The sequence below is a fragment of the Anabrus simplex genome, chromosome 6 (genome assembly GCF_040414725.1).
Source record: "Anabrus simplex isolate iqAnaSimp1 chromosome 6, ASM4041472v1, whole genome shotgun sequence".
In the NCBI taxonomy this organism is placed as follows: Eukaryota; Metazoa; Arthropoda; class Insecta; order Orthoptera; family Tettigoniidae; genus Anabrus; species Anabrus simplex.
Window position 1 is genome coordinate 175,339,166 of NC_090270.1, and position 108,418 is coordinate 175,447,583.

Consider the following 108,418-nt stretch of genomic DNA (forward strand, 5'->3'; position numbering starts at 1 on the left):
CCTGCACCGACAAATAGTAATGTACAGTTCATAGTTGTCAGGGTCGCTGAGGTGAATAATGACACTCTGGATGTCGTTGAAGTTCTTATTCATTCCCCATCTGCATGGTGATGAGAAGGGGTAAAAAGGAAAATGTCCAAAATGACTGACATTACGCATGTATTTGTGTTTCTTTCAGCACAGTCCCACAGTCCAGTGTCTATTGGTACACATATGATTTAATATCTGAAAAGAAATACTGTTGGAGGAAAACACCCCTAGAAATAAACGAATATGACTGATATTAATGTCAGATCCAAATTTATGAGTTTGTTGAGTTGAACTGTGCCACTCGGGATGCTGGTTAAGTCATACTTCAGCCGCAATCAAACACATCTAAACAACTCAAAAAATGCCTAATAGATCGTACAATATCAATCAACATGTCAAAAAAGAATTCTATACAAATTCACTTCACACATAACTAATTATACAAATCTTAAAGTTAAACATTCACAAACCATCCGGGCAGTGCCGGGTACTACAGCTAGTAATAATAATAATAAAAAGACGTGTGTGTGTGTGTGTGTGTGTGTGTGTGTGTGTGCATGCGCGCGCGCTGCCCAGCCAGAGATATGAAAGTTTGAATATAGTTACGTGAAAGGGGTTCCAAATGCACCTAGAAGCCAGATTTTTAATTTTCGCGTTCGTTGGTGAGTTATAAATGAAAAACTGGCAAAAAACATCTGTTGGGATAGGATAATGCAACGTGCTATCACCAGGATTAAATATATAAGATTCAATGTCGCTAGGAAACGTACATAACATATGTAATACAAGTCAAGGAGCTGTTTTAAGTCCATGGCGTAAGAATCCATTTTTGGTCTCCGACACGAGGAGCTATATTCACTCCGTAACATCCAAAAGTGTTCGTGGGGGTGTGATGCCCAGCAAATTCTGTGGCTCACAGAGATCTGGAACTTTTAATGTAGGCGTATTCATAGATAAATCTTTATACAGTTTAAGACCTGCTTTGATGAATTATTTATATTACTTTTAATTGTTTTAATTAATTATTATTCATATTTACCAGATATTCATTTCATTCACTTAAAATTTTAGGGAATATGAGGAATTTGCTATACCAGCAATAACACGTGAACCGTATTTTGTTTCAACTAACTCAATCTTATATTTTATTTAGAGGAAACGTATAGTACGCAAGATACATGATAATAAACAAAGAATAGTAATACATATATAAGTCAAGATGCCATTTTAAGTCCATGGCATAGGAAGCCATTTTCATTCATTCCATGATATCCGAAAGTGTTTGTCTGTGTGCATGTGTGCGATGCCCAGCCAAATCATCGGCACGCTAAGATCTGAAATTTTAGTCGTAGATGGGAACAGCATTTCACCCGATTACGCAGGACTGTGTCAAAGAGCAATTCTTACTCCAGAAAATGAAGATTGTCAACGTCATCAACAAGCAACTTTTACAAGAATTACCTGGTGTTCTACTAATTTACAAGTCTATATACACGACATGTGATACAGACGATGTTGTCAACTACACGACAGAACTTTTGAACAACTTGGAGTCACCTGGAGTACCCTCGAACATCTTGGAGCAGACGATTATCCTTCTCAGGACTATGCATCCTTCTTCCTTCAGTAACGGAACATGACTATCAGTAAAGAGACTGATGCCGAATTTTATTGAAGCCACCATCATGACTGAACATGCCGCGGGTGAAATAATATTCATTCCTAGGATTCAAATCATCCCTTTGGATATAAGTAACCGTTTCAATTTAGATGTCTGCAGTTCCCCGTTTGAGTTTCGCTATGTGCATCAACAAGGCACAAGGACAATCCCTTAAAGTTGTAGGTCTCAATCTTCGGAAACGGTGCTTTTGCCATGGTCAACTGTACGTGGGTTGTTCAAGAATTGGTAAGGCAAACACAATATACATCTTAGCTCAAAGGGAACGACACTTAATATAGTTTATCAGGAAGCTCTATAGGGACAAAATAGTCTTTGTTTTATAATGTGGTCTTTTATATTGTTTTAATATTATTTGTACCATCCACCAACCCAGTACCTTAAGCATTGGAATTAACAATATCATTAAACATAAAATAATTAATTTCATGCAGTTTATATAAAAAGAAACTGTGTGTGTTAATAAATATAATACCAGGTGAGTTAGCCGTACGGTTAGGGGTACCCTGCTATGAGCTAGCATACGGGAGATAGTGGGTTCGAACCCCACTTTTGGCAGCCCTGAAGATGATTTTCCATGGTTTCCCATTTTCACACCAGGCAAATAGTGGGGTTGTACCTTAATTAAGGCCACAGCTGCTTCCTTTCCACTCCTAGGCCTATCCCATCATTGCCATAAGACCTATCTGTGTCAATGCAATGTAAAGCAAAATTATAAAAAAAAAATAAAAAAATATATATATATTTAAATTTTTATTTTTAAATACATAGTTTGATTATCTGTAACGTTGGAATTAATAAACATGGACGAATCCGCGGGTGCATGCTAGGTATACTTTCTCATGAAATTGTTGAGGTGTTTTATTTTGTGGAGTTTAATTTTTGGTTATGTAGGGAGGAGTAGAACAAATTAATAAATGCTCTGATAATATCAATATATTTTATTACTTCAAGTAAAATATATTACACAATTTAAGATTTCAATCTAGAGTTACACAAAGTTCGAAAATGGAACCAGTGGTATCATGCATTTGTTGTGAGCATCTTGTCCATTTCACTGGTTAGCGAAATCCTATGTTCTGGAAGATCAGTAAGACCTTGTTCATTCCTAGGGCTCATTGATCACATAATCAGTGAATAATGATCGTAGTTTCAGACGAAACTAATATCGATTGAACATGTGAAGCTCAAGCACTTCATTTATTTCTTTGTACCCACTTTCCTGGTAATTTTAAGGAGTTCTTGGTGAAAATAATAATAAATTCATTGACATTAGGTCATGGAAGTCGTTTGTAGAAGGAAAACCTGCATCTTATTATTTGAACTAAATAGTTTCAAAAACAACACAAGAAACATAGTAACAATAATAATAATAACAACTCAATATTAACATATATTTACTGTAACAAGTTAAAACAGGCTGAAGTGATGTAAATTTCTTATTGTCCTCCTGTGTTGATTCACCTTCCTCTTCTAGATTTCATGGACGAAATGTTCCTCGAAGTGTCCCTCTTTATACTTCCCATCCATTCAAAGACGGTCACCATTGTATGAATCCTCTCCTTGTACGTTACTTCACAGTTCGTAACTTATCCTACTCATCTTCTCATAAAATATTCCCGATGCAGGTTCCAACAAATCTTGAGACATTATAAAAATGATCAAATGTTATCAGTGCATGAAGAAGGAGAGGAATAAATAAATAATTTAAAATTCAAACCCTGTTGACATTACGGCGTCGTTCATGTCTTAACTTGATTTATTTTATCCTGTACTGTTTGTTAATCTGATAAAAATCATTTCAAATTTGGTCGTTTCTATTGTTTAGTGGGTCATGATTAGCTCGGTGCCTTAGACACTGGCTTTCCACCCTGAAGACTGAGGTTCGAATCCCAGTCGCTCCTGGGTTGAGATTTTCATCTCAGAAATCATGTGGCGCCAGGAAGGACATTCGGTCTTAAACCCCTGTCCAAAACCAAAATGATCCAGCAAGTATCCGCGCAACTTGGGTCACGTAGTTATCTGTTTGCATTCAGAAGATAGTGGGTTCGAACCCAGCTGTCGGTAGCCCTGAAGGTAGTTTTCCGTGGTTTCCCATTTTCACACCAGATGAATGCCGGGGCTGCACCTGCATTAAGGCCACGGTCGCTTCCTTCCCATTCCTAGCTCTTTCCTATCCCAGCGTCGCCATAAGACCTATCTGTGTCAGAGCGACGTAAAGCAAATTGTTAAGGGGAAAAAAAAAAAAAAACCTAGTTTGCTCCAGCGACTCCAGAAATAACTGGGATAAGCTGAAGAGAGAAAAGAAAGTAGTTCCTATCGTATGACAACTAGGTGGATAGTCACCATACAAATCTCATTGATACTCAGCTGAATTTCACTGTGCACATAAGATCTTGTGTTATTGCAATAACACCGGTCCATTGGCTCCAACTGCTGGCAGAAATAATGCTGTCCATTGTTCATAGATCTGCTGTTCTTTTTGAAGAATTTCTTCAATTAATCTGTAGGAAGTCTTTTATTAATCTAAAGAAAGCTAAGGTCACGTCACCTAGTTCTGCTTCATTTCTCTGTTATTGCTGAGAAATGTTTTAACCTTATGAGAAAACAGAAAGATCGCTGGGAAGTACAGTAGCAACCAAGGTGCAACTTCATATTATCTTCTCAGGTGCTGAACTCGCAAGTTGTTTCCAGCTACCATACAAGACCTGGACTATTCTGAATGGAATTAGAGCAACAAATTTTCCACCGTCGGCAGCCCTGAAGATGTGTTTTCACACCTGGAAAATGGTGGGACTGTATCTTAATGAAGGCCACAAGCGCTACCTTAACAATCTCCTTTTCCATCCTTGCTTGGCTGTAAACCTTCAGTGTGTTAGTGCGACGTCAAACCTCCAGAAAAAAACAAAAACAACAACAGGCCTTTGAAGATGCAGCGGTATGGTCCATAAGGGAAACAAGCTACTGTTTTCAGTATGTGACAGTGGAGCCACGCGTTAGATCATTCGCCACATAAATAGTCCGGCCATTTCAGGACAGCTGAGAAGAATTACTGCTGACTACTCTGATTATCTCAACATTTACTTATAAAACATAAAAATCTGTGGATGCTAGCTGTTGATTATTTCTTGAGGATATACTGGTCCATAGTCTTTACATCAGATAGATATGGTTTTATTAGTTGTGCGCTAAATGAATTGAGATTTTTTTACTAGAAATTAATGCGATGTTTTTTGACTTAGTAAATTTAACTGAAATGAAAGTTTATGGATTTGTTATTAAGGTGTATTTCTTTTTTATGGTCTTCATTGGAGGACCTCTGTTAGTCCTTGTTCTTTGATTCACACGTTTGTTGGTTCCACAAAATAATTTTCATTCCCTGTTCTGTAATGAGCTGCTCATTCCCTAAAAGGCACTTGAGGAAAGAAGAGAGAGAACACCATTGAGCAGGAACCTTTCTTTATAGAAGTACATATAACAGTATCCTATTTCTTAGGAAGAAAAAATAGTATTTGCCCTGAGCGTTCTTATAACTTTCCATTGCTTTTGTTGTGACATTGGATATATTTGCTGCGTGATTACGGTGAATTAGACGACGATAGTGATTGTTCCGTCGGAGATGTTTCTTCTGATGAGACTGCTAGTGGTGTTGTTTGTGATGATTCTTTTTCTTCTTTATCTCCCAGTGACGAAGGTGGCAATGGTGTTGATGATGATTGTTCTAGCGATGATTCTTCTGGCGTTGCTATTGTGTTTGGCTGCGGTAGTAACCATGGTGATGGTGAATTAGGTGGTGGTAAGAATGAGGAAGATTGCTGCGATCCCATTGCACTTTGACTCCATGGTGGCAGTAACGACATTGATGGTGGTCTTGGGAGAGAACTGAGGGATGACGAAGACTGTCCTTGTGGTGACTGGGATTGTGGTGGTGCTATATTAAGGTGTCCTAGTACAGGGGAAGAGGATAATAAGTCTAGCAACTCCCTTGGCGATAGTTTTGGCAGTTCTACCCATGATATTGATGTGAATTTTGATGTGTTAAACAGTGGTATGGAGGTGAACTTAAAAAGAAAGTCCTTCAGGGGCTCTGAAGAAGGTGGCTGTTGAGATAGGATGGGCTGCTGAGTTACAGGCTTATCTTCGTTGGGTTGTGATGGTATTGATGTTGATGATGATGGTGGTGATGATGTTGACGGGAGGCTGTCTGGTTGTGGTGATGCTTCCGATGATGTGAGTGGCGCTGGCGATGAAGAGAAGAACTCTTGTGGAGGTACCGGGGTGAAGTATTTTTGCATTTCTTCTGGTGATTCGGATAGGTGGTTTGGTACTACCCAGAACTTCCCTGGTCTCCAGTACTGCCAAGTAACTGGAACCTCTGTGGTGGCCGTCAGTTCTGCTATACGGAGCACTACACTTCCATCTCTCTCATTGGACTCCACCTCGTTGTGTTTGTCACGTTTCACTGCAACAAATTAAATTAATTTGTTTAATTTCAGGATTTATTCTTAACTGAGTGACTCATCATGAAAAGGGAGCTTCTGATTAAAAAAAAATCCTGGTAGTAACTACACTGCCAGGCTAGTTATCAATTAAAAATAATGTAATTTTCAAAAATATAGACATTAGAATATTAGTTTCCTTATTATGAAATGTATTTATAATTATTCGTGGCTAGGATTGGGAAGGAAACTTTCGGATCCTTGGCCGAATAATTCAGCATATCAGTTTCCTGTTTACAGGGTTTCTGCTCCGGCCGGAAATTTAAACCTGTGTGGTTAATTCCTCTCTTTTTTTTTTTGCTAGTTTCTTTACGTCGCACCGACACAGATAGGTCTTATGGCGACGATGGGATAGGCCTAGGAGTTGGAAGGAAGCGGCCGTGGCCTTAATTAAAGTACAGCCCCAGCATTTGCCTGGTGTGAAAATGGGAAACCACGGAAAACCATCTTCAGGGCTGTCGACAGTGGAATTCGAACCCACTATCCCCCGGATGCAAGTTCACAGCCGCGCGCTCCTAACCGCTTGGATGAGATAGACAGATCAATGGAAGTAACACACTTATTCTAAACCATACCACAATATAAATCACTGGAAATGGATCTGGGCAATTATCCACAACAATCATACAAATAATAATACGAAGTATTTGTTTAACGCCCATTTTAATAGTAAATGGCGTTCTATACACGAGTTCGTTATCGTGCCGGAACGTAACGATTCAGAGTTGAATTTAAACGCCCTTAATTGCCAATTCCCTCATATCTCGCTAGAAATCACGAACAGTATAGACATTTGCCAATGCTTTCGTACATGTATGGCTTGCTTTCTTTTCTTTACCGGGATCAATGGCCCAGACAGTGGAGCGCTGGTTTTCTGAGCCCAGGATATCTAGTTCGGTCTCGGCTCAGTCTGGTGGGATTTGCGGGCTCAGATACGCCAGCTTCGTTTCGGTAGATTCATCGGCTCGTGAAAGTACTCCTAGGATACAAAATTCCTGCACATCAGCGTCTCCGAAACACGCAAAAATAGTCAGTGAGACATAAAACCATTATTATTATTATTATTATTATTATTATTATTATTATTATTATTATCATCGTCTTCCTTTTTAATTGATTACATACATAGCCAGCCGCGTGATGTAAGGGAGGTTCTCTACCTGTTATTCGAGAGACTCTAGTTAGATTCTTTGCTCTTCATAGGATTTTAATCGTAGTTTGAAAGTTGGAACTCAGCATCGTGAGGTAAAATTAATGACTGTCTATTATGTCAAGTAAGTCAGCTGAATAAGTCGTAGTCTGATCGCTGCCATATCGGCTCGGTAGCAGTGTCGGGCTCCTTAGCTGAATAGTCAGCGCAGTGGTCTTCGGTTCAGAGGGCCGCCGAGTTCGATTCCCGCCCGGGTCGGGGACTTTAATATTGTCTGGTAGCAGTGGTCTTGGGAGATCAAAACACTGCATGTTCCTTAGGTTTAGTTTTATATATATAACATTGGCTCTCATATATTCTAAGCTCGGTTAGGACGCACGGATTCTACTGACTGTAAATCTTAACTGAGAGACGCGTGTATGGAGCTATGCTTTCTAACGAGTTTCTTTCTTTCCTTACACTCCAGGGCTCGTTTCTCCCTCGGGATCGGCGAGTGATCCCACCTCTGTCGCCTCAAAGGGAGCGTACTGGAGCGCGAGACTTTGGTTCGGGGGTACAAGTAGAGAGAAGGACCAGTACCTCGCCCAGGTGGCCTTACCTGTTATGCTGAATAGGGCCTTAAGGGGGGGGGGGGAGAGGGAAGGAAGTGGCCGTAACCTTATGTTATGGACCATCCCGGCATTTGCCTGGAAGAGAAGTGGGAAATCACGGAAAACCACTTCGAGGATGGCTGAGGAGAGAATCGACACCCACCCCCTCTTGAGTCTGAGTGGTCACCGTTCAGGTCCTCATACCGCTTTTGAAATTTCGTGGCAGAGCCGGGAATTGAACGTGGGCCTAATCACACTAACCACTATACCACAGAGGCGGACAACGCATGACTACTACTACGGAATACTCTTAAAAGTATTCTCTCGTATGAACCGCGTTCCGCACTGATCGAATAAACTAGTAGTTCGACTGAATTGTATACTCTCTTCGTTCCGTGGAACAGATTTGCACTAGAAGCAAATGTATTTCTACGAATTGTAGAATGTATGTTTCTTATTATTTCATTACTTCTGATATCGAGCCGCCAAACTTACGAGCCACACGTTTGCTGCGATTGTTAGTTAACCTAGTATTTTTTTGGAAATTATGGATCGCAGTTTTTGCTTCACTGTTATCAGTGACCATTTTTGCAAACTTTTCCGTAACTTATTTTGAGACACCGCCTTGGAGAAATTACTTAAACAGAGTGAGTTGGCCGCGTCGTTCGGGGCACGTGAGTGCGAACTTGCATTCGAGAGATAATAGGTTCGTTTCACACCGTCGACAGCGCTAAAGTGTTTTCCATGGTTTCTCATTTTGGCACTGGGAAAATGCTGGAGTTATAAACTAAGGCCATGACCGGTTCCCTCCAATCCTAGCTCTTTCACAACCTTGAGGTTTTGACAGCACGTTAACCTAGTACTCATGGAGTAGGCTGAGTGAACCCCCGAGTTATGTGCCTTCTGGAAATGTAAGTCACTTTTACCTGTCCTCTTACCACACGGTCGAGAAATTTGACACAATTGGTTCAGTTCTTTTGAGTTAAGAGGTTTCATACACTAAAAATCTTCATTTATTTCTAATTAAGTTCGACAAATACGGACATACTCCGTCTTTATAGCATTTTCATGCTAACATCGTATGTTCTTGTAATAGATAATTGCATTTTATTGAAAAGTTGTGTGCTCCAGTCAGTATAGCGGGAGTGACATATGAGCATTGCACTGCTCCGTACATTACACGACGTTTGTTGTTTGAGTTGTTCTATTCACTGTCTGCGGCAAATAATAAACAAAAGCTATTCAGACCTTATATTTCATGACTTAATTTAATGAATAACTTGCATTTTTGGATAAACCATCAGATGTAGCTGTTATTGAGATTGAACCAATATTTAATAAACAAATGGAAGAGTTTACAGGCGGGACCACCATTTCTATATTCACTACCGAGCGAGTTGGCCGTGCGGTTAGGGTCGCGAAGTTGTGAACTTGCCATCGGGAGATAGTGGTCCGAATCCAATCGTCGACAACCCTGAATATAGTTTTCCGGGTTTCCGATTTTCATACCAGGCAAATATTTTTACGTACCTTAAGTCAGGCTACGGCCGTTACCTTGGAAGTCCTAGCCCTTTGCCATCGTTCCGTCACCGAAAACCTTCGATGTGTAAGGAAAAAAATAAAAAAGAGAAAAAAGGTAAATGCCCCTTGGACATAAGTTTATCGGCGAGAAAATATTTCCTTGAACGGTATAAGGCAAGAAACATTTTCCGATCAGTTTCGAAACGAGCACTGAAACACTTTCGGTAGTGTAACGTACAATATATGTTGAATTTATTTGCATTTAAATAATATTACGATGAACATATGTTCAGTTCAGGGTCCACCATTCAAACAGTTGACGCCATCCATGAAAGAATTGATAACATCCAAGAATAAGTTGATGGATATATTGATTCGCTCACATGACGCCGTGAAGCCAACTGGTAAGTGCAACTGTCTTGTATGCATTTAAAGGACTTACGACAACGACGACAACAACAACAACAACAACAACGACAACCACCACCACCCTTTTCCCACACCTTTTGGGGTCGCGGGTGTCAACTGCGTCGCAATGTGGATTTGGTCCTGTTTTACGGCCGGATGTCCTTCCCTATATGGAGGATGTAATCACTATTGCGTGTTTCTCTGGTGGTTGGTAGTGTAGTGTGTTGGCTGAATATGAAGAGGGGAGTGTTGAAACAATCGCAAACAACCCTACCCTGAACCTGAAGAATTCACAATTTTTTTCTTACGTCGTACTGACACAGATAGGTCTTATGGCGACAATGGGATAGGAAAGAGCTAGCAGTGGGAAGAAAGCGGCCGTAGCCTTGATTAAAGTACAGTCCCAGCATTTTCCTGATGTGAAATGGGAAAGCACGGAAAACCATTTTGAGGGCTGTCGACAGTGGGGTTCGAACACTATCTCCCGAATGCAAGCTGACAGCTGAGCGATCCTAACCGCACGGCCAACTTGCGAGAAGAATTAATCACACGATTAAAATCCCCGACCCGGCCGGGAATCGAACCTAGGATCGTCTGAACCGAAGGTCTCAACGCTGACCAATGAGTCAAGGAGTCAGACCATTGAATAGAGTTTCTGATGGTACAATTTTTATGTTGGTAGAAGTTGAATACGGTAACTACAGTATCGTAAAATCCATGTTCGACATTATTTTGAAGTATGTGTACTAAATTCGACGTGGTAAGAAATACATAAATATTTCTCTTAACATAATAATACTTAATTTGGGGATATTAGGTCGCATTTCGATTATGCAACCAGGGTCGTCTTCAGAGCAGTAACAAATAATGTATTGGCAACTGTCACTCCATAGTAACCAGACTCAAGGTGTTGACGAGTTAACTGTGGTGGGTAGGCATGATCCACTCGGTATATAGCCGTCACCTTTGTTAAACTTATTCGGGTGTTTATCAATTTCTATCGCCTCACGAATGAATCTGGGTATAAAATATTTCTCTTCATAAATGATAGAAGTTGCATCAAAAATGATTTGATGGTTATTATGCATGGCATGTTCTGCCACAGCAGACTTCTCTGGCTGTTTTTTAATCCTCGTTGCTACTCGTCAACGTCTTTATATTTTTGACCATCGAGACCCTGGAATGAACTATATTTCTAACAAGTCTCGAAACGCGTCTGAAAGATTATTAACATTACGGGACCTAATATCTCCAAATTAAGTATTATTGTATCATTTAGTGGTTGTGAAAATCTACGTATCTCTTTGTGTGTGTGTCATAACGATCATGCTCACGGTCAAGTTACAGCAGTCGTCACTGCAATGGATAGCAAATGAACTCTTTCTCACACTATTGGCATGGTTACATGACCGCCCGTGGCCTTCCGTCACACTGAGCCTTGGTCATGGTTAGACCTACAATACTTTGTAATAAACTCATCATCGTCGCACGGAAATGGTAAATGCTACTTTTATGGATACTGCGTGAAGTATCAAGTTACGAAACAGCTGTACAACACGATAAGTCTGTTTCCGCTGGCCAGGGATGAGATGTTCTGTTACGACTGCAGCACGTCATGCTGTGAGAATATTACTGTTTGAGAGATCTCAAGGCCTGCGTGTGCTTTTCTCCGTGGAATGACATAGCGAAATTATTTTTTATACTGCAGTAAAGGAAACGATGTTTTTCTATAATTAAGTGGAATAAAATACGCTTCTTTCCCAATCATAATGACCAGAAACTGGAGAGAAAGTGTTCATTATTTGAATTTATTGACACATGCAGATAGTTACTTTTTATGCAAAACTGCAAACGATATTTCAAACATTAAAACTATTATAAAATTTAAAATAGGATGCTAATAAATGGAAATCAGAAGTGTAGTAATAAGGTTAGATTTAAAAATTAATAAAATCATTAATTAATTGGGCACTTCCAGGCTACCTGGACACCTTAAACTTAATACCACAGATCCTGTGAGATCCTCAAAACAGAACTGGGGAGGTTGGAAGTTCGGCTCAGATGAAAAATATAATTAGGCAAGCGTAAGTTTTCTTAAAAGTTGTTTTACGTCGCACCGACACAGATAGGTCTTATGGTGACAATGGGATAGGAGAGGCTATCCGCAGGAAGGAAGCAGCCGTAACCTTAGTTAAGGTACAACCCCAGCATTTTCCTGGCGAGATAAACCACGAAAAGCCTTTTTCAGGGCTGCCGACAGTGGGATTCGAACCCTGCGCGCCCCTAAACGTACGGCCAACTCGTTCAGTAGCGTAAGAATTATGTTAGGTTATGTGTTAATGGATATTTATATGGTTTTGACAGCATGTGGAATACTCATGACAAAGTATCTGTTCTCAAACAACTTTCACGTTAAACACGGGCGTGATATTATACGTAGATTCACCGCTAAAATCAATAGAGAAGCATGTCGAACATCACGCAACCAAGTTATATGTGCAAGAAAATGAGCCATTTCCTTTGGCAACAGCTTCGTATCTCTGTGTGCAGTTGCACAAATCTTTCCTCGCTCAATACAATACATGCCTGCCCATAATTCCATTCGTCCTGTCGCGGTAAAAATATGCATGACGGGCAGGATCGTGATGTGTAAAGGGACGGCACACGCGGTGCGCAGTAGTGTGAGATAGGAAGCTCGTAGCGTATGAATCGGGGAGGATGGTACAGGTAAATAGTACTGATTTGCCGAGCTCTAGCAGCAACTCTGCGACGGCCCATTAGATAGCAGACTAAGCTCGTATGTTATACTGGATTTGGCACTTTTCGAAAACTTGAAAGAGCTATTGAAATGGAAGCCTGCGACTGGAACCTGTAAGGTAGTCAAATATATTTGGATGACCAAGACATACATAGGAAAAGAACATTGTTAGAGAAATGGAGTTTTTGGAGAAAACTTGGACAGAGATGAAAGACATGGCCAAGAACCGGAGCAAATGGAATTTACTTCGCCTCGTTGCTCCAGCAGGAGACATAGGAACTAAGTCAAGTATTTACCATTTTAAAGAAAGCATATATCAGCCTTGCTATATCTCATTCATATTCATATAGACTTGTGGCCAAACTGATACTATCTGGTGTTCATAAAGAGGTTCATTGTTAATTGCTTTGTCTTGACACACAAAGAGAAGGTCGCTCCTGAGTTTAATGTAAATGTATCGCTATTGATATTATTATGCAAAACGAGGAAGATTATTTTGAATAATCTCAGATTGTGTTTGGTCGTTCTCATTGGATGCTTCATTGTTTGCTATTAATGCATTCTTGATGCTGTATTTTAATAAAAGACTTACTCTATTGTTATTTTGGTGGTTTGTTTTGCAGTGTTTGTTTCTGCAATGAACTGACCTCTATGATTCAGTTGGTTAGCCGGCCGTTGTTTCTATTCTCCAGATAACTGGTTAAGGATTTTTGCTGAGATTTACATTTGACGGTGTTTAAATGTATGAATTCAGTTCATGGGGATCTGTTTGTATGACTGAGCAAGACTGAAAGAAAATGCATTTTAAAAATAAAATATTATAGAAAGCGCGAAATCTTTGGTTGACTGAAAGGTAGGACTATTATGGATTAATACAAAGCCTTGGTTATTCTTGCAAACATCACTGAAGTGATGAATGCGCGATTACGAAGCTTAGTTGGAAGAACGTTTGAATCACCATCTTCGACTATATTAATGTACGAAAGGATCCAGTTCGCAGCCAACAACACTATTAATAAGTCACATGTTTGGCATTTACAGCTTATTTAAATTTGAGTGGCCTCAGAGTACAATTTCCATTGAGCTCATCTTTGAAACTGTTCGAATCCAACTACGGTAGCAGATCTAAAGGTGTCAATGTGGTGCTTTAAAAAGCGAATTGGATGTAATAGTTAATGATGTCGTGGCTGGATTCTCACCAATCGGATGCAGCTCGAATTCTGGTCAATTCAAGGAGGAGTGAGCTTGATAGCTGCAGTTGCTTAAGTGCGGCCAGTATCCAGTAATCGGCAAATAGTGGGTTCGAATCCCACTGTCGGCAACCCTGTAAATTCTTTCCGTGGTTTCCCATTTTCACGTTTTCATTTTAATTTGTACGTTAAGGCCACGGCCGTTTCCTTCGCACTCCTAGGCCTTTCCTGCCCCATCGTCGTCATAAGACGTATCTGTGTTGGTGCGACATAGAGCAACTTAAAAAAAAAATTCCAATGAGGTTATTCGACATGAAAACTCGCATCGATATAACTCGAATTTTACATACAACTGGCGGTCCTGTGACTGTGATCACGCCCACTGTCGGGAGCCCTGAAGATGGTTTTCCGTGGTTTCCCATTTTCACACAAGGCAATTGCTGAGGCTGTACCTTAATTAATGACACGATCGCTTCCTTCCTGTGCCTAGGCTTTTGCTATCACATCGTCGCCATAAGATTTATCTGTGTCGATGCGACGTAAAGCAAATAGTAATAAAATAAACTATGATCACGTTATTAACATAAAACTTTTAAAATGTGACATGAGCAGATTTTTTTTTTTTTAAAGGCTTGCAGTTTGAAGTGCCGCTTGATATCGTGATCATAGCGACAGCACCTCCAGTTTTGTGTGGAGCACGGATAGGAATGTGACTTGTTTAAAAAAAAGGCGGTATACAATGGTCGGGAATTAAACCGCGGGCGTTTATTGAGAAGCCAGTGATGACGTCACGTACTTATTACCTCAGCCCTGAAGTCTTTCAGACTATCATGTTTGATCATTGTTGAACAGTATTTAAAAGAAAGAACTACAATAGAGGTGAAGTGCAATGTAATGGTATTAATACATTACATTCAGTTTCCTAATTGCATGGCCATATTAGGAAAAGTAAAACCTTAATATAAACGTACGATGCGAAGGAATCGCAAATAAGGGTAAATTCGTCTTTAAATATGTATGTATGTATGTATGTAGGTATGTATGCACAACCCTTGTTCTGTTTCTCTACGAGGTCGGATATGAAGTGAGATGAATCTTCGTAGCGAGATTTTACGACCGAATGGCCTTCCCGACGTCAACCTCATCAGATGAGTTAATGAGTTTAATTAATTTCGTGTGGCTATTTCTAGCCGAGTGCAGCCCTTGTAAGGCAGACCCTCCGATCACGGTGGGTGGCATCTGCCATGTGTAGGTAACTGCGTGTTGTTGTGGTGGAGGATAGTGTTGTGTGTGGTGTGTGAGTTGCAGGGATGTTAGGGACAGCACAAACACCCAGCCCCCGGGCCATTGGAATTAACCAATGAAGGTTAAAATCCCCGACCCGGCCGGGAATCGTATCCGGGACCCTATAAACCGAAGGCCAGTACGCTGACCATTCAGCCAACGAGTCGGACATGAGAAGAAATGGATAATTTATTTCAAACAAGCTATGCGATCAGGTCGCATTCTCGAATGTCTCTTTCTTTTAGAAGGACTTATTGCGTATTCGTCACTCCAGCCTAGTGGTTATTAAATTCGCCTAGAAGGTTGCAAGTCTCGTATTTGAAACCATGGGACATACAGTTCTTTCACAATTGTTTTTTAATACTCTTGAGAATAGTTTTGTTCTAGGCAGAGACAGCGAAAAATTACCGACTCTTCAGTTGGTGCTGCCTCGCAGGTGAACTGGGGAAATACTTGCTTTTTTCCCGAGTGGCGGGGATAGAGTGCGCGGTCAGGCAGTGCAGCGGGCATGGTTAGCGGTAAGCGTTCGTAATGGATGTTTAGTTTACGAGTGAAGTTCTTGGTGAGAGAACGTTATTAGCGTTATGAGTAGTGCATTTCAACACTTGTTGTTGAACATTATTTCTATCACCTATAGTTATGGATAAGTACAGGTTTGGACAAATCAGACGACTGATAAGTGAAATTTCAGAGGCGGAGACACAACGTGTGGTTAACATTAGTTTTAGCTTCGTTCATTATTAACACTTAAGTCATAATTTAGGCATACCGTAATGAAAGTGAACGCCCTCCGGCGCGGCGCTGCTAAAGCTTACCGGTGAGTAACAATGGACTGCGGGCAATCTTCTCCCCCGATGTCTCCTGCATAGTGCGGCAACTTTCCGGTGTCTCTACCTGTACATCACTGTTCTTAATGCGACGTTTGCTTGGTTAGTGTTTATTGTTGTAAGGGGCAAAATTACAGCATCTGCCCTTCTTAATATTTATCGAAGGTAACAGAGGAGTGGGATTTTGAAGTAAAGAGATGGAAAGTCTAAAAAACGCAGGAAAATTAACGACCTTCGAGTCCTCGCAAGCGTAATATATCGGGTTGGAAAAAAACAAGAATCGACCAGGGCAGATTGGATAGGAAGAGAAGTTGACATAGCGCATCCGCATTTCTAAGTAGAATGGTACGATTATATATATTTGCCACAAACTCATTTAGTCTAAAAGGGAGGAAGAGCATATTAGATTTACTCGGGAGAAGGCGGGTTTGTTTCCTTTCTTGTAAGGAAATCGAGAATGTTTGAAGAGACGTTGTCACTTCAGGAGAGAGGGGCAATACTCAGCCTATACCAGAAATTAGTATCACGTCAATTCCTCGGAGAATGGCGTTTGAATATTAATCTAATGACGTTTTGACTTAACTATGCAGTTTTCGGAGACGCCAAGGTGGCGGAATTTTGTCCCGCAGGAGTTCCCTTACGTGCCCGTAAATTACTGACATGAGACTTTCGTTTTTGAACATATTTAAATACTTCCGGACCGGCCCCGTGGTCTAGAGGTTGTGTGATTCCTCTCGCTCGAAGGCGCTGTGTTCGATTCACGGCCAGGTCAACGATTTTTACTTGAATGTGAGGGCTGTTTTGAGGTCCATTCGGCCTACCTTATTACAATTGAGGAGCTATCGATGGTGAGATGGCGACCCCGGTCTATAAATAACGGCCGAGAGGATTCGTCGCACTGCCTGTGCGTTATCTTGTAAACTGTAGGCCTTCCGGCTAAGCAGCGATTACATGGTAGTCTAAGGTTCATCAGGGCTATAGTGGCATGGGGTTGATTTGTCCAAATACCTCCGGAATGAACAGGGATCGAGACCGCCAAGTTGGATTCAGAGTGCGTGCACTCCGTAAATATACACTCGGACAACTCCGCGTTGCTGAAATAAAGTGCGAGACCGGTTACAATATTATTAAACAAGTATTTATTTTGCAAATACATTCCATGTGGGCCTGAATGTCTGTAGACTCCCACATTGTGGCTGCCTGTCAGATAGTACATACTACGTAGGCATTTCTGATCGTGCTCGACGCTCAATGCGAAGATGAGCTAAGGTTTGTATTCAGGAAGGAGGCCACTTGGAATATCCAACTGGCGTTACAGACGTATTCAGTGTAACAGTGGCACAGTGTTGAGAGTGTTGAATTGCACTAACGTTAATTAAGGTCGGATAACTCTGTAAATATGTATTTCATGACTCATGTTGTTGTCTGTGTAATGAGGAATCCACTCCTGAAGTTTTGCCAATGAATTTTGATACAAACGTGCAGCACTCATTTTGCCATGGTATGGTAAAAATGAAATGTCGTATGGCTTTTAGTGCCGGGATATCCCAGGAAGGGTTCGGCTCGCCAGGTGCAGGTCTTTCTATTTGACTCCCGTAGACGACCTGCGCGTCGTGATGAGGATGAAATGAAGATGAAGGCAACACATACACCCAGCCCCCGTGCCATTGGAATTAACCAATTAAGGTTAAAATCCCCGACCCGGCCAGAAATCAAACCCGGGGCCCTCTGAACCGAAGGCCAGTACGCTGACCGTTCAGCCAACGAGTCGGACATGGTATGGTCAGCCTATGTAACAGCGACAGGCGTGCAGCGATGTTCCGTTGTCTTAATTGATCGTCCTACCACGTTTCATTGTAAGCAAAATGAAATGGCGTATGGCTTTTAGGGCCCGGAGTGTCCGAGGACAGGTTCGGCTCGCCAGATGCAGGTCTTTTGATTTGACTCCCGTAGGCGACCTGCGCGTCATGATGAGGATGAAATGATGATGAAGACGACACATACACCCAGCCTCCATGCCAGTGAAATTAACCAATTATGGTTAAAATTCCCGACGCGGCCGGGAATCGAACCCGGGACTCTTGTGACCAAAGGCCAGCACGCTAACCATTTAGCCATGAAGCCGGACTCATTGTAAGCAATGTATTCGATACACCACGTTGAACAGTAACAAATGACTATATTTTAAGTTCGTAAATATTATTTTACGAAATATTGACTATTACACTTGTTTTATGCAGCGATCCTTGCCACCCTGTCCTGTGCTAACCTTTTCATTTTCACATAACTACTGCGTCCTTCATCTACTCCAGTCTGTTTGCCATAATCATATCTCGTTCGGTCCCTACCGCCCTCAACCCCGACACTTCCCCGTGAACAAGTCACGGATGTCTCAAGACGTGTTCTGTCAGTCCATCTGCCGTTCTATTCAAATTCCTCTTCTCGTCAAGTCAATATACAGGGTTATTCACCTAACATGTTACACAGAAATAACTTCTAACCCGTTAAAGATATCGGAATTCTGTTTTCATATTCGTAAATGGTACCCAGGGTCTTGTAAAATAACGTGCTACTTAGTCTCATGGGGTGATTAATGACCGAGATATTGATACTAATTCCATATTCTTAAATGGAATGGCACAAATTCATGCAGCTGGCCTAAACGTTCAACTGCGTACAAGTTCAAATATGTAAATATTTTCAAAATCGGACAATTACTTTTTGAGATATAAATAAGAACAGCATGCGCGGTTTTGCATGCCGCCTCAGACGGCGTGAAGTCGGGCAAGGACATCTCACCTTCAGCATCCTTTTGTAACATCACATTTTTTTTCGCTAGTTATTGTTCGTGTTTCACTTCCATGCAATACTAAGCTCCACACAAAGTTCTTCTAATAAATATTTCCAACGTGAAATGAGCAAATTTCTGTCCTTAAGAGAGGCCCTCCTTGCCTACACTGTATGTCCTCATTACTTCTGCGATTTGCAGGGCTGAGCCCAACCTGTCAGGTTCGATACTGGCTCAGTCTGGTGGTAATTGAAGGTGCTAAAATACGTCAGCCTCATGTAGGTAGATTTACTAGGGACTAAATTCGACTCCTCACCGTCTCCGAAAGCCATAAAAATGTAATTTGTGGTATGCAAAACGAACATTATTATTATTATTATTATTATTATTATTATTATTATTATTATTATTATTATTATTATTATGTCCGACTCGTTGGCTGAACGGTCAGCGTACTGGCCTTCGGTTCAGAGGGTCTCGGGTTCGATTCCCGGCCGGGTCGGGGATTTTAATCTTCATTGGTTAATTCCAATGGCCCGGGGGCTGGGTGTTTGTGCTGTCCCCAACATCCCTGCAACTCACACACCACACATAACACTGTCCTCCACCACAATAACACGCAGTTCCCTACACATGGCAGATGCCGCCCACCCTCATCGGAGGGTCTGCCTTACAAGGGCTGCACTCGGCTAGAAATAGCCGCACGAAATTATATTATTATTATTATTATTATTATTATTATTATTATTATTATTATTATTATTATTATTATTATTATTATTATTATTATTATTATTATTATTATGTGCGTATGGACCCAATGGATCACGCAAAGCTCTAACGATTCTGTTTCCTGAGTTGCCAAACAGCTCTCATCCTTTCTCCGTGGATCCTTTTTCGTTCTTCTGTCCACTTTGCTCCAGTCTTCTTTTTCACTAAGTTCTCTGGTTGCACTTTCCATCCATTAATTTTTTTCCTGTAGAGGTTTCTGTCCGCGGTGTCAGTTGAGTCCGTATCGGCTTCTTCCATATTCTTCTTCACTTCCAGTACCCATGGAATATTTTTTAGATGTTCTATGTAGGTGAGAATCTTGTGTGTCAGTCTACTTGCCGGCAGTCTGCGGACGTGCCCATAAAATTTCAGACGTCTTTTGCGGATGTCTGCTGCGAACATTATCCTTCATTTTATTCTTATTTTCTTCCCAATTACCTGGAGTCGGCACTTCATATGAATTTATCCCAGTTTTACGGCCGGACGCCTTTCCTGACGCCAAGCTTATATGGCGGGAAGTAATCATTATTGAGTGTTTCCGAAACCCGAGATCCTCTTAATCAAAGCTCACTATGCTGACCATTCGGCCAAGCAGCCGGACAGCCATCGTCAAGTTTATGATATCGTAATTGGTCATCTTATAAAGATTCTTGATAATCTGTCTGGCCCTAATTAAGTAGTTCTTTTGTGAGAGTACTGATACAGTATTTTGCATGCGTCATTGTACGCCAGTGAGCTATGGATTTCCTGAATTTCCCTTCCTCCACGAGCATATTAATAGGTACTATTAGGCTCAAGAAACGACTTCACTAACCGTAATTACGGTAACTCCTGGCACTAGATGGCCTTACAGCCCCAATTTATATGAGGGTTAGCAAAGATCTGCAAACCTAAAAAGCCACGCTATAACATTGTACACGTTCAAGGTAGAGTGCATATTCTTTGCAATGCAGTCGACGAGATAACATAATAAGAGTGTGGGGGGAAAATCCCACGCCCCAGTGCACTTCCTCCCACTCACGGTAGCATTGTCTACAGCTCAACCTTGCTACTGGCCGGACACCGCTTCCTCATCCCTGAATACAAGTCAAGGATACTCCAGGAGTACATAATTTGCTGACAAGTGAGTAAGTTCCAAGTGTTACATAGGTCTCATTTCAGACTGCAAGATACTGGAAATATCACATCAGTTATCAGCCATAATTTATCTCAAGATTTATCTCAATTTTTTTGCTAGGGGCTTTACGTCGCACTGACACAGATAGGACTTATGGCGACGATGGGATAGGAAAGGCCTAAGAGTTGGAAGGAAGCGGTCGTGGTCTTCATTAAGGTACAGCCCCAGCATTTGCCTGATGTGAAACTGGGAAACCTCGGAAAACCATCTTCAGGGCTGCTGATAGTGGGATTCGAACCTACTATCTCCCGAATGCAAGCTCACAGTCGCGCGCCTCTACGCGCATGGCCAACTCGCCCGGTATATCTCAAGTTTATGATATGAAATCTCTTGTTGTATCTTCTGGTGAAACTGGTTAATCTATGTCATTGTCATCTCTATCATCCTGCTAATTAACTCTTAAGATTTATTTCAAGATTAAAATCCGTAACTCTCAGATTATATCTTATGCTTCATCTCCTTAACTCTAATGTCCTATCTTAATAATAATAATAATAATAATAATAATAATAATAATAATAATAATAATAATAATAATTGTACCGGGAGGTACACCCCAACGCCGCGCATTTAAATCTAGCGCCTAAATGAACTCCCCTATTGGTGAAACAGTGAAACTGAAACTACACCAACTTAGAAATTTACTCAGAAGATGTCACTACTAAAATATGATGTAATTTTGTTATCGTGAAGTTTCCTGGACTGACTGTATTTCTACTAGTTTTGTTTGCTATCCATCAAGAAGTTTAGACATTCTTCCACAGATGTGACTACTAAAAACTATGATCATGCACCCTGGTGCGAGGTATAAGAACTTATAATTCAAAGACGTTTTGTATTCATAAGTTTTTTTTTTACTGATTGATGTTCATTTATTTTTGGGTTGGCAATATTTCCTTTTTTTCCGCCACTTTTGAATATAGCCAATCCCTGATTTCTGTAATTAATTTTCTACCAATCACAGTCTTCTTCTTCTCCTTCTCTTCTTCTTCTTCTTCTTCTTCTTCGATTTTGAGTGTCCCTTTTAAGTTGACCAATAAACGTGAGAGGCGTGGCTAGTTTAATCTTGAATGATCTCGAACTTTCACCGAGGGTTTATAAACTGCGGATTTTCTCGTTTCTGGGCCAATTGATCGTCATCTTACTAAGCGTGTGTGTCAAAGCAGGAGGCGGGCGGCCTCTTCCATCAGGGAGCAGTATATCGACAAGGTAATGGCCACCTAACATCTTTCTTTCTTGTTAGCTCCGCAGTTTAACCCGAGGGAAGGGTCCGAAACGTTAACTATGTAACCTTCTTTTATAAAATGCAACTTCTGCCGGCTAATGTAAAAAGGTTCATAAAATCTTCGACTGTAAATCGGGGATAGAGAGTGATGTACCCCCTCGAGCTCCCCTTCATTTTAGTTTGAGGTGACTACGTTTTTATAACTGTTTTTCATTCTGTAATGTGGTAAATTACTTTCCATACGAGCCACCTCGGTAGTTTGGGAATAGCCCCTGTTCCACCGGCCTAGTGCCGTGTAGATTTTTAAGTTTTCACTATCTTGGAGCACTGTACGCCTCCATTCAATTTGTGTTTCGGGCCATTTACTTAACCTGTTCTTTCCGCAAAGGCTCTACAGGTTGGTTACGAGATACCCCTGTTTCAATTTGTAAGTTGGGCCATGGAACGCCAAAGAGCGTAAGATTTCTTTTTGGTGTTGCCTTGAGAAACTGAGATCACGTTAGCTCCTTTTCAAGTGTTGTAAAAGGTGCCTCTGGGAGGCTTGATATTGTAATTTTGGGAGCAAGTGCTCTTTGAATTAGGGGATTTCTGCCCTTGTATAAATTTGTGCTCTTTTGTAAATTTGAGCTAGGAGCTCAGGAAAAGTAAAGTGAGGGCTTGAAGCCCACGATCTGTTAATACCACTAATCTTGTCCTTCCTAGACTTGTTTAATGTTTGCTACTTGTAGCTGTAAAAATGGTTAAGTTTGAAGTTTTTGAAAATATAACCTTCAGTTTAAGTTTTAAATTCAATTCTTGACATTGTAGTTAGACCCATTCGCCCTGGCACCTTCTTTCACCTCTGCGTTCCACAGATTACCAGGAACAATAATAATAATAATAATAATAATAATAATAATAATAATAATAATATTCTTACGCCCCTTTGCTTTTACGGGTTTCGAAGACGCTGGGGTGCCTGAATTTTGTCCCGCGGGAGTTCTTTTACGTGCTAGAAAATCTACCGAGACGAGGCTGACGTATTTAACCATTTTCATATGCTACTGGGCTCAGCCCCGGTTGAACCCACAAACTTCAGCTCAGAAAGACAGTGTTCTACCGTCTGAGCCACTCACCCTGGCAGAATGAACATCCTTGTATGTATCTGAATTTAAATAATATTCCAAACAAAAGGAAAATGATTCCTAGGCAAACGTCCGAAGCCTTTCGGCAGAATGGATATTTCCCCGAATCCAGTTTCCCGAATTACCTTTCCCTGAACATATTTTCCCCCGAACGACCATTTCTTGGAAACTAATAAACCCAAAAGTTTTTTAAGGAGTTTGGAATACGGAGAAAATATGTAAGTAATGCTTTATATGTTGAGATTTTTCTCTACTTGCCAGATTTAAATGTAGTGGTGGTATCAATGTGTTGTTGAATATTGAAGTTACTGTGTAAAATTGTAGCCTTTGCGACGAATATACCAGCGAACTAGGAGTTTTACTCCTCTGCCGTAGAACTAATGATTTGAGCAACCATGTTCCAAAAGTGTGGGTGTGTAGAAACAGAACTAATTTTTAGTTTGGGTCTTTATATTCTTCGATGATTTCTACCATTCGGGTATTTCGATTCAGGGTATCTCATTCTGGAAATTGGTCTCGGGAAAATCTTCAGTTACCACTGATCTGCATTTACGGCTGTCGCCCAGGTGACAGATTCCCCGTCAGTTGTTTTCCTAGTTTTTTCTTAAACGATTTCAAAGAAGTTGGAAATTTATCGAACATCTCCTTTGATAAGTCATTCTAATATCTAATTATTCTTTCTATAAACAGTATTTTCCACAATTTGTTTTCTTTAATTCCAACTTTATCTGAATATTGTGATCTTTTTTACTTTAAAAACTCCACTCATTCCATGTCTCCACTCACAACTCGAAACATTCCGCTTATTCGAGATGTTCATCTCCTTACTCCCAAGTCTTTCCAGCCCGAAAATTACAACATTTTTTAACACTGCTCTTTTGTCGAAAGTCGCCTGGAACAGATCGTGATGATTTCCTTTGAATCCTCTCCAGTTCTTGCATCAAGTAATCCTCGTGAGGCCAAAAATGAAAGAAATCACTTTTTACCACAACTCTATGCACAAACAATAGCCAACCAGATCAATTTCCTGTCTCATTTACTTCCGGCTACAGCTCCTTTTCTTTTTCAAATATTCGTAACTCAATTGAAATTACTATAATTTCATTTGACCTTTGAACACAGATCATATGTTTAGCCTCTCAGGCGTGATGGGATAACTGAAGAAATCCTTCGTGATTCTCGGAAGACTTGAATTCCACACGTCCTTGTACTATATTGACGTCGAGTGCGCAGAATTGTTAGTGAGCTAAAAAAACTTTCTCTGGGCAATATGGACGGTATGTCACGTGTTATGCCAAGGTAGTGGAATAATACGATATATCTGGATAGAATAACTTCAAGCAGTTTCCTTTACTGGAAATGTACTCTTACGGTTAAACTGCCGTGTCAGTATATTTTTAGAATCAAATTTAAATTAAGATACTCTTGTAGAGTTTCTGTTCGTGCAATCATCCAGAATTGTTTTGCTGAGATATATTATTATTGGGAGTGTCCGACTCGTTGGCTGTACGGTCAGCGTGCTGGCCTTCGGTTCAGAGGGTCCCGGGTTCGATTCCCGGCCGGGTCGGGGATTTTAACCTTAATTGGTTAATTCCAATGGCACGGGGGTTGGGTGTATGTGTCGTCTTCATCATCATTTCATCCTTATCACGACGCGCAGGTCGCCTACGGGAGTCAAATAGAAAGACCTGCACCTGGCGAGCCGAACCCGTCCTGGGATATCCCGGCACTGAAAGCCATAGACTACGACATTTATTATTGGGAGTAAAGAAGGTGACGAACATGTGAATATGCTGCGTATATTTGGAGTTTGTCATTGAAATGTACGACAAGCAGCTACCCTTTATGCACAGAAATATCCAAACACATGACATCCAGATGATCCGCAATGTAGAGCAGAGATTGCGGGTTTCATGTGGCAACTCGTCCATTGTGGACTCGACAAAGGGATGCGGAGGAAGTGAATATGGTAAGAGATGCTGTTGTCGCAGAACCTCATTCAACTACTAGAGCAGACTCACCGCTTTTCGTTGAGTTGAGGTTTCATGTACTAGAGCTGTGGCATACAAGAGTACGAGAGAACACAAGGGGATTAATAGGGTTCTACGTGGGATGGGGAGGTTGGGGGGAGCTATTTTGAACATTTTGTTGAATGAAACGTGCAACGATATTCCTACATACTGTGATTTTCCTTTCAATTCGAATGTCTCTGCCAGGTGCTGCAACCCAGCTTAATGCGGAGTAAAGCACACAGTACACTTGAGAGTCTTTAGTCTTCCAGATAACATTGTCAGGAGCAACAAAGACATCTCGTTTATAGGAAACGCAGTTTTCTTCGAAACTTGCTTGATCAGTTATTGAGTATTGAACTGATTATGGATAAATACACGATGATATATGATAGAATTACAGCTCTGTAGGTAGATATGTATGTTATTGAAAAAACTTGGTACAAGAGATTTTGGTAAAAGGTTTTACTAGTAGCAACAGGTGGAATGGTTGTTAACCTCCAGTGGCTTAGCGTGGCAGCGTGATCTGTATAAACAGAATTAAAAAAGTTAAGTTTGGAAACTTTTTCAGTGCCACATAGAAATTTTTTATATCGATAGTTTAATACTCAATAACATAATTTAACTACGAGGTATATTGAATTTGATTTGACTTCTTGTCTGTCAAAGTACAGGCTTATTTCTTTATTTTTTGTTTACTGCTATTACTAAAATCATCTTATCCTAGATTTTAAAATATTAATAGGGTAAGCTTATCAATGTTGTACGAAAATTGCTTCTAAATAATGTCTTGAAATTAAGAGAATGTGATGCTAAATCAATATAATCCTCAATACTTGCAAAAGAATTACGATAGTTAACACTTGCGCCCCTAAAACCTCATTCTGCACTGTCAGAGTCAAGTAATAAGTGGCAGGAAAGTTTGCCTACTGTCCCCTATCGTCGAGTTTCCTCTCTCTTCAAGGAAGCAGGTATGTGAGACTCTAACTTCTTTAGTCTCAGACGCTGAGTCTTATGCCTCTTTCGCAAGATAAACAAACCTGCTTTCCCTAAAAAAGAGGTAAAAATTTAGTGAAAAAAAGCTTTTACTTTCTCTTGTTTGGCACTACTACCGTTGCAGTCTCAAGTCGATTGCGCACTGCGGGTTGATACATGTGCCAGTGCTAACGGAGGGCATTTTGAACATTTCAAGTTTCATGCGGTGTGCTGGTACGTTATATTCCTGCGTGTTTCCTAGGTAGAGTTGGGGAACACGAGTTTTAACATGGAGACAAAGAGTTTCCGGACCCGTGTCAATATCACTATCAGCCATATTCAATCGTTTTTACGATGTGGCCTCTTTAAGTCCGAAGCAAGGTAGGTTTTCATGAGGTCTCTCCATCTGGGACGGTCTCGAGCGATGTTCTGCCAATTGATCCCAGTAATCTTATCCCATCTGTCCGGTGGTCTTCCCCTAGGTCTCAGATGATCTTTCGGACTCCACTCAAGCACAAGCTTTGTCCACCTACCATCAGTTCTCCGAGCAACATGTCCTGCCCACTACCATTTTAGGGTAAACACCCTTTCTAAAATGTCACTGACCTTTGTGACTGACCTGATGTAATCTGCTCTCTTCCTGTCTTTCTTCGTGAAGCCTAGCATGAACCGTTCCATAGCTCTTTGGGGTGTTCTGAGTTTTTGCTTGACAAACTCGCTCAATGTCCAGGTTTCACAACCGTAAGTTAGTACAGGAAAAACACTCTGGTCAAAGACTATCTTCTTCAGGTGGGTTGGCATGTTGGATTTGAAGATTGATGAATTTCTTCCGTAAGCTTGCCATCCTAGTTTGATAGTCAGAAGATTTTCGGTCTTAAGTCCCCTTTCATGTTTTCAAGCTGCCCAAGATAGACAAACTCATTGACCTGTTGTAATGTGGAGTTTCCCACATGCAGCTCTCGTGATGGCGCCCATTTGTTGACCATTACTTTGGTTTTAGAAAGGTTCATGGATAGTCCCACTTTTTGACAGGCTGAGACTTTGTAGTTCATCGATGTCGTTGGCCAAAAGTGTAATGTCGTCTGCAAACCTTAAATTATTCAGCCTTTTCCCATTGATTTTGATTCCTGTACTTTGCCAGTTGATTTTTGACATGGCCATTTCTAATACTGCTGAGAACAGCTTGGGAGATATGGGGTCGCCTTGCTTTACACCTCTTTGAATGGGGAAATCTGTGGTTGGCACCTTGACGTTCACGAAGGCTGAAGAGGTTTCGTAGATATGCTGGAGTACTCTTATGTAGGCAGCATCGACACCGTGTCCGGCTAAGGCTTGCATAACAGCAGCGTGGCTCACCGAGTCAAAAGCCTTTTCAAAGTCCACAAAGGCTAGACAGAGCGGCATTTGATATTCATTACTTCTCCTGATAACTTCACGAAGGGTGAGTATGTGATCGATTGTTCCAAAACCTCGGCGGAAACCTGCTTGTTCAATTGGTTGGGCAAAATCAAGCGTTGAACTGATTCTATTTGTCAGTACCTTGGTGAAAACCTTGTAAAGGGCAAAAAGCAAGCTAATATACGAGTAACATTTTATTCTTCTACATGTGAGGAATGCGTCGTCAAAGTTTGGCCAGCTTTATTGTTACACTGTATACAGATTTATTGTAATGGGTAAAAACGCCAAAGTATTCTAAAAGTACAATAAACTACGTATATTTTACACGTGGCCTTCTAATCCTATGAAGGTGTTGTGTTACTTAATTCATTAAAGGTCAATGTCCCATTGTGAACACAGAACCGTAATCCTATTTTAATAGTAACTAGCAGTTACCCGCGGCTTCGCTCGCGTGGATTTCGTAATTTGTTAAAAGTAATCGTTCCTCAGTACTGTACTAAGACATTATCTGAAAATCCCTAAAGAATATAGCCTAAGATCACCGAAAAATTGGGTTTCATTTATCCCGGAAACTCTTTGTAAATCACTTTTGTGATATTGCCTTTTGGGGCTAAGATAACCATGCGATATAGAACTGTACATGTGGGAAACAGTCTTCTCTCAAGTCGAATACAAACAAAATACATGTTTCTTTATTTTTAAAAGAGATTCCAAACACCTATTTCCACGTTTATAACATCTTCAGTTTTTGGGATATAAGTATCCCCATAAAAATAATTCAACCCCTTTATCTGTCCTTCCGCCATCCTCACCCCATCTAAGTGGATTTCCGAAAACTAAACAAAAATATATGTTTCTTTATTTTTAAAGAAGATTCCAAGTACAAATTTTCACGTCTGTAACATGTTACGTTTTTGACATATACTGTATATATACCGGTACTCATTTTAAAAATTCACCCGCTTTTTGAACTCTTTTCACCCCTTAAGTGGATTTTCCGAAAACAAAAAATACTTGTTTCTTTATTTTTACGGGAGATACCAAAATAAACTGTTTTCACGCCTGTAACATATTCAGTTCTTGAAATATAAGTATCCTCATAAAGGGAATTCAACTCCTATCCTATCCCATCGTCGCCATAAGACCTATCTCTGTCGGTGCGACGTAAAAGAAATAGCAAAGAAAAAGCAACTCCTTTACTTATTTTCTCTCACCTCCTAAGTGGATAAATGCGCGTTTCTTTATTTTTAAAGGAGATTCGAAATACCAATTTTCACGTTTGCAACATCTTTAGTTTTCTTTTTGATATAAGTATCCTTATACAAATATTTCAAATAATTTTTCAATTCTTTCACCCTCTTCAGTGATTTTCCGAAAACGAAAGAATTCATGTTTCTTTATTCTTAAACACGATTCCAAATACCAGTTTTCACGTCTGCAACATCTTCAGTTTTTTAGATATAAGTGTCCTCATAAAAGGTATTCAACCCTTCCCCCCCCCCCTTGTTTCACTCCCCTTAAGGAAATTTTCCGAAAACAAAAAAATACGTGTTTCTTTATTTTTAAAGGAGATTCTAAATACAAATTGATACGTCTGTAAACTTTTAAGTTTTTGAGATATAGGTATGCTCATTGAAACAATTCACCCACCCTTCACCCCCCTTAGCGACGGAATATCCAAAAATCCTCCCTTGAGATATAGATATGCTCATTGAAACAATTCACGGCCCCTTTTCACCTCCTTAGCGATGGAATATGCAAAAATCCTCCCTTAGTGAGAACCTACATTCTAATATAAATGTATCCCCAAAATTTCATTTCGTTCTCTCCAGTAGTTTTGGCTCGGTGACGATGAATCAGTCAGTCAGTCAGTCAGTCAGTCAGTCAGTCAGTCAGTCAGTCAGTCAGTCAGTCAGCCAGGACATGTTATTTTGTATATATGCTAGCAAATGTACCCGTGCTTCGCTACGGTATTCTACATTGTCTACGGATTCCTCCGTAAATTGCTGTAAAGGCAGTGAGTGCGATTAAATTAAATTGCATGCCATTTAGCGCTATCCTAGAAACAAAACAGGAAGGTCAGAATCCGTTGTTTCTGATGTAAGGTAGGCATTGAGGAAGTTTTGAGGATAATGCAAGGCCACATTTCCTACTGCCAATCACAATAGAGTTTGAAATATTTCATTATAATCGAGAAATGAAGTGCTATCTAACGTATCAATAATCGAGACAGGACAATAAGTCGTAAGACCAAATTTGTTGTTCTCTCCAAATAGAACGGGGATTATGCTATCTGTTTTGTAATAAGACTTACCGTTTAGCCACCAATTATTCCGAAACGGTCTGCACCGTCATTATATTACATTCGTATTTCGATATATTCCGTGGCCGAAAATTATATATTTGTATAGCTTAGAAATTTTCCTCAAAGAAAAGAGTTTTCAGGTTTCAGGATTAGCGCTCCCATACATGCGGAGTAATTAAGGAAGAAGGTAAGGGTTATTCTGCCCGAAGGCAGGCCCGAACCTCCGCAGAGGTGTTCCTGAGCCGGAGTTTACGTGCGGTAGGGTGGCCAGTTCCTTTCCGCTCTTCCATTCCCTTACCCCCCACCGCGTGGCAACCCATCCAGCTCCTGACCACGCCCAATGTTGCTTAACTTCGGAGATCTCACGGGATCCGGTGTTTCAACACGGCTACGGCCGTTGGCTAAGGAAGAAAGTAATACAATTAAGACAGTTGAAATTAATAGAAAGTAGGATTATATCTGAGGGCAACCGGATAGGACAAATATGTAAATACCAAGTGGATGTATTGGAAAATCAAAGGTCCCTCTATACATTATGAAGGTATGAGTTACGGATATAAGAAAGTGGTAACAGAGGAGAAATTTAGGCGCAGGGATTCTTAGGTAAACAGATACGAAGATGACTTATGGTGTTATTACTTAAGCTATTCGAGGACGGTTATAAACTCCAACTATATTCCGCCAATATCCAGCAGAATGGCCGATTGACGTCTCTCTTGATTTCTACGCAAGGAACAACCACGAGTTTACAGGATTGATGACGATAATGGCTATACGTTACTTCCCTGCTGCAAGTAGTTAGAGACGTTGCCATTGTAACCTGTAGGTTTCTTCGTCGATCTGTCGGTCACTCAATGCAGAGCATGATACCCGCAGCAAACAATAATTTTCTCCGTCATTTGAAGAGTAAGTTAAACTATGAACATAACAAGTTGTTCATAATGAAGATACATTTGACATGCAGTCCACGGATTTTACAGAAAATCAATAGTATAAGAGAAATTGGAAGAAAACTGTTCGCGTTTTCCTATAAAAGCCCCGCCTATTCAATGATCTTTAAAACATATGAATGTAAAAACTTTCCGCTGGATGAGTATACTCTAAATGTGACGTTTGGTCAAGATCTATTCAGCCGTTTTGCCGTAATGGTGGAACAGACAAACAAACAAACAAACACGAAAAATAAAAATCACAGATTCTGTCTTGAGTTGACCTAAAACGGATAAATATCTGAAAAGTTGGCAAAGAAACGAAATTACAGACAGCGGAACCCATAGAACTTTATTCATTTACAGTATATATCAAGACATAAGTATGTTTTATGGCTGGGGGTGTCTCGAAAATTTGTGTGACGTAACGCGACCAAGTGTGTAACGGAATTGTAACCATAGCAACCGTGCAGGCAGTGATGTCAGGTATGGATGGATGGTCAGACAATGTTAACCTAGCAACCGTGCAGGCTATGTCTTATGGCTGGTTGCCATCTACAATTAGCAGCTGTTGATGGGTGGCCATGAGCGGGAGATTTATGATCATTTCCTTTTCGCGATGGGAAAAGTAGCTTCTTTTTTACGAAATCGTACACCGTAGGATGTTTTTATGCTATTTTGTCTAGAAATGTATTTGTCAGTAATTAGCACAATATTTATAGTTTCTTCGTGAACTCATCAATAGGCTGGCGCCTTTGCAATATCCTGTCATCTTCCAAACTTTCTGCAGCACAAATTCAGTTGTTATCATGTATAATTTGGAGTTTTTCCTTCTAAGTTATCTTAAATATTTCATAAACAAAGTGATTTCTTCCTCCTAACAGGAATAAAATTATTCTCAGAAGAGAAACACTATTACTGATAGAAAATGATACAGATTTCTACATTGAAATTCATATTGCTCATACTATTTGAGGACGATCATACTTTCTGATGCACGAATTGTTTATATTTTCGTATCTGTATAATGATATGTTTTCATTAGGTATATAATAATAATAATTTGGGATTAATTTGGTTAATGTTATCACAAATACGTACAAAACTGTTCAGAGTAAAATACTGGTAAAATATTGTAAAGTTTTTCCTTACCACCACCACCACCACCACCACCACCATTTGACACCAACGTGCCCTTAAGACTAATAAAGGAATTCAATACATTTCTTAATAGAACACATGCTGCAGAGAATGGTATCGGTGACCTTCAATACACAAATTTATATTCGTGAAGTAGAGTATATTGTTTTTCTTACCATCACCAAACCATCACCATCATATGGAAGTCAGCTACATAGGGTGAAGAAAGAATAGGATCGTCATTACAAAGCAGTAATTTGCACAGGCATGGGTTAGCATGGAGTGACTACAGAGAAATGTTACTTTACATTTTTATTAACAAAAATTGCGTGTATGTACATTTAATAAATATTTCAACGTTATTGCTCCAGTATACTTAATGCTGATTTGATTTAATGACTATACAATACAAATATAATATAGAGAGTGGGCAAGAAGTCAGTTTATCGAAATCGTGTCTGGAAGTAAATTTCTGTTGAATTCTATATTTAAAAATATAGGATAGTGTCTGTAGCACTTGAAATTTTTTAGATCACGAGTATGACTGATCATAGAAGCTATCAAGATAAACGTACTGTATAACGCATAAAATTCTGCATCGTGATGGTGTCCTACGGCTAGAAATTTGTGAGTTGAATATTTCAGGGAATACTTTTTTAATGGCCGATGCACAAATTGTAACCACCACTGTTGTCTAGGGGTTGGTATAACAGCTTGCTGCCCGATTATCTTAAAGAAACCTGGCTGTCTGAAATTTATAATCAAAATTTGTTTGGAAACAAAATTATTTTTTGTGTCTGAAGGTAATGGTGGGCAATATGAACTGTACACATCTTGATTTGCAATAATAAATGTGTAGTTGCAGATTTTGGTAAACTGACTTACAGGACACTCTGTATGCGAATATTCACGTATGATCCTCTTTGTGCTGCTACTTCAATGAAACTGCAAGACCTCCGATACAGTGACTCAGTGATCCCAAAACACAGTTGTATGCTGAGAATTTCCCTACTCTGTTACTTACAGACGTGATCAAAGAGTATTAGAGTAATTAATATTTATTGATTATTTCATCGTTGGTTATGTCTACAGTGTACACAGGTATCTAATAAAACCGCTGTTAAACGTAAGTTTTTTTCCATAAACAATGTGTTCCTTCTTTCGGAGATAGATACCTCTTTTCAGTGTAAGATATATAATTATTGCCCTAATAAGTGGCAACAAGAGGAAGTCATTATTTATAATCTTGACCATAGTGGCCAGTGACGGGTCCGTATTGACTTAATCACATTAACTAGTTATGTTGGTAAATCCGCATAGTCATATAAGCTCTCAAGATAAATGTACTTTAAAGGAATTCAATACTTTGGTATATATTTCTTAATAGAACACATTCTATATTAAATCAATTGTGTAAAACATTTAATTCATTGTGCTGTCAATAATAGACAGTACGTGTTTCGAGAATATATGGATTCTGTTCTTCAGATATACAGGTTAAAATCACATATTTATGTGAAGACCTTACAGGAAAAGGAGGGGGAGTGGGGAGGGCCCTTAATAGTTAAAATAAAAATGTACAATAACACTCCAAGGCCGAAACTTGACTGGTAAAAAAATGAATTGCGTATGGCTTTTAGTGCCGGGAGTGTCCGAGGACAAGTTCAGCTCGCCAGATGCAGGTCTCTTTATTTTTAACCAATTATGGTTAAAATTTCCGACCCTGCCGGTAATCGAACCCGGGACCCCTGTGGCCAAAGGCCAGCGCGCTAACCATTTAGCCATGGATCCGGACACTTGACTGGTGTTAAGTAGGTGCAACTCATAAAGCGAGTTATTCAGCTTCGTTTTTTTGAGATGTAAGAACCTAATTTCCGTCTTTGATCCTCAAGTTGTTCACTTTCCGCGGACCGAGCTTGATAGCTGCAGTCGCTTAAGTGCGGCCAATATCCATTAATCGGGAGATAGTGGGTTCGAGCCCCACTGTCGGCAGCCCTGAAGAAGGTTTTTCGTGGTTTCCCATTTTCACACCAGGCAAATGCCAGCGCTGTACCTTAATTAAGGCCACTGCCGCTTCTTTCCAATTCCTAGTCCTTTCCTATCCCATCGTTGCCACAAGACATATCTGTGTCGGTGCGACGTAAAGCAAATAGAAAAAACCTTTTCGCTGAGTGCTCATTTCATGGGGAGTGGGGGGGGGGGAGGGAGGCGGTAGACTGCAACACCATGAAATGAGGACTCAGCGTAAAGTGAACCACTTGTGGATCAAATACGGATATTAGGTTCTTATATATATAAAACGAAGCTAAATAACTCGCTTTATGAATTGCACTTATCACCAGTCAACTTTCGGTCTTGGAGTGTTATTGTACATTTTTACAATTTTATCTTTTGAGGTGGACCCTCCTCTTTGTAAATTGCGATCTATTCTTGAGTATATATTGAATTAAATATTTTACACAATTGATTTGCTGCAGTATTGACCAGGCGGATGCACCAACGTAACTAGTCAATAAGAAGTCACCCATCTCGAAGTAGGACAGTACATTAGAGCCAATACATCAGTAACACTGGTCCTGTGGCTAAAATTTCCAACTTTAAGGAAGGCATGCTATTTTTAAATTGTGCTGCATTATTACCCCTTTGTTTGCACGGAATGATATATTTAGGAAAGACAAAGTAACTGTCGAAATTTTGTTGATATACTGTATCTTCTTAACTTGACGGTGGCTGAGTGGCTCAGACGGTTAAGGCGCTGGCCTTCTAACCCCAACTTGGCAGGTTCGATCCTGGCTCAGTCCGGTGGTTATTGAAGGTGCTCAAATACGACAGCCTCGTGTCGGTAGATTTACTGGCACGTAAAAGAACTCCTGCGGGACTAAATTCCGGCACCTCGGCGTCTCCGAAGACCTTAAAAAGTAGTTAGTGGGACGTAAAACAAATAACATTATTATTAACTTGACGGTACGGATCGACTCTTCACAGTTTTAGTTTGACCACATCTATATAGCTCTTCTAGAGACTGTCTTATACCGATAATATATTACTATTTGCGAGTGGTGATCTGTATCCAGATTAGTATGACAGTTAACACAGATTTCTTCGTACGATATCTCTCTCCGTGGTCTATTCTGTAACCATAAAAGTTCGTCAACGTACGTCTTTCGGAGAATATTAGAACATTATAACATTCTGTTTGGTGTTTGTCTATCAGAAGTACTCTAATCTTCTGAAGAAGAACTTGTAAAGCTCATCGTTATGTTCAGTAACTGTACAGAATTAATTTATACTGATTTCATTCGTGAACCAAGTTTTACTCCACTTCGCACATGATTTCTCTGAAAATATCCTTCCATCGGTAAGAAATTCTTACCTTTCGATATGTCAGTTCTTTCAACGAAAGCAAATTCTACTGCTTTTGAATATCATGATAAATAAGTAGTAATTTTGGTAAATCTTTCAAAACTTACTATTTAAATATTTTTCCTATTTTGTACTGTGAGCTGCCACAATTTCACTTTGTCCTAGGCATAAAGATTAATCCCACACCTCTTTTCAGTTTTATAGTCCGTCTCGTTCGTTTGGCTTAGCTTTCTGTGAACGGAATAGTTGGCAACAAAATGTCTCAGAAAATTTCTTTGTGGCCAGTCTAAACAAATCATTATTTATGCTGTGAATAAAATATTTTACCTCATTTACACCAGATGGAAGTTTCTCCTCGGATACAATGCTTGTAGATAAATATCCATATCACTTTTTATTCTGTATGATTGCGTACGCAACATAACTAGAATATTAATTTTTTTCGTGTGAATTGTACACCAAGGGCTAATCTATTCTATTCTTTTCTTCATTTAAAAGATTACGTGTTTTAAAGAAAATTATATTACTATTTAAGCACTGAATACCATGTCCAGAATTGAATATTGGTCTGTGTTTCACTGGATAATTGTATAAAATAGCTTCCTAGAGAAATATTAGAACTATTGATTTTGTCCTATTTAGCACCGCTCAGTGTGAAGGACCTTCAGATATCTGCAGAATCCTGTGATTTATTAGTTATTTTTCATTCATGCAAGGTCTCGTAGAGCCCTTAAACGTCTCTGTTATGCTTAATATCGATACAGAAATTTGACTAAGATTTTGTTTAAAACCGAGTTACCAGTTTTATACCGTACTACTGATGAACAATAATTTTTAAACAGAATAGTTTATAAACAAAAATTTGTACTTAAACTGAAGTAAGCATTATTAAACACAATATTTGTAAAACTAAATTTAACATCTTTTTTGGTAGGCTTACTAGTAAATCAGTAATTCTGTAGGCTACACGAATATTTAAGAAGAGTTAAATAGTTATTTTTCGTAAAACGAATATTGAAAATAATATTTCTTTTGCTGTTGCTAATGTGGTGTGACATATCAAATTTAAAAATTATAGATAGAAATGTACTAGAATGAGAATAAAATATTTTTGTTTCTGAATATAATGTCTTCATCACTTTCAATAGTTTACCGTACTGTGAAAAGAGACACAGAAAATAGTGATGAATATTGGATACCATTTTGCTTATAAAGCCATATTCGTTGTGTACAACTAAATCCAGTAACTTGTCCTGAGTATATACTAAGAAAAGTGTTCATGTCATGATGTCAGATATTAGGCATAGTATAGATTCCCTTTAGCGCGCATCTTCCGTAAGGGAAGTATTTTCGACGTGTTCAATATTACGTTTTCTACATATCGTCAGATTTATCTGGCGGGAACTTCGATTATCCCACTGGAATCTTGGTCTTAAGATGCGTGCAGCGTAATTACTCCTTCCGTCGTTCGCTAGTTCCTTCGTAGCTTTTTCACCGAGATACGAACGCACAGCGTCTCATTTTTCTCGCAGTTTGAGTTAATTTCAAAGAGAAAGAAGCGTGCTTGTTAGTGCTTTTGTTTCTTTACGTCAGACTTACGCGCACAGAGGCCTGTGTATTTGTTGCTGCATTGGGTGCCTGGAGGACACTTGGAGCAGGGTTCGCCGATCTTGTAGACTGGGAAATTCAGGAAGTTGCCACCAGGAGCGTAGTTACACACTATCCTCTCTATAGACCACTTAATGCCTTCAAACTCTTCCTCGAAGATTACTCGACCACACCCTAGCAGATGGGTCCATCCCCACACCAGCTGGGTGTAGTGACCAGTCTGTTTAGCCGGGTCTGGGTTTGGGTTCTGGAAGAATCTGCCAGCCCATTGTGGATCGAAGTCCTTGATCTCGTTGTACCAGTCCAAGGTCCTAAACAAATTATATAATTCATTATAACATTGTAAAGTGCTTTGACAGTTTGGTAAAGTAGATTTCAGGCATTGTAAACTCGTTACAAATCGATTCTGAATGTTTATTTACTATCTCTCTCTCTCTCTGACACTTTAATTGGGTTTCAGGTAGTTGGATGAGTATCGAATGTGCCTGTTTGTATATTGGTCGAATGTTTTACTCATATTATCAGTAAGAGTACAACAGGTTTTGGAAACGACTGGAAGGTTATAGAGATAGCGAAATATCACATTGACAACTGGCATAATACAAGTTGACTCAGCATCTTGGTTGAACCTGAAGTTGTTGTTTACATTAGTATTTTTTTTTTTTACTATTGGCTTTACTTCGCATCGACACAGATAGGTCTTATGGCGACAATGGGACAGGGAAGGCTCGGAGTAGGAAGGAGGTGGCCGTGGATTTAATTAAGGTACAGCCCTAGTATTTGCCTGGTGTAAAAATGGGAAACCACAAAAAACCATCTTCAGGGCTGCCGGCAGCGGGATTCCAACACACTATCCCCCGAATGCAAGTTCACAGCTGCGCGTTCCTAACCGCACGGCGAACTCGATCGGTAATTTTTACATTACCGTAACATGGTTAGTATGCTAAAGAAAATTATGCATATTAGTATGAAATGACAAAATGTAAGTTAGTAATTTTGTAGAATAACGAACACAGATTAACATTGTTGTTTAAATCGTGGCTAGATGTAGTTCATACGAAGCAATGCCATCTCCGCACAGGCCATAAGAGCCCTTGGAGGAGTGGAAGGTAAAGTTTTCAAATATCCGCAACTCCAGTACTAATTAGGATGGAGTGCGAACTCGGGTAGTGAGGTAGCAATGCGATTTTGATGATGACAACGGTTATGTAGCATTTGCAAATTTTTAAGATTTCTTTAAAAAAGCAAAGAGAGAAAGGAATGAATAAGTAATTAATATCTGTGTCAATTGTGTCATCCGGAGTCTGAGCCGTCAACAGTATGTATACATACTGTCCCGCAACACACGTTTTAAATAGAAAATCTGCCAAGGAGAATACTGATCCGCAACACACACTGGAAGTTGATAAAATGAAAAGCAATCGAGGAGCACGTGTTGCGGGTCAGTATGTAATTTTATCGATTACCTCCGCACCATCTTTTAACGAATTGCTGCAAGTAAAAACGGGGCACGAGGTGTATTATGTATTTTTCCTTTAACAGTACATACCTTTTTATACAATCACTGCCAACGTTTTGATACTCTGATTTTGTTGATCTTCTGGATAAACAGGTAGATTGTGTCTGCAATATTTTTGCTATGAAGTTGGTGAACATCTGTAGATGGACATAGAAAGCCGTTGTATGAAATGGTTATGATGCCAGTCACATTCATTTAACTCGCTTGTAACATCAGAACACATTTCCCGTGTTCGGTGCTGGACCAAGAGAAGCTGAGAATTGCAGACTTGCGGTAGGAAGAGAACAATTGCACTTAAAACAAGCAGAGTACACGATAATGATTTCAGTACCAAGTACCACTTCATATGGAATGTTTATTGAAAATTGTCCACAGACGAAACGTATGACAACTGACGTCGAATGATTCTTAGTATAATCTCATATCATAAATTCGTACACAAGTTTGTGTGACCACTGCAGTACTTTATTTTATTTTCCCATTATGACTTCTTTTTAGTATTAATCTTATTCTTCTGACGCTTTTATAATCTGTATTGATAATGTGGATTTGGCCACTTTTATGACCGGATGCCCTTCCTGACGCAACCATATAGGGGAAATGTATTCAACTGTTGCAAGTTTCTGAGGTGGTTGGTGTGTTGTATGTAAGTGTAGCGGTGAGTATTAAGGAAAACATAAATACTCAGTCCCCTAGACAGGGGAATTAACCGGACGCATCTACAATCCCCGACCCAGCTTGGAATCGAACCTGGAGCCCTCTGAACTACGGCTGCTACGCTGATCGTTCAGCGATTATGTTCATAATATTATTCTCCTTATTCTACTACTACTACCGTTTTTCCCACACCTATGGGGTTGCGGGTGTGAACTGCGTCGCACATATGTATTTGGCTCGGTTTTACGGGCGGATGCCTTTTCTGACGCCAATCCTATATGGAGGGATGTAATCACTCTTGTATGTTTGTGTGGTGGTTAGTAGTGTGGTGTGTTGTCTGAATATGAGGAGGAGAGTACTTGGACAGATACAAAGGCCCAGTCCCCGAGCGAGAATAATTAATCAGAAGCAATTAAAATCCCCAAATAATTATGGGTCTACCCAGCTGTACAGCTAATTGTGGAGTGAGAATGATGTGCAAAGATATAAGTCTGCGAGTGGACATTATTAAAAGGATAATAAAGTATTGGTTGAGAATGAAGTTGCGAGAAGGGGGCGAAATTTTACAGATAGCATATCAACACCAAATGAAACATCAGAACCAAGGATTCTGGGTGGATGGGGTACGGAATATTTTAGAAACGATTGCAATGGGATGTTACTGGGAAACAGAATGTATAGAGAAGTGGAAAATATGTAAAAAAATAGTTCTAAGAATTAAGGATATTGAATTTTGTAATATAAATGGGAGAATGAGAATAAATGTAGAGTTTATAACAAAAAAGAGAATGAGGGGTATAATATGGTGGTTAATGGGGATACATAAAAATAAAGCATATAGAAGGAACAGGAATGAAAATGAATGTTTAATATGCTCTGAAGAGATGGGATGGGCACACCTTATAAAAGATTGCCCTATGGCAAAGGAAATACGAGAAAAATTCATAGACGATGAGGATGTAAAGAAAATTGAGAACGAAAATCAGTTGTATACAATTGTAAAGTTATTGAACAGAGAATGGATGCATCCGGATAGAATTGCAAAATTATTTAACATTGTTAGGGGAAGGTGGAGCAGGAAACTGAAGGAAGGAAAGGATGTGATACATGTCAGCCAGGAACCGAATTGTGCCTAAGGTAACCGAGACAATATAACTCCGTTGAATCCTAGAGCCATTAGGTACATAGGCTTAAGGGATAGCATGGAATTACCTCGTTACAGTAGTTCTACTAGTTTCATGTATTGTCGAGTAATAATTTCCGTTTTCTCTCTTTTCTTAACAGCCTGCAAAGGCAATATTATCTTTGATAATCTGAAAAGATATCACTATAAATAGATGTTTTGGTTTTTTTCTGCCATAATGCTATATATGAATGGAACTCCAACATTCAGTTTATATTATTCTTTCTCTGTTCAATCTCCAAGCACCTGCTTTATATGAACATTCATCGCATGTACCAATTATTAACACAATTCACAATAGTTAAGTTACTCCTTCTAATTTTGTATACGGCATGTATCACAAATTATGAAATTATGAAACGATTACAATAAATAATACCCTCTGCCTAATCTATGATTTTTGAGATTAAGGGAGACGGGTATCTTGAATCTTGAAAAAAAAAATTAAAATCCCCGATCCGGCCGGGAATAGAATCCGGAAGAACCCTCTCAACCGAAGAGCAGTAAGCTGACCATTCAGCCAAGAAGAGGGACAAGCATTATATTATTATTATTATTATTATTATTATTATTATTATTATTATTTTATACAGTATTTATCGACAAGTTTATAAATCGATTTTCATAATTAAGAATTGATTTATAAACGAAATAAAAAGCTTACGTATTGATTAAGGAATCTAAGGACGTCTACTAAAAACCTTCATTCTGAACCCTGATGGGGTACGGCGGGCCTCCTAGAGCGTGGCGCCCTCTCTCAGGCCAGGATATGTGTTGTGGTGATTTGGCGAGCGGAGAAGTGTGAGGGGGTAGCGGGCGCAACCTATCAAAGGAACTGTCCTGGCATTTGACTTAGTGAGGAGAATGGGAGACCATGGAAAATCGCTCTCAGGTCAGCCGACGGTGAGACCAGCCCACCGCCTCCTGAATGCAGAGCACTGTTTCAAACCATAGCTGTTTGGTGAAATTTAATTACTATTACTAGTCAATTGTTTTAATTCCTCCCCTGAAGTGAGAGGCGGGACTCTTAGATGGTGACGCAATCTCTTGGGCCAAGAGATTTGTGGTGACGATCGAGATGTGTGGAGAAGGTGAGGGGGTTGGTGGCCGTGGCATAAACTAGGAACTGTCCGTCATTCGCGTTAGTGCAGGGGAATGGAAAACCACGGAAATCTAATGTCAGGACATCCAAGGATGGGGACTAGCCCTTCTCCGTCTCCCGAATGCAAGGTGTAGACCACGACAGAGTCGTGGCCACCCGTCCGCTGCTCGGTTGGTCGGTCGGAGTGCAGAGGTGTCGGACCACGGACCAGCTGTGGCCATCTGTAGGTCGAAACCTAGCCTGCAACCGGCGACCAAATTTAATGATACAGCACATTTATGCAGATTGAAAACTATATTCTTATTCATTATGAGTATGTGCAACACCAAGGTCTGTTATTGTAAGAAACAATTGTCATGAACTTTACTTTTCCCTTTATCTAAATATTAAGAAGGTAATTTCCCTTAACGAGCAAGTGGCCGTGCGTTTTGGGTCACGTAGCTATCAGCATGCATTCGGGAGATAGTGGGTTTGAACCCCAATGTCAGCAGCCCTGAAGATGGTTTTCCGTGGATTTTCATTTTCACACGTGACAAATGCTGCGGGGTTGTATCTTGATTAAGGCCACATTCACATCCTTCCCACTCCTATCCCATCATCGCCGTAAGACCTGTCTGTGTCAGTGAGACGTAAGGCAGATTGTAAAACGAGAAATCTTCGTTAGCACTGAGATAGCTATGGAGTTCTAGACAACTGGATATACATTTTATAACACGAAACAGCAGTTATTAAAATTGAAGATGTCTTATTTTGTTACCTGGCTTCGACGTCAGATGGCATAGGCTGTGAGTAAGCGCTGGTGACGATGTTCTGACCCACGGGGAAGCGGGGAGAATCCCTGCACAAGTCGTGCGGTGTAGTTGTGTAGAAGGGCAGGCATTGGTCCGCCCAACGCTGGGCTATCAGCTCCAGTTCGTCATCCCAGTAGAGCTGGCGCATGTCTGCTGCCTTAGGCTGAGCGTCGTATGTGCTGTTCACCACCCAACCTTGTCCCCGGGCCACCTGCATTCAGAACACACTTCAGCATTAATGTGCTGTTCTAGAACTGATTAAAAGAAAGAAACTTCATTATAACGTTCATTAATAGGATTAGAGGTGCTGTATGTATCGCAAGCCCTGAAAGAAAGAAAAGAGAAATTGAGAAAACTGTTGCCTGTGCATATATTTCTGCGAATCAGTGGGTCAGATTTTTATAATGTTATTGGTTTTACGGGGTAGATTTACAGACACGAGGGTGGCAAATTTGAGCACCTTAAAATAACATGGGATCGATTCCGCCTAGTTAAGTTCTACCCAGCACTCTACCATCTAAGCCACTCAGCCCGCTTCAGACTTTTGAAGATCAGGAAAGAAGTATATTCGACACTCTGTGTTATCCGAAGTTGACATGTAAAATAAAGATACCTACACACGGTGACTGAAGACATTCGATGATGGTGATGATGATGATGATGATGATAACCCGTGCTTAATGCTTAGTGCAGTGGTCTTCGGTTCATATGATCCCAGGTTCGATTATCGACCGAGGATTTCTGCTGCGTTTCGGTTAATTCCTCTAAACACCCAGTTGTAACCATCTTAATGTTAACGTCATTCACATACTACACACCACACTACCAACCTCTACAGAAAGACGCTATAGTGTTTCCGTTTACGTAGGATTGGCGTCAGAAAAGGGCATCCGCTCGTAAAGCTGGGCTTAATCCACACTAGTGCGGACGTCAGATAACTGAAAAAAGGGGCAAAGAAGATATTCTTCTTCTTCCTCTTCTTCTTCTTCTTCTTAACACCAACTTTATCGTAGAAGCAGGATCTCTAATTTTTCTTGGAATCCAGACTGCAGGATGTGAATTTTACTTTCAAAAGTTCTGAATGCGTTGCCCGGGCAATGGACCTCGGCTATCTTGGTGCGAAACCAGTGACCATGTCACTAACGTATTGCGCCCGCCAATTTGATTGTGTACCATTTCTGTATCTGAAAAAGCTCAAAATCGTACTGTACAACAATGATCATATGCTGACATCAATGAATGAAAACCTAATTTTATCGAAAATTATTTCCTTTTATTACGTCAAAGCTTTATCCGCAACTGCGTGACGAAGTAGAAAGCACTGACTTATAGGAATTATGGTACGTAATTTTAGGTTCATGCTCGCAATGATGTGTTTCCTCGTTCAATGAGGCGGTCGGTGGCTGAGTAGTTCAATTTCGTAGGTATATACCTCCGAAGCACATGGTTGCAGCATGGAATTTTGGCGCAGTCTATGTTTAAGGCGACACTAAAGATATAATTTTCAGGGCATCATTCAATCATTTTTAAATCTCTTCAGGCCGTTAATAGTTATACAAATAATAATAATAATAATAATAATAATCCAGGACAGGATTCCATATCTAATACCAGAAAACTCAATACATGGTACAATATCTTTGGTGCCTAGATGCACAACCAATAGAAACCTAATATGGCAAAATATCCCATGTGTCTAAATTCAAATACCTTTGAGAAGTATCAAATCGGAAGCAAACAAAGAAAGGATATCTAAACTAAAAAGAGCGTGCACGCTTACTTGGAACAGATATAATAAAAATTCCATATCTCGAAATGCAAAATTAAGGCATTACAACACTGTAATCAAGCCTGAAGCACTATATGCGTCTAGAACACTGGGGGGGGGGCAGATCATTGATTAAAGATGTAGAACAGCAAGAAAGAAAAAGTCTTAAGGACATTTTTGGACCAGTCTGTACAGGGGAAATCTGGATGATCAGGGAATCTCATGACCTGTACCAACATTCATAGAACACCTCAGACACATTTAGGAAAATACGTTTGCAATTTTACGGACGTATCCTCAGAATGAGTAATCAGAGAATGACCAAAAGAACTCTGAACCTTGCCCTATCAATGAAGGTAAAAAAAAAAGAACAATTGACTGCTCGAAGTAGGAAAAGATCTTCAGGAAATAGACATCAGAGACAACATTGTACTAGACAGATATACCGTAAGTTTAAAAAGTTAGTCGACAATCATCGCCTTCCATAAAATACAAGCACCCCCACCAACAGAAATGGGTTCGAAGATCGCAAGAAAGGCCACAGCGAGAAGATGAGAGATTGGAAGAAGGAAAAGGCTCCTGAGTCACGCATAACGAAGAAAGGATAATAATAATTAGTTTAAGGTATCTTCATTAACCATCAATCTCAACAGACGACAGAGTGGTGGACTATTTTTATGAAGGAAGGTTATCTAACATTGATAGTTTTTTTGCCAGTTGCTTTACGTCGCGCCGACACAGATAGGTCTTATGGCGACGATGGGACAGGGAAGGGCTGGGATTGGGAAGGAAGCGGCCGTGGCCTTAATTAAGGTACAGCCCCAGCATTTGCCTGGTGTGAAAATGGGAAACCACGGAAAACCATTTTCAGGCCTGCCGACAGTGGGGTTTGAACCTACTATCTCCCGAATACTGGATACCGGCCGCACTTAAGCGACTGCAGCTATCGAGCTCGGTTAACATGATAGTAGAGTAAATACAGCTTATTTCAACACTTTGGTATTTTTTAATATTGCTCGTAACACAGGCACCAAAATTTATTACCTTCAAACATGACAGAAAATTATGCTTTTATAGGTCTATGTACAGTATTAGAGAAAGGCTACAGAACTTTTTACAAAATAATTAAATTTAAAATCATGTCTGAAGTAATGCAGACAGGAGAAGTTAGTTAATGCAGAAAAAACTTGGATTGCTAATGCGATTTTGTCCAGCCAAACGGGCTGCAGACATTGGAGTGTCATTAAGTCAGCTAGGCGACATCTTCAGCCGTATTGTTTGGTTTTCGGTATCGGATCCGCTTCCTCTCTTTTCAGACATCTCATTTGGTCTCATGAGGCTGAACAAACCCAGCTCTATCCATAAATCCGAAACTGAAAACCTTGTATTGAACAATAATCGAACTCAGGTCGTCCGGGTAAGACCCAGGCATGCTCCCTTACTCCACAGAGTTGTCAGTATTGGTATTTGGGTAATAGAATAACCAACGATGGCAAAACCAGGGCAAAATAGATATAGGGTGCAAAAGCTAAGTAGACGTGAAAAAGATAGGGTGGCATGGAGGGCTGCATGATCGAAACAATAAAAAAACAGGAGCTCATAATATGTGAGAATCTGCGACTGTCATACTTCGGAGAATTTCCATCAGTTTCTTAGGTTCTTAGAGTCGTCAATTGTACATATTTTGTGCTAGAATATCATCATCATCATCATCATCATCATCATCATCTGTTTACCCTCCAGGTTCGGCTTCTCCCTCGGACTCAGCGAGGGATCCCACTTCTACCGCCTCAAGGGCAGTGTCCTGGAGCTTCAGACACTTGGTCGGGGATACAACTGGGGAGAATGACCAGTACCTCGCCCAGGCGGCCTCACCTGCTATGCTGAACAGGGGCCTTGTGGAGGGATGGGATGACTGGAAGGGATAGGCAAGGAAGAGGGAAGGAAGCGGCCGTGGCCTTAAGTTAGGCACCATCCCGGCATTCGCCTGGAGGAGAAGTGGGAAACCACGGAAAACCACTTCCAGGATGGCTGAGGTGGGAATCGAACCCACCTCTACTCAGTTGACCTCCCGAGGCTGAGTGGACCCCGTTCCAGCCCTCATACCACTTTTCAAATTTCGTGGCAGAGCCGGAAATCGAACTCGGGCCTCCGGGGGTGGTAGCTAATCACGCTAAGCACTACACCACAGAGGCGGACGTGCTAGAATATAAAAATTAAAATATTTATTGGGGAAATTTTCATCATGAAATTATATTTAATTTAATATCATGGTTTCAGACCAGTCCTCTGAAATAGTTTTCCGTCTGTTCATGGAAGATGACAGATTACCGAGCGAGTTGACTGTGCGGCTAGGGTCGCGCAGCTGAGAGTTTGCTTTTGGAAGATGCTAGATTTGAATCTCACCGTTGGCAGCCCTGAACATAGTTTTCAGTGGTTTTCTATTTCCACACCAGGCAAATGCTAGGACTACTCCTTAACTAAGGCCACAGACGCTACCTTCCCCAATCTAGTTCTTTCTGTCCTTCTCGTCGCTGGATACCTTCGATGCGTTAGTTCGACATTAAATCACCAGGGAAAAAAATTGACAGACTTGTAGATGTGATAAACTACACGACTCATATATTATTACTTGCAGGGTTTCTGCTTGCACGCTAAATGGAAGCAATCGGGCTAGGAAGCAGGTGAGACACAGATTAGTGATTCTTGTTTGTTTGTTTCGTTGGTTGGTTGTTTATTTGGTAAGGCTGGTAGCTGTCTGCATCCTAAATAATTCCGTTAGCAACGCAGTTAGTGGGAACCCATAATATCAAATGACAGCTATAATGATGCATACGGTGATAAGAGGCGCGCAGTTGTGAGCTTGCATGCGGGAGATGGTGGGTTCGAACCTCACTGTCGGCAGCCTTGAAGATGGTTTTCCTTGGTTTAACATTTTTACACCAGGGAAATGCTGCTGCTCTACCTTAATTAATGCTACTACTACTTACTTCCCACTTCCACGCCTTTCCTATCCCACCGTCGCCATAAGACATATCTGTGTCGATGCGACGTAAAGCAAGTTGTAAAAAATTAATGCTGCATATTAGACGAGGTGAGTCGTGAAGTAGTTTGTCATTGCTGTTATTAATCACCACTGGCCTATATTTAAGATTGGTGACTTTTCGGAATAACGGTTAAATGGAAAACTCAGTGAAACAGTTCCATATCTCTGTTTGCATTTTACGTTGCCGAGTGCGTTCATTTAGGACATGTTATAAAATGTACGGAGGAAGTATAGCAGGGAAAGATAATTATTTGAATTTCAATGTGTTTAAGCGGGGCAGCCTCCGTGGCTTAGGTGGCAGCGCGCCGGCCTCTCACCGCTGGATACCGTGGTTCAAATCCCGGTATCTCCACGTGAGATTTGTGCTGGACAAAGCGGAGGTGGGACAGGTTTTTCTCCGGGTACTCCGGTTTTCCCTGTCATCTTTAATTCCAGCAACACTCTCCATTAACATTTCATTTCATCTGTCAGTCATTTATCATTGGCCCAGAGGAGTGCGACAGGCTTCGGCAGCCGGCACATTTCCTATCCTCGCCGCTAGATGGGGCTTCATTCATTCCAGCACATGCTGCACGTAGCGGTGGGCATTTAACGTGCCTTGAATACGCACTAGAGGTGACGTGGAATCATACGCAATAGCGCCCCAAACCATGATGCCGCGTTGTCTAGCGGTAGGGCGCTCCACAGTTACTGCCGGATTTGACCTTTCTCCACGCCGACGCCACACTCGTCTGCGGTGACTATCACTGACAGAACAGAAGCGTGACTCATCGGAGAACACGACGTTCCGCCATTCCCTCATCCAAGTCGCTCTAGCCCGGCACCATGCCAGGCGTGCACGTCTATGCTGTGGAGTCAATGGTAGTCTTCTGAGCGGACGCAGGGAGTGCAGGCCTCCTTCAACCAATCGACGGGAAATTGTTCTGGTCGATATTGGAACAGCCAGGGTGTCTTGCACATGCTGAAGAATGGCGGTTGACGTGGCGTGCGGGGCTGCCACCGCTTGGCGGCGGATGCGCCGATCCTCGCGTGCTGACGTCACTCGGGCTGCACCTGGACCCCTCGCACGTGCCACATGTCCCTGCGCCAACCATCTGCGCCACAGGCGCTGCACCGTGGACACATCCCTATGGGTATCGGCTGCGATTTGACGAAGCGACCAACCTGCCCTTCTCAGCCCGATCACCATACCCCTCGTAAAGTCGTCTGTCTGCTGGAAATGCCTCCGTTAACGGCGGCCTGGCATTCTTAGCTATACACGTGTCCTGTGGCACACGACAACACGTTCTACAATGACTGTCGGCTGAGAAATCACGGTACAAAGTGGGCCATTCGCCAACGCCGTGTCCCATTTATCGTTCGCTACGTGCGCAGCACAGCGGCGCATTTCGCATCATGAGCATACCTCAGTGACGTCAGTCTACCCTGCAATTGGCATAAAGTTCTGACCACTCCTTCTTGGTGTTGCATTTGCTCTGTCAGTCAGTGTATTATGACCTTTTGAGAGGTCAGTGGAACTTTAAAAATCAAGCAGTGTCTAAAATAACATAACTTAATGATAGGACTAAGGATAGGTGAAAAATTGTATATTTTTATTTTTGTGAATAAGATGAAACATCATTTATTTTGGTCGTCGAGGTACATTGTTCAGTTATTAAGTCCTTACTGTAATGTACGTTGCAACAGACAAACAAAACTAGGCATATTCTTTGAAATAAACAGCCTGACTTCTATATGCTGAGTGTACGTGTTTGTATGTATCTCGATGTTCCGGTAAGGATCGAATCGTTTTCAGTTAATTAGTTACACATATTTCTCTCGGATACAGACATTTATTTAATTGTATAGCTTTTGTTAAAGGTCTGTGGAAAGTGCTTTTTACGTGGAAGAATCTTACTTTCCATATTTCTTTTTTTTTCTCGATTTGCGATCGTAAAACTGATGAAACTGTCAAAATATTCTACAGAAATATTTCTAGAATATATATAATTGGTCGTGTAGAGTTCCGAGATTTTTCATCAATGGGAAGTTTGATTAATAAAAACACTTACATTCGGCCTCTTCTATTCCAACGATTTGTAGTTCTGCAAATAATCTGATCCTCTTGAAACTGGACGCATATTCTTTGCAGGTGGGAAATGAACTGCATAGTTTATGGTAATTTCTGGTTTACGAGAAGTATTCTACAGTTTGAACCCAGATTCAAATTTGAACACTTTGATTGTGTTTAGAAATATAAACTACGAGTAAAATAGGTTAAAGTGAAAGGTAGACTAAGAAACGGATATAGCCGAAATATACATTCAGTGCTATCATCTTTGATATAAATTCTTAATTAACATAGTGACTTTGGTGTTTACTGTGTATATCTTTGATCATACATTACACTGATGTCACCGTCTGGCCTCATGGATAAATGGTTACCATTCTAGACCTTGGTCTAAGGTGACCTGAGTTCGAATCCTGGCCGAGCCGTTGATTTTAACCTTCATTGGTTAATTTCTCTGGCTCTAGGACTGGGTGTTTGTGAGGTCTTCAGTATCACAGAGAGGGACTATCCTCACAGACGCTCAGGTCACCTATAACGCGTCAACTCGGAAGACCTACATCAGACCTCTGCAGAGGCCATACACACATACGAAACACTGTCTAAAGAAAAGACGCTTCCTCCTCCCATTATGCTCACTGTAAATTTTGACACGTCAAATGACATGGACAAATTTCATCCACCGGAAAGCAGATGTGGATTCACGCTATTTGGAATAGCACACGATAAGTAACAGGAAGTAGTTTACGAGTGGAAATACGTATATCGGGTGAGTCTGCTGCGACTGACTTTTTCTGTTGCTAGGCATCCCAACGAATGTCAGTGGTGTGATGGTAGACTCTCCTTTACCGTATACCAAGCTATAGTCGCCTTGAAAGCATGTTCTGCATCATCATAGCAAGACTTCTGCAAAAACATGTATGTGGCAGGTATTTACACAATGCATCAAACTGTCTTACGGTCATGTAAAAAGTACGTGCCAATTATAAACTTTCGATTGGATGTGAAATTAAAGCTAAAAGCGATGGCACACCGATAGAAAACGTGTGTGAGTTTGTAAAGCGGGAAGTATTTTCACTCCAAGTACGTTTGCTGATAAGCTTGAGGCAATAGTCACCGTGGTACCATGGACTAAGCATAGGCGTGTTGACGCATGTGCCGTTAGTAACTGGGTTCGAGTATCACGGGCGCTAAATATTTTTTTTTTCACATTTTAAGCTTTGAGGATCAAATACAAGACCATTCATGCCACGTTCGACCAATAGCATGCAGTATGCATGTTCGACGTGTACTCGCCTGACACTTGGTGTAGCCTAGCAGTGCTGGTCATTTCTTCGCTATTTATTCAACAGACGAGTATGTTGACATGCTCCGCACCTACAGGAAGCACAGCGCCTGTACCACGAATTATTTCCGAACAGACGACAACCAGTAAATAAATGAACGAATAAAATTCGCGATGTGAGGGTATTCGGATACATAGGCTTCGTGGATGATTGTCGAAGTGCAAATTGCGAATAAAAATATCACGCTCAATTGGGGTTCGAACCAACCTACCAACTTCAGTAATATTAGAAGCGCCCCACTTAACCCATGACAACATGGCGACTTCAGCCAGCAGTTTACCGGAAAACTTACTACATGGACAACTACTTTTTTTTCAAGTTGCTTTACGTCGCACCGACACAGATAGGTCTTCTGGCGACGACGGGACAGGAAAGGGCTAGGAACGGGAAGGAAGCTGCCTTGGCCTTAATTAAGGTACAGCCCCAGCATTTGCCCAGTGCGAAAATGGGAAACCACGGAAAACCATCCTCAGGGCTTCCGACAGTGGGGTTCAAACCCACTATCTCCCGAATACTGGATACTGGCCGCACTTAAGAGATAACAGCTATCGAGCTCGGTCATGGACAACTACTTACGCTTCACAAATGCAAACACGTTCTCTATCAGTATGCTATCGCTTTTAGCGTTCACTTCGTACCCTACTGAAAGCTCATAATTGGCACGTACTTTAGCGTTCATTTCGTACCCTACTGAAGGCTCATAATTGGCATGTATATTTTACATAGCCGTGTGACAGTTTGATGTATTGTGTATACACCTGTCGCATACATGTTTTTGCAAAGGTGATGGTGCAGTAAATGGTTACGGGCGACTGTTGGTTGGTGTACGGCAAAGGAGAATTGACCATCACACCACCAGTGACGTTCGTTGGGATGCCTAAAAACGCTGAAAGTCAGGCGCAGCGGACTTGCCCGGTATAATGTACTGTAGTTGAATCTCAATTGATTTTTCAATATTCCACTTCATTTTCAAAATTAATAATTCCATAGAATACTTTCATTTTTTTGCTAGTGGCTTTACGTCGCACCATCACAGATAGGTCTTATGACAACGATTGGATAGGAAAGGCCTAGGAGTTGGAAGGAAGTGGCCGTGGCCTTAATTAAGGTACAGCCCCAGCATTTGCCTGGTGTGAAAATGGGAAACCACGGAAAACCATCTTCAGGTTTGCCGACAGTGGGATTCGAGCCAACTATCTCCCGGATGCAAACTCAGCGCCTCTAACCGCACGACCAACTCGCCCGGTAGAATACTTTCATTCAAACTGTGAGATCACTGATACGTTTTTTAAGGCGCTACAACGATATGGAGTATATGTCACGCTGCAGTGTTCTGAAAGCGGAATACGTACCTTGCTGCGCAGTCTGTTGTGGATATCGAGGAGCAGTTCCTTTTCTTCAGGGGTGAGTGGAGATGGGGTATATTTTGTGCAGTTGCTACCAGGTCCAGATTTGGGGAACATGCAGGCCGTGTGGATCCCTGGAGGGTCACACACAGAGCAGTAGTCTATTTCTCCGTGTACAAGAGTTAGTACCACCAAGAGTAAAAGGAAGGTAGTACCCTGGAACAGAGAAATCTCGGCATTAACAACGACGTGGGTCAATGGAAGAATAATTATAACATATTAAAAAATAAGTCCCGGGTAAGTTTCTATGTTTTTCGGGATTTCCTATAGAGCTATCGAATGGATTTTGATGCAGTTATCTCCTATGAATAGATCACATATCGAGAAAGAATGACAATTTTAGGCTCGGATGTAAAAATAAAATAGCCACCAGGGCATATTCTTGACTTACGCTCCTTGAACCGTCAATGTTAGACCAGAAGCATATACGCAATATTAGTTGAGAATAACAAAATTGACAAAAATGACCCCGACGATACGTATCTCTAAAGGACAACACTCGGTAAACGTGTTTATGTGACAGCTTTCAGTGAAAATTAAACTTAACCCTAGAACCTCATTTTGGGGTCGCCTGTGACACTGCCATCCTAAGATCATCTCTGGAAAAGCACCAAATGACATTAGCTTACTGTTATTCACTCTAGCTTCAGATTTTTGGTGCTAGCTGGAGTTTGAACGGTAGACAAAACTTTTTTTCTGTTTATTGTGGATTACTTGTGCGTTTGGGTCATGTATGACCCTTCGCTGTGGTTTGTGTAACAATACTTTTGTTGGCAGATTTTCTTACCTGTCCAAACCAAACCAAACCAAATCAAACCACATGACGCAACAGCCTCGAAGGGCCATAGCCTACCAAGCGAACGCTGATCAGCCGGAAGGCCTGCAGATTACGAGGTGTCTTGTGGTCAGCATGACGGATCCTCTCGGCCGTTATTTTATTGGCTTTCTAGACCGGGGCCGCCATATCACCGTCAGATAGCTTCTCAATTATAATCACGAAGGCTGAGTGGACCTCGAACCAGCCCTCAGATGCAGGTAAAATCCCTGACCTGGCCGGGAATCGAACCCGGGGCCTCTGGGTAAGAGGTAGGTACGCTACCTCCACACCGCGGGGCTGGCCTTTACCCATCACATAAATGTATTTAATTGGATAACTGAAATAGAACGATATTTGAGGCATTGAACTGTATACATTTTGTGTGTCCAATGCGTGGTCTCTCGGCAGACGAAACGTACAGAATGATGAATGATAAACTGTACATTGAGTTGGGTGACTTTGATGAATACAGTCAGTAAGAAATTGATAGTAACGGTGAAGATGTAACAGCTGAAGATGATGATGTCGATGATGAATTTTATGGAATGTCTACAGATGATGAAAAACCAATTCCTTGTAAAATAATCTAGGTCAAAATGGTCACAAGTCAACTACTAATCCTTTACATTCATGATATGAGAACAAGAAGGTACATTTGGTACAGCGCTATCCAAGTGCCAATGAACAAGGGTATACAAATTTGTGATGTTATTCATATGTACAAGAAAGCAATTTTGAAATAATTTCTTCAGCAAATATAGTTATAGACTTGTGCGTAAGAAGATAATTATGTAACCCATTTCAATAACATTACAGTTACTACGAAAATATTGAACAAACTAACATTTAACAAGAAAGTTATACTGTAATGCTATACATAAAATTCCAGCATTAATTTTAAAATTTTAAGTGGGTCATCGGTGACCCCAGAGTGTGTTTCGTGTCATGAAAGTGACAGTGTGTTGTTTTAGGGTTAAACAATAGAAAACCGAGTGAGTGGTTGCGCGATTTGGCTCACATAGCTGTCAGCTTGCACTCGGGAGATAGTGAGTTCGAACCCCACTGTCGGTAGACCTAAATATGGTTTTCTGTGGTTTAGCATTCTCACACCTGGTAAATGCTGGGTCTGTACCTTAATTAAGGCCACGATCGTTTCCTTCCCACTTATATCCCATTGTCGCTCTAAGACATCTCTCTCGGTGCGACGTAAAGCAAATTAAAATAAATAAATAAATAAATAAATAAATAAATAAATAAATAAATAAATAAATAAATAAATAAATAAATAAATAAATAAATAAATAAATAAATAAATAAATAAATAAATAAATAAATACATAAATAAATAAATAAATAAATAAATAAATTTTGAGATTTAAAATAAATTCTATATTCACTTCAATAATGTTAATATAAAAATACCCACGCACGAATGGTTTGAGTTATCGTCGTGTTAGCGAACCCACATGCGTAGTTTAAATATCACATTACGAGAAAGGAGCGAGCCAAGAGGCAGGCGAATGGAAGGGCCATGGAAGAAAAAAAGGCATTAAGGAGGAGAAACTTCTACAAGGATGTGTTATAATGTCTACCACTATAAATTCATAATTGCTTCCGCACAAAGCTGGGATGGATTGTGAGTTGTATACGAGAAGATTCTGATAATTCATGCACGGATCTCAATAATATTATCAAACAAATAGTCTGGCTTTTTGGCTGAATGGTCATTGCATTAGCCTTCGGTTCAAAGGGTCTCGGGTTTGATTCCCGGTAGGGTCGGGAATTTTAATAATGTTTGGTTAATTCCTTGAGCTCAGGGACGGGGTATGTTCATTTACACACAGCATACCACAGTACAAACCGCAAAAGAAACATACAGTAGTGAACACGTCCCTCCAGGTACCGAAGGGCTGGCGTCGTGAAGAGAATCCGGTCGTACAACTGGGCTTACTCCACGTAAGAAGATAATTGTAATGAGATATAAGTGGAAAAGGCCAAGAAAGAAGAAGAGGAATATACGAGGCGACTCGCGAGCACCGTACTTTCTACTTACAAATGTCTCGCATGCACAAATGATGAATGGGATGTCTACTAACTGATTTTCACAGGGGCACTACTGCCAGCAGGCAGGTTACGTCAGAATATGAAGAGATAACAACCGGACGGTCGCTCGCAGCATGTTCCTCAGCGATACCCGTCTAATGCAACCCCTTGGATTATTAAACCTCGTTTCGACCACATAGCACTAGGCTGGTGTATGGTACAGCAGCACTGCATTTGCTGTCTGCATATCGGTAATGGCTAGTGTGTTCAGAAACGACGGATTCTCATACATCATTTTAATCTGGAGAATCTGGTCGGAATGCAGCCGAAGCTCTAAACAGACGTCTGCCGTCTACACCGTATTTCGCCGAACAGTATTAGTTTTTATTTCGTACAAACAACTCTTTTATAGAGTGTTATGTCTACAGGTGTATCAATTGATAAGTTATTAAACTTTTTTTGCGTCTTTGGCGTATTTATAAATGCACCCTGTTATGCAACGTATGCAGTAAAATGACTGATATTTGTTTCACAACATCGAAAATACAGCACTTGTCGCGCTCCTTCGAAAACAAGTGATTAGGCATCCCATGCATCACTATTGCATGCGGGACAATTGTAAGTAGAATGTACGGCGCCCGCGGGTCGCCTGGTATATTTCACAGTATTCGTTGCTGTACATTAAATGATTATACTACTTTTCAACTAGAAACATTCGAACATTTGCCCTACGTTTTGCAAGTATAAATGTTGTTCATGGTAGTGTTTCTATTCAAGAGCATTGAAGTACCACTCTTTGGTATTTGCCAATTTGAGCAATTTTACGTATTTTAATTTATATAAACATACCGGCACGAAAATTATCCTTTTGGGGCGTTCGTGTTCTGTCTTTGTTTTACTGCTTTGGAATTTATTCCTCAATCCCCATCCTCCCCTCTCTTTCTCACTCTGTAAATTAAAATAACGATCTGTGTGTGCTATTTGAACATCTTTTGAGAGGCGGGGGCGTTCGCATTTGTACTAACTGTTGGTCTACAGAATGCAAAACATTGCACCACTAAATTCAATAATATCATTCCTCCGCACAGCAACTCTCATTTATCATCAGTTTTAATTCCATGAATATTAACATACTTCACCTGCAAAACTAACACAACACTTAAATGACAAATTCCTATGTTACTATGAAATTCACTCGGACGTTTTATTCTTAGTATTGAGTTATTCTTATTCCTATCGAGAAAACAGATACCACTATAGCCTGTATATTTTATTGTTTTAATTTGCAATCATGTTTGTATATTATTGTTCTTCTATTGTAATTCTATTTATTTGAAGGGTAGTTTATGCAACCGAAGGCTTATTATTATTATTATTATTATTATTATTATTATTATTATTATTATTATTGTACCGGCTGGTACACCTCTACGCCACACATTTAAATTTTCCGCCAATAAGTACTCCTCTACAGGAGAAACTCTGAACTTTAACAACTGTATCAACTCATAAGTTTTCTCAGAAGTTGTCACTACCGTAATTTTTTTGATTACGAAGTTGTCAGTACTGTGTGGAGTTCAACTTGTTTTGTTTTCTATTGATCAAGAAATGTGGACAGTTTCTGATAGATGTCTCTACAAAAAACTGTGACCATGCACCCTGGTGCGAAGTGGAAGAACTTTATTTGAAGAAATTTTGTATTCATAAGTTTGTTCTTTACTAAAGTTCGTTCTTTCATTTGTGGGTTGGCAATATAAATCTTTTCTTTCCGCCAGTTTTGAACTTAGCCAATCCAGAATTTCTGTAATTAATTTTTGACCAATCGTGTTTTTCTTCTTCGATTTGGATGTGTAACTGTAAGCTACCCAATAAACGACTGTGGGTGTGTCTTAATTATTCTTGAAAGGTCTCGAATCTTCCCCGAGAGTATAAAAACTGCTGATTTTCCTGGCTCTCCGCCACTCGAACAACATCTAGCCTAGTGTATGGAAGTGTAGCAGGGGGCGGGTACCGCTTCTTCCTTCGGGCAGCAGCTCTTCACAAAGGTAATGGCCGTTTAACATCTTTATTTTCTTGCTAGCTCAGCAGTTTAACCCTCGGGGAAGGTCCGGAACCTTCATTATGTAATCTATCTTCAAACATGTAAATTGCCGTCACTTTTGTAAAACTTCATGTATCTTTAAATCGGGGATAGAGAGTGCTTTACCCTCTCGAGCTCCCCTTCATTTTTGACTTGAGGTGACTACGTTTTGGTAACTTTTTCTTCCTTAATGTATTAAATTTTCTTATACGAGTCACCTCCATAGTTCGGGAATAGACCCTGGTTCATCGGCCTAGTGCCTCTTAGATTTTAAAGATTTCATGTAGGAGTGCAAGTACTCGCCTCCATTCTACTTGGTGTTGCGGGCCATTAACTTATCCTATTATTTTTCTACTAAGGCCCATTTGGTTGGGTACAAGATACCCCTGTTTCTTTGTAAGTGTGCCTTGAGGGCAGTTAATAGTAAAGTCCGTTGTGGCCTTTGATAGGCTTGAAAAATTGAGAGCGGGTTAGCTCTTTCTTGTATTTGGATATGTGCCTCTAGGAGGCCTGACAGTGCTAGGTGGGAGCAAGTGCTCCATGTAATGAGGGGATTTCTGCCTTTGGTAATATGTGGTTGTGAGCTGAGTGCTCAGAAATTGTAAAAATTAGGGCTTGTGGTCCAGATTGTTAAAATATCTCTAAATCTTGGCTTTCCTGGTATTGTACCTGATTTGACTTGTTGTAACTTGTTAAAATCTGAAATTTTATGTGAAAATTGTTTTGCTATTTTTGAAAATACAACCTTTAAGGCAATTTTAATCAATATCTCAGCTTTGTAGTTAGACCCATTCCAGCCCGCACCTTCTTTCACCTCTGCATTCCACGGGTAGCCCCGTAACAATTATTATTAAAGTATTTATAGTATTAGTTAGGATGGTATATAGCACGTGTATACTATACCATTCTTTTGGAACAAATTTGAATTAATTGTATACACATTTCGGTTGTTAAATGTTTAATTTAACACATTTAGTTGGGAGTTCGTCCCTTCTCCTCCAGGTTTACGTAACAAAAAACCCTTACATTTTATGATACTTTGATCGCACCAAACTATGTTGTTTGTTAATATAGATTAAGTGTTTTATGGCATTCCTTTTGATCTTCTAAATTATTATTTAATTTATACAGAACAAGCTTATAGCTTTATTTGACTGTTTATATCGCAATCATAACTTAGGGACTTCCAGTTTTACGTGGAAATAGAACCGTAGTTATGTGACGATTTATTTCAAATATCCTTATAAATTGTCCGGGATTCGAACCACGGCCACCTTGATGAGAAACCGGTGACCACGTCAATCAACCAACACGTTAACTTTCCAAAATATGTCTATTTAATTTACTTCCTATGTCTGGTTTCTTGGCTGAATAAACTGCGTATTGGCCTTCGATTCTGGTGGACTTGGAATTTTAGACATGTCTAGTTAATTTAGTTAATTCATATGGTTCGGGGAATACACACCTCTTCACACAACATAGTACGCTGTCAACTACTATATTTTTTGGATATTCCCCTCCACATAGGGCTGGCGTCAGGATTAATATCCGGCTATAAAACTAGGCCGAGTCCATTTGTGCAACACAAATCACACCCGCAACCCTGCTAAGGTGTATCCAAAACTGTAGAAAAATGAAAGTAAGTTTCCTTCTCTTTCTGTAAATTTGTTTTCTTTTTTTTTTGTTTGGTTTTTTGCTGTGTTTGTGACATTTTCTGCTACAATACAATATGTAAATATAACTAATTTTTGTTCTAGACGTATAATGATGAGATGATACCTTTCTTTACCCCTCTGTGTAGGTGGGGGTAATAGAATAATATCGACGGCATTCCCTGCCTGTCGTAAGAGACCACTATGGAACAGAATTCGCGGGCTTTCAAATTGGGATCATCGAATGAGTTGGCTGCGTAGTATATGACGTTTATCTATGCTTGCATTGCGCAGATGATGGGTTCGAAACCCACCGTCACTTCCTTCCAAATCATTGCTGTCTCCTTTCCCATCATCGCGCGAAAAATGATGTAAATTAGTATGACGTAAAACCGCTAGCAAAAAATAAAATAAAACAAAATAAAAAAATAAAAAAATAAAAAATGAGAGCGTCAGTTGGCGACTACGGGGTCCTTGGTAAGTTCAGCGTTGCTTCCAGATAGCTGTGCCAGGCCCCTCGCTATCGTTCTTACCTGATCTCCCTTGGCCTACTCTTGTTCTTTTCCGACCCTGACGGTATTAGGTTTCCGTGGCCTAGGGAGCTTTTTATTTTCACGTATTTACTTCCCCTTCTTTTGCTGATACCCCATTAATTCTGAGTAGTTGACCTTTCCTTCTGGACCGATTGAGCTGAAATTTGGTATGGCTTGAAATCCCGAGTTACGCACGGGATACTTTTGAGTTTGATATATTGTACCGTTTCGAACTAATGGGAATTTTACAGAAGTATGTCCCAAATTTGAGCAATTTTTGGCCTACATCAAATAAAATAACGAGTAAACGATTGGCCCTATCGAAAAATGAAGTATACCTTAGACCTTGAATTAAACTTTCTACAAGAAATGTGAGGAGGATAGCTTACTCAGGAGAATAATGGACTCTGTTGTAGAGGGAAGGAGGAGCACAGTGAGACCAAAACGACGATGGTTAGACTGAGATTATAACGATTTAAAGCTAAGAGCGAGGCCGCATAACTAGTTACAAATAGAGGATTGTGACGGCGTTTAATGGTTAGTTACACACGCTTACAGACTGAGCAATGACAGGAATAACAGTCTATAATGAAGACGAATGTATGTATGTACACAAGAAACGTCATGTAATGTTCTTCGTAACTCTAAAGGTTTTTGAGAAAATTCATCTTTCTTGTAATTTTGGCTGTGGTCAGCTTCACTAATGAATAGGCTACTCATTTCACGCGTAAGTAGCACGTAAAGCCATGTTCGTCATCATTCACGTAAAGTCGTTGTTCATTTGTTGACAGGTGTGCGAAAAGCGTTTGGAGGACACACTTCTATTGTTGAGAGTGCTAAGCATGCTTACCCATGTTCGAGAAGTGCTGTGGTTTATTTATTCAGCATTGTTATCGTATTGCATTTATATTCCGTTATTCTATTTTATTGTGTAAGGTTGGTTTTCGTATTTAGTGCGTGTAGGTTTCACATTTCATTTTGCGGAGTCTTATAATTCACATCTCTTTATTATTATATTCTTTATTATATTATATTCCTTTTTTATTTGAAGTAAATTTAAAAAATACAATTTGCTTTACGTCGCATGGACACAGATAGGTCTTATGCCGACGATGGGTTAGGAAAGGGGTAGGAGTGGGAAGGAAGCGGCCGTGGCCTGAATTAAGGTACAGCCCAAGCATTTGCCTCGTGTGCCCTGAAGATGGTTTTCCGTCGTTTCCCATTTTCACACCAGGCGAAGCCTGTATCTTAATTAAGACCACAGCCACTTCCTTCCCATTCCTAGGCATTTCCTATTCCATCTTCGCCATAAGACCTACCTGTGTCGATGTGACGTAAAACAAAAAGCAAAAAACACAAAAACATATAAGATTGTATACACCCTTAAAGCAGGGCGGCGGCGTGCGACATAAGTTTGGCTGAGGCAGCTGGCGTAGTGCAGAGTACTAACAGCGTGCGTTCGGTCTGAGTTTATATGAGATATCATGTACTTGTGGGCCACCGTAATTTAACTGATTTAAACCTTGATCATAAGTCCGCCGGGCTGAGTGGCTCAGACGTTTAAGGCGCTGGCCTTCTAACCCCAACTTGGCAGGTTCGATCCTGGCTCAGTCCGGTGGTATTTGAAGGTGCTCAAATACGACAGCCCCGTGTCGGTAGATTTACTGGCACGTAAAAGAACTCCTGCGGGAATAAATTCCGGCACCTCGGCGTCTCCGAAGACCTTAAAAAGTAGTTAGTGGGATGTAAAACAAATAACATTATTATTATTGATCAAAAGTCCGTACGAAGATCAGGTACTTTGGCTAGTAAGGAATAAAATAATGGAATTAGTTTTACATCCTACTTATTTACTTTTCTCGCTTCCGGCAAGTTCATCGACACGAGGCTGATATATTTGAGCACCTTGGAGGACAAGCAGACTGAGCCGGGATCGAATTTGAGCTCGGAAAGCCAGCGGTGTACCGTCTGAGCTACTCATCCCGGCTCACTAACAAGACAGAACGGTGAAAACAGTAGCTTTGTTGCTAGACTGTTACTTGTTCCACCTGTGCCTGTGGTTACGTAAGAGAAGAATCCAGTAGCGCTCAACAGCCTTGAACCTCGCTACCTCGGCGGAAGAAGTCGTGACAGAACTCTCCACGGCATGAAATTAGCCGGCTATGCTAATTGATTAGAGACAACGCTCGGATAATTGGTGTTTTGAGGCCATCTGTTGAGGAACTGCAAGCAAGCGGGCAAGTGGGTGGGTGGAATCACGACAAGGTGTGATAGGCACTTCATATTACGGATGACCTTCACTGTCAGCATAGAGGAGAATTCACACCATCATCGCGAACACTTCCCTGTTTCCTGCTTGTTATCGCTTTTAATAATATAACTTTTCTACTGCTACTGTGCGTACAACTTTTGTGCGGTAGTAAGAAGGTTGCATTCTTTTCAGTATGAGTAGTTAAGGAATGGAGATTAGAATACTTTATTAGATGGGAGGGCTCATATTTTAATAATGGATCGTCTACTTCTGAACTATCCCGATCGTGATGGATGCCTCTAGCTACCTTCATTGATAGTATATCTGGCTTATGATCCGAAATTCATGGGTTCGATCCTGCGTGAGGTCATGTGTTTTTGAATGGCGGGCAAAAATCTTGGCACTCTACAGTATGGTTGTTGGCATGTTAGAGAACCTTCAGTGTCACTCGATAAAATTAAAATAACCGAGCTACATCCAGTAGAGTTCCACTTTCGTTACTAGACAGCAGCATAATGGAAATGTTGAAATTGGTTAGCAGGTCACCTAGATGGCACCACTTACGAGGGTCTGTAAGTCGGCAACTGAGGCCATATTATTATTATTATTATTATTATTATTATTATTATTATTATTATTATTATTATATTTTTGCTATTTGCTTTACGTCGCTTCGACACAGATAGGTCTTATGGCGACGATGGGAGAGGAAGGGCCTAGGAGTGGGAAGAAAGCGGCCGTGGCCTTAATTAAGGCACAGCCCCAGCATTTGCCTGGTGTGAAAATGGGAAACCACGGAAAACCATCTTCAGGGCTGCCGACAGTGGGGGCTCGAACCCACTGTCTCCCGAATACTGGATACTGGCCGCACTTAAGCGACTGCAGCTATCGAGCTCGGTATTATTATTATTATTATTATTATTATTATTATTATTATTAATGGTCACGTCCCTGTGGTTCTGACTTCGTAGCTATGATCACGATATTAATGGCCATGTAAAAGTACAGGGTGACCCAAAAGTCAGTTAACATTTGACGAGGCAATACTTCACGGAATATTGGAGGTAGAGAGGTAATAATTGACACACATGATTGGCATGACTTGTGGTTTTATTTTCACCAAAATAAAGTGAATAAAGCTGCACTAACAGTACCTTTTCTAGTAACGTCAACATGCCGCGATTGCAGATACATCTGACGCCTTCTCTCACGACGGCTCCTTTTATACCATACACGGGTCTCATGCAGCGTCACTGACGTGTTGCTGTCCAGTGCCATTTGTTGGCCTGTTTGTGTCAATAAAACTCCATGCCATGTCAAGCATTTGTCGCCATTTGTACCTGACATGTTGCTGTCCAGCGCCATATGTTAGTCATTTTGTGTACTTCATTTTGCTGTCAATAAAATCCCTTGTCATGGTAATCATGTGTGTCAATCTCCAATATTCCGTGGAGTATTGCCCCGTGAAATGTTAACGGACTTTTGGGTCACTCTGTACAAGCTTGCTTTGAAATAAAAGGAAATAATATTTCGATCATAATGTGTATGGTTTGGTTGAAATTCTCGTGTTAGATAAGGTAGGTACCTTGTTAAGGAAGCCTCTTTAGCATTATATTAAATTTTTAAGTCTTGACTACTTTATCAGGTGGCACTCCAATATCTACAGATCATCAGGTTGGATGTCCGGCTCCATGGCTAAATGGTTAGCGTGCTGGCCTTTGGTTACAGGGGTCCCGGGTTCGATTCCCGGCAGGGTCAGGAATTTTAACCATCATTGGTTAATTTCGCTGGTATGGGGGCTGGATGTATGTGTCGTCTTCATCATCATTTCATCCTCATCATGACGCGCAGGTCGCCTACGGGTGTCAAATCAAAAGACCTGCATCTGTCGAGCCGAACATGTTCTCGGACATTCCCGGCACTAAAAGCCATACGCCATTTCCATTCCATTCATCAGGTTGGGCAGCAGTCGCCTTGGTAAGTCAAAGCAAATTTGGAACGAAACACTGCTACCGTTCATTCTGTAACATTCGAGAAATGCACTGAAATGACATTATAAATAATTCGTTCACGGATTTTAATCCTGACCAGGGGCTAGGAAGTGGTTCACTCACAGTCTAGTGAGTTCAAATGAAAGTTCATGTGAAAGGCGGGGATCCCGGTCAAGAAAGCCAAGTAATACGGTTGAGTGCTAGCCCAGTGGTACTTCGATTCAATTCATTTCCAAGCCTTCTTTGGTATTTTAATTCTGGACTGAGCTCTGGAAGGTTGTTCATTCAATGTTATGGTTACATGTCGAGTATATTATTGCACTCGGCCCTGCTCTGTGATCCGGCTGTGTCGACAGATACAGTAGCGCGCTAAATCTATGACTGCTCATTTAGTAAGTCGGTCAGTCCTTGGTACAGAGTGAATTTTTAGTACCTTCCGCTCTAACGCCGCTAGCTCCTAGACAGTCGACACTCATTCCATTCTGAATTCGCTCGATTGTTTTCGTCTTTGTAGCACTCACAAATCCTTTTCTAAAATCCATCTTGTCCTGTCGATAATGCGACACTCGTGTGATAACTACTCGGTCCACTGACGTATCCGCTCTTCACCCCGCTGTCATCTACCCACTGCGATGAACTAACACTACCACCCCATCGCCCAATTCAATCACATTTAAGTTATACTAACTGTGGAACTTTCTGAATATGAGGTAAGCAATTCGGCTGAGGATGTCGCCACGCTGACTACGTGACACTCAAATATTTTCACGATACCTTACTGGACGGGAGTCGCCTTGGCTTGTCAAGGCGCCTACTGGGTTGTATGTGCCACGAGCGATTTTTGAGAATTCAGTTGAGGATACTGTTACACTGCAATACCTTGATCGACAACAGTCGTCTTGGCAAGCCAAGGGCAAAAAAGAGCTCTATGTACGACGGGTTTCTTTTGGAAATTCGGTTGAGGATATTTCAACTCTCCAGTACCTGTGTACCTCTTTGCTCGACAACTGTTGTCTTGGCAAGTCAAGGGCCATAGGTGCCACAGTTTTTTAAAAATTCGGTTGAAAATATTGTAACACCCCAATACCTGTGCACCTCTTTGCTCGGCGGCTGTCGTCTTGGCAAATCAAAGCCGAAAATGAGCTGTATGTACCACGGGTTTCTTTTGAAAATGATGAGGTTATTGTAACACTCCAATACATGTGCACTTCTTGGTTCGGCAGGAGTTATCTTGGCAAGTCAAGGCCCAAAATGAGCCGTATGTGCCATGGACTTCTTTTGAAAATTCGGTTGAGGATATTGAAACACTCCAATACCTGTGCACCCGTTGGCTCGACAACAGTCCTCTTGGTACGTCAAGGCCCAAAATGAGCAGTATGTGCCACGAGTTTCCTTTGAAAATTCAGTTAAGGATACTGCAATACTCCAATACCTAAGCACATCTTGGATTGGCAGCAGCCTTCTTGGCAAATCAAGGCTCAAAATGAAATATATGTGCCATATGACGTTTGAAAACCGTATCACCTGTATACCTCTGCAGCAGCAGTTGTCTTGGCAGGCCAAGACCCTTCATGGGTTGTATTTTTAGACTACCTCTACTCACAATAGATCATACAAGACGGGTACCGCAATTGTGCTCTGGACATGGGGTCTTTAACTTGCGAGTAAACCGTCTGACAATGGACTTGCGCATTAAAGCATTTATTGATGGCAACGATCTGTGCCGGTGTTCGATCATGTACCGTTCAGGGACCAGAATAGTAGCTTCCAACCGCCTTGGTTCGGGTTATATTCTCAGCTCTGCTACGAATTAATATATGGTTTTAAGGATTGGAGTACACTCCTTTCTTGAGAGGAGATATGGGTCAAAACACTACTGCCATTCGTTCTAGAAGAGGTTTTCAGTAATTTTACTCTTCAACTCATGCCGAACCAATTATATTGGGTATGGTTACTTTCTTATTCATCCTATCCTCAGTTAATTACACACAGTAACAACACATAACCAGGCAAACCTTGCCTGCACTATATTCACGGAGCTAATACGAACTTGCCCTAAGTCACACACATGAAGCAAAAAGAAGGCATCTTTAAGAGAAGATTGACATGTTGGGTAGTAGGCCTAATGTACACAGCGTGCCAAGGATAATACATTTATGTCTACGTGTGTTAACGTTAAATCCCTAGTGTGGCTTATCTATAACAAGTTTTAAAAATATGTTTGCCCCTGGAGGGAATTCCGTGAACTAATGCACGTTTCTCATGTGCTCCTTGATGTTAATAGAATATATTTGATAGTGGTCGCTCAGTGGTTGGCTGTTCTGTGGATGTGCAGTGGTATCTACTGATGGGCGAGAAAAAGGTTACATCATGCTATACTGAGCTGAAGTTTGGAGTTCGTTTTGCCTGAATAACATTCATTTTTGTTGACTCACGACTCAACTGAACACTGGCCCAAGTCGAAACAGGTACATGTTTCCTTGGTGCATTGAGTTCACATTGTTTTCCTCAACAAAATGTGAAGTGTTTTTTTGTTTCAAGAAAGACAAGAATTCCTACACAGATTCGCCGTAACCTGGAGTGAACATATAGTATTTATGGTTGTGATGATACAATGTTTCTAAAGTGATAAACATTGAAATCTATGAAGTAGGCTGAATCATGGGTTATGGCAGTGGGTGATTACCAACCATGCGTGCAAATCTTTTGTGGCAAATACGTGGAAAGGAATTTCATACTGCCTATGTGGAATTCTTAAAATAAACGTCACTTGCCACAAACCTTCGAGACAATCCGAAATCATGCATGTCAATATAAAAGAATCATGCCTTTAAGGGTTAGTAGCATGTAATATAAATTCAGAGCTAGCTTGTCTGCCCAGATGATAGCTTATTTTGCATAGCTAACTACATTTTGACCTGGATATTGGAGCCGATCTTAGTGGCGCAGCTGTTTAGCCTCTTCCTTACAGTTGTCAATGTAGTTAAGGTATTTTACCTCGCCATATAAAAAAGTACATTTTCTTACAATTTGCTTTACGTCACACCGACACAGATAGGTCTTATGGCGATGATTTGATAGGAAAGACCTAGGAGTGGGAAAGAAGTGGCCGTGGCCTTAAATAAGGCACAGCCGCAGCTTTTGCCTGGTGTGAAAATGGAAAACCAGCTTCAGGGCTGCCGATAGCCTACTATCGAACGCACTATCTTTCAGATGCAAGCTCACAGCTGCTCACCCCTAACCACACGGCCAACTCGTCCGGTAAAATAGCATTTTAAAAACATTTCCTTCTTTAATGACTCACATTCCAGGACATATTTAACATCAAGTACATTCTTGAGAGATTCCAAGCCAAAATCAAATCCATAGTGGCCACGGGGGCCCTTAAAAAGTGGGATATAGAAATCAGAGCAACGTCTTCGTGAAACGTCAATTTTCCTGCAGATATTATGTTTTCACACTGCATAAATTATACGTGTAATAATGTTCATAATTATATCTTTAAAGTTATATTTCCTTGGGCTGATGACCTAGATGTTAGGCCCCTTTAAAAACAAGCCTCATCATCATCATCATGAACTTTTATTAGAAAAATGGAATATATCTGTGTCGAAATTTTTATTTGTTTAAGTCGCACCGACACGTACATATCTTATGACGACGATGGGATACGAAAAGGCTAGAGTTGAAAAGGTCACCTCAGCCCTGAAAGTGGTTTTCCATGGTTTCCCATTTTCACACCAGGCAAATGCTGGGGCTGTACCTTATTTAAGGCCACGGCCGCTTCCTTCCCACTCCTAGCCCTTTCCTGTCCCATCGTCGCCATATGACCTATCTGTGTTGGTGCGACGTAAAGCAACTAGTAAAAAAAAAAAAATAAAGTCACCTAAGGTACAACCCCAGAATTGGCCTGCTGTGAAATGAGAAACCACAGAAAACCATGTTGAGAATTGCTGATAACGAGGTATTAACACACTGTTTCCCGAATGCAAGCTAACCCAAATCGCGTAGCCAACTCGCTCGGGTGTGCTGAGTCTTCCCAAATACTGGATTTTTATCACCTTTCTCACGGCGGTAAATAGCGTCTGTTTATTGGAAAGTATGAGGTTCGAATGCCAATTTTGATCAACTTCTTCAGTTGTAGGCATTTTCAAGATAATAATAATAGTCCGCCTCGGAGATGTAGTGGTGGTTAGCATGATTAGCTACCCCCCCCCCGGAGGCCCGAGTTCGATTCCCGACTCTGCCACGAAATTTGAAAAGTGGTACGAGGGCTCGAACGGGGTACACTCAGCCTTGGGAGGTCAACTGAGTAGAAGGGAGTTAGATTCCCTCCTCAGCCATCCTGGAAGTGGTTCTCCGTGGTTTCCCACTTCTCCTCCAGGCAAATGCCGGGATGGTACCTAACCTAAGGCCACGGCCGCTTTCTTGCCTATCCCTTCCAATCTTCTCATCCCGCCACAAGGCCCCTGTTCAGCATAGCAGGTGAGGTCACATGGGAGAGGTACTGGTCCTCCTCCCCAGTTTTATACCCGACCCAAAGTCTGAATATCCAGGACACTTCCCTTGAGGCGGTAGAGGCCCTCTCTGAGTCCGGGGGAAAATCTAACCGTGGTGGGTAAACAGATTAAGAAATAATAATAATAATAATAATAATAATAATAATAATAATAATAGTTTTATATTTCGTTAACTCCTTTTATGACTTTCAGAGACACCAAGGTATAGAAATATTTTCTCGCAGGAGTTCTTTTACGTGCCAGTATATCTACCGACACGAGCCTGGCGTATTTAATCAGTTAATTACCTTCACACAATACCTGTCTGAGCCGCGATTGAAGTCGCCTACTTCGTGTCAGAAGGCTATAACTTCAACCGTCTGAGCCATTCAGCCGCGCTACAAGAATGAAGTGTTGTAATGCAATGTAACGCTATATGTCTACAATTATACAGTGATATCGTATCTTTTGCCTTTGCTGGCAGGACCTATGTCTTCTGGTATGGCTAGAGTAATTTTGTTACTTTCATAGATCTGTCTCTGTCTTATCCTTGGCTTTGACAATATGAAAGTGACTGAGGTATGAGTGATGCTAGTAATTCAAATTCCTTCTACAGCCAGTCCCTGCTATGAATGGTGTGAAAATGTTGCTCATAGGGTCGGTTGGTGCATGCATTTCAGTGGGCTTGGCAGACTGATATGTAATAGCAACTTCTGGCTCGGTGAGGAAAGCAACGGGAAACAATCAATCAATCAATCAATCAATCAATCAATCAATCAATCAATCAATCAATCAATCAATCAATCAATCAATCAATCAATCAATCAATCAATCAATACTGATCTGCATTTAGGGCAGTCGCCCAGGTGGCAGATTCCCTATCTGTTGCTTTCCTAGCCTTTTCCTAAATGATTTCAAAGAAATTGGAAATTTATTGAACATCTCCCTTGGTAAGTTATTCCAATCCCTAACTCCCCTTCCTATAAATGAATATTTGCCCCAGTTTGTCCTCTTGAATTCCAACTTTATCTTCATATTGTGATCTTTCCTACTTTTATAAACGCCATTCAAACTTATTCGTCTACTAATGTCATACCACGCCATCTCTCCGCTGACAGCTCGGAACATACCACTTAGTCGAGCAGCTCTTCTTCTTTCTCTCAGTTCTTCCCAACCCATACATTGCAACATTTTTGTAACGCTACTCTTTTGTCGGAAATCACCCAGAACAAATCGAGCTGCTTTTCTTTGGATTTTTTCCAGTTCTTGAATCAGGTAATCCTGATGAGGGTCCCATACTCTGGAACCATACTCTAGTTGGGATCTTACCAGAGACTTATATGCACTCTCCTTTACATCCTTACTACAACCCCTAAACACCCTTATAACCATGTGAAGAGATCTGTACCCTTTATTTACAATCCCATTTATGTGATTACCCCAATGAAGATCTTTCCTTATATTAACACCTAGATACTTACATCACTCCTCATTTCCCTAGTACGCCTCTTTAGTGATGCCTAGGCCATCTATGGCAGCTGATGTCGGAGCTGTTGAGGAACCAACCAGCCTTAGGGCTGAAGACTAAACATACATACATCGTATCTTATTGAGTTGAATTTAAGTAATCCAAGCACTGTGGGTACCTGATAGTGTGCGAGCTCAAGATGCAAGTAGCGTCGCCGAAACATTCCACCTTGCAGAACGAGCTGCATGTATCATTCATGCAGTTATCAGTCAAGCGTGATGGTGTGGTACATTTCAAGTACTTGCGACCAGGGTCACGTGAGCTGTATCAAGTACTCAGCTGTTCGGTAAAATGCAGTCGGAATATTCAAGTGGTTCTTCTTACGAGGTCTTTGCTCAAGCATTTTCCGTCTACACTTCTTAGTCGCGAGTTTGCTCAACATCCTGACTGGGTACATTTCATATCGACTTAGCAACAACAACAACAACAACAACAACAACAACAATAATTTTAATTATCAGGAACTTACTTCAATAAAGTAATTTTCCTACAAACCATAGGTCAATGTTCTTTATTTCTCCGAGATTCTCTATCTTCTGCATCCTTCCCAATTAAGCCTCTTTCGTACACCTTCTTCAGATGTTCCCTAGATCTTCCTCTTTCTCTGTAGCCTTCAGCTTTACAATGTAGCATCATCTTAAGAATTCTATCACCGAGCAAGTTGGCCGTGCGGTCAGGGGCGTGTAGCTGTGAGGATGCATCCGGGAGATAGTGGGTTTGAGTCCCACTGGCGGCAGCCCTGAAGATGGTTTTCCGTTGTTTCCCATTTTTGCACCAGGCAAATGCTGGGGCTGTACCTTAATTAAGGCCACGGCCGCTTCCTTCCCACTCCTAGCCCTTTCCTGTCCCATCGTCGCCATAAGACCTATCTGTCTCGGTGCGACGTAAAACCAATAGCAAAAAGAAAACAAAAAAAATAATTCTATCATCTCTCGTCCTTTTCACGTGTCTGAACAATTTTAATCTTTTTTCTTCAGTTATGTCCACCACAGTATTCTCTACCTCAATAATTTGTCTAATAATATAACTGGAAGGATTTGCTGAATGCGGGGAAATATGCCACAAGAACCATCCGTGATCCGTGGAGTAAAATGTACTTTCGACAGAAATCAGCTGTTAGGAATCAAGCAAGATGTTAAGAATTACAACACGCGGAATTTCTACAGAACTTCCAAATGCGTCCTCTGGAAATACACTTTTCCAAGCCTGCTCTTCAAAGACAGAGATGGTAAAGTTGCCTACAATGAGAGGGATAATTGTCAGATTCTGGAAAAATACTTTGAGTCTCTACTTAATTGTAAAGCTCCAGAATCGTCATTCACCTTTAAAGAAAACACATACGCCAACCTAAATACTGTACATACCCACCAACAAAAGCAGAAATTAGACAGAACATACAGTCATTTAAAAATAATAAAGCACCATATGATGATTCGATTGTTGCTGAATTCTGGAAATATGCAGGCGATAAGGCAATAGAGAAGAGCACTGATAAAATATCCGACGATTGGAAAACCAAGAAATTTTAACCAACTCATTCCCTCTTCATGAGAAATGCGACAAAACAGATGACAATAATTTCCGTGGCATCATTTAACTCCTTTCAATATCTTACAAAATCCTGTCAGAAGCTCTACAGATCGGAGCAGAGGAACTACAGGATCAGCAACTAGGAAAATGAGGATGGTTTAGGGAAGGGCGTTTATATGCCGAGCAGATCAACGAATCTTAAATCTATCATTTCATATTATTAAACTCAGAAATAAGAAATTCGTTGTGACCTTTATGGACTTAAAGAAACGTTACGATTAAATTAATTGAACCACCATTATCCAAATCGTTAAGGAAATGGGACTAGACAACTAAACGAGAGCAATTATCCACGAGACCCTGAGCAGTACTTCAGCGGAAGTAAAATTTAGTCGGGAGATCTTAGATTCTTTCGAAGTCAAGACGGGAGTTACGCAGGATGATGGCCTCTCGCCTTTGCTCTTCAACTGTGTGTTCGAGAAAGTCATCTGAGAGTGGCGCGAGTGAGTAATGAAGAGATTGAGAATGGGGTAAAAATGGGGTGTAAGAGTCTGAACCTGACAGTCGTCTGTCTAGCTGTCGCAGATGACCTTGCAATATTTTCTGGTTCTCTAGACATCCTAATGAGGATTCAGCTGTAAAGGTACTAAACACTGTGAAGGAGAAACTGAACATTGAACTGGCAATGGCCAGCATTGACAGGTGCCACAGGCTTGGAGGTCGTAAGAGGACAGTGGCAGAAGAGACCCTTAATAGTAAAATTCGTCAGGTACCATGCGCGAGAAGCAGTGTGGCGTGCTAAACGGGCTTTAAAGAGTACTCAGTTGTTAATAACAGAGTCTCTTACTCAGACGAGGAAGGAGACGCTTCACAAAGCCACGGAATGTGTGGGCAGGCGAGCTTGGTCACAAGATGGATGTATCATTGTAATGGACAGTAGCGGCAACAAATATTTTGTAAATACACCTACTGAATTCGATTCTGTTCTACAAAGGCTTGGTGCAGAGATGAACTGATTAGTCCACAATGGCTGTATTGTACCGTAACCTTAGGATAGGTTTATATTATAGTGCTTGTGCCTTAGTTCAGTTAATTTTTATGTGTGTGTGTCTGAGTGCAAGTATAACCTGCGATATAACAGTGACAATTAAAAAAATAAAAATAAAGCAGACCAGTGAGCTCACGTCGCAAGCAGCAAGGTGGGTCTCCCGATCTCCTCTGAGAAAACGGAGCTGATAACAAATATCAAGCCGGTACCCAAAGAATTGCACTTTGAACAGGAACAAATTAAACCGGCAGAGAAGTTTAAATACTCAGTTGAGTGAATACAACCCAACATGTCTGAGAAACAGGCTTTCGCATCGAGGATCTACAGTATGGACAACGAATGAGTTGGCTGTATCGTTAGTGTCGCGACGTTTTAACTTGCATTCGGGAGATGGTGAGTTCGAATCCTACCGTCCGCAACTCTGAAGGTGGTTTTCCGTTGTTTCCCCTTTTCACACCAGGCAAATTCAGGGGATGTACCTTTATTAACGCCAAGGCCGCTACCTTTGGTAGTGTGGTATGTTTTCTGAATATCATGAGGAGAGTGTTGGGATGGTCATATACACCCTGTCCCCGAGCCAGAAGAATTAATCAGAAGCGAGTAAAATCCCCAACCCGACCGGGAATCGAACGCGGGACCCTTCAGCCAACGAGTCGGAATATAGGAACATAGTTCTCTTGCGTGGAAACTTCGAGGATGCCTATTGTAGCTTTCCAGGGAAAGCCTAAGCTGAAAACAGCCAAGACGTGGACTGAAGAAAGAAAAGTTGCCCACCGAAAACACATGCGAAAATACTGGGGAAACTTTAAAAGATCAAGAAAGGAAGCAGTTGAAGTAATGTGGTACATAGATGGCTGAAAAGAATTATCATTATTATTAATAATAATAATGAAATGAAATGAAAAGAAATGGCGTATGGCTTTTAGTGCCGGGAGTGTCCGAGGACAAGTTCGGCTTGCCAGATGCGGGTCATTTGATTTGACTCCCGTAGGCGACCTGCGCGTTGTGATGAGGATGAAATGATGATGAAGACGACACGTACACTCAGCCCCTGTGCCAGCGAAATTAACCAATTATGGTTAAAATTCCCGACCCTGCCGGGAATCGAACCCGGGACCCCTGTGACCAAAGGCTAGCATGCTAACCATTTAGCCCTGGAGCTGGACATTATTATTATTAATAATGTCTTCGTGGTCTCGGAGTGCATATTGAGATTCGGGGTTAATAGGTTTCTGATTCGAATACTGACTGTCCACAAAATTTTTAGTGGGATGCGAGGACTCTAACGGTGTAGATTGAGCCTCGTGAGGGCAATTGAGTGAATGAGTGAGTAAATACCAATCCTTCGCCAACGTCGTTTCCCACTTGAACTCCAGGGAAATGGTGGAATTACCTAACTTAAGTTCTCGGTTCCGTCCTTCGAAAACTTAGCCTAGGACGACTTGTTTCTGAAATGCCTCCGTTTGATCAGGGGATACAACCGGCTAAGGCAGAGGTAGTCTCTACTTTCCGCTTCTATGTCGGGTTGAGTGGCTCAGACGGTAGAAGCGCTAGCCTTTTGATCCCTAGTTTGTGGGTTCGACCCCAACTTAGTGAGGTGATATTTTGAAGGTGGTAAAATACGTCACCATGAGGTTGACTTAATTACTGGCACGTGAAAGAACTCAACCGGGGCAAAAATACGGCACCTAGGCTTCTCCGAAAACCGTAGAAGTAGTTAGTATCTGTTAAGTCTTCAGTCCGGAGGCTGGTTGGATCCTCAAAAGACACCAGCAAAGTTTGTGCGATTACAGCGAAATTCCAAATCCAATGGTGTTACCATAATGACGCATACTGAGCATGGCGAGAGTGAGGCAATTTGCCATACCTTTTCTCATAATACAGTATAATACTAGAAGACCCATGTTGTTCCCCAACATTCGTTATAAATAAATCAGACAACATGTCTTGATATGACATTGCTCCATGCGCTGCCCGAGTAATTTTTTAAATATTTACTTTTAGGATTTGTATTCTTATTCTTATTCTTAATCTGCTTACCCTCCAGGGTTGGTTTTTCTCTCGGACTCAGTGAGAGATCCCACCTCTACCGCCTCAAGGGCAGTGTCCTGGAGCGTGAGACATTGGGTCGGGGGATACAACTGGGGAGAATGACCAGGACCTCGCCTAGGCGGCCTCACCTGCTATGCTGAACAGGGGCCCTGGAGGGGGATGGGAAGATTGGAAAGGATAGGCAAGGAAGAGGGAAGGAAGCGGCCGTGGCCTTAAGTTAGGTACCATCCCGGTATTTGCCTGGAGGAGAAGTGGGAAACCACGGAAAACCACTTCCAGGATGGCTGAGGTGGGAATCGAACCCACCTCTACTCATTTGACCTCCCAAGGTTGAGTGGATCCCGTTCCAGCCCTCGTACCACTTTTTAAATTTCGTGGCAGAGCCGAGAATCGAACCCGGACTTCTAGGGGTGGCAGTTAATCACACTAACCACTAAACCACAGAGGCGGACTACGATTTGTAATACCTGTTAATTACGTGCGAAGTGAACTTTTTTAGAAATTTTATGGTGGCGTTGATTGACATTTTACGAAAATTTTGCTGTTTTAGAGTAATTGTTGTTCGTTTAATTTAAAGTTTTAGTTTCAGATTATTTTGTTTCGCGTGGAACTTTGTCCATGTGGCAACCCAGGTTGTATGGGAAGTAGCCGATCCTTTCAAATGTATATATGTGATAACTGTATGTATTTACGCGTTGCGCTGTAGATATCGTGTACACAGTTCCAACTGTCATTGGGACTCTCACCAGTCAGCCTAGTGAACCTGTAAACTGTGGATTCAACACTGATCTCGATCATTTTGAACATTTACGTTTTGACGCCTTCTGAACCCAATGCAGATCGAGGCTGAACTTGCACTTAAACGGCAAGTAGACCGTCATAATTCATCTCAGCGACTCTGAAAGTCCACATAGTAAGTCATATGTCTACCAAGTTTGGTTGACAATTATAGTATGTTGGAACATACACACATCCATCCAAAATCTCAGTAATTCTGGGCATTTTCTTTTTGACTCCTTCTCATTCCCAATGCTGATGGAAACTTAAACAGGATTCACAGCGTCACAACTTATCTCAATGACCCTCAAAAGTATGGATTCCACATTAGTATTAGTCGTTTTCGATTGTTTTTACAATATGTCACTCCGTTCCAGCCAACTACCGTATCTGTGCTAGGGGTGTCTTAACTCCACAGTATTTCTCTCCAGACAGTGTTAAGTCAAATATTCATCAAGTTTGGATGAAACTGCAGGTTTGCCTGTGGTCGCCAGTCGGTTATATTTGTTTAGCTTCGCTGATGTCTTTACGTAGACATTGCACCTTAACTGTATGCAACCTGTTAAGCAAAGAAATTATTGCAGGTTAGGGCAAGCCTCCGCCTGCAATTATTGGAGTGGTCATTTAGTGATTTGATTTTAGGATTACTCGAAGATTGAACTTAAGAGACCTATCAAAGCCTAATGATTTGCCAGCAGTTAATTCCGGAGTGAGCGCCAAATAACGAAGAAAATTGTTCCGGTAGAACGGCCGAACAACCTAGAAATACCTGTTTTTAGCAGCTAATATAATGGTGTATGGCATCCGGAGAGGCCTAACGCTGGTCTTTCGAGTTGAAACCCTATCGGCGACCTGCACGTTGTCGAGAATGGGGCCGTACCTAAGATGAATTCTAATTTTGATGATAACAAAAACCCTTAGTCGCCGAGCGTGAGGACTTAAGCAATGAAGGTTAAAATCTCCGAACCCGAACCCGTTAGAACAAAAGCCAGTATGCTAACCATTTAACCATGGAGCAGAAAGTAGTAATAATAAGTGTTATCAGAACCAAGTACCGACACCAGATCAGTAACTTCAAGGGCTTTCGTGAATAAGAACAGCAGAACAGCGGGAGGACAGCAGAAAGGAGACAGGCTCCCAGAGAGAGAATACAACGATACTGGGCTGCAAAGGAAGCTTCTAAAAATGTATAAATGTTACTTATTGCGGTCTCTAATGGCCGTAAACATCTAAAAAGTAATACACTGGCAGAAAAAATATACAAACACCATGAAATAAGGAATGTAGGATACGGAAATTTTGCCAATATATTTGTCGAGGTAACATTTGTAATTGATTAAAGGTACAAGACTCCAGGTTAATACCTGTGCGAGAAAAGCCATCGCAAATGTGCCGTGCTGGTCCACTAATAACCGGTGTAATCACCCGACTGTTGAATGCAAACGTGCATGAATTGTGTCGTACAGGTGTCGGATGTCAGCTTGTTGGATGGAGTTTCGTGCCTGTTGCACTTGGTCGGTCAATACAGGGACGGTTAATGCCGGTTGTGGATGACGCTGGAGTTGCCGTCCAATGATGTCCCATACATGCTCGATTGGGGACAGATCGGCAATCGAGCAGCGCAAGGCAACATGCCGACACCCTGTAGAGCACGTTGGGTTATAACAACGGCGTGGGGGCTTGCATTATCATGTTAGAAAACACCCCCGGTTATGGTGTTCATGGATGTTAGCACAACAGGTCAAATCACTAGACGGACATACACATCTGCAATCAGGGTGCGTGGGATAATCATGAGAGCAGAGATGAGCTTAAATGATATTTCAGAATGTCTGTGACCGGCGTATCTGTCACAGGAAGCACGAGAATGCGATTATCGTCACGGTCTCTCTTTGGTCACGGGCGGCCAGTATGGAAATACTTCTAGTTGAAATGATGATGTCGGGTAGAAGTTTTCGGAAGATTCGGCACATTACAGTAGAAGCGGGAAAAATAATATTCACATTTAGAATTTGAAGTTTTAATAATGCATAGGGAAAAGGTTGTTAATATGATGTGCAACAAATTAACAATCGGAATGTCGTGTCTCCGGGATGCCAATTATTTCCAGCACTTAATGTAGGTTTAAAAATAATAAATTTATGAACTTAATACAAAGATTCCTACCATATACAGTACAGTGTTATTCAACAAAGTTGCCTTCCTCAAATAATTCGTGAACGGTTAAAGATATTGACAATTTTTTCACTTACAGTAATGGTACCAAAGGACTAATAATCGGACTAAAAGTTCTGTGTCACTATGTTAATATTTTCTGAGATCGTGGTACTAACTTCGCTTTTCTTAAACGGTACCACACTATTTTGTACACATAGCCTTGAATCTACAGACATCACAAATTCAGCACCGTGATTATTTTGAAAATTAGACATGTAATTCTCGAAAAAAATATTATGTATTCAAACATACCTCATTTGCCAGCTGAGGACTGATCTGTTCGATTCACGCTACATGAGCTAGATAGAGTTGCTAGATAGGTATTTTCTCTACTCTGCTCATAAATACACTATGAAAAATGTATGATTTGACACCTTTAATATCGCCGTAGGTAACTGGTAAATGAAAAACGGATACAGACCTTGAGCTACAGCAGATAACATAGCCCTCTGAACGTGATCCAAGTATCTACACAACTTAAACGATATTTTGTCACAGATACTTCTGTGACAGCGTATCTGATATATCGGTAACAGAAAAATATTGGTGACAAAGTAACAGTCTGTGATTTATCGACCATCTCTACACGAGAGTGCTCCTGCTGTCATAGGAAATTGGTCCTCAGACCAGAACTCCCGGTGTAGGTCCAGTGTGTCGACACCGGAGGCAGGTGGAGTGCAGGCGCTCACGTGGCCTTCTCCTAACCAGCACACGGCCATCACTGGCACAAAGGCAGAATTGCCTTTCATCGGAAAACACAACGGACCTCCACTCCATCCTCCAATGAGCTCTCGCTTGACTCCACTGAAGTCGCAGACGACGGTGGTTTAGAGTAAGTGGAATGCACGCCGCAGGGCGTCTGGCTCGAAGCTGTTCTTCAAGTAACCGATTTCGAGCTATTTCGTTGCGTCACTGTGGTGCCAACTACCGTTCGAATTGCTGCTGCAGTCGCAGTCCACTGCGCCAAAGCCATACGCCGAATACGGCGGTCCTCCCTCTCGGTGGTGCCACGGGGACGTCCGGAACCCGATCTTCTTGTGGGAGTACTTTCTCGTAACCACTGCTGCCAGCACGCATGCACAGTGGAGAGCATGGAAGGAAAATCCACCTTCACGTAGCCCTATTATACGGCCTCGTTCAGCCGCAGTGAGCTGTTGATACTGGTCTTTTCGGCGTCGTAAAGGCATTCTTGACCCACTCACAGTCACTCTGTCCAATCTCACAGGTAACTAACGCTCTCTCACAGTACAGCCCGTATTTAAAGCAAACTTGATGTGCAACGTCATGCGGCCGCTACTAGAGCCACGCTAATGCGATTTGCGGAACATTTGAATCAACATCATCGTTCAGATGTATAAACACACCTACCAACGTTCCTTAATTTAGCACAACCCCTTCTTGGTGTTTGGAAAAAAATTTCCGCCAGTGTAATGATATATGAATCACCTTCGAATAATACATATTGAATCACTACGCTACACAAAATAATCTGATCGTTCTCGATAGTTATATACACCCAATGTGTTTACTTTTGATTTACATGGAGTGAGCATTTGTGGCTGGAGAGGAGGCAGATGGTTTTCGCACCTCCCAAGTGTAAATTTTCTATCGTCATCCCGCGAAGAAATGAAATAAATGTCAACAGCTTGTTTTCAGTTATTCGGCCGGTTGAGGAAAGGAATTAATGAAGCCGCCATGAAGCGGAGAGGATAGGAATTGTGTCGGGTGCCGAAGCCTATCGCGCTCCTCTGGGGCAGTGATTAATGACTGACAGATTAAATAAATTTCGTGTGGCTATTACTAGCCGAGTGCAGCCCTTGTAAGGCAGACCCTCCGATGAGGGTGGGCGGCATCTGCCATGTGTAGGTAACTGCGTGTGATTGTGGTGGAGGATAGTGTTATGTGTGGTGTGTGAGTTGCAGGGATGTTGGGGACATCACAAACACCCAGCCCCCGGGCCATTGGAATTAACCAATGAAGGTTAAAATCCCCGACCCGACCGGGAATCGAACCCGGGACCCTCTGAACCGAAGGCCAGTACGCTGACCATTCAGCCAACGAGTCGGACGACTGACAGATGAAATGACATGATATTGGAGAGTGGTTTTTTTTTGTTTTGCTAGGGGCTTTACGTCGCGCCGACACAGATAGGTCTTATGGCGACGATGGGATAGGAACGGCCTAGGAGTTGGAAGGAAGCGGCCGTGGCCTTAATTAAGGTACAGCCCCAGCATTTTTCTGGTGTGAAAATGGGAAACCACGGAAAACCATTTTCAGGGCTGCCGATAGTGGGATTCGAACCTACTATCTCCCGGATGCAAGCTCACAGCCGCGCGCCTCTACGCGCACGGCCAACTCGCCCGGTTTGGAGAGTGTTGCTGGAATGAAAGTTGACAGGGGAACCGGAGTACCTGGAGAAAAACCTGTCCGCCTCCGCTTTATCCAGCACAGAACTCAAATGGAGTGACTGGGATTTGAACCACGGAACCCAGCGGTGGGAGGCTGGTCCGCTTAGAACGTTACCCATTAATAGCTAATTTAATAGTTAATATTGCGCATGTGAGTTAAACGCTGCGAGTCGCTTTCAACGATACAATGTGCTTTACTCACTTCCAGGTATGGTGGGTTCGTCGAGAGTGCATATAATAACAATAATATTAATAATAATAATAATAATAATAATAATAATAATAATAATAATAATAATGATATGAATTATCTGTTCAGAATATCAAGCTCCGTCTAATGCTAATTCGCACTTAATAAATCGTACACTCTATATCCTTTATCACCTCATCTCTTTTACGACCGCCTTATTGGGAGGAAGGAAGTAGGATTTCATCATGCACACATGGCATGCATTCCTCTGAATGCGAGCTTCGTTTACTTTCTGGTAACAAAACAATAGTCGTATTTCCTGCTGACATAGACCTCACTGTGTGTTGACCTTAACTAGCTGACACTGGGTATTTCTTGCAACTATTCCCATGTCTGCATTTGATAGAATGAATGAGTACAGACGGCTTCCTTTAGCAGTTACCCAACTGCAGCGGCAACGGAATCATACATACATACATACATACATACATACATACATACATACACACATTCGGTCGGGCTAAATAGCTCCGACGGTAAAGTGTTGGCTTTTTGAGCTCAAGTAGGCGGATTCGATTCTAGGTCAGTCCGACGCTTAATTGTGCGTGCCTCATGTCGGTAGATTTATCGACACGTAAGAAAACTACAGCGAGACGAAATTTTGGCATGTTGGTGTCCCTGAAAACCGTAAAATTACTTCCAGACTTATTGTCTATTATACGGTACATCATTTTATGCTCTTTTCTCCTTTACTTCAGTTTACAACTTCCGAACTGATACAGCTTATTCTTGCTCATTATGTTCTCTACTTCTACAAATGGGAACATTGTCGAAGTAATAATTAGTGAATTTTTTATTTTGACGACCGCATTATACTCGAAATAACTTTCAACGTATTAAGTCGTGTTCAGTACATGTAGTACACATCGAAGATATGTTAAATTCTTTCTTTTTTAATCCATTCACCCTCCAGGATTGGTTTTCTCTCGGACTCAGCGAGGGATCCCACATCTACCGCATCAAAGGCAATGTCTTGGAGCGTGAGCCATTAGGGTCGAGGATACAACTGGGGATCGGGACCAGTACCTCGCCCAGGCGGCCCTTACCTGCTATGCTGAACAGGGGCCTTGTTTGTGGGCGGGGGGGGGGGGAGATCTGAAGGGATAGACAAGGAAGAGGGGAGGAAGCGGCCGTGGCCTTAATTAAGTGAGGTACCATCCCGGCAGTTGGAAACCACGGAAAACCACTTCGAGGATGGCTGAGGTGGGCATCGAACCCCTTCTACTCAGTTGACTTCCCGAGGCTGACTGGGCCCCATTCCAGTGCTCGTACCATGTTTCAAATTTCGTGGCAGAGCAGGGAATCAAATCCGGGCCTCCAGGGGTGGCAGCTAATCACACTAACCACTACACTACAGGGGCGGACGATGGTATGTTTAATACAGAACGAAAATGTCCAACCGGACAGCAATGAGAATATGAGCTAATACCATGAAAGTTTATTTCGAGAATAATAATTAGCTTACTTTTATTTTTAATTATTTCGAGAATAATAATTAGCTTACTTTTATTTTTATAACAGTCTTTCCGTCTTATTGTCCATGCAGCCAGCTACAGTTATGAATTGACTTGTTGAAGTGAACTTATATATTTGAGACGATCACAAAAACCCAACCCCCGAGCCAGACAAATTAACCAGACGAAGTTAAAATCCCGTACCCCGCCGAGAATCGAATCCTCGAACCGAAGGTCACTAAATGTTGCGTAGCCAGGATTGACGTATAGGGGGGGGGGGGGGGGGGTTATAGTTACAAAATTGTGATATAATGACAGTGGCTGTGTGTGTGTGTGTGTGTGTGTGTGTGTGTGGTGCACGCATGCATGAATATCATTATAAAGCCACTGATACCCGCAAGTGAATTATGTTGATATTCAGAATCTAGTACCCGTACACTACGAAATCTTACATTAAAATACAGAACAAGATAAATCATTTTATGGCTAATGGTATGTTCAGATTACAGTCTAAAATCCAACTTTCGAGGCTTCTTAGAAAATAAATTCAAGTGATCTGTTGGTTTTACAGTTATGTCTCTCTGAATGTTCAAAAGAACCAACTTTCACTTACTTGTTGTCACTTTCTGTTAGGGAGGGGGTTCTGGCCTCCAGTAACCCCCCTTTTGGCTACTCCCCGGCTTACTACGCTTGCCATTCAGCTAAGGAGCCGGACGAATAATTAGCTTGGATGCGTGCCTGAGCAAACGTCAATTAAAGCAACCGCAGACTTGTTCGATATCTATTGGAAATAAATGTTACTAATTAATGTTATAGGACGGACTCTTATCTTCGATTTGATATATTTTTGTAACGTACGGTCTTATGCTTCTGGAGAGAGACAATATCACATTTCAGAGCAGGTTTCATACAATTTTATTTTGATCATGGACATATCATGAATGCGAATATGATTTTAAATATTTTGAGAGAAGTTGCTCACTTTTCGTTTTTTCAGAAATCCAGTTTTCTGCCTGTGGGAAAAATAGATCTAACTTAACCAGTGGAATAATTATACATCCCAGCTTATACGGATCAAGGTAGTGGGCTTCGGGCTTCGCAGTCCTGGGTTCAATTCCCGACCGGGCTATGGCATGTTCTAAGGATGGAAGATAGAGATTGTACGAACGTATTTAAGGTCTCATTAACTTAACTACATACTCACCGTCTAATAGCATTAGTTACGGCTATATAAAGAATCTTACGTAAACTGAATTGAAGAACGCTATGTAACGACGTAATCAACACTGCTTTTCAAATGCGTTAGAGTTACAGTACTGTACAGTGTCACTAGGTTTCTTTACAGTATATTATTGATTGAAGTAAGAGCGTTTGGTAACACTAGGTTTTTCTGCAACGTGTTCTTGGTTCGAGTACGGACGTACGGTATCACTAGGTTTTGTTATTGCATGTCCTTTAAACATCCTCAAAATATTACCTAATTCTGCATGTTGGCTGTTAGAAAATATTTCATAAGATGTATTGAAATTGAAGAAAACAGTTTTAACGGTTGTTTCTAAGGAGTGGTTTTCATCAATTTTTTAAACATAACAATGTTTAAAAATTCAAGTCACCGGGCGAGATGGCCGTGCGCGTAGAGGCGCGCGGCTGTGAGCTTGCATCCGGGAGATAGTAGGTTTGAATCCCACTATCGGCAGCCCTGAAAATGGTTTTCCGTGGTTTCCCATTTTCACACCAGGCAAAAGCTGGGGCTGTACCTTAATTAAGGCCACGGCCGCTTCTTTCCCACTCCTAGCCCTTTCCTATCCCATCGTCACCATAAGACCTATCTATGTCGGTGTGACGTAAAGCAACTAGAAAAAGATGTTTTTCCGTGGTTTCCTGTTTTCACACCAGGCAAATGCTGGGGCTGTACCTTAATTAAGGCCACGGACGATTCCTTCCCATCGTCACCATAAAACCTCACTTTGTTAGTGGAACGTAAAGAAAAAAAAAAAGAGAAAAAAGAAGAGAAACTCCTTCCTAAGAAATTTGTGTATATATTCAACATATAGAAATAGAAATCTATTTCTTGAAAGTTAATTACATGTAGGACCAGAGATCCCTTTGGTTGTAACTGCCACTTTAACTTAAATGTATGAACTAATATACACAATCTAATAAAAAGCGTAAGATACATTTTCCTACTGAGGATATAAGAATAAGATTAAAAACTAAACATATAAGAGATTACAATAATACTTTTACCATTTCATAAACGTAGACTATACTAACAAGGAAGATAATACATGAGAGAAACCTAAGAATTTTAACGCTGAGGGTGAATTAAGAATAAAACTGAGCATCTAAAATGTATCTAGGAGATATGATATTTCGTACTAGAGGGTTTTGTAGTGAAATCAGAACAATTATTCTTGAAATAAGTACCACGTGCTGAAATGGTAGAAGCACGTTCACGCTTTCTGCAGATTTCAACCAGCATATCACGCTTCTGATTTGACCATGTTCGTTTATTAAGCAAAAGGGGAAGAGGTCACTCAGTTTGTAACCCTGACACCAGCCTTACCAGTGTGCATGATAAAGATAGTCTGCTCCTTTACATGGCCGGCGATTATTATTCATAGGTGCTCACATGGTCGAGTGCTTCTCCGACTGCGAATCAATAGCCCGTCCTACTTGTTGTAGCGAACTTTATGGCAACTGAATTGCCAACAGCTGACGTGAGAGCGAGCATTCAGAACTAGACGACAAAGACATTGGGAAGGATGCAAAGTAAATAATTATAGTATTCTTAACCTTGGTAATAGGTAAGGTGTAATGGTCAGCTCAATGGTCAGCATAATTTGTCATCAGAGATTAACTCTGTTCTCACTTTTGTTCTGGTTGAGTTAACCCCAGGGTTATTTAAGTGTCCGAAAGAAGAAGTCTTGCTTCAACATTTAATGATTTCCTGACGGATAATTCTTGCGGGTGATACAACCAGGCCAGCTGGGATCAGCTAGGAAGGGTCCACACGCTTTAGTGAATGGTGGAGAAGATACGGGCAGGAAACTTATGTTTCTTTAGCCCACGAAATACTCTGAGATCCATAAGCCTTTCGTGTTGAACAAAGATCAACGCCATCATTCGCCCAATTGTTATGCATTGCCCCGAAAATATAATCGGCAAAGAAGACCGACCAACAGAAGGTCGGTGTCTTCGAAAGAAAAGTGATGCGACGAATTTTTGGGCTTATCAAAGAGGAGAGTGGAAACAGGGGGTAAATGAAGAGATATGCAGTGCGATCGGAAGACACCGGATAACAAACATCTTGAGAAAGTAACGGATCCACCAGGTTGGTCATGTGGTAAGGATGCCAAAGAAAGGGGTGCCTAGAGGTTTGATGGAGGGAATACTACAAAACCAAGGTTGCGATGGCATGATAAGTTGAAAGAGGATATAAACCAGTTGGGCGTGGTGGAAGATAGGAAGAGAGTAGGACTGATGGTCGCAACTTGTTAAAACATCCTTGTCTAAAGGGGCGGTGACCGGTGATTGATGATTGTGATGATTTGGAGGATCAGGGGGAGATGGTTGCATGTACTGTTCAAAACATTAAACTAATATGAACGTAATTTTACATCCTACTAACTACTTTTACGGACGGTTTTCGGAGATGCCACGAACCCATTATTTGCCCCACGGGAGTTCTTTTACATACCGATAAATATAACGACATAAAGCATCCGTATCTGAGCCCTTCAAATACCTCCGGACTGAGCCAGGATCGAACACGCTTATTTGAGCTTAGACGACCAGCATTCTACCGTGTGCGCTGCTCAGTCTGGCAATAATATTAACACATATCAAACTAATTCGTACATTTGAACGTCAGTAACCCTATTCTTAGGTGTTTCGAAATATTATTATATTTCCTTTTACAATTTGGTTTACGTCGCACCGACACAGACAGGTTTTATGTTGACGATCGGATAGGAAAGGGCTAGGAGTGGGCAGGAACCCACTGTGGCCCTAGTTAGGGCACAGTCCCAGAATTTCCTGGTGAGACCTAGGTGAGGAGCACCATTGGTCTGCGTTGCTTGTGGGTGGTGCCATTGTGTGTGACATATCATGGGTTTGCATTACCTGTGATTAGTACCACCATACGAGGAACACCATGAGTCTGCGTTACCTGTGACTAGTACCACTGTAAGAGGAACACCCTGAGTCTACGTTACCTGTGATTAGTACCAGTGTAGGAGGAACACCCTGAGTCTACGTTACCTGTGATTAGTCCCACTGTAAGAGGAACACCCTGAGTGTACGTTACCTGTGATTAGTACCACTGTAAGAGGAACACCCTGAGTCTACGTTACCTGTGATTAGTACCACTGTAAGAGGAACACCCTGAGTCTACGTTACCTGTGATTAGTACCACTGTAAGAGGAATACCATGAGTCTACGTTACCTGTGATTAGTACCACTGTAAGAGGAACACCATGAGTCTACGTTACCTGTGATTAGTACCAGTGTAGGAGGAACACCATGAGTCTACGTTACCTGTGATTAGTACCACTGTAAGAGGAACACCCTGAGTCTACGTTACCTGTGATTAGTACCAGTGTAGGAGGAACACCATGAGTCTACGTTACCTGTGATTAGTACCACTGTAAGAGGAACACCATGAGTCTACGTTACCTGTGATTAGTACCAGTGTAGGAGGAACACCCTGAGTCTACGTTACCTGTGATTAGTACCACTGTAAGAGGAACACCATGAGTCTACGTTACCTGTGATTAGTACCACTGTAAGAGGAACACCATGAGTCTACGTTACCTGTGATTAGTACCACTGTAAGAGGAACACCCTGAGTCTACGTTACCTGTGATTAGTACCACTGTAAGAGGAACACCCTGAGTCTACGTTACCTGTGATTAGTACCAGTGTAGGAGGAACACCATGAGTCTACGTTACCTGTGATTAGTACCACTGTAAGAGGAACACCATGAGTCTACGTTACCTGTGATTAGTACCAGTGTAGGAGGAACACCATGAGTCTACGTTACCTGTGATTAGTACCACTGTAAGAGGAACACCCTGAGTCTACGTTACCTGTGATTAGTACCACTGTAAGAGGAACACCCTGAGTCTACGTTACCTGTGATTAGTACCACTGTAAGAGGAACACCATGAGTCTACGTTACCTGTGATTAGTACCAGTGTAGGAGGAACACCATGAGTCTACGTTACCTGTGATTAGTACCAGTGTAGGAGGAACACCATGAGTCTACGTTACCTGTGATTAGTACCACTGTAAGAGGAACACCATGAGTCTACGTTACCTGTGATTAGTACCACTGTAAGAGGAACACCATGAGTCTACGTTACCTGTGATTAGTACCACTGTAAGAGGAACACCATGAGTCTACGTTACCTGTGATTAGTACCAGTGTAGGAGGAACACCATGAGTCTACGTTACCTGTGATTAGTACCACTGTAAGAGGAACACCATGAGTCTACGTTACCTGTGATTAGTACCACTGTAAGAGGAACACCATGAGTCTACGTTACCTGTGATTAGTACCAGTGTAGGAGGAACACCATGAGTCTACGTTACCTGTGATTAGTACCACTGTAAGAGGAACACCCTGAGTCTACGTTACCTGTGATTAGTACCACTGTAAGAGGAACACCCTGAGTCTACGTTACCTGTGATTAGTACCAGTGTAGGAGGAACACCATGAGTCTACGTTACCTGTGATTAGTACCAGTGTAGGAGGAACACCATGAGTCTACGTTACCTGTGATTAGTACCACTGTAAGAGGAACACCCTGAGTCTACGTTACCTGTGATTAGTACCACTGTAAGAGGAACACCATGAGTCTACGTTACCTGTGATTAGTACCACTGTAAGAGGAACACCCTGAGTCTACGTTACCTGTGATTAGTACCAGTGTAGGAGGAACACCATGAGTCTACGTTACCTGTGATTAGTACCAGTGTAGGAGGAACACCATGAGTCTACGTTACCTGTGATTAGTACCACTGTAAGAGGAACACCCTGAGTCTACGTTACCTGTGATTAGTACCACTGTAAGAGGAACACCATGAGTCTACGTTACCTGTGATTAGTACCAGTGTAGGAGGAACACCATGAGTCTACGTTACCTGTGATTAGTACCACTGTAAGAGAACACCATGAGTCTGCGTTACCTGTGATTAGAACCACTGTAGGTGGAACACCATGGTTTTGCTTTACTACTGATTGGTGCAAATGTGTGGGGCCGGTGACCTGGATTTTGGACCCCTTTAGATAATAAGCATCAACCCAATGATTAAGACATTGTGAATTGCATCTACTGATTGTCTTTGTTTTTGTTTCACGATCTTCTCATCGCCATTCGGTTTAGATTCCAGTCAGTGGATACATTTTGAAGTATTAATGTGCATTTCGTTAGGCCTACACCTTGTACCATTAGGGGCTGATGACCCAGCTGTTAGGCTCCTTTAAACAAAAATCATTATCCTATTCACTTTTTCTAGTGTGGAAATGGGAAACCACGGAAAACATCTTCAGAGCTGCCGACAGTGGGGTTCGAACCCACTATCTCCCGAGTTCAGGCTGATAGCAACGTGACTCAAACCATGTGAAAACTGTATTTCCTCAAGAGCATGATTGTTTATGATACACTTATATTTATCACGATCTCCTGAGAACTGAGTCGGACACTGACTTATTCTTCCTGTCTGCCTGAGTAGCAGAGTTGGTCAGGCACCCAGCTTCACACTCCAAGTTACAGGTTTTAATCAAAACGTTGTCCGGTTCCATGGCTAAACGTGCTGGCCTTTGGTCCAGAGGGTCCCGGGTTCGATTCCAAGCTTGGTCGGGGATTTTAATCTTCATTGCTTAATTCTAATAGCTCGAGGGCTGGGTCTACGTAATCATAGGTAGAGTCCCATCCTCATAGACGCGCAGGTCGCCTATACGACAGAGGTAGTCGGATTTTTCAAGGGCGGAAAAAAGTCCATTCGACACTCCATGTCGTACAATGTTGGCATGTAAAAGATCTCTGGTGACACATTTGGTGTTTACCCGACAAAATTAATTAAATCTCAGCCATAGACGCCCAAGAGTTTCGGTTTACTCGGTCTGCCATCTAGTGGGCCTAGAGTAAAACGGAACGTCGAAATTGACGAGCAGACAGCCAGATGGCGTCAAATTGAAATGTCTGCACACGGTAGCTGAGGCCATACGATTATTATTATTATTATTATTATTATTATTATTATTATTATTATTATTATTATTATTATTATTACGGATTTAATTTTAATGACGGTGCAGACGTTCGTTTAGGGACAATTGGTGACTAAACGGTAAGTCGTATCACAAAAGAGAAAGCACAATCTCCTTTCAATTTGGAGATATCTACATTTTTCGTCCTATGACTTATTGTCCTGTCTCGATTGTTGATACGTTACATAGCACTTCATTTCTCGATTATAATCAAATCTTTCGAACTTGATTGTGAATGGAAGTAGGAAATGTGGCCTTCCATTATCCTCAAAACTTCCTCAGTGCCTACCTTACATCAGAAACAACGTAATGTGACCTTCCTGTTTTGTTTCTAGGATAGCGCTAAGAGGCATGCCAACGCGGTTTTTACTAAATTATTTTAATATATAGACTAGTGGACTGCTCCTCAGCAGGTCAGATAAATCGTCTTGATATGCCTGTAGTAGTTATATTGTTTTGCCTGCCCTTTTCGATAGTTTTATGAACATCTAATACCGGTAATATAGTTCATAACACTTCCTTCCATACAATATTCTTTGGTGCTTCGACCATTTGGCTGTATCTGGATCTTAACATTTTCAAACGATCTTGCCCGAGATTGTGCAACATACAATTGGTCGTGGTTGACTACTTGTTCGGGTAAGCAGACACTCACTTAGTCAAGAGCTTGTCCCTGCGCGTTATTAATGGTCATACTGAAGACTAGCCGACTTGATTCCTTCCCGTCTGTACGTACGTAGACTGTTTTATCTTAGCAGCATGCAAGTTATTAGGGACGTTCTGCCATCTTTTGAGTATATTCAGAAGCTTGGCAAGGTCAGAGAATCGAAGATTACATATCTAGCAGAGAATAGTATTCCTCCATAATCAGAGGAAGTACATACTGTCTGGCTTCGCAGGTAGTAATCAAACATCGCTGCATGCGATGACATTACTAAGGATGAAAGTCATATATATCAGAATTGAAAGTGTTAGTCGCTAAGCAACCTGCTAAGTACAGAATGTATTGCGGGTTAGAGTAAACCTTCGCCTACAATTATTGGAGTGATCATTTAATGATTTGATTTTATGATTACTCAAAGGTGGCTGAACTTAGAGACTTGGCTCATGATTCACCGGCAGGTTATTCTGGAGATAATAAAACAGAAATGAAGCAAATCGGTCCAGTAGAATGGACGGACGGATTTGCCAGACTCTTTTAATATACAGGTTTCGTATGGCTATTGTTAGCAGACGCAGACCCTCCGATGGAGGTGGGCGGCGTCTTCTGTGCATGTGAAGTTATGGGTTGTTCTAGTAGAGGATAGTGTTGTATGTAGTGTGTGATTTGCAGGGAAGATTGAGACATTACAAACATCCAGTCCCCGAACCATTTTAAGGATAAAATCTCCGAACCGCACGGGAATCAAAACCCGGGTCCTCTGAACCGAAGGCGACTATGTTGATCATTTAGCCAAAGAGCCGGTCTTTAATAATAATAATAATAATAATAATAATAATAATAATAATAATAATAATAATAATAATAATAATAATAATAATAATAATAATGAAATGAAATGAAATGGCGTATGGCTTTTAGTGCCGGGAGTGTCCGAGGACAAGATCGGCTCGCCAGATGCAGGTCTTTTGATTTGACTCCCCACTGTCGGCAGCCCTGAAAATGGTTTTCCGTGGTTTCCCATTTTCACACCAGGCAAATGCTGGGGCTGTACCTCGGTTTAAAAAATTGATTTGACTTCCGTAGGCGACCTGCGCGTCATGATGAGGATGAAATGATGAAGACGACACATACACCCAGCCCCCGTGTCAGCGGAATTAACCAATTAAGTTTAAAATTCCCGACCCTGCCGGGAATCGAACCCGGGACCCCTGTGGCCAAAGGCCAGCACGCTAACCATTTAGCCATGGAGCCGGACATAATAATATAAACAGAGCGTCCAGACTTGCTGGACGTCTGGTTGAGCAGCGGTAATCCTGGTAGTTTTGGGCTGTTAACGAACTGTGCACGCCACTAGGATGGATTATTTGTTTATGTATTACTAGCCTGAGTGTGGTGTAAGTGTTGACTGAAACAGAGGTTATCGCACGTCCACGAGTGCAAGGGACAACTTAATATCACTGTTTCTAGTCCAAGTGGGATTTTTGAAATGAATATCATGTCCTTACAGTTCGCCAAACTGGAGTTGCTGAAGCTGTGCTCACAACATCAAGTCACATAACACTTGATTGTAAAGCTCCTAGTATATGAGCAGAACGAGCATCAGCAAAGGGCACGAAAGATATGGATGACTCGGACATTAAAATTTATAGTTATCTTATTCGAATGGCAGCAATGATCTCACGGGCATTGCAAAGGCCAATAAGCTGCAAGTGAAGGTCATCCACAAGATGGACCTTGAGATTAACAGGATAAAAAAACAAAAGCGAGAGTTTTCCCTGTGTTTGAACAAAACATAATAAAGTGAATGTGAACACCTGAGAACTTCATTAAGTTCGTGAAGGTGTAATTAGAGTTATCACTATTAAATGAACTATAATTTTTAGTTAACTTTATAACAATACTGTGCTTGTTAGCCTCAGTAATTTAAGTTGCGTCTGTTAAATATTTGTTGTGGTACCGCTACTGTACTCTGCATCTGTAACTTCGGGGAATGTTAATTTATATGGTCGTGATGTATGGGAAAATTTCTTGTTTATGCTTCATGTACAGTTGAAACTTTATATGTTCTACTCTTCCAAGTGCCTTCATCGCCTGTACGGAGATGAATTTGCTTTGGTTTGCTTTTGCCTGAGATTTTAGCTGCGTCTAACCAACACAGAAATATATGCGATTCATATTGGGTATCCTACGTCAGATCCACATGCACATATACTGCCAACCCCAAAACTTTGGAAGTGACTAGGAAGAAGAAGAAGAATTTTCGTACATTTTTTTTTTGTCGTATATGTTAGGATACATACAAGAAATTCGAGTGGAGAGTATGTATGGCAAAGAACTTAAGAGAAGAATCAGGCTGGGATGATTTGCTTACAATCGATCCCCTAGTGCCTGGAACTGAGGAGAGGGTAATAATTTTCTGCAATCCAAATTATTTTGATAAATGCGTGATTTTTTTACAATTAATTTATCTACTGCTGATTTAAATATTACAATTATTCGTCTACCCACTATTGGCGCCCGATCTCCAAACTGTATTTTTGAAGATTTTTATTTTTTATTTTTTGTTCTAGATATCAACATTGTTATATAGTGATTGGTTCATCTTGTACTGTTCCATCTCCATCACCCTCACGCTCAAAATCAAAAGTCAGCTTCCTCTTCTCGACGCACAGTTCTCTTGGAGATAGTGTGCTGCCCAAGCCTCTGTCAGGTATTAACTTACCAAGGGAGATGTTCAATACATTTCCAATTTCTTTGAAATCATTTAGGAAAAGGCTAGGAAAACAACAGATAGGGAATCTGCCACCTGGGCGACTGCCCTAAATGCAGATCAGTATTGATTTGATTGATTTGAACATATATTGTACCCCTATTAATTTGTGTTACTGTAAGTAGTCTATGTAGTGTCACGAGTCTGAACAGCATTATTCTTAGATTACAATAGACATAATGAATTAACTGAATGAACAGTCAATTATATATCGGTCATTTCCAAAGCCAAGATCTCAATGAAACTCGAAGCAAGGTGCTTTAGTCAGTGTATTATTCCAGTGTTGCAGACGTTTAGTTAGGATTGAAAAGGCAGAGTCCATGGCCTGAATTAAGATACAGCCCCACCGTTTCATGGGGTTAAAACGGGGAACAATGGTAGCTAACTCGTTCGATATTATTCTTTGCTAGAGAGCACTAACACACCGAATGTTTTCGGTGACGTTAAGATGGGGGAAGGCTGAGAATGGGAAGGAAGAGACCGTGGCCTCTTAATTAAGGCTTATGGGACTGTCGACACCATCCCGATCGTAGCCAAAGAAGAAAAATATTATCGATTTCGAATTGACAGTGAAACGTGATATTTGTTCAAAATGGAAATACTTTTCTGGTTAGAATTCTCCTCACTATGTTGTATGTTGCTCAGCAGGAAATATGATATTCTCGATCCTTTAGGCAGCATTGGGAGAGGAAGAGTAGAAACAGAATATTCGAGACTGGTAATAACTGTATAGCAAATGCTGGGGCTGTGCCTTAATTAAGGCCACGGCCGCTTCCTTACAACTCATAGGCCTTTCCTATCCCATCGTCGCCAAAAGACCTATCTGTGTCGGTGCGACGTAAAGCAACTAGCAAAAAAAAAAAAAAAAACAACTGTATACACTGAGCTGTCGTGCTCCAAAGGACGTCACGAATGGTAATTGCAACTCAGTGGTTTCTGGCAGGAATAAAGCTTTCCGTAAGTTCATGCATGTTGTTTTACCTTCTGCTGCGTATTGACCATTGCGAAGGACTCTGTAGCATGAGTTTCTACGTAGCTGGAATAATATTGCTCCAGGCGAATTCTAGAGAACACTGAACAACGGGCATTAAAAAATTCTTAGAAAATCTCTCTCTCTGTCTCCAGCCAAATAATCCCTGTGCAACCTTAGGATTTATTTATGAATTAAACGAATTCACATAATAATATTAATAAAAAATAATAAATACAGCCTGTTGCAATTTAAGAATTAAATAATCTTTTTGGTTTTACGTTCTCACTAACTACTTGTACAGTTTTTTTAGACGCCGAAGTGCTGCAATTTTGTCCCACAGGAGTTCTATTGCGTGAGGAAAAATCTGCCGACACGAGGCTCGCGTATACGAGCAACCTTCAGATACCACCGGACTTAGTCAGGGTTTAAAGTGCCTACTTACGCTCAGAAGCCCAACGATCCATCAATTGAGCAATTCAGTCCGACAGGAATTCGTGATTAAAAGCAAAATGCCTATTTATTAGGTCCAATTTCAGGGTGAAATTTTAGCATTCCTTCGTCTCCTAAGACTTGCAGTACTTGAAGGTGCGTAAATAACATAATAATAAAAATCCAAAGGATTTCAGTGCACACTGAAATGCACCTGTTAACTTCGTGTCAGGACTTCAGAAACGTTTGAATTAAGACTTCATTCATCTGGTACTAATGGCTCCTATGGTGCGCGAAATCGAGCGTACTTCGTGCATCGAACATGGGCGTATTTTTCTTAATGCCCGATTTATTCCTTTATCTTGCTGTTTTCAGTGCAATTGATTTTTTTATCAGGTCACACCATGTTTTCGATGTAACAGTCAATTTTAACGACTTTTTTCCACTGTTGAAAGTGTTTACTTTTTTTGGGAAACCTTTTGCTAAAGGAAGAATGCTCCGGCACATTCAATTTAAGCCATCACTCGTTTCTCTATGTTTTCAGTTTTAGCAGCCTAACTTTCTGATGACATCACATATAAAATATGAATTGAAACGTAAGGTTGTTATTTTATAAAATTGTAACTCTGTTGCTGTGTAGAACGCCGTTGGCATAGAATGTAAACAGAGAAGGCTTGAAATTACCCCTATTTTCCTAACGCTGTTGGAGTCGATGTGGAGCTATAGTGCATTAAAGTAGTAATAATAATGCCCGCCTCTGTGGTGTAGTGGTTAGTGTGATTAGCTGCCACCCCTGGAGGCCCGGGTTCGATTACCGGCTCTGCCACGAAATTTGAAATATGGTACGAGGACTAAAACAGGGTTCATTCAGCCTCGGAAGGTCAATTGAGTAGAGGAAGTTCGATTCCCACCTCAGTCATCCTGGAAGTGGTTTTCGGTGGTTTTCCACTTCTCCAGACAATTGCCGGAATTGTACCTATGTCCACGGCCGCTTCCATCCTACTTCCCTGTCTGTCCCTTCCGACCTTCCCATCACCCTACAAGGCCCCTGTTCAACATAGTAGGTGAGGTCGCCTAGGGGAGGTACTCGTCTTCCCCCCAGTTGTAATCCCGACCCAAAATCTAACGCTCCAGGACACTGTCCTTGAGGCGGTAGAGGTGGTATCCCTCGCTGAGTCCGAGGGAAAAGCCAACCCTGGACGGTATACGGATTAAGAAAGAAAGAAAGAAAGAAACAAAGAAAGAAAGAAAGACAGAAAGTAATATGGCACATGCAATCCATTAAGGGCTTTGTACTTCCAAAATTCCTGCTTTCTAGTCAGATGACCTCTAGTAGTCAGCGTGTCTATATCCAATTGGATATCCCGACCTTGTTTGTCTCTCGTATCAGACATCTCCTCATTTGAACTCACTAGGCTGATTAAGCCCTTTTTCAGCTTTCAATTCTATGGTTAAAGTTTTCCATTAAACGGGGAATTGAACCCAGGACACTGGATAGTAGGCATACGGAATACATCCTGTCCCACGCGGCTAATCAGAAAAAATTTATAAACAAGTCTTCCATTTTTGGAGAGGCACACAGTCCTGGGGTTCCCTGAGCCTACCCCATGAGTATTAAGTTTTAATTCCAGGAGGCAGTTGTAACCAGGCAAAGGAAAAACCACCCTACTTAGGGCCGTTGTTACCTTCTACTCCACTAGAGACCTTCATTGTGACCGCTTTTCATTTTTCTTTGAGTTACTTGAACGGGGTGAACTCCAAAATCACACCGAGGTTGAGAGTTAGAAACTCGGTTAACATATCAATGTCGGCCAGTCTGGACATAATTTTCCGTTGTTTTCTCACTTCAGTCTCAAGCAAACGTTGCGATAATACAGATCCAGTATTTCTTATTCCAAGCCAAGTTAAATACAAATACACCATGGCGCTACAGCCTTGGTGGATGTTGGCTTACCAAGCGACCGCTGCTCAGCCCGAAAGCCTACACATTACGAGGTGACGCATAGTCAGTTAGACGAATCCTCTTGGTCGTCAGCTAATTTTGGCTTTCTACTGTAGACCACAGTGGCCATCTCGCGGTCAGATAACTCCTGAATTGTAAACACATAGGCTCGAACCAAACCTCAGGTCCTGGTAAAAATTCCTGACCTGGCCGGGAATTGAAGCCGGGGCCTGCGGGTGAGAGGCAGGCACCCGACACCCTTACACCGCGGTGCCGGCACAAATACGTACACCAGTAAAAAAAAAAAAAAATTCATGCAGGTAATCAGCTGATGATCAAGCTGTCATTAAACAGTAAGAAGAACACAGTATTTCAAATGCGCTAGTTAATTATTGTTGTGTATTACAGTACCGATAGGATGCAGAAACAGTAGAATACTATGATAGGGGACATGCAGTGAATGTTGACAAGGACACTCTTGTTTATAGTCGTATCATGGACGTGGCGTTGAATGTAAACGTGAGAGCACCTCACTATCTTCAAATGACTCTGTAATGATTCATTTATCGAACGAGACAATGTTATTTTATAGAAAGCACTGGTTATATCACTGCGGCTGATTCTTCTTCTTCTTCTTCTTCTTCATCTGTTTACCCTCCAGGGTCGGTTTTTCCCTTGGACTCAGCTAGGAATACCACCTCTACCGCCTCAAGGGCAGTGTCCTTGAGCTTCAGACTCTGGGTCGGGGATACAACTGGGAGGATGACCAGTACCTCGGCCAGGTGGCCTCACCTGCTATGCTGAACAGGGGCCTTGTGGGGGGATGGGAAGTTTGGAAGGGATAGACAAGGAAGAGGGAAGGAAGCGGCCGTGTCCTTAAGTTAGGTATCATCCCGACATTTGCCTGGAGGAGAAGTGGGAATCCGCGGATGGCTGAGGAGGGAATCGCCCCCCCTCTACTCAGTTGCCCTCCCGAGGCTGAGTGGACCCCGTTCCAGCCCTCGTACCACTTTTTAAATTTCGTGGAAAAGCCGGGAATCGAACCCGGTCCTCCGAGGGTGGCAGCTAATCACACTAACCACTACACCACAGAGGCGGACCTGCAGCGGATTATGCCAACAAATCAATGTAAATTCAAGTTTGATGATTCGAATACTTGATGTGATTTATCATTCGTCTTATTGACACAAAGTGTCTTATTTCAGAGAAACCGAGCTCGATAGCTACAGTCGCTTAAGTGCGGCCAGTATCCAGTATTCGGGAGATAGTGGGTTCGAACCCCACTTTCAGCATCCCTGAAGATGGTTTTCTGTGGTTTCCCGTTTTCACACCAGGCAAGTGCTGGGGCTGTACCTTAAGGCCACGGCCGCTTCCTTCCCACTCCTAGCCCTTTCCTGTCCCATCGTCGCCATAAGACCTATCTGTGTCGGTGCGACGTAAAGCAACTTGCAAGAAAAAAAAAGAAAAAAAATCATAGAACGGTTCTTCTTCTTGTTCTTCTTCTTGAAGATCCTGAGGATCATGGGGGATATTTCTTTGTATCCGTTTCCATCCCTCGCGGGCTTCTGCTAAACGGGTTGCTTTTATGAAGGATGCCTTGGCGGCACGTGTTATGCGATCTTCCCAAGGTATAGGAGCTCGTCCTCTCTCTTCTCTCTTAATTCGTTTAGCCTCCAGGGTTGGTTTTTCCCTAGGACTACGGGAGGGATCCCATCTCCACCGCCTCAAGGGCAGTGTCCTGGAGCGTAAGACTTTGGGTCGGGGGATACAACAGGGGAGGATGACCAGTACCTCGTCCGGGCGGCCTTACCTGCTATGCCTTGGGGTGGGGATGGGAAGATGGAAGGGATAGGTCCCTCTTTGGCAAGAAGACCAGGCTTTGTGTCTGGTGGGACCAGAGCGTTATTGTATGTTATGGACTCTTGAAGCCCGGCGAAACCGTTAATGCACGACGCTATCGCTAACAAATGATTAACTTAAATCGCGACATTGATTGAAATACGAGCCAGGAGAAATGGCAAAGTCATTTTGTTACATGACAATGCGCCGTCCAACACAGCAAAACCAGTGAAAGGCACCTTGAAATCGTTTGGATGGGACATTCTTCCGCACCTGCCGTACTGCTCCGACCTGGAGCCAACTGACTATCGCCTCTTCGCATCAAGGGGACACGCGCTCACAGAGCAGCGCTTCAACGATTTCGAGGAAGTTGGAGAATGGCTCGACGAATGGTTTGCCCCCCCCCAAAAATCGGCAAAAACTTATGCATACATCAGGTATTCCATAAGATTGGTCACTCCTCCCAGCGACATATTTATATGCAGTCGATCAGAATAATTTGCGTTGTGTTCATTTTCCTATGCTAATGTGTAAAGTGAAATGAACTTTAAATACATTATACTTGTTACATTGTATGGGGATATCCAGCGTGTGCAAAAATTTAAATACCTGGGAGAAATACTCACCCCCAATGGAGATGAAAAGGAGGGATTAAAGGAGAGGGTGAGAAGGATGGAGCTGGCATTCAGACTATGTCATGACACCTATAAGTCCAAGTCTCTCTCAATTCAGGCCAAGTTAAAACATTACTGCACAGTGGTTAGAACGGAGTGCCTTTATGGAGCAGAAACCTTGACGAGGATGGCTGACCCAGTCCTTGAAAAAAGAGAAAGAAGATTCTTGCGAAAAATCTTAGGCCCTAGAAAGTCGACGAGTGACCCAAACACATTCCGCTTAAGATCGAATTTGGAGCTCTACAAGACAGTAGAAAGAATCACGACTGTGATGAGAAAAAGGAGACTGACGTTTTATGGACATATCAAAAGAATGAACCCTGAGAGATTGACCAACAGGATACTTCTTCTGCAGGAAAGGTGGAAAAAACAACCGGGATGGCTTACACACGTGCACAATGACTTGGCAGAAATAGGTATCAAGGAGGAGGATATAAAAGAAAGGACATCATTTAGGAAGAAGGTTGCGAGATTGAGGGATGCGTCTGAAGAGCAACATGCGAAGCCACGGAACATCTCGGTGGAAGAACGAGCAAGAAGAAGTCAAAGACTCAAGAATCTTTGGCGAGAGTGTAAAGAGAAGGGTATCAGTCTGCGTGACAGAAGGACGATTGTGTAAACGTGGTCCACAAGTGGCCGTATCGATTAATAATAATAATAATAACATTATACTGTAGGAGTGCATAAACTCGGCATGCAAACAACATCCCAACAATACGGTATGGTAAGATCTATTTTTCTTTACACATTACCGTAAGTAAATGAACACAACGAAAATTATTTTCATGGACTGCATATAAATATGTGTCCGAGCGAGTTGGCCGTGCGGTTAGAGGCGCGCAGCTGTAAGCTTGCATTCGGGAGATAAGTGGGTTCAAATCCCACTGTCGGCAGCACTGAAGATGTTTTTCCATGTTTTTCCATTTGCACATCAGGAAAATGCTCGGGCTGTATCTTAATTTGGCCTAAGGCCACGGTCGCTTCCTTCCCACTCCTAGCCTTTCCTATCCCATCAGCGTCATAACACCTATCTGTATCAGTAAATTAAAAAGAAATCCTTGCGCTGTTGGCGTCATGAAGGGCACCCAACAGTGAAACTGGGCCAAATGTGTAAATGCTCTTGTTTTTGTATAAGAAGATATATATAAATGATGGAGATATTAATGGTTGTGAAAGCGAAGTGGAAATGCCACTCCCTTCTCATCAAGGCAACCACGGTTCGAATTCCGGCCATTGTAGGATTTTTGAAATGAAAAGTAACGTTCCGTGCTTCGTATTCCGCGTAAAACGGGAGGTCCTGTGTGCTGATCATAATATTAACAGTCGCGTAAAACTACAAGGGGCTCTTAAAATAATATTTGGGTGTTTTATCATGATTAATCGTCCTTAGAGTTTTATACCGCGCTGAAGTTCACATGAGGGAGTAAAGCAGTAGAATTTTATGATCCTGTAGCATTGATTAAGCCGGTCCCGTGGTGTAGGGGTAGCGTGTCTGCCTCCTACCCGGAGGGCCCGGGTTCTGTTCCCGGCCAGGCCAGGGATTTTTACATGGACCTGAGGGCTGGTTCGAGGTCCACTCAGCCTACGTGATTGGAATTGAAGAGCTATCTGACGATGAGATAGCGGCCCCGGTCTAGAAAGCCAAGAATAACGGCCGAGAGGATCCGTCGTGCTGACCACACGACATCTCGTAACCTGCAGGCCTTCGGGCTGGGCAGTGGTCGCTTGGTAGGCGAAGACCCTTCAAGGGCTGTAGTGCCATGGGGTTGGGGGAGGGTAGCACGTATTAAAATAACGTATTTATGCAAGAATACAATATTGTAAGACAATCATTTTAAAAGACTATCTATAATGTTGCTACATGTTCAGATCGTTCAATACTATTTGGTGATCATTAAGATCTTCAAACATTGTCTAAGCGTCTGCACAGTATAACGACCTCTGGCGTTTCATTTTATCGATCAATGAGGATTGTATTGCGGCTTCTTCCGTATTTTCTCTACTACACTCATTCAGCACGTACCGCCGGTAGACGTGTGTGGCAGCATGTTATGTAATGGAATGGCAAACACTTCCCGCACAGCGTGGTCTAACTCGTAATGTTATGTTAATATTAATGAGTTTAGCACTCCTAAGACAAGCAGGAAGGACAAGTGTCGCAGATTCAGTAAAATAATAATAATAATAATAATAATAATAATAATAATAATAATAATAATAATAATAATATTAATAATAATAATAATAAACTGAAAGTGAAGTGAAGCATCATGATTACATAGGCATAATTATAGTGGGAAATGATTATTATTCATTATTGTCTCTATTGTTTTAGAGAAGGTTTATGACAATCCAGTCGCACATGATACTGCTGATTATCGTGATGATGATAATATTTAATTTTATATAATGTGGCTGATCGATAGATTATTATTATTATTATTATTATTATTATTATTATTATTATTATTATTATTATTATTATTATTAATTTTACACACAATAATAAGAAGAAATAGCGCACAAATGTGCATTACATTTTAGAGTAATCCAATAAGGAAGCTGTTCTTTTGCTGCATACACTAAAATGGTATCGTTCACATCGTTTGTTACATAACACGCACACGCACTGCACAGATGGGTCATGAAAACCCGGTCGTACGCACAGTTTGTGATGGAAACCATGTATGGCCAGTCTATTCAGAGCACTCCTCAGTTCGTTGTTCGGCCCAGTCCAGCTTCGATTAATCATTGCGTCCGTCCCGTAGAATTCCAAGTCAATTTCCGCTCGTTTTCTTAGTCTAATATGAAGTAGTTCCTGTTCTTGTCGTGTGGAGGGTAATTGTAGTCTCATTCTTATGTCTTCCATAAGGAAGGTTTCTCTGGCTAGCTCATAAGCAAGTCTTGACTGTGACATTTTGGAAATATTATTATTAATATTATTATTAATAACGCCCAGTGTCGTGTGTGGCGCAATTGATAGCTTTCTAGTAGGTCGCACTACAAAATGTAAATATTTGTCATTGATGAGATATGGTTAACTTTTGAAGTTGGGGATACTTGGAGAAAGGATCACTTAACGGCGTACCGAGCTCGATAGCTGTAGTCGCTTAAGTGCGGTCAGTATCCAGTATTCGGGAGATAGTAGGTTCGAACCCCACTGTCGGCAGCCCTAAAGATGGATTTCCGTGGTTTCCCATTTTCACACCAGGCACCAGGTACCTTAATTAAGGCAACGGCCGCTTCCTTCCCAGTCCTAGCCTTCCTGTCCCATCGTCGCCATAAGACCTCTCTGTGTCGGTGCGACGTAAAGCCAATAGCAAACTTTTCGGCGTCATCGTCATGTCTAAATTTTATTCATCTCAACAACTATACAACCTAACTAGTTAATGTCTAGAATTACCCTTGTCGGTTAGTGACATACAAAGAAAACATTTCTGAGAATGTTATATTACTCATTAGGCCTGGCGGGACATGAAGAGTAAGCTGGAAGGGTTCCAGTGCTGTAGAGATGCAAGTGGACTCACCATAGCTGTGCTGAGCTGATCCGTTGCTGTGTAGAGGCCGCGATAGACTAACGTGCGCGGGAGTCGTCGTAAGCTGTCTGCAGAGAGCGGTACGTTAGCCTTCCTCCTTATATTTGTTAGTAGTATCGACAATAGCACGCCCGAGATAATGGCCTGGATTACTCACCTCCCAGGAAGAGATGGCAAGGTTGGACAATTACTGCTCCTGTTCAGGTCCTTTAGCCCAAGAATTATTTCCTCCACTCCTTGAGCCGGAACGTTGAGCATGGCGCAAAGTTCACATCTGCCTTTCTAGTAAATTATTACTCATAAATTCATAACTCTATAAATTCATTCCTTTCTTGACCTGTGGATTGTCTGTGGATGAGTCATGAGCTGGATTCATTATTGGTCTTCCCTTTTGACGAAATCTGTTAATTACTTTCTTGACCTGTGGATTGTTTGTGGATGAGTCATGAGCTGGATTCATTACTGGTCTTCCCTTTTGACAAAATCTGTTAATTACTTCATTCATAGTGCACTCTCTCTGTTTACGTTCATATATATTGCTATAAGAGAGAACTCTAATAAAAAGTTGGCTCAAGGCCCGCACGCACACTTAACCAATTCATTTAGAATATACAGTACAGTATGAAAATTATACAATTAAATAATAGAAATAGTAAAATAACAACGAACTGCAAGAAATTTACAAAAATTGACATATTAATAATATTTTATTTTTACTTGTTTAACGTTGCTCTAAAACACCAAAGATTTCTTGCGACGGAAGGGTGGAAAAGGGCTAGGACTGGGAAGGTAGCGCCCGTGGCCTTAATTAAGGTACATTCGCTGCATTTTCCTGGTGTGGAAATAGGAAACGACGGAAAACCATCTTTATGGCTGCCGACGGTAGGATTCGAACCCAGTTTTTCCCGAATGCAAGTTCACAACCGCGCGACCATAACCACACGGCCAACTCGCTCGGTAATAATATAAATAATTATAATCCTCTACTTATGGAATGCATAACATGAAAATATAAATGAAGATAATAATGATTAAAAACATTAGTAATAATAAATATTGTAGTAACCTATGAACCTTAAACGAACAAATACATTTCTAATTAAGAAATATGCTTATTCACTGCTTCATACTTCACTCATCTTACGAGTCAGCTGGAAACACTCAACAAGTGATTTCGGCAATCCATGTTACATTTCCTTCGAGAATACAATTCTCAAATATTGGCAGGGAGGGCATTCCACAGGCTAGCGGCAGTGACCAAGAAGAGCGGTTGTAAGTACCGGAGAGACTGAGATCAACGATATCCTGCACTCCCAGTTCTTTTGAATACATTTTACAACGATAAATTTTGGTGTTCATCACTAAAGGATTTTGATAAAAGAACTACCTCAAGAGTCCTATGTATAGATCAAATCACTCTCTCGTGATTTCAAAAACTGCGGAACATTAAGAGAAGTACAGATACTATAGTTAAATGAATTAAATTACATTTATGTACATTTGGCTACAGAAAGGTTAGTGACTGCCTAACTGCTAAAGGGGTGCTTGGTTCACCTAGAAGGATGTTAGTTCTATTTCCCATCAGAAAGTCGAAATTTCTCCTCTTCTTCTTCTTCTTCTTCTTCTTCTTCTCCAAATGGCATATCCGGTCCTCCAGATGTTAGCGATCATCCTAGAGAAAGCAGCCCTTTCTTTAGCCAACCTGAAGAATTGTTCGATGTTGTTGACGCTAGTCCAGTCTTTGGTGATTTGGAGCCATGACTTCAGTGGCCTACTAGCTCCTCTCTTGACTTTTATCTTACCTTGTAATATCAGATGCACTAGCTTGTGCTTTCGGAATACTTAGAAACGAGTTTTCAGTTTCTGGAGAGGCACTGCTTGCCTGTTCACTCAACCTACGAGAAATGAACACCAATTTAATTCCTGGGGACAAACGCTGTCATGCATAGAGCTAACCACTCTATCTCGCTACGTGCCGAAGTTATGCCTTTACTTTCCATTTCTCCATGGGCCTTGCGGAGATAACTTGACTTGGCCTAACTTTAAAAGAGGGTAGACAACATTTTATACCAGCTAGCCTGCATTACATAGAAAGAGCTGAACTCAGTGGAGCATTTGGTTAGTCGTTATCCTTCCAAGATATCAAGTTCGATCCCAAATGAAGTCGATGTTATTTAGGGTGTCTAAATGTGACTAATCCGTATCATTTTCTTCCGGCATGTTAAACTACTGTGGGATGAAATTCGCGTACTCCGTCATCTCTTCTATGGAAATGGCAGGGACGTTAATCACATATTATTATTATTATTATTATTATTATTATTATTATTATTATTATTATTATTAGGTGGAAAGACTGAGAAAGTGTATCACAATTCATTTAAGCCTTATTCAGCAATAATTCTAAAATAAAATGGCAACAGCTTTGTAATATTTCATTAAGACGAGAGAAATCAACTTCACACTAACCCATCAGAACCCCAAGAATTTATGTTACTCTCGCTACAGTATGGAAGAGCGGGCTGATCAACACTTCTTAATACTAAAATTAGCTTGCGTTCTAACCTATTACTACCTCAAAATTCTCGAAAACTTACCATTGACTTTTTTTTGTGTATGCTTGAGGGCTTGATTAACTTAATGCTGGCTTCCCATCCCGAAGGATGAGGTTAAAATCCCGGTCGATCCTGGGTTGAGATTTTCATCTTAAAAATCACTTGACGTCAGGAAGGGCATCCGACCTTAATTCCCCGGTCAAAACCGAAAAAGCCAGGCTGAGGGGCTCAGACGTTTGAGGCGCTGGCCCTCTGATCCCAACTTGGCAGGTTCGATCCTGGCTCAGTCCGGAGGTGCTCAAATACGTCGGCCTCGTGTCGTTAGATTTACTGGCACGTAAAAGAACTGCTGCGCGATTAAATTCCGCCACCTCGGCGTTACCCAAAACCGTAAAAGTAGTTAGTGGGGACGTAAAACCAATGACATTATTATTAAAACTGAAAAAAGCCTAGGTTGATCCAACGATCCCAGAAATAACTGAGATAAGCTGAAGAAACTTGTTTTCTACGTGTTTCATACAATAGTGAGGTGACTTTTGAAGGAGTGTTTGAAGTTTCTTAGTGTTTTACAGTCGACAGTCACAGATTGTCAAGGAATTTCAGCGTTTAGGCGTGCGAAGTCTAGGTACAGTATGTTCATGAGGTACCTGGTGAATGTATCGTTTCACTTTCGACAGATCGCATAATAATGAAATGGTTTGAAACATGTGTTGAAGTGCGATTGATTGCAATCTGTAGGACTAATTTTACTAACCAGAGATGGAATAAATTTGCTGATACAGTACTTACAAAACTACACAGTCATCCTGCTCCAGTGCTTACCCTGACGTTTAACGCTGTGTCTCACTGAGTGTCCGCTATGCCTTCACTCATGAGCTCATGACGTCCTGACGGCTGACTCAGAGTCCTGGTGACCGATGTGTGCGCTCCGTCATGTTTAGTAGGCCCTGTCATATGCTAGTGCTGATGCTGATAATGTTGATGATGATCTTTTGTTTAAGGGGATTAACTTCCATCTCGGCAGTTATATACTCTATCCATCTTGTAAGCCTGACTAGGGTACCCCTCCCCCGATGGGTTTTGAGAGGTAGAATACATGCATGTCTGTCACAAGGATTAATTCCCTATCGGAACTTCCCTGGTCATCTCTTATTTTCTTCTGAGCCTGACAATATTAGATTTGCGATGCCTAGAGAGTACTCGATTTTCCCACCCTTCGTCACCCTCCATCCTTCCTTTTCCTTTGACGATACCTTCATTCCTTGAAAGATCGAACCTCTTTTCTTTCCTCCCATCAGAGGTAAGAAGGTATGGTTGCTCCTTAAACAATAATCACTACCTCCATCTGACTACAGTGGCTTACCTGAGTCTACGATAAATTGTTTCCAGTTAATTGTATCAGTTGTATTGTGTGTGCCATATTATTTTCCTTGCATGGACCTTCTACGTGCTCCCTGACATCCTTCGATTTCCTTTAACGTCCTTTGCATCTGTTGCCAAAACAACAACAATACTATTATTATTATTATTATAATAATAATAATAATAATAATAATAATAGGCAGGCTGAGTGGCTTCGACGGTTGAGGCGCTGGCTTTCTGACTCGCTTCGATCCTGACTCGGTCCGGTGGTATTTGAAAGTGCTCATATACATCAGTCTATTGTGGCTATATTTACTGGCACGTAAAAGAACTCCTGCGGGACAAATTTCCGGCACCTCGGCGTCCCTGAAAACAATAAAAGTATGTATTTAGTGAGAAGCAAAGCTAGTAATATAATAATTATTTAATAATAATAAATGGGATGGTTCAGAAACACTGTATATAACTAAATATGGTCCAATGGAAAAGTTGGAGACCAAGGAAAGGAAAGTACTGCCAAAAATTCTAGACCACAAATTTCATATTATCAAAATTTCAGATATCAGCAATGAAACACTGTATAGGAAAACAGAAAGGATTACCGACGCGATAAGGAAAAGAAGAATTGACTTTTATGGCCACATCCTAAGAATGGACCTTAAAAAAGGATAACTAAAAGATTCTTCGACTATTTTCGCAATGAGAAAACCAATCCGAAGTGGCTTAAGGAAACTGAAAAGGACATACGAGAGTACCAAATTACACAAGAGATGCTTGCAGATGGATCCACGAAGAAAATAACCAAATATAAAATAAAGAGGTTTCAGTACAGGGTGAAGCCCAAACTACTAGACAGAATTTCTGAAGAAGAGAGGAAGGCAAGATCTGAAAAGATGAAAAAGGACTAGGAGGGAAGGAAAACACGACTCACTAACCATTGATTGATCTATCGTGCCCCAAAGTGGATGAAACGGACAAGAAACATAAGAAATGTGATGGTGTTTATTTGTTTGTTCGCTCGTTCCGGATGGGCCATGAAACTACTGGACCGATTGAGCTGAAATGTGGTATGGCTTGAAATCGGGAGTCGCGCAAGGGATGATTTTCATTTCGATATCTTTCACCGTTTCGAAATGGTGGGGGATTTTATGTCCCAAATTTGGGAAGGTTTTTCGTACATCAACTAAAATAACGGGTAAAATGCTTGGCCCTATCAAAAAAAGAAGTGTCCCAATTGGCCTTGATATTCAATTTTCTACAGGAAACATCATGTGCGTTTTCTTCCTGTCTCTAACCGTTTTCGAGAATTCAGCTTTTTTATGGTTTTGGCTGTGGTCGCCTTCGTTAATGAAAAGGCTACTCGTTTCGTGCGCAAGAAGGGATCACGTGAAGCCATGTTCGTCATCATCCGTTGTTGGTTTGTTGAGAGGCCAGCTGAAGAATGAGCGTGCCTTTCTGCGGAAAGCTTTTGGAGGCTACAGTTGTTAATACTAATAATAATAATAATAATATAATAATAATAATAATAATAATATGTTTGATTTATTCTGGCAAAGTTAGGGATGAACTCCCTTTCTTACACTTAACCAGTCTTAACCTAGAACACTTAAGAATAACTACTGATGACAATAATATGATAATATTAACGATAATAACAGTAATAGTATTAATAAAAGTAATCACACTTTAAAAAATCACATAATCTAGAGTACATTAAAATATATGAATAATGAGTACTATAACTACTACTGAAAAGAAAGTTTAGAAAATATGTTACATTTCTGCAGTACACAGAAATATCGCCTTCAATTGAGAGGTGAAGAGAAGGAATAGTAAGAAGAAAAAGAAGAAGAAGAAGAGAGTGCTTATCTACATCTTAGAACTTTCTGTGTGTTGTAGTTTATTTATTCAGCACCGGGAGAGTTGGCCTTGCGGTTAGGAGCGCGCGGCTGTGAGCTGGCAACCGGGAGATAGTAGGTTCGAATCCCAATGTCGGCAGCCCTGAAGATGGTTTTCCGTGGTCTCTCGTTTTCACACCAGGCAAATGCTGGAGCTGTACCTTAATTAAGGCCACGGCCATTTCTTTCCAACTCCTAGGCCTTTCCTATCCCATCGTCGCCATAAGACCTATCTGTGTCGGTGCGACGTAAAGCCACTAGCAACAAAATTCAGCCATTTTATTTACAATCGTCGTCGTATTATATTTATATTCCGTGTTTTCATTTTTACATATTAATTTAGTTGGATTATATTTAACAGTTCATTTTGCGTCATTAAGACGAGTCATGACTGAAATTCTTCCGTCTCTGTGGTGCAGTGGTTAGTGTGATGAGTTGCCACCGTCAGAGGTCCGGGTTCGATTCCCGGCTCTAACACGAAATTTGAAATGTGGTACGAGGGCTGGGACGGGGTCCACTCAGCCTTGTGAGGTCAACTGAGTAGAGGAGGGTTCGATTCCCTCCTCAGCCATCCTCGAAGTGGTTTTCCGTGGTTTCCCACTTCTCCTCCAGGCAAATGCCAGGATGGTACCTAACTTAAGGCCACGGCCGCTTCCTTCCCACTTCCTTGTCTATCTCTTTCAAACTTTTCATCCCTCCACAAGGCCCCTGTTCAGCATCGTAGGTGAGGCCGCCTGAGCGAGGTACTAGCAATTCTCCCCAGTTGTGTCCCCCGACCGAGAGTCTGAAGCTCCAGGACACCGCCCTTGAGACGCTAGAGGCGGATTCCTATCTGAGTCCGAGGGAAAAACCGAACCTGGAGGGTAAACAGATAAAGAAGAAGAAGAAGACTGAATTTTTGAACTTCTACAATTTACCATCTATCAAAAACAAATTTGAAACACAAGCACATGTTAATACGATATAACCCCACACAAAATTTGGAGTTGATTAGTTGATTCGTTGCGAAGCTAATGAAAATGAATTTTTTTATGTTGCATGTAAAATGCTCCTTACCGCAGAGTTTTCATTTTTTGGGCTATAATTTGGCGGATTTGCCAAAAGTACTCATATTTAAGAGCAACTCCGGGTTTTGCACTCAGGTATAAACTATGGGGATATATTTTTTTCATTAATTATTCATTCAATATGCAAACATCTAGTTTCGTACTGTTTTAGAAGGAAAAATATTAAGGTAATATTTAACTGATAATAATACGCAGAACTACTTAATTCGAACATTCTCTGAAAAGTTCAGGTGAATCCGATAAGAACTCTGCTACAAGGAGTATTTTATGCATGACAAAGAAGTGAAAATTTGTTAATATAGATAAAGTTTCAAGAAACATACTTGCTTTAAAACTGCCCTCGACTGTAAATTACTCCCTCAGAGGTCCTTTTTCCCCTTACGCGCACCGTAGGTACAGTACAGTGTAAATATATTCCAGTGGTATTATTGAAATGGCAGTCCGAAAGAACTTTGAAGCTCACTTTGGCTGGCAGTGTGATTAAAGGGGCGTGGCCTTAGTCTATACTAGCATGAACCCGCGGCTTTGCCCGCGTTTATTAATTCAACTGTTTTATATAATAAGAAACTATTTTTTCCTCATACAGCTTCCGGTTGAACTATATTAGTGTTCTTCCAAATGATGCTAAGATATATAGTGCGTTTGCTTTTCCAACTCTTGAACAAACCACGTACAGTTGACAAGGGGAG

General features: G+C 41.3%; 1 protein-coding gene across 2 annotated transcripts; it reads right to left on the minus strand.

The window, feature by feature from the left end:
* Nucleotides 1-32,071: 32,071 nt before the first annotated feature.
* Nucleotides 32,072-104,240, minus strand: LOC136876266 (venom allergen 3). 2 transcript variants are annotated; one of them, XM_068228353.1, is made up of 4 exons: nucleotides 104,192-104,240; nucleotides 51,559-51,768; nucleotides 41,966-42,210; nucleotides 32,072-37,058 (listed from the first exon to the last, which is right to left on the minus strand). In XM_068228353.1, exons 2-4 carry the CDS (start codon nucleotides 51,667-51,669, stop codon nucleotides 36,707-36,709), a joined length of 708 nt encoding a protein of 235 aa, XP_068084454.1. In that variant the 5' UTR covers nucleotides 51,670-51,768; nucleotides 104,192-104,240; the 3' UTR covers nucleotides 32,072-36,706. The 2 variants fall into 2 exon arrangements, with proteins under 2 accessions (XP_068084454.1, XP_067006172.2); XM_067150071.2 differs by lacking the exon at nucleotides 104,192-104,240 and adding an exon at nucleotides 100,839-100,913.
* Nucleotides 104,241-108,418: the final 4,178 nt, after the last annotated feature.

Bases quoted from the DNA above. Each gene is read 5' to 3' on its own strand.
- LOC136876266 (XM_067150071.2), bottom strand. The intron at 42,211-51,558 runs GTACGTATTCCG...TTCTGAATGCAG, and splicing joins ACAACAGACTGCGCAGCAAG to GTGGCCCGGGGACAAGGTTG. The intron at 37,059-41,965 runs GTAACAAAATAA...TAATTTGTTTAG, and splicing joins CCATCTGACGTCGAAGCCAG to GACCTTGGACTGGTACAACG.